At 42.5% G+C, this 144,179-nt stretch overlaps 1 protein-coding gene across 1 annotated transcript; it reads left to right on the top strand.

The window, feature by feature from the left end:
* The first annotated feature begins 80,132 nt into the window (after nt 1–80,132).
* On the top strand, nt 80,133–120,905 carry WNT7B (Wnt family member 7B). The gene is made up of 3 exons (XM_066549912.1): nt 80,133–80,373; nt 107,435–107,706; nt 120,212–120,905. Exons 1-3 carry the CDS (start codon nt 80,277–80,279, stop codon nt 120,689–120,691), a joined length of 849 nt encoding a protein of 282 aa, XP_066406009.1. The 5' UTR covers nt 80,133–80,276; the 3' UTR covers nt 120,692–120,905.
* Nucleotides 120,906–144,179: the final 23,274 nt, after the last annotated feature.

Below are 144,179 nucleotides of genomic sequence, written 5' to 3'. Positions count from 1 at the left end.
CTTTCAGTGATTAAAGGCAAATATCACTAAACACTTTCAGGATATAATTAAAGAGCATTTTCACTCCTCTGCTGCTATTGGCTTAAAGGAGTTTGAGTTTCTGCTGATAGTTATCCTCTAACAGCTGGGGCCACTTTTGACCCAAACACATGGATCTTATCTATGTGGTACCACCGTGGTCCTCAGAGATATTTAGTTAAGATGTTCTTCAAGATCAGGCCCAAAGCATGAAGGAAATGTTACTCAGCTGTTATGAAATGTACAAGTACCATTGTAGAACTATTTTCTGTTCTCTCTACTTTTATCATGACTTTGTTGGTAGTATTTCTAATTTTTTTCCCCTCTGAAAAGACCACAGTTTAAAGTTCTCCCCCAAAGATACATTTCTTTCCAATGGGTTTATAGCTTGACGTTCTTGGCTTTTATTCCCCTTGCAGTACACCTTTAACCATTTAAATATTTTTATGCTGTGTGCATGCACCATCTTACAAGGAGCCATAGGTATTTCCTGAGACAAGGAAAGTGCAGAGACAACAAAAGTCTCCCTTCTCACCATGGTGTATAATGCACCCTCACCCTTCTTTTTTTTTATTCTCTTTGTTAATCATCATCTACTTCAAAACATGAATTTAAAAGATCAGTCTGTCTTTCATGCGATGAGGGCATCTTATCACTCAGTAATTGTAAGCCTGGGCCACTACACAAGATGCTATGAAGACACCAGCTGTAAAGACAGTCCTTCCCTCAAAAAGCTTACTGTAAGACATCACAGCTGGACACAACACACCCAGAAAAAGAAAGAAAACTGAGATTTGTAGTGGTATTTGGCAAAAAAAAACAGGTAAATTTTCATTTGGACAATGCCCCCCTGGTAGGAGATCACTGGTAACGTGTGTATAACTACATGAATGCTGCTCAGTTGTACTTACCCAGGCAAGCTAATGCTGAGGGAAAACAAACAACTAATCCATGGAAGTTGTATTCCTGAATGAGAAGGGCAGGATATCACAGCAGCTCAGGATTCAGATTTGAACCCTGGAGCCTCCATAGATCTGGAGAAGGCAGCCTCTCTGCCCTTCCAAAAGTGTAGTATTTTGAGGGCTTTTTCTGCACCTGTTCTCTCACTTAATCCTTTTTAAACCACTGCCCAGGAGGGAAGAAGTTCCAAAGATGAGAACTTATCAGTTCTCTAAGATCCCACAGGTGTGGAGTTGGCACATTTGGAGAAGAAGACTGTTTCCTCCTTCTGTGTCCCTCTTCCCTCTTCCCACCCCTGCCTTGCCACACAGTCCCTCCATACTTTTGGAAAAATTAGATTTAAGCTTAGCTGTAACCAAACCCTACACTCCAGTAAGGCTCAGCTAAGAGACCTGATGAGGAAATGCTGCTGCTGAGAAACATCTGGGCTTTGTTTTATGCACCCAAAGAGTTAAAATTATTGTCAGAAATACCATAATTTATAAAAGCTGCAAACACCCAACTGTAGTGTCAGACTGCCAAATTGTACAAATGTATTTGTCTCTCTTATTTGTGAACGTTATTTGAACAGAAATGGCACATTGTAACCACCTAACAATAAGCAGTCTTTCTGATGACGTTTGAAACTTTGCTCCACTGTATGGAAATATTTAAGACTTAAAAGATTTATATTACAAAATAGCATTTCAAATGGCTCAGTCCTGTTCCCAGTAAAGTCAAAGAGGGGGTTACTTTCAGCTTCAATGAAAGTGGCATAAGGGCCAAGATGAATTTAACATGATTTTTTTTCTGTTTTCTTCCAAGAGTCAAGAAGTCTCTCCAAGATGTCTACTCCTTAAAAAAAAAAGAAGAAAAAAAAAATCAAGCAAGTTATCAAGCATCCATCAGTGCCATGGCCAGGCATGAATATCCATCAAGACCTCTGAATGTCTTCCACCACACACAGTATGTTGGGCACAGAGAAACACAGTGTATTTCCAAGTTTAGGATTGGAAGGTATCTGTTGCCTTTTAAAATATTTTCTCACAATATCCAACACACCGTTCCATTTGCTCTGAGACAAAGATTCTCATCTTATGCACATATGTCAAAGACAAAAATCAACAGTAAAAAGTAAGTAATACAGTCTGATCCTTTAAAGGGATTAGAGTTTGAGTAAAGTCAGCAACCTTTGATTAATTTTCTTTTTTTATGATTGACAGATGCTAAATTAAATTATATAAATGAACAAGCAGGCGCATAAATTTTTATATCCATATTTCAATTTAAATAGCACAAGGACAAACATTTATCTTCAACCGAGCTTTTCCACCAGCCTCCAGAATGAAAATGTCTTTCTTTGTTGGTTTTTATGTTTTATGCTCAGATTTTTTTAATAATTATTTGGATCATGAATTTTGCATTTCTGTTGATCCTCAGATGTGAACAGCAAAATCATATCTAGCTTCTCGATAAACGTTTACAGGAAATGTGGAAATGACATATCTTAATATTTACATTATTATTTCTTCTTCTCTTCTTATTATTTCTCTTCCTTTTTAGTAATTTATTTAGAATTATAAGCTCTGTTGGAGATCAGGGCCTCACCACACTGTCTCCCCTCTGGTGCCACACTTTGCTGTTCTGCTCGAAGAGCCCTAAGTGACCCTTTAAGCTCAAATATAGCCAGACAAGTTTCATCCCAGAAGTTTATGAGGGACAGCACGGTAATGTCACACAAAGGCGATCCAGCGACTTAATTAGGATCAAGTTAGCAGAGACAGAATAAAGCTGTTCGTCTCCTGAGAGTGCTGGGTGACTGCTGCAGTAGGGTGAAGGCCTGCAGGAGCTGGGAAAGGGTACTACAAAGACGGGGAAAAAACCTTACAAACCCAAACCAGAACAAACCAACACGCATTTTATAAGTTAAAAAAAAAAAAAAAAGTTGGAATCCAGCTGTATATTTTAAAAGGGAAAGGTTAGAAAAACATTCAGGGAGAGCGCCCAAAAAGTTAATTTCCAGCAGCACTTGAGGCAGCAAAGCCTGGGAAGGCTCCTGGCGCCCTCTGGTGTGAGGCGGCAGCAGGAGTGGAAATTTCCTCTGGAAAACACCTTTGTCCTAAAGTTCAGGCAGATAAAATGACTCTTAAGCGTCCCGCTGGGAAGAGGGGTAATTTGATCCCCCAAGAGAAGCGTGGCTTGGGGCTCAGCTTAGTTTTGGGGTGACGGGGAGGAAAGGAGGGCTGCTGCTGGCTATTTTTATTCTATTATTTTTACTTGGTTTTCATTTCTTCTCCGGAGTCTCAAGTTGGGCCGGCTGCAATATGAAGAGAAGAGCCCTGAAAGCCGGTGAATGAAAAGCTCGCAGGATCCTCGAAATAATGGCTGCAGCGTGACAAACATTTTTAAAAACCAGCAAAACCTCCCAAATCATGCACGCCGGTTTCCCTCCTGTCTGGAGTTTCCAAGGGAGGGAGAGCCTAAACGAGCACGGAGGAGAAATGTTTTCTTCAACACGACTTAAATACTAAAAGGGAAAAGCCTTCGGGGAAAAAGAAAAAAAAAAAGGCAAAAAAAAAGCGCAAACGAACAACAAAACAGAAAAGGCATTCTTGACTTCAAGCAGCTCTCCCTTAAAATTGAAGGATGCTCCCTAACCCAAATCGACACCCTTAATTTAATTGCCAGGAGCCTGAGGAGCACTCTCTGCTAGTAGGCTATGAATTCACATTTTTTAACATCTTTTTTTACATTTTTACAATCATTACCAGCGATAATAGCTTCTTGTGAGAAACAAATGCACAAAAGCCCACTTCTAAATGCAAAGGGACGGACAGAGCAAACCGGTAGAGCAAACATCAGGGTTCTGCCTTTAGGTACCTGCTGAGGAAATATACTCTGGGTTTAACCCCTGAAATTAAAAGCGGGTGGGGCGCGGTGTTTATGCTGATTGGAGACAAATACACAGAGCTTTCCAGCTCATCTTCACCAGCTGTTTTTCCTTCATTCCTAGCATCCTCCAGCAAATGTATCTCTCAGCCCCTCCCAGGAGACGGGAGTTTTGTATTTTTGGCAGGAGCCGCTTTTCGAGAGGGGGTGGTCCCGCGGTGGGGGGGTCTCGGCCGCAGGGGTGCCCAGGTGGCAGAATGTCCCTGTCGCGGGGATGGTGGCGGGGTTTCAGCTGGCCCTGCGCTGCGGCTCTTCCTCCCGGCACCCTTTCCATGCGGGCAGCAGCCGCTGGGCTTCTCCCTCAGCTGAGCGCAAATTTACCCTAAAAACAAATCATAGGTTTGTTTTATTACTTTTTTTTTTCTTAATTACTTTTAATTTTTTTTTTGTTCGTTTGTTTTTGCGTGTTTATTTGGTGGGGTTTTTTTCTCTTTTAAAAAGAAAGATTTTTTATGCAAGTGATTTCACGTCCTGGTCTGACAACGCTTGACAAAGTTCGGGGATATTAGCGGCAAGTCCCTGACTGCCGCTCTGCTTTTTGCATACCAACCAAAACACACTTCCTTGGGATAAAAAATGCTAAACTAAACAGAATTTATTTAATAAAAGCCAGCAGACTTCTGTCAAGATGCAGGCAAGGCTCGGCACCTATCCTGGTTTGTAGGTACACACGCGTGGTGCTCTTCCACCCCAAGCTCTCCACCGAAGTGCTGTGAAAGAGAAGAGATATTCGTATTTTTTTAATTAAAGGACCCATTTTACAGGCAGCGATAAGTCAAAGCAAACTGTAGCCGAATTCTTGTAGGAAGGGTCATGCGCGGGCGGATTTGTCCTATTAATAGGACACAGGAAGAGCCGGGAGAGCAAACGCCTGCCCTGAACACAGCGTGGGATGTTATTTGAGGTAATAGATTGAGAGCAGACACGAAATCAGCGCCTTGTGGACGTTCAAACGCGTCGTTATTTCGCGTTAAATAACATCTTAGAAGACGCTCCCCCGGTTTTTCTGCTGGAAGGATGCGGGATTGTTTGGAAGCATTTAAAATCGAGAACAACAAAAAAAAAAAAAACAACTGTATCCAGACGACAGCTCCCCGTGGGAAGCTAATCAACATTATAGACAGTAAACATTCTACTATTAAGGGCTACTTGGCCGCAATTGGTTTTAAATCATAAACATATAAATACAGGAAATAATTCTGAGACCACATCGGAGTTTACGTGGAAATGACGGGAAAGTAACAGAAACTGTCAGTACTTTTCAGGGAAGCCTGTTGATGCTGAAGGACTGATAGTGGGCAGGAAAAAAGAAACGAACAAAAAACCCCGAAACAAACAAACTTACAAAAAACCCACACACAACAAACAAAATCTAGGACACCCCCCGAGCCCCAGTGTCGCCGCGCTTAGGAGGCAACATACAATACGTTTCTAAAAATCCCGCTCGCTTAATTGTTACTATTGTAGTTAAAATATTGGCTGACACCGCATTAAAGATCTCAGGAAGTTACAGACGATCTCAGCGGTTACAGACGTACGGAACATTTAAAACGTGACCCTGCCAGTTTCAGAACTAAGCATTTTAGGTAAAAAGGACTGATAGCTATTAATTTTCCCTAATTAGGAATTAATGGGGTTTTTAAAGAATTTTTTTTAAAAAGAGACTTCACAAAACAAGATTCCAGTATTTTTGCTTGTATTGACCTTCCTCTTCATAAGCAGTAAAAAATGTAGAGTTCAGGAGGTGCTGGATTTTTGGCTGGTTGTATTTTATTATATTATTTTATTTTATGTTGAGCTTTTATTGTTGTTTGTTTGGTTTTGTTTTTCAGTATCCACTTTGTATCCATGTTTATTACATTAGTCCATTATTTAAAAAAATTCCAGAAGAAACAAAAACAAAAATAAACCCAAAACTATGGAGGCGACAAGTAGGGCCTTACTGTACTTTTTTTAATTAACGGAAAGACAAAATTTCTATTGACTTAGGGTGGAAGGGAACGAGGCCCTGTGAGAATCACGACAGGAGTCAGGTGTATTTTCCTTTCTCTCCTCAGCCTCCGAGACGAGGGGACAATGCCGCACACCCGCCCCGGCGGCTGCACCATCCCGGGGCCGGGCTGCTGCGGCCCAAGTGACACGGAGCGGCTCCCAAAACCCTCCGGGATCCCTCCCCACGTCCCCACCGATCCCTGCCTTAGCAGAGCGAGGGCACACGAGTGGCAGGCGGCTGCTGCCCTGCTCGAAGGATCGGCGCGGCAGCGGGAGCCAGAACCCAGCCAGGGGCTTTGCAAATATTCCCTTCCAAAGCGCAGCGAAAAAGGATTACACTGAATTATCAAGTACAATATTTTGCTTCCATTCACGCTTCAAAAAAATTACTTTTCTAATAATCCATTATTGCTTTAATTATCAGTGTGACTTATTCACCACTGCTCCATAAAAGTTATTATTTATTTGAAAATTCTTCGCGATTTCCAGTTGCTCTCCACATAACATGCACTACTGGAAGAAAGTAAGAGGGCTCTCAAACAGGAAAATGCAGAGTTAGTCCCTCATTCTGCAAGATGAAGACGTCACTGGGGCTCCTAGTTTCATTTTTAATACAAAGAAAATTATTTTCCTCCATGCTGAGCACCTTTTTTGTTATTTTCCTCCTCACTGTTCCCGTGGATCTCCCCAGCAGGTGCTGGGTGCTGAAGCCTTAGGAGAAAACGGGCTACCTTTTGACAAAGGCCTAACTATGGACTTAAACAGTCTCACTTGAAGCGCCCACGTTAACAAACAATAAACCCTACGATGTCGTTTCAATCCCAAATTCACTGTACCACGTTCAAAGGATGCCGTAAACAGTATGAGGACTACAGAAACATTGTGCGAAACGGGAATAAAAAAAAAAAAAAAAAAAAAAGAACTAATAAAAAAAAAGAATATTTTTTTTTTAAAAAGGGCTCTCAAAACCGAAAAATACTTTTAGGATATGTGACAGCCTGGAGCAGGACCTGCAGACTCGTCCGCTCCGCGGGGAAGCAGAGCCAGCGCGCTCCGACCGCCGGGCTGCGAACGCCGCTGCCCCGGCAGCCACTCGCGGGGGATGCTCAGCACAGGGGCCGCCGGCTGAGAACCAAAACCTCCACGGGGGAGAACCGAGCGTGCCCCGAGTCCCACCAGTTATTTTTATCCACGTCCGGCCTTTCCAAGCCATCAGATCTTCGCTGTGAGGCGGGGCGATAGAAAAGCACCCTTGGAACCCAGCCGGGCTCGCAGGGACACACGGAGCCCGCCCCCGGGAGCGAGCTGCCCGCGGCAGGGCTGTGACATCCGGCCCCACGCTGCCTGCCCTGACCGTAAATTAGCAACAGAAAGAGTTAACTACCTAAACCCGAAATATTGCCGAGATCTCAGTAAAGCAGAGAAGAAGAATTTTCTTCTTCTTAAGAAAGAAAATTTAAAAGTAACAAAAATACACCCCCAAATACCAGTTTAGGACAGGCGGGCAGCAGCACAGCACTGCTGGCTCCCGGAGACCGAGCTGCTGCTCGGATTACTCTCCGCGACACTCCAACCACGGAGGGAAGGAACCTTCCTTTTTTTGTTGTTGGTTTGGTTTCTTAGTTTGTTTTTTGTTTATTTGATTATTTTCCCCTCTTCTTTTTACTGTACGAAGCAGCAACCCCGACCCTGTGCACTAGGCCTTGCAGAATCTCCCAAAACAGTTTAATAAACGGTAAACACGGGATTGAGATATACTGATTGGCATTTATTTATAAAATATATAAAGTACATATTATGTATTTATATGCACATGTATAAATACATATCTAAGCTCCCCCAGGCCTTTTTCAATACATCGGGAAAAACTCAGACTCGAGGGTAATGCAAAGTCAGTAACAGGAGCAGCTTTTCTCCGGCTCTGTCTGACAGGCTTTGTCTCTATGTCTGCGTCAGACAGCGCTCTGTCTAAACCAACCGGATTAATCAGGACGATCCCTGGGTGATCCTGACCAGCGTGACAAACCGCAGTGCTAAAATGTGCCCGTGCCACTCTCTGCGGACACCTCGGGGTTGTTTTACAGTGGCACATCCCCGGTTATCCCTCTGCTCGTGAATGCCGGCCAGGGCGCTGGATGCGGGAATTAAAATCCACCATCGCACTCGGGGAAAGTTTTAAATCCCAGGATTCACTGTCCTCTTCACGAATAGTTAAAAAAAAAAATCGTGTAGTGATCCGCTCTCATGTTAAAATCGGGACACGGAGGCAATGCTTTTTATTTTTTTATTTTAAAGTTACTTTTAAATAATGGTATTTTTAAATAACGTAGTGTTCAGGAGTAGCGATAAACTCATGTGTAATCGTGACACGGGTGCAATACAAGTATTTTTAAACAATCGATTCGGGTTTCTTAAAAGGATTTATATAATTTCAGCAATTGTCTTTGGAATACACTCCGGGGGCCCGGAATGTTACGTGCTCGGTTACTCGGGAGGGAAAGGACAGACCGGGACGCTGTGGATGTTCTATTTAGGGGAATTTTTTTGCCCGATCCAAGGACAGGAGCCCCGGGGGGGAGCAGGCGGTCCCTGCACACAGCAGCACGCAGACAGTCTCGCCATTTTACACAGCCACCGCTCCTGCGCATTAAACGGGACAGCGGAGGACGGGCTGGGATCACATCCAGGAGCGGCACAAGCCTTTATCCGGGGCCGCGGAGGAGCCAAGAAACCCCCGGAGGGACATGCGAGCAGACGGAGCACTGCGCCCACCGCGCCCCTTCAGCGCTGCTTCCAGAGCCCAAGATTTACAATAAAAGGGAGGAGAGCCGGCGAACTCTTCCAGTTTGTGTTTCCACGCACGGCTCTCCAAGCGAACACGAAGGGGCCACCGAAATGAAGACGTCTGAGGGTGCTGCCCCTCACGGCGGAGAGGGCTTTGCACCTCGCCAGTCGAGGTCCCGCTGCCCGGCACCCGTCCCGCGCCCTCCCAGCCGTGCCAGCTCGCTCGGCCCGCCGGGAAGGGCGGGCTGAGGGTGGCGGGGGCGGTGGCTGAGGACGGCTGCCTGCGGGGGGAGCCCAGGGAAAATGGAGGCAGGCGGGATCGTAGCGCTGAGTGGTTGCATGGCGGCAGCAGGGCGGTCCGAGCTCCATGCTGAGGCGGGAGCGAGTGACTTTCCCCCCGCCCGTCTGGGCTTAACCGGGACATGGCAGAGACACGGCGCCCGATCCTCCCCGGGCTCCGGACACGGCGTGACCCGTCACGGCTCGGCCCCTCCAGGCGGACCTGGGGCCGTTCCAGAACGTTCCCCGCGCGGGGGCTCTGCCAGCCCCGCATGGCGGGCGGAGGCCGCCCCCTGCTGCCCTCACGCAGCGGTCGCGGCCCTCAGGGGCGCCGGGACAGTTAAACATGTGAAAATTAGTAATTCTGTGGGGAAAACGTCATCTTTTAACGCTGGTTTGGCATCCTGCAGCATATACGCCTACCCCTGCCTCTCCCCCCTCATTTGCTGAGTGTGTAATTAGTGTGAGGATTTTGTCAGTTTTTTAATTTAGCAGTGTAAATTGAAAGTGCAGAGTGGCCAAGTAAAATGAATGTTGAGTTAAACTCAGCTGACCAGTGCAATGCAGTTTGTTTTCCCTTTTTTTTTTTTTCTTTAAAAGTACGTGCCCATTTTAGCACCCCTTTATGGTGGTTTATGGTTCCTTTAAATGGCCCTGAATATCAGATCGCAAATACTGAAAATGTAAATCCGGTTTGTCTAATCTGGACTTTAAAATATTCTTGTGATGTCAGAAAGTGATGGCTTATAAAATATTTTCATTTAATTAGGAAGTGCTAAGAGGATTTCTGCAAGGAAAAAAAATAAAGGCAAGGAAGCTCAGTTTGAATTATTTATGTGCTATGAACTATCATGATTGCTGCTGCAGCTTTTCAAGTACAAAAATGCAGGATTTGCTCGCTTTTCATTTTTAGAATATAATTCTTTAATTATTCAGGCATGCAAATTACTGTGAACAGGGATTAATTATGCAGGTAATCAAGGTTTTGTTCTACGTTTACTTTTGAAAAGCAGATTGGCTGATACTATGTACAGTGTTGCTGACAGTGGGCTTGTGTAGGCACTGAAATACTCCTGTAAGGTATGATAGCAGTTTGGGATTTCATGGAAGTAAAAGGGGTAGGGATGAATTTGTGCCTTGCATAAGCTGAGGAACACAATTCTTGCCATATGTCTTGCTATCCTGTGAGAGAGAATGATCTCCTTCCTCAGCACCAAGTGTTCATCATCCCCTTTCTTCTCAAAGAATCACAGAATATCCTGAGTTGGAAGGGACCCACAAGGATCATCGAGTCCAGCCCCTGGCCATACACAGACACCCTGACAGTCCCTGCCCAGACACCCCAACAATCCCTGCCCAGACACCCCAACAATCCCACCCTGTGCATCCCTCAGAGCGGTGTCCAAACTCTCCCGGAGCTCTGGCAGCCTTGGGGCCGTGACCATTCCCTGGGGAGCCTGGGCAGTGCCCGACACCCTCTGGGGGAAGAACCTTTCCCTGATCTCCAGCCTGACCCTCCCCTGACCCAGCTCCAGCTGTTCCGTGGGTCCTGTCCCTGGTCACAGAGAGCAGAGATTGGAGCTGCTGCTCTATTGCTCCTTGGGAGGAAGCTGCAGACCACAGTGAGGTCTGGCCTCAGTCTCCTCCAGCTAAAGAACAAGAACTCTTCCCCTCAGCGGTGTGTACAAGAAGACATTCTGCATTGTGCCATGAAGTGGGGAGGTCAGATGATGTTTCAGATTGGAAAGAAGTGTAAGTAAGAGGAAAAGGGAAGACCATTAATTCCACCATTTTGTCAAGCTGACTGGCCTCTGTCAGGGGTGGGATTTGGTGCCCTCAGGAGTCTGTCTCCTCCAAGAAGGTGCTGCATTCACAGCATCATGGCAGTTTAGTGCTCAGACTCTATCTTGGCATTGGCTATCTTGGTTTGGCTGCCAAAACACAGAAATCCAACAGTGGATGAGAAATCTCCGTAAGATGGAGAAGCTCAACTTCTGTGCATAAACACTGCTCTGCATCATTTAATAAATGATGCTGTCCAAAATACCACAGAAGTGCACCGTCAGTGAGGACTGGTTACATTTCTAAAGATTTGTGCAGCTGTAATCACACTTAGATGCTTCAATTAGCAATCCCTTATTTAAAGCTGATGGGTATAGTCATATACTTTCCAGATACACAAGTGGCATTGTATCTTCAGTAGGACTGATTTCAGTGGGATTATGATTTGTTATGAAAGAGCTTCTCCCAGCCCTTCAGACTCACATATTCCATTGTGAAGCTGAGCATAGGTCCCTGAAGATCGTGAGGCTTAGGGCAGGGAGTGGTGGGAGGGGGCCAGTATCTGTTTCAAGGGTGTCTTACAAGCTGTTGATCACTTAAGTGCTTCTGGCTTTAAGGAATGTCAAGTTAGAAAGCCAAGATTTGCAGATTGGCCTGCTTTGGATGCTGCTTAGTTATGAGTCCCTTTTAATCAGTTGTGGAATAAAAGCCAGACAAAACACAAGGCTTTTTTGGTGTTGGAGAAAGGGGAATGTTGTATACCTCTATCAAAACAGCTGGATCTGTAGAAGTAAGGAGTAATATTATCTTACTCGTTGCCCAAGGAGAATTATCTTATTCAGAAAATGAGACCTTTTTTTATATGTCAGAGGAATATTTAAAAATGTTAGGACAAGAGTTAAAGGTTGGTGGAATGGGGCAGCCTGAGTCTTTTGGAGGCCTCATGACTCATTTCATCTTCCTCCCTCCCCAGAACTCGCGTTCCATTGCAGTTGTTTGAGGCACCTTCTGGGCAGCAGGGAGGAGGCCACACCATTAAAAAGGCTATTTTATTTCAGACTGACAAAAATGTGCTACAGTGTCCACCTCATACACACACAGCAACTAACAAAACCTTTTAGCTTCTCCCTGCCAAAGTAGTTTCCTCAAGCATATTTCAATAGCCACTCCTTAAAGCAGGAGGAAAAAAAAAACCTCAAACACTAATCCTCACCAACTACACTGCTGGCAGATAGCCAAAAGGAGAAATGGACCTCTTACTTTCTTTGAAGTTTTACTTTTTCTGACTCACTGAAGAGAGTGGTAGTTAAGCAGCAGCAGTGTAGTGGCTGTGACAATGTCAGAAGGAGAAGATGGGGTTGGGGGATGCTGATACAGCGGGGGAAAAGTCTGCATGCTTGATTACCAGTTACATTCAGTTAGATGAATATCACAATGCAATTAATTACATGGAAAATGCTACAGAAGCTATTTATAGCAAATATAAATTTACTCCTTGAAAATATGAGTAACCTTCTCAAAGAATGGAAATAGTAGTACTCATACTAATCACTATTGGCATTAGTATTGGGATAGTGGGGTTTAGCCTGCTTGAAGGAAGACACCTTGTTGTGAACAAAACATAAAAGTTCAAGCTCCTTCTTTGTTCTGAAGATAAATTCTGCAATGTAAGAAAAAAAATTGCTGAGCAAAGGAACATGAATTAAAGAAGTCATGACTATAGAATGTGCAAACTTGCATGTTCTGGTGACATGTACTTAAGGAAGAAAAAGGTGGGCTGAGAGAAAGAGACAAATTAAACTCACAAAAAACCATCTGGTTCACTCCCTTATTTGGTCCCATGATTAAATGTGAACATGGAGAAAAAACCCATGCACACAAAGGAATCAGCACTTAATAATGGGATTATGACGCTAAGGTATCATAGAATGTCCAGCTTTCAGGGCAGTTTACAGGTGATTTACAGAGTGCTCACCCTCAGGACGTGCCAGCCATGAGGTTGGATGCTTCACTGCACTGACACTGATGAACCCATCATGCTGCAAACCCTCTGCTTCACTGCACTGACACTGATGAACCCATCATGCTGCAAACCCTCTGTAGGTACCGTAGTGTTGGTGGGACTGCTGCAGAAACTTCCTGCCTAGGAACAGGAGTGGGTGGGGGGATCAGACATCTCACCATTGCCCTTAGTTCAGTTTCTCAAAGAAAGCGTCGTTTGCCACTTCCAGCCTTAGGTGAATGGAAGAAGAAAGAGCAAGGAGCTGATCCTCAATTGTATAGAGTGAACAGCAACAGATGGAAAAGTAGGAGGCAAATTAATTTTCCCTTCCCTTTCTGGATATCTGTCTGTATTTAATTATCCTGGGATTTCATAGCTGTCAACTGATGGATGCGCAGCCTACCAGTGCCTGCTGGCTAATCCACTTTGGGGCTATATTAGATTGGTTGAAAATGACTGGATTAGAATAATATTCTGCTGTAACATTAAACAATAATGGGATAATGAGGAAGTTTACGGAAAAAGTATTATTGGTGTCAATAGAAGAAACTGAGTGTCAATTTCTAAGAGGTAGATCTGAGTTTCAGTAACATTAGTGCAAGAACAGAGAGAGTTGGGCTTGTTCATATGAGACTGAGATTTACATAAAAGGAAAAAAAAAGGACTGAAATATGAGAAAATAAATAGGATATATGGTCTGGTGGTTTGTTAGGAAACCAAAGACAGGATATTAAATTATGTGTGGTCAGTAGCATCTTGTAGACCCAGATACAGGACATAAAGAGTGGTAAAACAATAAGAATTGGAAGAAGAGAAATAGAAATTCATAGAGCTGTCAAAAGAAATACAAGGGAGCTCCTTTAAATGAGTCCATGAGGTTTACATAGGTGAAGATATGCCTTAAGCCATGAGAATCTTGCTCTGTGTGAAGTTATTTAACGATTCATGCTCAAACAACCCACCACCAAAATCCAGAATGGTCCATAAAACTGAGTGTGTTTTGACACTGTGTATCCAGTTCCTTGCTCTTATTTGTGAATAAAGGTTTACTCTCAAAACACTGTTTTGGAACAGAGTAAAATGAGAGATTCTCTGTATATGTTAAGGTCTAAGGAATCTTGTTTTTATGTGTATGGTTTTTTACTTTTTTGTTCTTAGTGCAACAAATACACAGTGAGTCTTTTGGCAGAAGTGTGAAAATTGTTTCTGCACCAACACTATGCTTTTATCATCCTGAATTCTTTCCTTCAATATATGTCTACATGCCAGTATCACCATTATCTTGTTTGAATTGAGCATGATGCATTTTCTCTAAGTAACTGGGAAAGAAAAGTATTTTTTTCATCCCAACTGTTTGCAAACTGAGAAATAGAATAGAATAGAATAGAATAGAATAGAATAGAATATTTTCAATTGGAAAGGAACCGCAACAATCATCTGGTCCAACTACCTGATCACTTCAGGGCTGGCCAAATCTAAAACATGTTATCATTGTCCAAATGTCTTAAGGTCTGACTTTGAACATTGATCATCTCTCTAGAAAGGGTTTTCCAGTGTCTTTGGATACTTCAATGCTTTCAGGAATGACAGGTAAAGGATTTAAGGATTTTTTTAGTATCTTAAGGGAGTAGAAGTAGCCACAGAAACCATAGTCCTTGTACTTACGAAAAGCTCCCTGAACAAACCAAGAGTGATTCAGGGAGTATCAGGAGATCTCATAAAATGCATGTATGTGGTGTCTTCAATAAGGTAAGCCTGATATCCTGACTGGTTTTAATGTTCCCTTGTTTCATCCATATTGGTAATTAAATAGATAATTTATGGAAGACCTCTTAGGTGAGAATACCAACAGCTTAATTGCCTGTAATGAGCAACAACTAATGCAGTCACTGGCATTCACAGATGCTTTCTGTAGCAGTGCCTTCATTACAAATTGTGCTAAAGTGACCAATACCCTGCCCTTTATGTAGAAAAGTCTTAACAATTTTCTCAGTAATAACATAAAAACATTGATGTTGCTTTTTGCAAGCCGTGAATGCAAAGGCCTAGGTCACTGGTTTGGTGTTTGGCAAAACTAGCTCACACATCCAAAGACTGTGGAATATTTATATCCTTTGGCTTTATTATAATTTATATTTATGCATATATTTATATTTAGGTATATATTTATGTATATATTTATATTTAATATATTTATTTATCTATTATATATATATAATATATATTTTATTTATATTAAATTTTTATATCCTTTGTCTTTCTTCTTTCGTATCAGCCAAACCTACTGCCACCTGTTTTGCTTTCCCCCACTATTGATACCCCTGCTGATACCCTGCTTTTCTAGCTCAGATTCTTCATTCCTTCAAGGCTGTGGAGAGAGAGCAGGCAGGAAAGTCCCAGTCTCCTTGCTGAGGCAGGAGGCACTGTGATGGAAGTGACTCGCAGTCATTCAGTAAGGCAGTGATTCAGTGCAGGCTGTGACTCAGGCATGTCAGATTCAGCATCCTCAGGCTTCCTGAAGTCATGACAAACCACAGGAACAATGATGAGCTGAAGTAATCTGTGACAAAGAATCAAAAGGCAGAAGGCACCCACTTGCCTGCTGTTTGATTTCTATGGTTGTACTATTTTACTGCATTATCAGCAGTATGACTTGACAGACTAACAATGTAATACACTTAAAATGGCTGAGCTGGAGCTGAAATGCATTGATCTGTCAGCATCTAAAAGGAAGACCAGAAAAGCCAGTTGAAGGAGAGGTAGCGTTCTAATTTCAAAAAGGGAGCTCTAGCCATGAAAATTGTAAAAGAAACAGCATCTTGTGGATTCTAGAAATACTACATTTTCAGTATGATTATACTCTTGAACCCAGATTTCATTTTTAGTTTCAAACTACAGTTGTTGATTTACAACAAATTCTTGGAAATACTAAAGAAATGCTGTGTTTCCTGTATATTTTTAATAAAATGATTCATTTTATAAAAGTACTTGAATTTTTTGGTTCCAGAATATTTCTTTCCTTTACTCCTATTTCATTTAATTCTTATTTCCTTCACTCCTCTATCCTCTATTTGCTGATTCTCTCTGCATGCCTTTTTTCTCTTAGATCACCATTCTTCAATTCTACCTTTCATTTTCTGTTCTCTTGCAGACTCTGTTTTTTGGTCAATATGTAAACAGAAATAATAGCCACCCTTAGAGCCCTCTAAATATTTATTGTCCTAAATTGGATTCTTCCAAAACATGTAATTTTGCTACATATAGAAAACAGATTGCTCTGTGTTATGACAGAAATAAAAGTAAGATATTTTAACAGGGCAAGCTTTGCAAGACCTGACACAGTGTAGTTCTAAAAGAGACAAGTTTTGATTTTCACATTACAAAGAAAAAATACCCACACAGCAATATGGTAGTTGGAAGGAAACTTCTAGGAAATTGCTTCTCTTTCTTAATTGCCAAAAGTCAGGGGATGCCTACAGCTGTCAGCCAAAAGAGGGGTTTTTCTCCCTAAGTTTATGCCTCATGATTATGGAAATGCTGCCCATGGGCCATTGCCTTTAGAATTAATCCAAGTTAAGACTTTTGAAAAGAAGAAGAAATGTAGTGAGAAGATATGAGGAAAAGACAGCCAAGAGACTGTAGTTAATCAAGGCAATAAATATGTTATCACTTTATGTCTCACAGGGGCTCGGTAGACAATTCATAACAATCAACTGGAGTTTGAAAGGTCCCAAATAGCAAAGGGCAAAAGACTGTATTAGCTGTGGCATGCACACAAACAAGTCCAAAATGATTCTGTGAATAAAACTTTTGGTCACTTTAATAATTTGTTCAGTATAATCTTCCCCAGAGACCCCACAGACAATGTGAAGTACTGAGGAACATTCCCAAGAGTGATACTGGGTTGGAGCTATGCTCTGGATTTGGAAGGATGTTGGGGATTAATCATTCACATTCAATAATCAGAAATTTTGTGTTCGGTTATGTGAAGGACACAAAGCTAGGCTCCAATTTACTAACCCTCATATGAACTTGTAGCAAAAAGTCGTTGTCTGCACCCAAAGAATGAAAGAATTTAATTAATTCCCTGGGGTGAGACATGTTCATCCTACAGGAACTGTTCATACTTCCTCAAAGGTTCTTCAATTCTTCCCTTTTCTGAAAGCACAGGTAGGGGTGTGCAGGCACAGTGGCACCTATTCTGAGTTCCTCCCTTCTTTTAAAAAAGCAGAAAGATAAATTAATGCTAGAAACCACAGAGAACTGAAGACTTGGTATGGCAAGGCCATGGCTGAAGACACTCAATAACTGGTCTCAGCTCTGTGCTTGACTTGTTTTGCTCTCAGGAGTGGTGGGTATGGCAGGAGCCAGCACCTGCCAGCCCAGTGTCTTACAGGGCTGCTTTGGAGTGCTTCCTCAGGTGACTGTCCACATCCTGACACCTCTCAGGGAGATACTTGGCAGGGGGAGAGGCAGGCACTAGGGTGGCCACACAATGATTTCAGATAAACACAGGATTGTAGAATAGTTTGGATTAGAAGGGACTTTTAAAGGTGACCTAGCCTAACTCTAGAGCAGGAGTGCAGATTTCATGCCAGAAAGGCTTAATGGGGAATCTCCTACTCTTTTGGGCCCTTGCTCAGGGAGCCTGTGTGTGGAATCCCACCTATGCTTGGTTTGGAAAGAATTTTTAAATGATTTTTATAACGCATGTGAGGCATGTTAGGGCTGCATCCAAACAATTTGCAGAGAACTTTCAGCTCCAAAGGAGGTGATGAAAGGGTAGAGGCTGTCAACACCACGTGAGATTTAAACCCTGGTCTCTACAGATATCTTGTACTGAGTTTAAGGAGACACTGGATCAAACAAAGAGTTAAATCTGTAAAGTGAAGTATGTACTTTTAAACATTTCATAAATTGCTTGTAACTGCACAAAATACCGCAGGGTGCATGTGAGCACCCCCACATGAAGCTGAATTGCAGCCAGATAAAATATCCTGCAGCTTTTGCTGATAATCCTGATGAAAGAGCAGTTTATTGTAATAGAAAGAAAATGTAGGAAAGATGTGTAGATAAGTGACCATTCTAAGTCCTCCTGGGGGGAGGACATGATGCAAACAACATTATTTGATGAATCATTGAAAGCTGTAAAGGGAAGAGTGGCAAACCTTTTTAGATAATTTCAAAAGTCTGGCCATTACATATATATATATATATATATATATATATATAAAGTTAATATATCTGGTTCTGCTTTGTCATAGAACTGCAGCATGACAACACAGCTAGGTGAGCCAAACCCTGATACACAGATGCAATGATTAAAATATCCATGTAAAAGAGACAAATGTTCTGGAAAACAGATGAAGGATGAATGAAGAGTAAACTTCATTGGGCACATCCTTATAAAACTACTCACTAGAGGTCATCTTCACCTGAAAACCTCTTTAATGAGGCATTTATTTTTGATTTAAGACACTAAAAATATTTCTCACTCCTAAGTAGCCTATGAATGGACATTTATTTCCATTGACTTTACTGTAGCTGTAAATAAATTGCAGATTCTACTCAGTAAGAGCAGTAGATGTTTTTAAATAATGGCTGGTGGAAAAGACAGCAAGCTAAACAAACCAATGTTCTCATGTTTAGGTTGGCAGCATTAATATCATCAATCCTGTGCTTTCAAAAATAATGTCTGGACTCTCCCTCCCCCCACTTCCATTATTAGATTTACTTTAAAAATCAGGATAATTTTAAATATTGCAATTCTAGATATGCTTGTTTTTCTTAGAAGGCCATCGTTTCTGTGAGCAGTGGAAAAAAAATTGCATTTAGGAGTTTTTCTTGGCATCTCACATGTATGGAATAAAATAATCCAGAGGTTTTCGTTTGTCATTTTAAAACATCAAGCGTTGGAAGGCATGTGATTAGCTTTTGAAATCTAGAAATAATGTACTGTCAAATGTATATAAATACAGATCATCAGAGTACTTTTTAAAAACAACCATGCACAAAATTGAGAGATGGTATTTTTATTCCAAACAGGAGCGTTCATATTCACAAAGATTTATCTCAAAATAGTAAGCAGTATACAATAAAACAAATTAATAATTTCAATATGAATAAAGCCCATAAAGTCCTGCATTTTTATGAAGAGATGGTTATCAAGTCTGTTAATGAGTTATTCTTAGGAGGAAAATGAATATTTAAAGGCACAATTACAAGATAACGAATATGACCTAAGCATAGGTCTGCAATTATGGAGTTTCTTACTGGTTGCTGAAATAAATGGGATATTTTCTTGAGAGGGAAAAAAATATACTCTTACATCTGCACTATTTGCCTTTCAGGATGTTTCCCTGACAGGAGACTGCACCAGGTAGCAAGACACAGATAGGCACTTTGACTCTAGACCTGAGATTTCTGGGAAGTGTAGTTTAGAAATCAGAAAGAAAAAAAATAAAACAAAAAACCCAGGGTTTTTTCCTCTTTTATAGATGGTTATTTGCAATTATTGGAGTGGCAAGGTTTTTGGTTTTGCAGTTAATGAAGCTACAAGATTTTGTATTTGCATTTAGTGAAAATGCAAGATTTTTGTGTGGCTACATGAAGTGATGCTGTTCTGGTCTGGGGGCAATCACATTTCTTCTGATAACATAAATGCATTTAAGAATTTATCTGAGAGATTATAAGCAATACCTTTGAAAGCAGTAAGATGAATTGCTAAAGGAAATTCACATGATTAAGCTGTATCACCAGTGATGTATTGACAAATGTAAAAGGAGGTAAGCTCATCCATGTTGTGGTCAAGCCAGTGGGAAGTGAGTAATTTCCACACTGCTCAAATTAGAAACAAGTACATTTTCTCTCAGTGTGTGGCAATGAAGCCAGAACATGGATGGATGGCGATGAGGCAGTGTAAGTGGAAACCTCCTGATACCTTAGAGCTCCAAATGTTGATGTCTGGCTCAACTGGAAGAGAGAACCATTGTCACATTTTATTTGTCAATTAATGCTCTTCCCCTTATATTTCTCTTGCTTACTCTTACTAAGGCACCCTGTCTTACAATGAAAAGTTCATCTCTGGAGGCTTACCTGAGGAAGGACTCCAAAGGACCCTGCAACTCTAGACTCACAATCTCTCTACATACAGTATCAAAACCAATACCTGGTTAGGGGACAGCTGCAGTGGTGAAAAACCTACAGCAGGACCTGGTATCTTGCATTTACAGGGTTCCCAGACGAAGGCAGGAATGATGAATCTGACTCCATGTTCTTAGAAGGCTGATTTATTATTTTAAGATCCTATATTATATTAAAGAATACTATACTAAACTATACTAAAGAATAGAGAAAGGATACTTACAGAAGGCTAAAAGATACTAAAGAAAAACTTGTGACTTTTTCCAGAGCCTCGACACAGCTTGGCACTGGTTGGCCAATGAGTGAAAACAGCTCACACCAGAATCAAATGAAACAATCACCTATTGGTAAACAATCTCCAACCACATTCCAAAACAGCAAAACACAGGAGAAGCAAATGAGATAATATTGTTTTCCTTTTTCTCTGAGGCTTCTCAGCTTCCCAGGAGAAGAATCCCAGGCAAGGGGATTTTTCCAGAAAACATGATGGTGACACTGGTAGACTTTCCTCTTTGTCAATAAAGGGTAGGAAGTTTTCTGTCATAATTCTGCTAAGAAGCAATCTTGCCTTGATAGAAGAGTGCCATGCTCCCTATCTGCAAGCTCATCTCTAAATTTGGCACTGTGGCCACTTTGGCATTGCACGGGGATGCTGCCCTGGTGACAAACATTCTGTAGGTCTCACTGTGTCTGAGCCAAGGGGAATATGTTGCTTGCCTCAATGAGATTTCAAGGTCTAAATAGGAATAAAGGAATAAACATGCCTGTTTATTCATAGTATTTATCTTTTTTTTTGGCATTCATATGTTATTGCTCACATTCCTTTTTAACTGCCCAACCTTCTTCTGCAGAGAATTTTTCAAAGTAATACAGTCAACAAAGATCCCTGTGATGCAAACTGTAATTCTTAGTTGTGTTTGAAATCGACAGTGATGCAATTTCACTGGGACAGAACGTCAGGCCAAACACACAGAAGAGGTAGGGCTTTAGTTTTCTCAGGTTGACTGTCAGTGTTTATTGGTTTGCTACTCAGAAGCTAAAAGGCATTTTGCACTAGATGGAGTAAGGTTACAGTAGAGAAGATCAGTTAGGAAGAAAAAACTGATTAACAATGTTCAGCTTCCCTTGTAATATTTACAAAAATTGCAGCACTCAATAGGCAGGCAAAACAATTAGTATATCACAAAATTAGTATATCACATGAAACTATTCAGTCCCTTAGCTTTTGAAAGATGATTTTAAAGGTTAAGTGTAATCTGACCCCACCATGGTATCTTTTGTTGTCATCTTTCAAAACCATAGCTAACTAAAAATGTGTTTTCCCATCTAGACATGTCTGAGACTATAATAAGAAAATAGGAATGAGCATGTAAATCACAGCAAAAATAATTTCTGAGTCCTGATTTTTCCTTTTGTTGTATCATATGTAGTTGTAGGACTTAGAGACTTGCTGATTATAGATTAAAAGACTAGTCTAAAATTATTTTATCTTGATTCCAGTAGAAATCTTGCTAAACTCAGTATTTAGTTTGCATTCATTTGTTATAAGGCTTCTTTAGTAGGGCTACCTTAGGCAAATCATGGACTCGGGTTCAATGATGATGTCTCACTGTATTATCTGAAGCATGGAATAAAAGTTATTCACAGAACTTCAGAATCTACGGTCTCAAACCTTAAGTCTCTGAATTTCTGCACTAATTAGAAATGTGCAAAGGCTCCTTTCATTGGACATTTGCTTCATGAGGACCAGGGAGAATGTCTGTTTCTGTAAGATAGGATGAAAGGACTTGCTTCATGAAATACAGCCTAGAAATAACAGCTCTGGGTGTTCCTCTAAACTCCTGGATGCAAACTCCATTTCCTCTGGTCAAGCTAGATGCTTTCTGAAACACTTGCAGAAGAAGTCAGGAAGCATCTCACCATGCTTTATGAAGGTGGAATGGAATTTTGACAGCACAGTGATTGAAAGCAGAGTCACAGAATCAAAGGCCTCATGTCTAAAAGGAACCTGGATGTTTGTAGCCTGTGGTAGGATCATGTACTACTAAATTTCTGTGGATGATTATTTAACCTGATCTTAAATCTTAGCAATATTTGCCATTAAACTAATTTTGTCTAAACGCTGCTTGAGTCCATTTATCACAAGTACAACAATTCCTTACCTTGCTGTCTTTGCAACGAGTTTTTGCACATTTGAAGACTATTACACTCTCCCTGCTCAGTTTGTGTTTCTATAAAATAAAGCAACACAACCTTTCCTCATGGATCATGTGTTTCACTGAGGTAGTGGATCATCTTCCTGTTGATCACCTCTGGGTCATCTCTAGCTGGTCTATGTACTTACTGAAGTTCACTGGCCAGAAGACAATTTCATATATGAGTCTGGACTTCCTACTGCTGCAGAGTAACAGAACATGTCATGTTCATTCCCATACAACATTCCTGTTTGTTTGTAGTATTTCTCCTTTCTTGCAACATATGTCATTGCTCACATTCCTTTTTAACTGCCCGACCTTCTTCTGCAGAGAATTTTTCAAAGTAATACAGTCAACAAAGTAAGAAATCAGTTCATGAAGAACAAAAGAAAGACTTTAAAATTCTATTAAGTCAAATGCAACAAAGCCAGGAAAGCTTCAGTTACCAAGGGAAGAGTTTGTGAGAAAGTTTTTAAATTCCATTTCATGCTGCTATAAAGATGTGTACAGTACCTCTGCTTGAACACTGACTCTCAGCTTGGATGAGACAAGTAAACAGAAATTTTCAAACCTGCATTTAGCTGTAAATATGAAACACCTTAAACAACTGAGCATGGACAACTCTGTTACTTATTAGTCGAATTAGCTGTCTGCTAAACTGGTGGAGGCTTAACAGACTCAGGAAGACTGATAGCTTAAGAAAGTGGAACATATTCCAGGTAATGAGATGTGACAGAGAGGAAAGAAAAAGAGAAAGAGAAACAAGGAAGGAGCTGAGATGAAAGGCAGTGGTAATCAAAGATGTGACCAGATGCTGTTTTGCATAATACCAAATGAGAGAAGAACTAAGAGAGCAGTTGGCAGTGGACAGGTCAGTTACTGTGTGAGACCAGATTCAAACCTGGACTATCGTGCGGGTTTTATTGCCATTAAATCATGCTATTGCCATTAAGTCATTACCATGCCTGATGCACATGCCAAAAGCGTAATCTCTTACCAGTTTTGTACCCTTCTGCTGAATCAAAGCTCAAAGACCATATGATTGAGAACACATCTCAACATCAGAAGCTCACTGAAGGTCATCCCAAGCCTGAAAAAATCTCTGGCATCAGAGAGTGGGTTTGGTAGTCTCTTAGAAAGAAGGGACATCTTAGACATAGGAAGCAGGTGGGTAAATGTGGTAGTGTGATTTAAGAAAAGACTTCATGTACAAAAGCATGGTAACACGTACAAAATATTAAAGACTGCTAGTATGTGGATATGCTTAATGTGTACATTTGTTAAGAACATGCGTAAATTGTGTGTAAGATCCTGATCAGATGCAAGATACCTATCTTTGTGTGCTTCTTTTTTAAATTTTTCTTCTTTTAGTTATTTTCCTCTCTTTTTTAGCCCCATATGCTCTGGGTGTTTCCCCTAAGGAATGTTTTTGTGCAATTGTTTTGTTAGTGATAGATGGGGCCTTCATATACAACTGCAACAATGGAGCAACAGTGCCAGAGAGTGGCTGGCTGGGATAAATGCAGCTGGATTTGCCTTGTAGTTAAGCCTTTGGGACTTAGAACAAGCACACACAGAATCATAGAATATGCTGAGCTGGAAGGGAACCACAAGGATCATTGAAGTCCAGGTCCTGGTCCCCTGGTTGTTCTGGGCAGTACAGAAAGAAGAGAAAGGCGTGTAAAGTGGCCTGTCACAGAGTAATTATCTCTGTTGTCTGCATTCCCTAGAAATTTCATGTGATTTACTCTGATTTTGGACACTATTCTTGGAAAAATGCTAGGGAAGATGATGTGAGCTCAGACCAACAGTTCCTTTCCCCTTTGGTCTTGCTTGCTCATACTTCCATTTGCAGAGCTGTACAGGCTGCAAGCTGTTCCCACACTGTGGAGATTGCTCCTTCTGCTTGGGCACAGTTCCCTGTTCATGAAACCCTATAAGCCCCAGGTCAGACAAACAGCACTGTGTCCCTTGTGGCACATCCTGGAATAAATGGGACCCATGCCTGGGCCAGTGACTCTGATTCCCATCATCTTCATTTTTTGAAGAGATGCACACCTAAGTTGCTCTTGAGTGCCTGCAGCCATTAGTTACCTCCTGTTGACTAAGCTTTCACAGCCTGACAGGAGACTTCTGAAGGTCACTTGGATTCTCCTCCCTAGGTGAAGGAAAAGGCTTTCCAGTTGGAGTGGGAGTAAATGCATTTCTGATGGATTGGGAAAGCTGAAGCTCAATAGGGCTTTGAAATATTTTACCACAGGAGCCACTTTATCAAAAGGCTGTGGGAGAGGTGTAGGGACCAGCAGCAGTGTGTGTAGGTGACCTTTGCTTTGGCAGGTTTTGGAGGTGTGAATGTTGAGCTTTGTCATCAGAAAGTCAGTGCGGGAGAAACTGAATTACTGAATTTTTAATTGACTATATCCCCTGCTATGCCAATTGTTTTGGATGAGTAATGAATAAGAATTGTGTACTAGAAGACCATTCAGCAAATTATTTCAACCCACATCTACCAATGCTTTTCTATTTAGGAATATTACCTTGCATCCAGAAAGTATTTTAGCATTATTAAGGTGGTATTTGTTTAAAGTGATTCAACGGGCTTTCTATATTTTGCACATAAAGTAATCAGGTGAATCTCTGAATACTAATGTGAGAATTAAGCATTTTAATATTCTACCAAGTTTTTTTTCCTTAAATCACAGAATTATTAAGCCTTATCAAATCTTCTTATCCTCAGCCTAAGTTTTTTTTTCAGGAATAGTCAAACTGATATTTGAAGGTAAGAAAATATATAATTTCCCCCCAGTTCCCCCAGTATAATTGATCTTCAAATCAATTAGCTGAAGATAGCAGCGGAGTAAGGGTCAAAAATACAGAAAATGTTTGACCTCTAAATGATTCTACAACCTAGTCTAGTTTGTGTTGTTGAAACTTCTTGGGTTTTCGTGAAGAATACTCACTAGTTTGCAGAAGCAAGTGGGATGTGCTAGCCTGACAGTCACTGAGGAGATGGAGACAATGTGAGTTGTATTCCCATATCCGTGGGGTTTGTGAAAAAACAGGCACGAGGGGTCTGTAGAGGAGACCTGTGACAACAAATAGCTGTGATGCGGAGCCCCTCGCTCCTCCTAATCTCCCTGGCCAGTGAATGCCCAGTTCCTGCACATGGCCTCACACACGGGGGAGGCAGCCTGCCCTTTCAGGTCTGTTCCTCACCCACGCCTGGATTTGTGCTCGGGTGCGGGAGCAAAGGGAGGCAGCGCACGGGCAGCTCCCAGGCGCGGCGCTCCTACAGACTGGGGGGATCGGGCTGTAGGTACCGGCAGCGTCGGGGCTCCTGAGCCCATCCCGGCCCGACGGGACGGGGCCGCCCCGCACCCTCCGCTCGCCGCGCCCCGCAGCGCCCCGGGCCCGGAGCACCACCGCGGGGTGGCGCTGTGACCCCGCGGGACCGCCCGGGGCCGCCTCCGCCGCGCCGGGGCAGCGCTCCGGACAGACAGCCAGGGCACATCCCCGGGGCAGCGCTCCGGACAGACAGCCGGGGCACATCCCCGGGGCAGCGCTCCGGACAGACAGCCGGGGCACATCCCCGGGGCAGCGCTCCGGACAGACAGCCGGGGCACATCCCCGGGGCAGCGCTCCGGACAGACAGCCGGGGCACATCCCCGGGGCAGCGCTCCGCACAGACAGCCGGGGCACATCCCCGGGGCAGCGCTCCGCACAGACAGCCGGGGCACATCCCCGGGGCAGCGCTCCGGACAGACAGCCGGGGCACATCCCCGGGGCAGCGCTCCGGACAGACAGCCGGGGCACATCCCCGGGGCAGCGCTCCGCACAGACAGCCGGGGCACATCCCCGGGGCAGCGCTCCGGACAGACAGCCGGGGCACATCCCCGGGGCAGCGCTCCGCACAGACAGCCGGGGCACATCCCCGGGGCAGCGCTCCGCACAGATCTCCGGGGCACATCCCCAGGGCGCATCCCGCAGCACCCGCCCGCTGCCGCGGTTCGGGTCCGCTGCCGCCCTCGGCATCGCTGCCCGCCTCGTCCTGCCCCGCAGGAAATATCTTTATGTGCCCCGCTCCTCCCACCACCGCTACTGTCATGAGGGACACATAACACTTCGTTTCCAAAAAGTTTCAAAAACCAGAATAAAGATTCACAGGTGGCGGACGGTGGTGGGGCTGTATCGTGAATGACTTTTTGGTGTTGGTCGAAGAGTTTGGGAGACAGCTGTGGGTAAAGTTACTAGGCTGTTGGAGACATGGTTCTGCAAAGGCGAAACATAGAATCAAAGTGTCATGGAATATTCTGAGTTGGAAAGGCCCCACAGGGATCCTCAAAGTCCAGCCCACGGACCTGCACAGGACAGTCCCAAGAATTGCATCATGTGCCTGGGATTCCTGTGATTCTGTGAAACACGGCCTCATCTTATAAAAAAATTGCTTAAAAAATAATGGGGGTGAAGAACAAAATAATCCTTATGTTGGGTCCGGGAAAAAAAAAAGACATTTAAATAGAAGGAAATGAGTGTGAAGGGAAGACTCGACATTTTTTAAAGGACAAATTGTCTGTAGTATTGAGTATTGATGACAGTAGCCGAGTGGACTGGAGGGGAGCTGGCTGCCTCCGAGAGCCGGAGTGCTGATTATTAAAGAATGAAACTGAGGAATGCGGGGGAAAAGAGCCAAACCGATCCTCAGCAGAGGAATCGGAGCTGGCGGTGGAGTGGGAAGTCTCGGCCGCCTTTGTCACTACTGGGGGACGTGCTCTGAGCCCCCCTTCCCCAGCACGGCCCTGCTCTGTCCCGCTTCGCTTCCCCTTCCCCTCACAGGGACTGGCCTGGGGTCCCTGCATGATGCCTGGAGAGGAGCCTGTTCCTGTGGGCTGAGTGGGTGATGACAAGGTGTGGGCAGCCTTTACTGTGGCAGTCTGAACATGACCTGCGATTTCACACTGCACCTCTTCAACCACGGCAGCCTGGCTGGCCTTTAAAAAATCCTTTGTTTTCTCCGTCAGGATAGATACTTTACGATGAAGTTCTATGTTCAGCCTCTTTTGCTTGCTTGTCACTGCCTGCTTTCCTTTCAGGCTTTCCTGGTGTGTGTTTAGCCGATTCTCTCTGAGAGATGCCTAGAGCCATCTGTGCTGACTGTTGCTACACGTACATATGAATGTATGTGTAGGAGAGGGAAGAGGTGCACGAGTTTTTCCGTATCGGTGTAACTCCCTGCAGCCCACAGACCTGTGTCGGAGTGCTATTTAAGCGTGCATATGCATGCAGATCTGTGCCTCCGGATAGGCACACATTGTGTAGTAGACTGGAACAGATAATTCCACAGAATGCAGGAATAAACGGAGCAGCTCAGAAATCAGTGAGGAAGAAAAATAGAAAAAAAAAAAAAACCAAACAAAAACAACAGAGAGAAAGAAATGAAAGGAAAAAAAAAAAAAACCAACCCAAAAATCAGAAAGAAAAGGAATCCTTGCTTCATTGTAAGTGTCTGAACACAAAGTGAGGTTTTGTCCCACCGATTAATCTCTCTAGGAGCAGCAAACTGACTATCCTAAGCTAGTGTTACAAGCTAAGTGTATCAGTTGCTCAAAGGAGGAAGCATATTCTCTTACTGCGAAAAATGATATCAAATTTGGTGGCAGACATTGGTGTCCAGCAGGGTCAATTGGCCGAAGAAGTAGTCTGGACACATGTTGTTTTTTAGGATACAGCTGCCAGCAAGTGGGGATTAACGCCTGCCTCTGTTTGTTTAGAAAGAAAAGGAAAGGGAAAAAAAAAAAAAAAACAAAGAAAAAAAAAGAGGAAGAAAAAAATAAGTTTAACAGTTTCTTTTGTGAAGTCCGTACATTGCAAATCCAGCCGCGTTACCATGCTAAAGGAAATGAAAAAATGCTTCGGTTTGAGAGGACGAGTCCTTTATTTCCCTTATTGGATACGTTTCATGTGTTTTCCCCTGCACTCCGGCTTAAGGACATGCCTTTTGAAACACAAACACACGCACAGCTCGCACACGCACACACAGATAAGATATGTATTAGATCCTGACACATGCGGGGTGGAGGGAAGAGCGGGAGGGAGAGAGAGAGAGAGAGAGAGAGAGAGAGAGAGAGAGAGAAAGAGAGATCCTCCTACCTGGAGCCATAGATTGCAAGATACGTAGTGTTACCTGAGGAAGTCAGAACAAGTAAAAACAGATTGAACTTCAGGGCTCTATGAGGCAGTTGATCAAGATCAGTGCTTGCTCATTCTCTCCCTCAGACTGTCTGTCTTGGGGTTTTGTTTTACTGTTTTGAGCAGCCCTTTCCGTTTTTTCTTCCTCTTTAGCTTTAATATCGGAGCCGGTTTCGGTCACCATGGCTCTGGGAAGAGCTGCCTATCTGCGCGGAGTTGACTTTTTACAGCTCGGCCGGCTTTGCTCCTGGGTAGCTTCAGCAATGCTCTTGACTGGGATTTAATCGACAAGATCAGTTCGGCTTTTTGTGCAATTTTTATGGCTCAGTCCATTTTCTAGATCATGCACAGAAACTTTCGGAAGTGGATTTTCTACGTGTTTCTATGCTTTGGAGTCATCTATGTCAAATTAGGGTAAGTCCTTCTGCACGACAAATCTCCTTGGCTTTTGGGTCACGTTAAGTGCGGAGTTGGGAGCAAAATACTGCAGAGGAGGAAAAAAAAAAAAAAGAAAAAGGAGAAGAAAAGACGTGATTATTATTTCTCTCTCCGCCTCCGGGTGTCCAAGCGCCGGCAGCCCCCCGAAGCACGGGCGTCCCGTCTCCCCCGGTCCCGGGCCATGCCCGGCGGCGGGGCGCTCCGCCCGCCCCGAGCCTGCAGGGAGCCGCTCGCGGGTGATGACGGATCCTTTTATTTTGTACTGCTTAAGCGAACTTAAATATTATCTCTGGCTTACAGTACCCTCGGAGGGAAAAAAAAGAAAAAAAAAAGAAAAAGGCAGCCTGACAGAGTTAACTCAGGCGCTGCTGCTGGGACAATAGAGCAGAGCTGAGGTATTAGGCGAAAGGGGCGGGAGGAGGGGAATCCCTGCTCTGAACCTGCGCTCGGGGATTTGGTTTATGCAGGCCTAGACAAAATTTGCGTTTCTATCCATCACACGGACGTGTTGAAATTAACTTGACAACTGGTCCGGCTACCTCTGCTCTGGTGCTCTCGGGAAGCCAAGCGGGCTCCGGCGAAGGGACCGGCCCGGGGCCCTGCAGGGTGCGGCGGGGGCTCCCGGGGAGCCCGCTGTTTGCTCCTCGGTGTTTGATCACCGCAATCCAGTGCACGCGGTTATTTTGGTTGCCAAGTTTCGCCCTCTTTCCCTCTGTCTCTCCCCCCAGTGCCTGTATGCCCTTATTAATATTGCTCGTCGCAGTAGGCTGACTTGAGTTGAATTTCCACATTCCTGAGCCCCAGCCGAGTCCTTACCTGTCGAACTACAAACTCTTTAAAGATCCTGTCTTTGCGGGATTTTTTATGCCTTTTTTTTTTTTTAATGATCAAGAACACATAAGGTGAGTTGCAATCCGAAAACGCTCGCTCCCCACCTTGAAATCAATACGGGGAAGCCAAAGGGCAGCTCCCAAAGGCAGGAGAACGGGCGAGTTCCCCAGAGCGACGGGCAGGCTGGAGCCCGGCCGGGGCAGCAGGGCGGGAGGGCGGCGGGCAGCGAGGAGCGGCCCGGCCCTGCCCGCCGGGAGCCGCCGGGAGCCGCCGCGGGCGCTGCTGCGCGCACGATGCGCGGCGGGAGCAGCCACGTCCCCGCTGTCAGCAGCCCCGGCAGCGCCGGGAGGAGGGGGAGACGAGAGGGAGGGAATCTGCAAAGAGGGAGCGCTCCAGAGCCGAGGATTAAGGTTAAACAGCGGGGGGAAGGAATTAAACTGGGCTCCTCGGGGATGAGAAAGGAGCGGCAGGCTCTGTATAGCCCACCAGGAGCTCCCGCAGCTGCGGGCAGCAAGGGGAGAGCTGTCCCATTTTCAGGGTGCCGGCGAGACCCTCAAAAGAAGCCGGCTGCTTCCCGGAGGGTTCCCAGCGGGTTGCTCGGCGGGATCGCATCCCTTTGTGTTTGCTCATTTAGGTATTTTTGGCACGGCGCTCGGCCCGCCCCTGCAGCCGCAGGTGCCGCCGCGGTGGCCGGCGGAGCAGGGCGCTGCCCCGCGGAGGATGCGCGGGAGCGGAAGGGGCACGGCCTGCGCGCTGCCCCCTGCCCTGTGCCCGCGGGGAGCCCTCGTCCGCCCCTGCCCCGGCTGAGCCACATGCCCGGGGGTAGCTCCAAATCCTGCCTGCTGCAGACAGGTCCTTTCAGTGCTCTGACCTTTGCGGGGCCGAGAACCCGCGCCGCCCTTTGTCGTAGCGATGTCGGCTCTGTCCCCCCTCTAGGCTCGGATTGCCGGGAGTGTAGATGTGTAGTGAATTTGTTGAGGCTGTGTATCCATAAATGAAGCGATGACAGAGTACCCAATCTGCTTCAATAGCGTGAGGACTTTGTAGAGCACACCCCTCACACAGAGGCAGGCGAGCTCAAGGAAAACGCTCTGCAAAATGAGGGCAATGGTACAGCTATTGCTTTCGCTGCGGCCGAAGGGAACAGAGTGTTGGGCAGTCTGAAAGGCAGATCTCTCTTCGAAATTGGTTTTGGCTGTTTTAGAAGGGGATTCAGAGCAAAAATCGCAAGAATGCTGTCTGACTGAGCCTGGAAGTGAAACTGAGCGGACATCAGGAACAGTAAAAGCCTTTGCGGAAACCCTATCAGATCCATCACCATGCCTGTAAGGCGATGAGGATACTTCACTTTCTCTGAACAATAGGAGAGAAATTTGCTCTGAGATCCAGGGCTACTTCTAGGATAGGCATGTGGGATGCAATTATTTCCTCTTTCATCAGCCACTGGAACTACCATTTTGTTGAAACCATATCCTTTGGGTGTAATGATGCCTTTTCTGGTGAGCTCTTTGCTTTGAAAAGGGGGAGGTGAAGGTGGATAAAATGTCTTCCAGGGCATTCGGTTGATTTTCAGCGGGAAGGAGAGAACCGTCGTGTAAACCACGGCAAGGACGGCAGTCTTGGCAGGGTTTTTTTGGTTTTTGGTTTTTTTTGGTTTTTTTTTTTTTTTTTTTTTTTTTTTGCTGCTGAGCGCGTCTTCGTGCCTCAATAAAACGTGCTAAAAGCTCCACTTTCGGTGGCAAATATGACACGGAGGGGAGAGAAAGTAACGCAATACATAAGCTGTTGGACGAGCCGGGGTGTTGCGTGGGGTGACATGGCAGGATCCCATAAAGAAGCCACTATCTCCTCCAGTTAGGAGAAGAGAGCAGGTCCCACTCAAGTAGTCCTTCCTCTGGGGGATCTTCCGTCGTTCCCGTTTCTATTTCTGGTCCTCCAGATTGCTGGAGAAGCAGGGGTGAGGTGAAACATCCCTTAATATTTCTGTCGATGACGTTTCCAGGCACAGAAGCATTAAGTATCTGCAGCCTTGCTGATTTCATGTAACCCCCCGCGATAGCAGGTCGCATCAAATATTGACCTCAGGCAGGATTGAAACAGAAATATTTCCTGTCAAGATCACAGAGCATTCGGATACCATTTAATTCGGATACCGTTTTAATTATTAAATACGTCAGAAATTAAAAAATACAGCAGTAAAAATTCACAGTGCTACAGATGCAAATGACATCAGAAGCTCTGGGCATGAGTGATGTGTCTTTTGGAAAGATGAAGTCGTGGGCAATACCCAGATCAGAGATCTGAGGACAAACCCCACCCTTTTCCTCTTTATTCTGGAGGAAAAGAAAGGTGACAGCCGGGCAGCTCCAAAGGGAGTGGGGAAGACCCCCCTTTTCCCGCGGAGAGAGGGTCACTATGACATTAGAGGGATGCTGGCGGCGGGAGCTGGCGCTGCCCCAGGGAGCAACGAACGAAAGGTGTCGGCACCCCTTTGAGGGGCGGCAGGGACGCTTCTTTCGTGCCCATCCGAGCCGAGGGCGCGCAGGGCTACGGACATCGGGGACCCGGCCCGTTCTGGGACGGCCGGAGCACTCCGCTTCCCGGGACTCCCAGGGATGCTGCGGCTTGGAACGTGAGAGCCGGTCCCGCTCGCCTCCCTCAGGGCGAAATTCGCCTTGGCTTCGCGACGTTTGCGGTAAAGGCCAACGAAATCCTGCTGCCCTCGCCATCGCCGGGGCTGTCCGGCCGCGGGGAGCCCGCCCGGGCCGGTCCTGTCCCCCCGGCCCTCGGCAGGCAGCGGCGGGAGCTCAGCCTCGACGGCGGCAGCACGTGGAGAGCCGCGAGCGGCGGCGAGGCCCCGGCAGGAGACCCCGGGATTCCCGCCCGGAGCGCCACTGCTTGGCTCCGTCCCGCCGGCGGGAACATCGCTCCCCGGCCCCTCCACGGGCACCTGCCGCCGTGCTGCCGCCACCCCCTTCCCTGCTGCCCCATCGCCCCGACACCGCTCATTCTGAGACTCATTGTTGCCTTCTTTCCCCCGGCACTGGGCTTGCAGCTCCATGAGATGCAACAAACGCCCGGTTCCGCCCAGAAAGGACGCGGTGTGTTGCCCGCCTGGCGCATCTTCCCGGCTTCCGACGTGCCCTTTTGCCGGGCTCTCCCCAGGCTTGGGGTAAAAAAGGATCAGCGGCTGGGAATAGATAGATAATAGGGGATTAAAAAAAAACCAACAACAAAGCAAATACTTTATTAGTGCCCGCCCGACTATAGTGTCGGCAACTATTTCAGTGTAATTCTGCCCCATTTTGTCCAAAACACAGCTGTTTGTGGAAAAAGGAGCGACAGATGCTGAAGTGCCCGTATAAGACGTTGCCGATAATACCTCCTTTCCAGTGTGACGTTTTATTGACGGGAATGTTTCCGTCTTCAATCAACAAAATGAGTGTGGTTCTCGCTGCCCCGGCTGATATATGTATAGAAACCATTCGGATGGAATTCGCAAGGTTATTCTCATCATCATCGTCATGATCTTCATCCTCCTCCTCATCATCATCATTCAGCATCAATAATTTTTCGCCATAATAACCGGCCCGTGGTTTTAGAATAAAAATTAACTCCCCGAAAAGAAACTGCACGGTTTGATTTCTTTATACGACTTTTTTTCCCCTACACAGCACATCTGTGGATAAAGTCAGTTTCGACCTGAAAATTATGGAAATTGGCAAACCGTCTTCGTTTCAGGTGGAGTTGGTCAAACTTTGTCAGCACAAGTCCGAAGTTTTCCAGTGCCAACTTTTATTTGCATTTTTACAGTTCGCTGTCCTCCTCCTTCCCGCCCCCTCACAGGTACATCTTTAAAAGCAGACGCACATTTAAAACACCTATCCGAAGCGGGACAAATGTTAGAAATAAAACATTCAAAGTGGCTTCTCGTTCTGCTGGTTTCACGCTCAGCAGAGCTGCCCCAGCCGCATGTCTAGCAGGGAAAAGGGCACTGAGGAGATGTACATCTCTAACTCTATATATAGGCTTGCATGCACGCTTACAGAAGTACAAATACGTCCATTTTAGAATCTTAAATAATTATAAATAAGACGGTTCTGGGATGTAAATAATCGTTGAAAGGATTAAGCTTCTGTCTCTTGTTAATCGAGATCAGCGTTTCTCGAAAGGACATTGACTGCCCCAACGTCTCTGCTGAACTTGCAGATGAAAGCGGTTAAAGCAACCAAACCCCGAGAAGATTTTAATCGCATATTGAGCGGTATCAAACGTTTTTGCACCAGTTCTGCAATTCCCAGTCCATCTGAGGGCATATTTCGTTGTGTCGCTGAGACACCTGCACCCATGTTCTGGGACTGGTTAACTGGAGGAGGTGTTACCAGGGCGTTCGCTAGAGCTCTTAGCCAAGACATCTTCTTCGGTCAATAGCCGATTAACCTGAGACGAACATTTTCAGACCGAGGACACTTCGGAGCCTGGTTCTTGTTCGTTTCAGCTGCATTTCAGTTTTAGTGTCTTCGGTGCGCGTTTATTTCTCGGGGTTCGTTTTCAACCCTCAGCCCCGGTATCCGCAGGGCGCGTACTTCACCATCGCTCTCAGCACTTCCGAAATCAAGGACAGACGCCCAACAATGCAGAGGTAGAGCGATGGTCTCCTGCATTGGGGCTGCTCAGGGCTCAGGGCTCAGGCCCGCCGGAGAGGGAAGGGTCGAGCATCTCTTTGCCGCGGTGCCAAGGGGCAGGAGTCGCTCGGCTCAGGGGGAAGGCGGGGGAGAGGCAACAAACCTGCCGGGAAACGCCTCTTCGGACTCGCATCTTCTCGGAAACGAGAGAAGCAGAGGGAAGAGGGGAGACGAAAGCTCTTCCTGCGGCGGTGGCGAGAGGTGTGGGGAGCCGGGAGCCGCCGGCAGCCGCCCCCCGCTCTCTCCCTACAGTGGCTGTTCCGCACTGGTCCTTTCCCGAAACCCGACCTCGCCAGGAAGCTGCGAGTGTGCATGTCTTTATTTCTCACTCAGTAAGGCTATGACTACATATATGTTCCTTTTTTTCTTGACGTTGCTCCTGAAATCGAAGTCTAATTTTTAACATCGGGGGTGCAACAACAGCCAAACCCCCGCCGAGGCTGGAGGGAAGGCGGAACCCTTCGGTGGAACCGGGACAGCAATAAAGCAATTAGCCGAGAGTGGGGCTGGAAGCTGCCAGCTCGTTCAGCCTCTCCCAGGGCGAGCTAAGGGTGCCACGGCAGAAGCAGGGAGCTCTCAGCCCACCGAGTGCTGCTGGGGGGGGAGTTAAAAATGCCCCCACGGAAAGCGAAATGAGCCCTTGTCGGGCGAGACGTATGGAGAGGGCTCAGCCAGGGAGCACGGATTGATTGCAGCCCGGGCTAGATCAGTGTCTTTCCATTGTCATCCTCCCCCTAGGAAAAAAAAAAAAAAAAAAAAAAAAAAAAAAAAAAAAAAAAAAAAAAAGGGAGAGGGAGAGAGAAAAAAGTAGGCGGATTGCAGTGACTGACTGCCCAATGGCAGCCCCGGGCCTCAGGAGAGTTACAGAGAGAGAGGGAGAGAGAGAGAGAGAGGCACTTTCTGCCATCCAAATCCCTTAAACCATCCTCATTCCGACACGAGAACCCACTGTAACAACTTCCAACCACTGAGACATGACAGGCAGGAGCCCAGAGGCAGCAGCAGCAGCAGCGAGAGCAGCAACAGCAGCAGCACACACTCTGCACAGGGAGCAGCATTAGCACCAGGGGAATACTACACACAACAATACAAACAAACAAACAAACAAACAGACAAAGCCCCCCCAAGCCCAAGGGACTGGATTCCAACTCAGATTCAAGCCACAGCTGACACCAAAAAGGGTGGGGAATTACGACCAGGGGGGGCCAGAAAGGAATAACCAAGGAAGCGAACTCAAGAGTGTAAACGGGATTCAGCCATGATCCTTTTTTCATCTCGCAGTGTGTTACTCTCAGTGTATTACCCTCAGATTTTCCTCATCCTTACCAGTGGGAGTTACCTGTAAGTGATCCAGATTTTTTTTTTTTTTTTCCAAATACTGTTTGCAATGCCCCCGCTAGCAGCTACCTAGGGGCAATGCGCAGAGCGAGCAGAGGGAGCCGGGAGAAGCCAGCACGGGCGGCAGCTCCGTGCGGTGCGTGGTGGTGAGGATGGTGGTGGTGGTGGCGGCGGAGGAGGAGGAGATGCTGTGCTGGTGGCGGTGCTGGCGCTGCTGGTCGGACCCCGCCGGGGAAGGGACGCACCGCCAGGTAACTCCCGGGGCTGCCCCGCCGGCGAGGCCGGGGCCCGGCGTGCCCGCAGCGGGGGCGGCGCACCTGGGAGGGCGGCGGGGCAACGGGACGCGGAGCGGCCGGCGTCTCCCCTGGGGACTCCGACCCCGACTCCTCCTCCTGCCAAACCGGAGATGGGCATCGCTTCGCGCCCGTCGGGGGAAGGCTGTTTGCGTGCCGAGGTCCCGGGGAGAGCGGGGCTGCCGCAGCCGGCGGCGAGCGCCCAGCCCGGGCCGCCCGCGGAGAGTCCCCGCCGCCGAGGCGCTCGCCGGCCGGCTGCTTTCGCTCCGGAGGGATCTCCAGTCCCGCAGTTGGAGCTGGCTCCAGGACTTTTTCCTTGTGAGGAAGGGGGTGGAGGTAGGGGTGGGGGAAATGAGAGTCGGTGGGTGGGACTGCGAGGAATTTCGGTCTCTTTTTTTAATATCTATATCTGTATCTATCGTTGCGGTGGATAAGAAGCGGCTGGGCTAGTCCGTGAGGGCTGCGGAGAGAGTGTCCGCCGCCGTTCTCCTGCAGGTCCCCCGGCAGGTCTCTGTGCCCGCCGGCCGCCGCGTTAGGGTGGCGGGGGTGGTGGGCCGGGGTCCCGTCCGGGACCGCAGCCGGAGCCCGGAGGGGCTGCCGGGGACCCACCAAGGGCTTCTGTTCTCCTGCGCTGCGGAGGAGAGCTGACCGCGCCGCGGGGCAGCCGTGCGGAGAGGAGGGCGCTGCGGCGGCAGGTACCCGGCGGAGGGAGCCGCTGTGAAATCGGGGAGCCTTCTCCCTCCCTTGGGCATCCCCCCAGCCCCGGGACAAGAGTGCCGGAACGCGGGGGTCGGGCCCGGGGGAGCTCTGGGGCGCTTCGGAGCCTGCCCAGGCTGCCAGGGCTGCGGCAGAGGGGTGCACCCCGGTCGATGATGGGGAACCCCGTCTCGGCATCCTCGGTCCCGCATTTATCTCGGCTGCCGGGGCCGGACGGATTTCCCTACTCTCCTACCTCCAAGCCGACCTCAGTTTTTTGTGCCCCCGAAGGATGCGATTTTGAGGTCCTATCCCTGAACTGTACGTGGATTTATATATATTTGGGTTTTTTCCCTCTCTATTTGCGCACAGGAGCACATGCACATGAACAAGCACGTGTGCGTGTGTTCCTCCGTGTTGTGTCCGTCTGTTTTCTGTGGGCTATGGAAAAAAACATATCCCACTGCTATGGGAGAAAAATAGGAATAAACACGCCCATAAAAAGAAACTAAAAGCCTATTTCTACATTCTTAATTCTTAATGAAATGCACATGTCTTGGCCACCGATTTTTAAAAGCGCTTAGATTTATGGAAGCACGTTAGATTAATTCAACCAGAGCTGCCTGTTTCTGTTCACAGGAGGGAAATGTCTGCTGCGTAGGTGACCGATAGCTTGTAAAAAAGCTTGCCGTGCTATCTTTGGTTGGTCGGGGTTTTTTTTGTGGTTATTTTTTTTTTTTTTATACAGGAGGAAGGAGTCGTAATAAATAAATAAATACACCCTTTTAATATAAGCGTAGCCATATTTTTCTCAAAACCGTAGGAAATTACTATCCTACAAAGTTTTCCTTCTATAAATAGTTCAAATCTTAAAACAAAAGTTTGCAACCGCACACCAGATGCTGGGATGCTGGCGGTTTCCCTTGCTGTGTGACATAATTATAAGGTCCGAAAGCAAAAGCTATAGAAGTATAATAATAATACTAAGGCGACTGCTGAGGGGAAATACAAGGGAAGCAATGCCTGCTTTATTTAAAGCCAACTGCTTGTGGATCTTTTGAGCACTGCCCCGCGACAATGAGAAGTTGTGGTGGATAAATAATGCTCTCTCGCCTTTCCCTGGGCCGTCCCCAGTTCATCCCCTCCGCGGCAGGTCACTGGGAGCTGGACCCGCGGAGCTGGAGCCGAGGTGGCTATTGCAGCCCAGCAGAGCAGAAGCGAAAGGGATCAGGAGGTGAAACCCAACAAAGCGGAGCCCCAAAGCGACGCCCACCTCCCTCCATCCATCACTCCGGAGGGACGGAGCCGGCTGCTTTCCCGGGGAGAAAGCAGCGCGCACGGGGCCGCTGGGGACAGGGTGCCCGGGACCCGACCCCCATCCCCCTCCGCTTCTCCTCCGTGCTACCCCCGGCACCAGCCCCCGGCCACACTTGCTCCTTTTCCACTGTGTCCCCCCCATCCCTTCCAGAGAGCGGGGGCAGCGGCGGGAGAGCTGCGGCGCTTCGCCCCACTCTCCGTAGGAAGTGAAAAGAAAGAGGAGTTATTTCAGTGCTTAATGGAGAGTAGCCTACTTGCGGTGTTTGTCTGGTGGGTAAATATACTTCTCTGGCTTACTAATGGTAGCTTTTGAAGATTAAAGCATAGTAGAGTCTGTTGGAGCATTATCTGCGGGTGTCTCTGCTACCCTCGCTCTCCGGAGGGGAGGATGCTTCCCAAGCTGCTGTTTGGTGAGCTCTCAGGACTGTCAATGGTTATGTTAATTTCCCCCGAGATCTCTATCATCTTTTAGCTATGGGAACGACTCCTTGGCTTCTGCATTGCTGCTCCTTCAGGGACAGAGGGGATGAGTTTCACCAGGCAAGCAAATAGAGTGCCCGTGCTCCGTCTCTCTTGGTGCAGGGAATGAAGGCCCGGGGGAGATGGGGTGCTGCCCTGTTATTCTGTGAGAAAACCTTTCAAGCAAAAATCCCATCAGATTTTTCTGAATGGAAAAGCCAATGGTGAAATGAAATGAAATGAAATGAGCACCACACCCCAGTGTTTTTTGTGCAATAGTTGGGAAGAAAGTTAAATTATGGTTGGTCAGCTACATCCAAAATTAATTTAAAACCCGACTCCTTTATAAAATTGATTTCTATATTGTAAGTGCGCTATCTGATAAAGTAATCTTTTTCAGTGTGCTTCCCTGGTAACCTTTGGCCTGCTGAAGCACATTTTTACAACCAGAAGAAATTAGTGTCTTGCTCTCTGAAAAAGAAAACTGACTGTGGCTCCAATAGCTGATGCATTTTAATGCTGGATGTATTTTGATAATCCAGTTAAATATTTAAAGTATAAAGCTGCCATTAAATAATATCAGTGTAATTAGCATAAATGTCTAAACACCAGAATTATGCAGAACACTGGTACTGTTTCTTGCAGTGCATGTGAGAGTGTGCATGTGTCTGTACACATTCACATATTCAGCTGCTTCTAAAGAACGTGGTGCTCGTTGGTTTTCCATTGGTGCTCCCCTTTCACTGTTCATCTTTTTTAGTGCAGGACGCATTCACCAGCAACATGAGAGACAGTTCTGAAGAAGCTTATTTAGGGATTATCTGCTGGCACATAGATACAGTTCATTCAGTTATTTGCTATAAAGTGATTTGGAATAGCTCTTAAGATAGTGTGTGCATATGTAGTAATAGCAGCACAAATGTTCAAAGAAGATATGTTTTCTAACACCATAGCACAGCAAATAATTTATATTGGTGAGTAGATATCACTGCTTGATTAGGAAATGTAGAGGAAGAAAAATCCTCTGCATGTTTTTGCATTTGTTCTGCTGGTGCTTCCACATCCTTACAAATCTGTATCCTTAACAACAGGGCTTCTCAACACTGGAGGGAAACAGACTAGAAGGGATGCAGGTTGTTCATATGCCTACAGGAAAGTGGTCATGCCTAATCCCTAAAGATTAGGACTGCTGGAGAGAGTCCCTGGTGTTTGCTTCTTAATCCATCAGTGCTGGAGGGAGCTGCACAGGCAGAGAACAACCCAGCTGCTCTATGAGGCAGAGCCTTCAAGGGGATAGTGGGCACAGCTTCACCAGCAATGCCAACCAGCCTGAATGACGCTGCCACTTCAGCTGGTGCAGTCAGGGTTAGACAGGCTGGCCCACTCTTCCCATCAGGGTTAGATCAGGGCAGGATCAACCTCTGTGATTAAACTGCCTGTTGTGGGGATGGGATTGCCTCAGTCACTGAGCTGCAGTGTAAATCCATCATTTCCCTGCTTTTGCACCTTGTTCATTTTATAATTGAGACTTTAGCTTGCTCGCTCAGCCTCTAGTTATGCAGTGTACAATGCCCAAAGAGAGCTCTGCTGCTACATTCTCCTTTTATGTGATACTGTAATAATGATTTTCTATAAGAGGAATTCCTTCCCCTTCACCATCCCTCAAAGTTGTGTTCACTTATAGACAGAACAGGTCAATCTTCAGAGTATCAAATATTTTCAGGCTCATCTAAAGCTAATGCTTTTGCTCAGCTGAAAAGAGAAAGATAAAGGATATTTTTATGCTGGACTGCCATAAACTTGGTTTATGTGCCCGGCACAGGAAATTTACATGTATTGAAGCAGCTACACAAAGATGGGAGAATGATTGTGATATGATTTTTTGGTAGCTATAGGAGGTAAAGTCCAGCATTTCACTGTGAGACCCAGAATAAAATTCCCTGTCTAAAATCAGAGAGCTCTGGTAAATCTGGGATTGTCCACTCCTCTCCTGCCAAGGTCTAGATCAAGCACTGTACTCCTGAATATCCTTGAATCCAAATGCATTTGGATGAAGGCAACTCTCTCAATCCTTTGCAACAATCAGTTCCAGGAATTAGATGTTTAGTACACCTTGAAATTGCAAAAATAATAATTACTTTAGAAATTACAAGGAAAGGTGGCAGCATCCAGAATGTGTAGGATGACAGCATGGAATGCTGTATTATGTAGTATATGTAGAAATACATATGTTGTATTACTAATATAGAATAAAAAGTGGGTAAAAAGCTATATGAAATACTCAGATGAATAGGTAAGGATGAATACAGATGTGTTTTCATATTAAACACCCAACAAGGCTAATCCCTCAGAAGAGAGTCTTTCAAAGAAGGTGTTAAAGAGCTAAATAAAATGAGCAGCAATTATACAGTTAGACTGACAAAAGCCTTTTTTTGCAATGGGAAAAGCGCCATGTGTACCTGGCAAAGTGGCATGATGAGGGTAGAATGGTGGCATCACCATGGAGCTGAAATGCAGTGAGAGAGCCTCCTGACCCCAAAATATATTTTAACCCTCTAGTCCTCCTGAGTTACCCCAAGCAACAAAAACCTAGGACCAGCTGTAGATCAAAGGAGTTCTACAGATATGCTGACACTATGACTTAGAGAATTGGTTAATGTTGCAAGCCCAGTTTCTTCAGCCCACAACTTTTGCATGTTGCTCTACCCTCAGTGGACTCTCACCAGTGCCTTTCATGGCTGCTGGCAAAGCATGTCTACCTGTTAATTACCTGAGAGATGAATTTTTGCAAGACAGGTTCACCTGTTGGTTTGGTTCTCACAATTTTTGCTCTTTCTCCCTTGATGCTCCACCACTGCCCTTCTGTAGAGCATCTCTCCAACCTACCCCAGGTATGGAACTTGCATAATGTTACAGTAAAACTCTGCATGGAAGGGTTCTATGAGAACCAGACAAGCCTCTCTCTGTGAGAACCATGACAGAAAAGCAAAATCTCCATGACTTTTTTGTTCTGGAATTGTGCCAGGCGCACGTGAACACCCCGTCAATGAGCTGAAGAAACTCGCCACCAAAAGCTTCAGGTTTACAAGTCCAGAATTATGTAGGAGGATGAGAAAGTCCAGGAGTGTAGGCACAGGAGTACTCTGGAAGAAAAGCCAGGGAAGGCATGTTTCTGGAGAATGTCTTTCAGTCTTTTAAGGGTTATTAGAACGCTCTCCTCTTTTGCTGTCCCTTCAATTCTCCCTCAATGTAGAAAGATCTATTTTCTCTCCATTGTGGATAGCTGTATAGGACTTGCTGTTAACTTCTTGCTAAGACAGTTCCTATGTATTTGCATTTGCTACAACACATGCCCAAGGAACATTGCAAATTCTGCATTAGCGGAAATGGAAAGAAATTCTAGATACAGAGACTTAAATATTTGAGCAGTAGGTTTTTCTCTCTGTATGCATTTCTATGACTTCTCCCTTCTGCTATTGCCAAATTTTTTTTAGGACAAACCTTTAGATAACATGCTGAGTTATTTTTTCTATGCTTTCCTCTTGGGCTTTCTTTCTAAAAGTCAGTTTTCTGGATGGAGCTGAAAGTTTGCTGCCTTACTCAGATCTAATAGAGTATGGGCAGTAGATCTAATAGAGTATGGGCAATTTTACTGAAGTTAAGATAGTTAAGGCCAAATAGTTGCTCTCATCATAAAAACGTGTTTCTTCCACTAGAATCTGATAATAAGATGATTATCACCTACTAGTTATTTTTCAGCAAATCATACCTTCTCTAGAAAATCTCAAGACAGAGTAAATCAGAGAGTTATTGTATCTTTCTTTTCTGGAAATCATTTTAATAGTGCTTACAGTTTGTACCCGTATCACTGTTACGGTTTTGAACAGTTATTTTTGTTTCAGCCTATGCTTGTGGATCAGATTTCCCTTGAAAAAGGATAAACTTCATGTTTATGCAAAAATCCCACTTAATCATCACGGTGACAGTCTTTGTTCCAGCTCTTTGTCCAAGGTCAGGTTTCACCCTGAGTTCCTAATAAGGAGAAAAAAAGACATCCAGTGGTATAGCAAGTGTGCAAGTGAGGGAAGAAGTGAGAGTTAGGAGTTTGATAGGTGGCAGAAGAATTTCCCCTGTGCAATGGCACCAAGTCCACTGGTCCCTGCACATTCCAAATGTTTTATCTGAAGTAGGGCCACACTGTTACAGGCAGTGACACCATTTTCAAAGCTTATGGAACTGTATGGAGTTTACTGGCAGATTTGTGGTGCAAAAAGTAATGCTGGTGAGCTGGGTCTTCACCAGCACCTACTTGGAATGCACAATAAAGGTACTCAAAATAATTTCTTTCTGGATGGCCATCGCTGTGTAGAATTTTGGGAAGATCTTACCTTCTGTCTTTTAAGCTTTATGGGCCTAAGGCTTCTCTCCCCTGAGGCCATATCCACAGCTCAGCAAGCTAATAAAGCAGGAGTGACTCTGCTACAGTCAAAGGAGTGACTCCAGTGCAATCACAAAGAGTACCAAACACAAAGTCAGCACCAGCCTTGTCCTTACAGTATCCATTTGAATTCAGCCTTGACACAGGCTGCTGTTTTATGCAATTTATAGGAGACCTGGCCATAGTTCACAAGAGCATACAGTGAAAACAATACTAGTAGGAGGCCATGCCAGACAAACCCCAAAATCAGTTCCATGGGCTACTGAAAGAATTACAGCCTTTGGAATCAGCAAGACCAGACATAAGTTCAAAACCTTATTTAATTTTTTGAGGGGAGAAATAAGTCAAAAGCCTTGAAGCATTTGCTGTTGCATGTGAAGTATTGCAGAGAAGCCCAAAGCTGGAAGTAAGCATAAGCCAGAAAGATATAAACCACTGTCTGCATGCAGGCAGGACCTGGGAAATGTTTTGACTTGTATCCAATTAAAAATTTTGAAGTGCTGCAGTACTGGGACTGGACATAATATGCACCTTACTAGTCTGGTTGAAGTGAGACATAATTATCAAATGTGACTACTATTTAATAATAATTTCTTTCATCAGGGATTGTAAGTGAATTAATCCTACCAGTGAATTGGGCAAGGATCGTTTCCCTCACTGCTGGGGTGGAGTGCAGCAGTTGCTGTGCAGCACCCAGCAGAGCTGTATGGACGTGCAGGACCAGCACCAGTCCTGGCATTCCTGGCAGCTAGGCAGGAAAGCATCTGAGAAAGCCCAAGCACATCTCTGATTGATCTGGACCCTGGCCAGGGCCAGTCCCTCTAAATACTGCACTTTCCCATGGTGGGTTTCACTCTGTGGGGAAGATAGGAGCGGTCCGAGAGTGGGCCGATGTCTGAGATGCTGAATAGCAGTATCGTGACTTCTGCCTGCCTCAGTTTCCCACAGCTTTAATAGGGCAATAACAGCACTGGCAAGGCTTGAAAGTAGGGGAGGGGCAGGAGAGCAAGAGCTGCCACAGCACTTTGGAAAGAGAAAGCGCAGCGTAAGTGCTGCGTCATTACTTTCAGTGACTCTCTCTCTGACCACAAGCACAAAGGCGATGCGACTGCACTCATCTGAAACACGGCGTCACCATCGCCCTCTTCACCACCATGCCCAGCACAGCCTTGGGGAGAGCTCAGGGCTGCTCACCAAAGTCATGAGCATCCCTTCTGACAGCGCCTTCTCCTTCCAGACAGCCACTGTGGGCAGCGTGGAGCAAGCCCTGGCCTCGGAGAGCTGCTGGCCTCGGGGCTGGAGTGCTGGGCACAGACAGGACATGGTTAAGGGAGTGCTGAGGAGAATGGCTGCATCTCTCATGACTCCTTTGGCTGCTCGCCAGGGAGCCATGTGACTCCTTGGTCAAAAGAGTCCTCTCAACCATGAGACACTTTTTTCCCCCTCTGGTTGTACCTTTTCTTTTCTGAAGTTAAAAAGAAAACAAAACGTACCCACAAAACTTTCCACATTAAAGTTATATTGTAGTCCGATGACTCAGGGTGAGAAATTCAAGGGGAATGAAGAGGAAGGGAAACATTCCTGAATCAGATCTGTTGTGCTGGGCCTTAAAGAAGAAGATGATTTTGCTGGATGGAGAACAGCTCTGCTGCAGCACAGTGAGCAAGAAGTAAAGGATGAGACTTAAATCCCTTCCCTGCTGCTGTGGACTACTGCTAAATCTCTCAGGGTAGCTTCAAACCCAGTGGACTTTTACACTATCAAGAGGGCTGAGGGTGGAAGCACAAATAAATATGGCTTCTGATTCACAGTGAATTCCTTTTTCTCCACTCCCATGGCCTAAAGGGTATATCAACTAGCTTAACAGTTTTTGGTTAGCTTTTTTTTTCATTGGCACTGCCCACAATAATTAGATTGGCACATCCCTAGTAGACTCCCTGGAGTCTTTTGTTCCTCTGCCTACTCTGTCTCTGGGGAGTTCTGCCCAGGGTAGGTGCTCCTGAGGGGAGAGATGGGGTCAGGTTATTGTTGTTAATGTCACTCTGGTTATGTTGTAAAAGATGTATCAAAGAGGAAGTTCTTGCACTATGACCTAAAGGTCATCAGACTCTGGATTAGGCTAATCTCTAAAAATTTGTCCCCTAGACAGATCCTTTCGACCGAGAGTAACTTACCTCTAGGCACAGAGCTTTGTTATGTGGTTTGTGGTCTCCATTGTTCCAGAGAAGCTCTGCAGCTGAGGCAGAGGCTTGTTCTGCCTTCTATTGCTAGGCCATGATCCACTACTTGTTGTGTTGAGGTCAGGTTTCACACCTTGAACTGAGGATGAAAGAGAGCAGGGGAGATGAGAAGGCCTTGCATGCAGAGGTGACCGTGTGTGGCACAGCCTCACCCAGACACTGACTTTGAGCTCAGCATGCTGTGTTCATGGTCAGAGCATATTCGAAGTCATAAACTCTGCACCTCACTGTGGCTTTGTGCTCTCTTTGGAGAAAAAGGGCAAAACATTTTGAAAATTGCCAGCCAAGAAGTTTTCCAGGCTTGTCTGTCTCTTTGGGACTCTTGTAGGCTGCACTGAGTGGTTGGAAAAGCTGTGGATGGAGAATTGCCAGTTCAGGGATGTCCATTAATCAGTAACCACAGAATGCAAGCTCTGCAAGGGTGTGGGGGTGCAGGACAGGATTCAGAAACAACAGATTGCTCCTTTGTTTGTAACCTCCCAATGCAGACATGCTTCTGAGCAGAACCAAGGTCTCCCCTTGGTGTAGATACTCACTTTGAAGGAATGCACTTAAAACAAGCATGTGTGCCTGGCCCTGTGTGCTCCTCTCCTTTCCCCACCCCAGTTATGCAGTGTGCCAAAGCCAGTTCCTCAGCAACAAGACTTGGCAGGTGGCACCTGATGAGATAATTGTGCCCCTGGGACATTAGGAGTCATGAGGTGCAGCCAGGTGCTCCTGATCCTTCCATGGGTGTGATTTTCTGTCGTAACCACACCCTCAAGTGTTGTCCTACTGCAATTAGGAAATTTGTTCAGTTTGGGTCAAGTACTTCTATTAGGGTGCTCTTCACACCTAACATGTGTTGGCATGGAGAAACGTGTGGATGTCCAGGGTCAGGAGCACAAGGCTGAGGGGTGTTCTTGCAATGAACAGGGAAGAGATCCTACTTCTCACCACTTTGATCTCTGCTTATGTCCAAATCTGGACCTTCCCTTCATGAAGAGCCACTAATCTGAGCATTGATTCGAGTGCAAATAATGAAATGCTGCTCCATTTTGTGTGCAACAGATGAGGAAACTTTTAAGAGTTTGCCACTTTTGCTTCCTGAGATTTCCTTTGTGTAAGAAGGTCTTTCAAATCTTAGACATATGAGGGCCATGCAGCAGGACACATCAAATGACAGTTCCCTTTTTGTAATTTGAAAATGCCTTGCTGTCCCAGGCTGGCTTGCCTTGCTGTCTTACTCCTGGTGTGGAAGCTAGAGGTTGAATCAGTCACAGCTTGTTATTAAAGACTTTTTGTAGCAAAGTCCAGCAGAAGATGAAGTGCTCTGGCTATCATGGAGGTGAATAGGGAAAGGGGGGTCTCCAGTGAATTGCAGCGTTCCTTCTCTGTGTCTTTCCTCAGGCAGAGCTGTCACTGCTTGCCATGTTTGCTGCAGTGCTGTAGGAGGCAAGAAATGAGACAGCCAAGAAGTGGCTTGAAGTGCTGCCAAGTCTTGCTCCAACTTTGGGGAAGCCTTTCCTGACAGTGCACAGAAAAGTTCTTCCAGCATTGCCTGCTTGACCTGCAAGCAGGGAGGATGTCTCTGTGCCTTCACACAGGGAAGCACATGCAAGGCTTCTGCTATTTGCCCTTCTCACTGCATCTGGGTACTGCCTAAAGTTGAAGTTTAAACTTTGGTTCCACACAAACATTGCCTGAATAACTTCAGGATTTAGGTCAAAGTATTTTGATAGGAGAGTGCTGTTTTTTGGAAAGAGATTCTGGTGCCTTTTACCTCTCTAAAATTGAAAACCTCTTTCAGCACTAATCAAAGTCCTGCTTTTCTTTGTTATGCCCAGATAGGATTTTTTGAGGTGTATCAGATCTTTTTTTACATTATAGTTGCCGTTGTATACCTAATTAGAAATCAGTTTTAGCTTTCTGACAACAGCTGGCACAGATTTTGTACACTCTAAGACATCTTGTGAGATAATTAAAGCGTTGACTGAAAACATAGCACAGCAAAAGGAATGTTTCTTGAAGTGGAGCCACTTTACAGGTTGGTTGTGTGTGTTTTGTTAAATGCAGCCCAGGCATAACTACCCTGATTTGGATAATTCCCCAGAAATTGGCACCTTATTTTTTGAGAAAAAAAAAATCTTGAAATTGTCTCAGTTTCTAGCTCCTTTTAAAATTAAACAGCAGTATATGAATATACTGCTTGTGAAGGGTGCCTGAATCACAGCCCTGGAAAATGAATTCCTCTTCTTACCCACAAAACCAGGACAGCACAAGCAGAGGGTGTGTGAGCTTCCCCACTCCACCCCATCCTCATGTCTCATCCATGACCTAGAGGGGCAACCTCTAGCTAGGCACAAGCGGGTGGCTCAGTCTCTGTACTCATTTAATCCTTGGCCAACCTGCCAAGGCTGCTGAAGAGGGTGCCAATTGTGGTGGTGGTTTCTGTGATGTGGAGAGTCATCCACTGGGAACTGGATTAAGACCATCAACTCGTTTCAAATACTCTAGGCCACAAAGCTTCTGCCAACCAGTAACCATTTTTTTGGTCACTACTGACTTGGGTCATGTTTGGATCAGCGATGAAAGGCTCCATATCCCAGTACCAAGCCCCTGAGCCATACAGTTTCCCGAAATAATTTTTTAAAGAAGGAAAACATTATTTTTTGTCCTAGATTCTACTTTGATCTGCTGATGTTTAATGTGCATTTTGGCACTTTAAGACACATAATTTTCATTACTTGATTGTAGAGGGCTCAGATGATGGGAAGCATTTTGGAAGATGGCAGGTGGCAGACCCATGTGGTGTGATCCAAAATAAGCTCTCAGAGATAGTGGTTACACACTGGCACCCCAGCTTACTTTATATTCTGACCTAAAATTGATTTTATACCTTGAAATTTGTCTCACAATCCCTCAGGAGAAAAACTGCCATTAAAATTGGAGATCAGATTCTCTGTTGCTCTTGTTCTTTCAGAGATATCCCAGTTGTGTGTCAGATCTGGTAGCATTTCCAGCAGCTGTTCATATTGTCAGTGGCCCCTGTTGGTCTCTGTGCATGCCCTCTAGTGCTCTGAGTTGTTGGGAGGTGATTTATTTCTCAGAGATAAAGACTAAATCTTTTTGCTGAATGCTATAAAATCCAAGGTTTCTATTGGATTGCATGGCCCAGCAGAGCACAGAAACGGAGTAGAGTTCCAGCTTAACTCCCAAACCAAAAGTTCTTCTCTTCAGCACACCTGAGAGAGGAATTAGGGCCAGCTGAAATAGTTTTGTTGGCAATAAATTATGTTGCTTCCTGGGGCTGTAGCTCTTGCCCAGAAGAGACCCAGCCCCAGAGAGCTCTGAAGGTGAGCAGCATATTTTCAGCATGCCAAGTGAAATATTCTGGCCTTTCTCAGGTAATATATAACCATGCAGTGCTGCCACCATCTCTCCCTTGAGCTGAAGCAATTCCTGAAGGGTAACTGGGTTTGTTTTTCTGGGGGTCATTTACATTGAAGCTGGCAGGAGGGCACTGCTTTGATTGCTTTAGTTCCTTGGAACAGTGAGTCACCTGTCTCTTCCCTATTACACATGGAAGTGACGCTGCTGGGATAACAAAGGAGTGGCTGTAAAGATGATAGAGAATTCTGAGCAAAATCCATTTGCAGCTATGGATATTCAGAAGCAACAAAGAGAGGAAAAAATGGTATTTATTGATGATATTGTGAGGCTGTGGTAGAACCTGCCTTCTCACACACAGGTGAAGTGTCAGAGGCATCTTACCTGTGGTTTATTAGTCTTGGACTGTGAAGCATATATCTTGGATTTCCTTTTATTTTATTAAAAAGAAAATGAAAATATTTTATTTTATGCATCCATCTGCTGTGAAAAGTTATCCCTGTTAAGAGAAATAGAGGAAGATAAAGAGCATTGAAGAAGTTGTGCTTGAAAGATTATATATAGCCATATAGATACATATAGAAATAATAATTATTTATTTTTTTTTAATAAGCGTGTCTCTTCTCTTTTAGACGTTTCTCTGCTTATCTGGAATCCTTTATTTATAATTTGTCTTTCCAGGGCAGAAGCTTCCCTTTTAGTGACAGCTGAGGCTTAAAGTTCATGGAGAGCTGGAAGCATACAGGCTTTGGAGAGTTTGTAGTTACATCACATATTTAAACAGACCATGTCACACATGTGGAAAACAGGATATACACAGTGCCGAGCACCCTTGTATGTTCCCTGAGTACAAAGGGATTCTGAGACATGCTTAACTCTTTCCTGAAACAAGCTCTACATTTGAGTGGCATCTCAAGTTTACTTTTTCCCTTCCAAACCCATGAAAAGAGAACTGAAAATGAGCTTTGTCAGAGAAATCTCAGTTTAGGAACGCATAAGTTTATGTAAATAAGACAGATTTTTTTCTGTAAGCTTGTTGGCTGTGAGTGGAGACCAAGCTAGGAGTTTTGAGGTGAGAGGTGATGAGGAGTGGATGTTGGCGTGGGAGGGACAGCCAGGGAAGGACCTGCATTTTCCCCAGGGAGAAGGGAATGGAGAGAAGGGTGAGGTGAAAAATCCATCTCTAAGGAGATTAACAACAGAAAGGAAGAAAGTAAGAAGTCCATGAAGCCTGGAAAAGGTGGATCTGGAGGATAAAAGAGGCTTTAGGATAGCTGCCAGAGAGGGAGCCAGTTCTTGGGAGGTTCAGCATTTAGCTAAATCATTGCCCAACCTGTCCTGTGGGTCCAAGCCATGACCCCATCAGCTGGTCTGAATTTAACCACCTCACAGCAGCTTCTTTGCCCCTCAGCAGGAGGATCATATCCTGGAACCAGAATGCAGGTGGGGCATTGGGAAGTGTGCTCAGGAGGTGTGAGCAGAGTGGCTCAGGAAGCCAAGCTCAGCCCAGAGACGCTCGCTGTGCTGCTGTGGCTTGTTTGTCCCCAGGCAGGATGTGAGTGACCATTGCTGACCAGGGAGAGAGCACAGGACAGAGTGCAGGTCACAGCTGCCTGGTTTCAGCTAGCAGAGCATGATCCCCCTTTTCAGGGGAGAAGTACAGGAGGGGGAATGTAAAAGAGAGAAGAGACAAAGCACAGTTTACATCAAGAAGAGAATTTGGTATGACTTTCTGCATGGCTGCTCCACATAAATTGTGCTCAACTCTACAGCTGCAGGATTTTGGGATCTCTTGAATTGTCCTAAGGACAGTTTTGCAATTTAACATTTGAGGAACATAAGGCCTTTACACAGGTGCACTTTTAAACTTAGAGATTCAGAAATGCTCTAATACTGATGGTCAAAAGAGGTGTGGAATAAGGGCTGTTTTTACAGGTTTCAATTTGTGGGCATGGGGTAAAAATACTGTTTGCCCTGAGAGTCTGCAACTGCAGCGTGTACTGGGAACACAAATCCTTGGTGTGACATTGGTGTGTGAGGTGGAACTCACAGAGTCACTGCTGAGTGGATGCTCAGCTTTGCCTTCCTCTAGAGCGTGAATTAATTTCAAAAGCCAGCTTTCAGGGAGTATAGCATTGCTTGTGTGCAGCCAAACCATAAGGGATTTTTTTTCCCCAAATTAAATTCAGCTCTTTCCTTGCCATCTTAAGAACTATTTTCAATATTTCAGCTGACTGGGATCCAGTTTTTAAAATATATATATATAGGAGCCTTTGCTTGGCACAGAATAGAGACCTTGGATTTTATAGCATTCATGCACTACAAGGGTCTAGTTTATTACTTGGTAGAGTGTTTTTGGGATATATCTTTTTATATAAATAACAATTCATATTTCACATTTCTCTTCTCTGTTGTTTTCTTCATGGATACAAGTATTTATAAGGCATAGAAAGACTCCAGAGAAGATCTGAGTGGTTTTGGGATATTCTTTTTAGCCCTTAGAGTCCTCTTTTCAAAGTTACACAGCATTTTAGTAGAAATTGGTGCCTCATCCGTACATATATGATTTTGATGTGTGTTCAAGCCTGATCCTCAGGGATTCACTCAGCAGTTTTCACCAAGGGCATGTATGTGTATACCTGAGACCAGGCAAATGTTGACATAAGGTGGCTATTGTATCTGAAGTAAGTTATCAAGGCTTGTCTCAGTGCAGCTATGCCATTTCAGTCTTGCCATATAGTTGGAGAGCTGTATTTTCTTTTCTTCCCCCTCCTCTCTTCCCTCTATTGTTTTTTCTAAAATAAAATGCTTAAGGAAGGAGATAACTGACAGAGAAACACACGAAACTCAAAGGAGGCTCAGAAACCACCTATGACTCCCTTTGGTATGTCCTTTTATTTGGAATAAACCTCAAATCACCCACTTTCCTGAAGATGTGAACCCCAAAATACACTTCCCAGGGACCAGGAAGCACCTGGCAAATACCTGGAGAGAGACTTACTGCCATGTTCAGCAACACATGCAGGCACACACGTGCAGTTGCCCAGGCAGAAGAGTAAATGCTGGCTCCAGTGTTTCCAAGTTGAGAACACATATCTGGGCAAGCATAGGTTATTATAACTCTGGACAGCAAACCACAAAGGCATTCAAAGAATCACCACCACAACATTTTACAGAATATTATTACAACTGTCACTAGGAGTTCTCTCAGAAATCTGGAAATTGCAAAGGACAAAAATTTAACCACTGAGGAGCAGGGAATTCTCAAAAATTGTCTGGCAGTATGCTGGCATGTTTGACCAGACAGAAAGGTGCTAGACTTTGCTGCTAATGATCCTGGAGTGTAAAGAGGGAAAGTAATGTCAGAATGATATTCATGTGCCCCTCTTCCTTCAAGATCCTAATGCATTATCCTAGGTGTTTTCATGTCTGCTTGCTCTCCTCCTCTATATTGCACCACCTCTGAAGCTGGACTGACTCCAAGGACTAACTTAAATACTCTTCAAAATCTCACATCTCATTAGAGCTGAGACTTTGGAAACAAGTTTGAGTTTTAAGAGAGAGAACGTAAATTGAGCTGTTCTCATACAATCTGCACTAGCAAAATACATCACAGCAGGATTGCATTTAAATGATATCTGGGTGGGCATGACCTCTTGTCTGTTAAAAGCCTTATTTTGTGCTTTTGTATATTCCGATAAGAGGCATGGCATTATTTTACAAGATGAATCCTTTCCCCTTGTTTCCTTGATGCAAGAGGCTATCAGGAGAGAAGTCAGGATTTGGACACAAGGATCTGAAAGCTGGCACCTTTGAAACTTGGGAAGTTTGCACAGGAAGGGGTTTTGGTAGTTTGAGCCCTTGGGATATCTTTTAGACAGGAGGTGGAGCAGGACTGTGTGCAAAGATGCAGAGCTTGAATTCCTTCATTAAATCCCACATCAGTAATGACTGAGGAATCTTCTTCGTGCTGCATCCTTTTTAGATGCTACTTCAACGCAAAGTGATCCATGAGCAGATTGCCTAAAAGCTTTTGGTTGCTTTACTAGGAATGAAATGATTAAGCACACTAATCACCATTTCTGCCAGATTTCAGGAAAAGCAGATTTGTTGGATGAGCAAGCCGTGTGATGTTTCTCTTGGACTTAAGGTTTCAGACTCCTTGTGGAAGCACTCGCAGCCAAAGCGGGGCTGCAGCTCCAGCAGTGAGTGAGGACATGTTCATGTAGCTGGCCCTGGTTCCTGTGTGGGAGAGCCTGCCAGCATGTGTGCAAAGCGCTGTTGGGGGTGTGTAGCAGCTGGCAGCAAAGCCTTGCTGTCTCTGTCATCATGTGTCCCACGGAAGGCTTTTTGGAGCCCCACAAGTGGCACAAGGAGACCCTGTGGGTGCTCCTGTTTGCTGGGATGGGGTTGCTGCACCCAGAGCAATTCTGTACCTGCCTTCTGTGTTCTTCTGTGATGCTCTGTGCAGAAAAAAGGTTAATCCTGGAAATACCTGAGAGAGCTATGAAACGTTATTTTTACTGCTGGTCATGCTCACCTCCCCCCAAAGCCAGGTGTCTCTAACAGTGACAGTTCAGGTTCTTGTCTGTAACACAGAACTGGCACTGTGGAGGTGTGAAAGTGCCCAGTTGTGCAAAATCCTTTTGGCTGGCACTGCTCTGATGGCTTGGCCTTTGGTGAAGATCTGGAAATTGAAGTTCAACTTCAGTTTGACAGGACAAGAGGACATCAGCTTGAGCTGTGCCAGGGGAGGGTCAGGAAGATCGTCATGGAAAGGGTTGTAGATATTTACTGCCTAGAGAGGTGGTGGAGTCCCCATCCCTGGAGGTGTCCAAGGAATACTTTGGCTGATATGGTAGGAATTGGTCACCGGCTGGACTTGATGATCTGGGAGGTTTTTTACAACCTTAATTGTTCTATGATCATGTCCTCTTGCTTCATCCCATCCAGCTGTGGGACCATTTTGTTGTCTAGTGTAGCAATTTTCAACCAGGAGAAAACACAACTGTAGTTTTGAAAGCATAAAAAAAACCTCATAAGCTGTAGACCACAGGGTGAATGAGAATGTGTTGGACCAGGGGTGCTTTTTAGGTAACCTGAGTCCATAAGCTATGTAAAATTGTGGATTGCTTTAGAGTCATACGATCCTGTAAGGCCTAGAAATGCACAGAAGACAATTCCTAGCTCCTCAGGGGTGCAGCATGCTCATTTCCAGCCAGAATGACTTATGAGATATTACACACAAAGCCTGTTGGTCATCCAAGGCTGACCATTGTGCCTGACGCAGGAAATACTGATTCTGGGGGGAAATATGTTTATGTATGTGCTGGTGGTTTTATAACTGCTGCTTAGGTTTGGGGCTTCTGAAGTGGCTCCAGGGAGCCTGGATTAATGGGTACAAGAGGTGCAGGGTAAGTTCTGTAGGAGGATTTCCACAGCTTAGCAGCTGATATCGCCACAGTGTAAGTGATATCAGTGCCTTGCTGAACAAAGCAATCTGCTCTACTGGGTTCCCACCCAGGGTCACTTCTGGCGTTCTGTGGCCTAATTTCACCAAAACACTGAAGTCTGGGAGTATCCTGCTGGCTCTGCTTTGAGCTCAGTGGGAGCATATGTGTTTTTAAAACTTTCCACACACACTTTAGAGTGTGTCAACAGCCCATGCCTGGTGTGCTCCATGGGGCCAGCACCAAGAGGCTGAGTGTCATCAGCAGCCACCAGTGACGTGTGTGCTTCAGTCACAGCCTGGTCCCCCGGGTGGGTGGTTGCTTTACCAGACTGTTTTCAGTTGTATTTTTTTTTTCCTGACCAGGAATGTTTTGTTTGTCCCTTTCTTCTTTGCTTGCACAGTTGTGTTGCTCTTTTTAAGAGCTGCCTTTAGCACAGGCACTCAGACCTCTAGGGAATCTGCCTGCAATCAGCAGAATCGGAAGTGACAAATCTGCATGCGGAATGTGCTGAACGTGTAACATCATGCACTGTCCAAAGGAGATAGGAGCTCTTCAGGAAATCAGGCTGCTCCTGTGCTGGATATGTGGCTTTCAGCTCTCTGGAAAATTTGGCTGCTAGACAGATTGCCTTTTAATTATCATTCTCTGAAGCCATTCCTAGTACTGCTAAAAGCTTTGTGAAGGTAGTCACCTTCTCTGAAGACCTGAAGAACATTCACTCCCTTGCATGCCTGTGCTATTGCCAGTACACTCAGCCAAAGATGCACACATTCCCTGGCTCTGGCTATAGCCTGGATCCCATCCTGGTGCTTCTTTTCACAGAGGTGCCCTCAGGGATGCCTCACCACTCCATCCATACACAAAGATGTGGTGTGACCCTTTATTCCTGGTGTTCTCCATCTCTGCTCTCGGGATGGTCACCCCAGCATTGTTCTTTCCCATTCACTGCCATTCCAACATTTGCTATTTATTTATTTTAAGCTGGGCTCTACAGCTGCCCAAATTTCTATCTTCTATCAGGTTCAATCCTCAGCACCCATGGGGTCATCATCCACCCCACATTCCCTGCTCTAGCAGGGAAGAAAAGGGGAAACATGCACTGGCAAGGTTCTGCACAAGACAGGAACACTAAGGCAACAATCATGAGCATGGATACTAATCCTGGCTTCCTAGTATACTCCTTGCCAGGGAGAACAGTTAATTTCTTTGAAGTCCCCAGAGACTTGTAGACTTAAATGGACTCTGGCTCAGGTTGCCTTTTTTGATACAATAATTTGCTTTAATGATGAGAGTGAAATTAGTCCAGTTCCCTTTCAGTTTGAGACACAGCTGATTGAAGGGGAGGGTGTGGAGTTGCAGTAAGAGGGAGGAAGAGGGAATAGTCTCCTTTGAAAGCAGATAAATGTTACCACTTCTTCTAATTGCATAAAAATGAAAAGCTAAGCCATAAACTGGATTGCAAGTCTGAGATGACTTGACGCCCTGTTATTCAAATGCAGAATGCTGGATGGAGCAGATAGAGAGGAGCTTAGTGTTGGAAAAGGCATTTATCTTCACTTGTAAAACCCCTGTGTGTATGAGAAGTCATCCTCAGCCTGGCAAAGGAAGATTAGTGCACACCCATCAGGATTAAAAGGCATGGACACAAGAGACTGTGACACCAGGCCGACATGGCCCCTGATCTGTGGGGAGCTGACACCTCAATCTGGCCATAGCTCAGGCCCCTGTATCATGAAAAATTCTAAACCCACCCGTCTGTTATGTACTGATGAACATGTAAAGGAATCATTTTGCTATGAGAACTGACTTCCCAGTCCAATTAACCCAGTGAAAAGACTCCTGCTGTTTTCAATGAGCTTTAGATCAAGCCCAGGAGTGGCTGATAACACACACGGCGTGTTCCCGCGTGGCCCAGAAGGACAGCAGACACTGCTGCTAATGTTTGGCAGCTCCTGTTAAAGCCAAAGCATACCAGAGTGGCTCCTCAGAGATGACTTGCTACCGAGTGACAGAAAATTGGCCTGGGTGTTAAAATCCAGAGCTGTTTTCAAAGTCAACTGGAATACATATTTGTGCGTTGGATTTTTACTTTGAAAAATTCAATCTGCGGAAACCACAATTGCCCTGTGATAAGAGAGGGGTAAACAAAGAGAAGAACAAAAGGAGCTGTGAAAGGCAGTGGCATGTTGCAATCTATTTGAATGTTTATCTGCAGCAACATGCAGAGGTGGATTCATACAGCCAGATTTAGGCAATGAGGAGAGGTTCTCAAGTTAGGAGTCCAGTCTCCCTGGGTGTCTTCTTAGTTAATGGAGAGACAGGCAGGTCCATGGGGTAATTCAATCCACCTCTGCTCTGAATCATCCTTGGGAGGTGTCTGGCTCTTTCCTTGATGGTAGAGAGAACCTGGTGCACCTGGTGGCTTCCCTCAGGTGCATCTAGTGGCACTGGGAATGGAGAAAAAACATGACCCAGTGAAAACCTCTGCCAAAGCTCAGGATGTTCTATAATTCTGTAAAAAAATCTCTTTTTAATTCCCATTAAAATTAATTAGACCTAGCCTGGTTGCCTGAATGCTGAGATGAAAGAGAATAAAAGGGAGTGAATGGGATGCTAAAGAGGCAAAGGACCTGCCTCTCAAAACTCTGCTCTGTGTCTGTGATCCACCACATCCAAGGAACCCAAGCAGTATTGGGGGAAATTCAGCAATGGCAGTCTTTGTGCTGCATGGATTTTTAGGTTGCTAAACTGGAGCTGTAACAGCCCCTCATAAATTGAAATAGTCCTGAGGTGTTGCACCAGTGGCATCCTTCTTTAGGCTGCTGGACTGAGGAGGGTGACAGCACTGACAGATAGCTACAGTTCTTTGAATGTGGGATAGTGTATCATCCTGAGCTGGAAGGAACAGACAAGGATCATTGAGTAGACACCCCAACAACCCCACCCTGTGCTGAGAGCATTGGCCAAATGCTCCTGGAGCTCTGGCAGCATTGGGACCTGTCTGTTCCCTGGGAAGCTTGTTCAGTGCCCGACACCCTCTGGGTAAAGAACCTTTCCCTGATATCCAGCCTGAACCTCCCCTGACACAGCTTCCACTCATACCAACCCACTCCTGCTCCTGAGGCAAAACAGCTTCTGCAGCTTTGTTTTGGTTTATCAGTGTCCAAGTGAGAAGGAAGCAGAGCAAAGGTTTCTCAAACAGGTTAGGGGCTCGGCAGCACTTTGGGCAGAGGGAACATAATCTCTAGAGCTGCCAGCATGTGCTTGGGACTTCCAGGCAGTGAGGGTGAGTCACAGGGAGGGACAGAGAGAGAGAAAGAGAAGGGAGCTCAGATCTGGGAAGGTAGAGAGTGTGGGTGGAAGGCAATTACCATGAAAGAGCAAAGGGTTGCTGTGTGAGTCAATTGAACCCTATAGATACTAATAGTTATCATAAATACCAAAGAGGTTTTAGCAGCCACAATTTTCAGAAAGTAATAAAAGAAAACTGTTTTCTGTGGTTAGAAGGACCAGAGAGGACGATGTGAGTGGAGGAAGAGGAGGTATCAGGGCTGTGAAGGCAAGGGAAGGAGCATTGCGGGGGATGACATAATGGAGCACGGATTAGCAGCAATTATGTGGCATGGACACAAGACTGGATGATTAGCTTTTCCAGAAAGATGTTGTGCTGTTTTTCCCAGTAATCTCTTCTTAAATGGGTGCTAGAATGCATGAACAATACAAGAAAACCTCTTCTTATTCTAGTGGGTTTTTTTCCGTAACTAAGTTTTGCCCATACAGCATTGCAGGTCACTATTTTTTTCCTAGTGTTGCTTCATTTCAGTGCTATGTGTCTTTCTTGCTTTGGTTTTCAGGTGGCACTAAATGTGACACAGTCTGTAGAAACATTTTTAACTCTTGAAGTTTCTTTTTGGGAGTTCTGTCAATGCAGAGATCACTGTTTACTGCTTGCAACACAATCCCTTGCAAAGGCCTGCACTGCGGGGTGCAATGGCCTATCAGTGATTCATTTTTCTTCTTTCTTTAGAAAATGCACTGAGAGGTGAATAAGCATTATAACAATCTTTTTACTCAGGTTTTAGATTTTAATAACAAAACAGACATTGTGAAATAAAAAAGATCTAGAAGTGCATCTTTGAAGCTAAGACAGACAAACAATGTCTAGGACAATGCAGAGTTTTCTCTAGCCCTTTTACAATTTTATAAAGCCTAAATTTTGGGCATTCTCAAAATTCAGAAGTGGGTTTTTCCCCCATTTTTCTGAAGGACAGAAAGCAGTAATTTTCAAATGAAATTGTCAATAATGCACTTAAGCCATTTGAACTGTATCAGTTTGCAGGTAAAGTATACCACTACTCAGAATGGATGTAAGCATGGGAAACTCAGCCACAGATGTAAGTGAGGGCTGTGCATGCAAACAGAGCAGGGAGAGAGAATTTTTATCTGAAATTATAGGAGGGATTTTTATGCATTTGATATGGTATCAAGACTTTTCCTGTTCTGTGACATGAAATTTCTGCCTCGGTGATTTCAGATGAGGTGGTGCAGAAGACGCTCAGAAAAGAGGCTACAGAAAGTGAGGCTACCCTGACCTTCATGTTTCTGTCATAATGTGCTTTTGAACAGAGAGTTGCAGTTGGTAACCAAGTTATGTCCAGGTTTGGTATTTGAAAGCTCTCATTTGGGTTAAAATTTCAGTTTAGCAGTTATTTATTTTTTTTTTCTGGCAACTACTAATGGATCCTGAATGTTGTTCCCACCTAAGTGTGTGTTAGTGTCTCATCTCTAGTTCAGTCACATATTTCTACAGTATTTCTGCCTCGGGGCATTTACTTCAGTAAAGTGGCTTTGGCCTGTAGGCTTTCCTCCAGGGGCTGTGCAGGGCGAGCAGAAGTCTCCTCTGAGTTAAATATTTGGGTGTTGCTATATGAAAGTTCTTTGGTTTTTAAGTGAAAATAAGCTATTCCCTGGCACTGTATTTGGTTGCTTGGTTCCCAGAATGTGACTTGATGAAATGGGGAATGATCCCAGCTGCAGAAGTAGTCAGAAGGATCAGACAACAAAAAATGTTTTGAAGGCTCAAGTCCTAAGAGTTGTCGAACTCAACTCCTTGGACCAGTGAATACTTGATAGCCAAATCTCGCTGAATTTCTAAGGTGGGAGGATTCATGTCTCCTGTCCTCAAAGAGGTATTATGGGATAATTTTTTGGTCATTCTCTCATTGTATTGATCATCACCATACAGAAAGTAAGGTCAAGCTCAGACTCTTTCAATAAAATGGAGTTTGAAATGCTTATAAAGCCTGGGTGTGCACAGTGAACAAGGAGGAAGCAAGAGAATGCAATTCCTCATCAAGAGAGTGCATCCACCCTATGCACCAAGTGGATGAGAGGGTCCTGTGGAAAAAAAAAGGTTGTGTTGCTGTAGAACTGCAGTTTGCATTCCTGTGCATGCACAGGAGACAGGTGAATTCAAGTTTCACTGTCAATCCTTGTCCTGGCATTTTCTGACTTGCAAGTGCTTGACCTCATGACCTGAAAATGTTAGTGTAGAGTTGCTTTCTATCACTTGGTATTATGTATGCTTAGAGGGGTTTGAATGGAAAGACTGGCAGAATGAGCTAGGACATAAAACCCTGATGTAAACTTTTTTTTTCATTTTAAGTAACAGTTCTTTTCATACTTAATTTTCTGAGGCTTTAACTGTATCGTAATATATTGGCTCACTCATTTTCAAATTACCAAGTTAATTGAAGCCTGTTAAATCCTAGAGTTTAACAGTTTGGCATCGTAGAGGCATTGCTCAAATTCATCCATCATATTGCTCTAATGACATTGGTATTTGGCTTATTGCACCCCTTTCATTTTGGAAGGCTAATCCTGCTAGTCCTGCTCACAGTGAAGGGATACATCGACTTGGCCTATTACACTGGACTCCTTTGTGTCAACAACTCAGTAAACAAAGAGACATATCTGGATGCTTTTGCAGGGAACAAAAGAATAAAAAAAAAAAAGAGCTATTTTTTGTATTGCCAAAGAAACAGAAGCATTCACAGGGCAAAAGAAAACTTTGCTACATGGTTGATGGAAAACCGCTAAGTGATAATTTCAGTAAGTTTGCTAAAGGTTGCACCCTGCTTACAAACTCTTGATTAAATCCATCCTAGCTCCTAAAACTCTTGATCTAATTAAAACAAGATGTATTTTTAGATAAAGATGTTGGAACACTCTGTGATTTCTATGGCTGATTGCACTCTGCAAGAGCAGGGGAGGCAGATGAGTGGCTGGGTGTGTATGAACACAGCTACGTGTGTACGTGTGTGCCAGTATCTGAAACAAGGTGGAGCTGAGTCTCAGTTGAAAGAAGAAAATCAACCTCAGCAATTTCTGGATTTGCTTTGGTTTTTTTTTTTTAAGAAAAAATCCCTTGTAAAAGGTACAGCCTGCAAAGCAGCTTGGCTGTGTTTCCCAGGGTAAGTGAAGAAAGGTGGTAGGTAGTAAAAGCAGGATATTGAGGCATGCATCTGGATAGAAGAGTGGTTGACCAAAATCCATTGAGCAGAGATCTCCCAGCTTCACAATGAGCTGCCCAAATTCTGTCTGGAGCAGTATTAGCTGGGAGACATCACCACACCACAGCTGCTGGGTGGCTGGAGGAGAAAATAGATGTTGTGGCTTCACAGCAGCTCCCCCATGGGACCCACCAGGCCACTTCTGTAACCAGTAGTAATTAACACCCCTATTTCCAGTGTTAGCTCCATGGCCATGAGGCAGGCCTGGAAAGGTGAGAGCTCTCCCTCTGAGGGGCCCCTGGGTTGTGGCTAAACTTGTAGAGTGAGCACTGTAGTATCCTTTGAACACACAAAGAGAGTGGGCAGCTGGAAGAACCTAGGATGAGGAAAGAGATGGGTTAAACTTGCTCTCTTGCTATTTAACTAATTCAGGGAAAAGCACTGAGATTGGTTAGTGAAGAAAGAGAAAGCATCTATATCTTAGGATGCCATGATCAGAGTCATAGAGCAGAACTGAATTTCGTATTGCAGATGTTTCAGTTTTGGTTTTGGCAGTCATTTGTTCTTCTGTGGCAAATATGTGTGTCTGAATCAATGACTGGAGGCAGAAAACAGAAAAATTCGTATTTTTATGTTTCAATCGGAATTGCTAGAGCAAACTGCTATGGGAAGTGATGGGCTGTTCATTTTGGAAAGTGCTCGTGAAATATCAAAATCCGTTCCAGCATGTGCTTTAAAGCTGGATTTCTCAGATGAGTGATTCATGACCTCTTTAGGGGTCAAAAGAGGATTTGGGTGATGCTACAAAGTGTTATATGGCATTGAGAGAGAGGCAGTGCAGATATGGTTGGCCTGTAGTTGCACCAGCCAAGGCACAGCACCGTGGCTCCAGTGTGCTGTAGGAACTCAGCTCCTTCAGACCTGTGGAATGTGCATTAGGCAAGGACAGTGGAGCAGAGGAGGTGTGTTATTGCCAAGTGTGGAGTCAGCACCTAAAAGGTCACAAGACTTGTGCTGGGTTTATATTTGGTTCATCTATGTTAAGAATTTGAGATTTAATATATTCAGGATGTCCTCCTTGTCCTTAGTGGGAGATATTTGATCCACAAACTAGTATTAGTATCCTAGGCTTGTAACTAACCTGCTAGTTAGTGTTTGTCTGTTTAACATGGCTGAATTTGAAAATTGTCCTTTAGATGGTACCCCTGAGCAATCTGAAGGAGATATTTCAGATTTGCTGTGCCTACACTCATGTACCTTCTCTGGAGCTGGAAAGCACTGACACATGTTTGGCAGGAGTGAGGAGGATGGTTTGTTTTAGAATTGCTACTTTGGCAACAACACCAGCTCAGCTAGGCAAAATCTATGGGCAGCTGGAGAGGTAAGACCAGATTCCAACCCAACATCTTTCTTCTGTGCAAATGAATAACAGCATCTACAGCAAAACTGATCATTTAAAAGAGTTTGAAAAGGATAGTTTGGATCGCAGAGGGAAGCACTAAAACTGATGGTACTCTAATTTTTATTGCCTCTCCTTTTTGCTGTCAGCCTGCTTGTTAATGGTGGTACCTATGTGAGAGTCAGTTGATATATATATTCTAATTAATTTTTTCAAATAAATTAACGCCTAGCACTCAGTCTGTAGAGTGGAGGAGATTGCAAGTACAGGCAAGTCACTGTCCTGGCTCACACTCTGTCTAGGAAGGTCGGACTGCAGAGAATCAGGAAAGCAGCACCCTACAAGGAGGTGGCTCACTCAAACCAACACAGCAAATCAGAGCCAAGAGTAGGACCAGATCTTGCTACTTTGATCCACTATTGGAGCCACTGGAGAAGTGGCTCTCCACTCCTTATCTGTGGATCTTCTGGAAGAATAGGTGAACAAGGAGAGCAAGTTTAGGCTGCTCCTCAGCACCAGAAGACTCTCAATATCCGGCACGTACTGGATTAATCCTTCCCATAGCCTGCCTTAGCTTGCAAACATGGGAAGTGAACTGATGTTCTAGGTATGAGCAGAGCAGTGTAAGGCCTGAGTCAGGTTGCCTGGTTTTCTATGAGTCTGTGACTCCAGAGGACAGTCTCAGATTTTCATTTCAAATTCTAACCTATGGGATGAACTGGCCTATCATTCCCATGATTTGACATTATGGTCCTAAGAACTTTCATTTAGAAAGACAACAGGAACATAAATGTTGTGAAATAGTGCCTTCAGTGTGTTCCATGGAGACTTCTCATGCTGTTTAGAAGCAGCAAGCCTCTGAAATGTGGGAAATACTGGTGCAGACAACTAAGACCAGCAATCCCATCTCCAGCAACTGCTTGGGTTTGATCCTGTAAAGATGTACATCTGCTGGAAACTCTAACCATTTTCTACAAGCTCCTGTGTGGGTTTTCAATCCCTTCCTTTTATATTGTGCTATAATGGTTGGAATTCTCTCCAAAAAGGATGGGTGATTTTTTAAGTTTCAGTAATCACCAAGCAGCTGAGCAAGAGGTTGGTTGACAAAGATATTGCATGTGGAAGATGTCACTAAGTTAAGATGGTAGGGAGCCAATTAAGATACTTTTTGCCAGCTTTTTCATTAAAATTCATTAAAACCTTTGTGAACCAGAAGATGTTTTGGATTAACTGCCACATTCAAATTCCAAGACCCAGCTTTTTGCATGGTTCTGTGCTTCAGTATTCACATCTTAGACTGCCACTTCTCATCTATTGCTATTGCTGGGAATTTCAATCTCTGATTTTTTTAAGATGCCAGGCTTTTCTTTATTTCACACAGGATAGGTTTGAGGATTATTTTGTTTGCCTATACAGTGTCTCACCACGCTCAAAGAAAGGTTTGGAATCTTTTGGATCCCACCATCAGTTGATGCCAATTAAGAAGAAATGATGGAAATTAACACTTTGTAGCCAGCATAGGAGTAGAATTCCTGCAGCACAGCTTAATTCCTTGATAAAGCTGCTGTACAAAAATTGCTGGAGTCCAGCTTTGATTCCTGGCTTCAGTAACTCACAAGATCTTCTCAGGGACCTATTTCTTCATGTTTTCTTTTTAGTCAGTGTCAGGTTACGATTTGGCAGCTTTCTACACAGCTTTCCTTATAACTATATCCAGGCCAGGACAGCTGTAAGCTTGCAAGTCAACAGCTTGCAATCAAACCCAAGGATCTCAGCCACCAGGAACACAGTCTGTCAATAAGACAAAAATAAAAGCTGCCCACCAGTTTACCATGCATATTCAGGGATATTTAATTCCACCCCCTCTAGCTTGGAGTAACAGCAGTTTTAAAGTATTAGCTTACTTCTGTGTGAGTTCACCAAATTTAGTGAAGCGTGTGGAATGTGGGTGGAATTTTGGTATTTTGTATATAATTTGAAAGTCACGAAGATGCAAAGAATTGGTGGCCAGTGAGATAAGTTATTATAGGCAAATATAATAGAGTTTTTATTTTCACATTTTGGATTCACATCGTGCTGAAACTAGTAGTTTGGAATGATGTGAGTTTGGCCAGCTTTGGGATAATTTCCAGAACCGAGAAAATCACACAGCTGTTATCTGTCATTGCCTCATTGATAGTATCTACATAGAATTCAAGGATTTACTGGTTGGAGAACAGGAGCTCTCTCTTCATCCTCAGAGAAGTTTTTTCTAGTTCAGCAGTGAATACAGCAATCCTTGCATGTGGGTAGGGAAATAAGGGAGGGAGAGTATCAGTTTCTAGAAACTTACCAGAAGAAGTGTGCGAGAATTTTTTTTCTCTCCTTTCATTCTTGCATAAAAAAAGAATACACCAGCTATATCTTGTAAAAGCTGAACAAGAACCTTTTTATAATTGGAAAAAAAACCATCAGGCAAACACTGAATTATCACTTTTTTTATTTTAATGTTGGCTATGCAGAGTTTTATTTTTCTCTGCAAGCCCTGTATTTGTCACACTGAGTCATCTGAGGTCAAGCAGCTCAATCCTCTCTGCCATAGTGCCCATCTTTTCTGGGATCAGTCTTGGCATGCTGGCACGGTGCAGCTGTTGGCATTGCCAGGCCCAGCTTGGCTTGGGCACCCCTGGCAGTGCAGTCAGTGGTGCCTGGCATGGACCAGCAGCTCCTTCAGGCCACACCGCGTCGCCTTCCCCCTTCCTGGGCAGAGCTTCTCCTGGTGCTGTCGCAGCTGGGACCACACCATGGGCAACGTGACACTGACACTGGGGAGCAGAAGGTTCGCTCTATGAGACTTCTTTCTCCCAGTATTTCCAGTTCTCTCTGGTCTGTCCTGGAATTTATTACCATTTCAGCCTCGCTGCAGATTCAGTCAGTAAAACTGACATGATTTTAGTTGGCTGCAGTGTGTTAGGATCTTATACTACAACCTATTTGATCTCTCTTTTGGGTTTACATTTTCCTTCTGAGTAAGTGATTTTTTGGCATGGGAAACATTTTTATTAATTATGAACTTTTCTCTGTGTTAGAGTTTTGTGCCATGATGTTTGGACACACATGATGATACACTGCTGAATATTTGGCAGAACTGAGATCCCTTCACCTAGAAACTGGCTGTCAGTGTTTGTCTTTCACTGAAATAGCACAATGGTGGTTTTGAGCAAAATAACCAAACTGGATAGGGAACTTACCATGACAGTTATGATTCAAAAATAGTCCACAGTATAAAAATCATTATAAGGTCAAGTTTCCAGTTTGAAGTCTCTAGATCTGTGAATCACATTTTCCTCTATTAGTAAAACAAGGAGGATAATCTCTTCTGTGCAATGTGGATTCATTCATTACCATTTCTAGAAAGCCCTGAGTGAGCCTATTTCATAAGTCTGGCTCTTTTGCCACCCAAAATTCTTCTTTGGTAGGTTATGGCCAAAATCTATCCTGGCATCACTTGACTTCTCCAGCCAGAGAGAACCGTAAGAAACATATAAAATGTTACGCCTTTTCTTTTTGAGTTAAACCCACATTCACCTGTGCTTTGTATGCATTTTATACAGATAAGTCATAAATCTACAATATTTATGTCCCCAAATGAGCCCCAAAACAGTGACAGGCCTCTGAGATGTGTACTCAGTTTTACATTTGTGAGATTGTCCTCTTGGGCCATAAAGTTAAATATCATGTCTGAACTTTTAGGTTGAATCATTTGAATCTGAACTGGAAAATATCAGTCCTTTACTTAAGCCCTTTTACTTGAGTAATCATCAGGTTTCTTGGCCCCAAAAATAAAAAAGCTAGGGTGGTTTTTATACAGAAAAATGCAGAAAAACTGTTTAAACAGAAAGAGCAGAAGAATACAACATATAGTTAATACTTACAGGGATTCTAAGCAGGCAATTTTAATTATCTGATTTTCCATCAGTTCTTTGATTCCAAAAAATGCCAGAGGATTTTTAGCACCACAAGAGATCAAGCCCTCTGTTTCATCTGTGGGAGGAAACAACAAACTGTAGGACATGCATCATCATCTGTGACCATCTATTTTCCTTGTGAATGAGGCATTTTGTATCTCCAGAGGAACTGGATTTCGGGTTAGCATGAAATCTCATTGTTTTGTTCTACAACAAAGACTCTGATTCTTGTTAGCTTTTGGGAGTTGGTTTGTGATGTTTGGATTGCATTATCAGGATCATGCACCATATGGGTTAGTTATCAGATCCTTCATGAAGTTACAGTTTTCCCTACATCAACTAAAAATCCCCAAAGGGGCGATTTTCTTACTCTCATCTTTCTGTAAGACAGAAGGAATGCTGTTGATTTTTTTTTCCTTTCTGGTGACAGAAAGTTTTGAAGCATAACAAACAAGATGCTTAGGAGAGTTCTGAAGCATGCTTTAAGACATGGCATTAAGGTATTATTTATAATTCTTTTTTTCCTGAAAGCATGCAAAACATTCTCTTCATTAAAGTAACTGAACAAATACATATGTTGCTCCATTAGTGCAATTAGTTTTTCCTTTAAAATAAAGATTTTTAGCCTTCTGTAAGTATTTTTTAGACACACTGGAAGACAGAATAAAAGCACTCAGCTTGGGAAACACTGGTCAGCCCAGGAAGAACCTTAGGGAAGATGGATTTTGAACAGCATGAACTGTGATTTTTTTTCCCCTGTCTGTGGGGTGGGCTTCCCCACACAGAAAGGCATATTGTGTCTCATGGTCAAATTTTCAAAATCAGTGAGAATTCTGTTTACCCTCCAAATGGGTGGCCAACTCATCACAAAGAATTGTCTGTCAACTGAGTAGATTTGTGAGAGGGGTGAGTGGTCCTACTTACAGACTGAACCCATGACCTCCTAATCCTATCTCATGTGTAGTGCCTGCCAGACTGTTCAATGGCCATTAGACCTGGGTGAACAATTTGGACAAAAAAAAAAAATGGAGCCATTCTGAGGATTAAAGATCCAAAGACACCCAAACTGAGCTCTCAAAGTTACTCTGGGCTTTCAGCTTCCACTCAGTTTTATTTTATAGTAATGTCTTTCCCATACTACATGTTTGTTCTGCCACGGCAGTAAACTTTCATCCTGGATCATATAGGCTGTGCTAGGAAAACTTGAGGATATGGCACAAATGCTTTATGTGTGAGGTAGGGAAACCAGGGTCTAATGATTCACGGTAATGGCATAATGCAATGGTAATCCAATAAAATCAGGCACTTTGATTTTTACTAGGGATGAAATGCTCAGAATTTGGATGAAAACACTGGCTTAATTCTAGAAGTGAAACTGGATAGAAACCTTTATATGATCCATACTCTAAAGAAAATCCACGAATTACAGAAAATTCAGAAGCATTGAATAATTTGAAGTGTAGATCTTATCTCCTAGGGTCCCTTGAATGTACAGACTGGCCTAGAAATTAAACAAAGGGTGACAGTATTTAAGCCTGCAACTGGAAGATACTTTTTCACCAACACGTGTATCTCCTTACACGAAAAACTTCTCTGGTTTTGTTTGGAGACACAAGAGAATGACTTAGTAAGGCTGGAGGTGATGCCACCTCATCTCAGTTCCAGCTGGAGCAATTCTTATTCTCCTGAGCAGTTGCTCTGACTCTCAGAAGCGCAATGAAACCAAAACACATCAAGCCTACTTTGGCTACTGTTTGTTGGGAAAATTGATTCCTCTGCTGTAATTCCACTCAATACTGCACCAAAACTTGGTGTAGATTTATTCAGGCTGTGTATCAGTGGGAGGCAATATATGCAATAGTTTTAAGACTCTTAAAATGGGTGCTTTTAAAACACAAGCTTTGTGTATTTTAGGTACTTAGTGAAGATACTTTTACTTGACCTGTCTCAGACAGTAAAACCTCTAATGTAAATATTAAGCACAATCTAAACAAATTGTTTTTCTATACTTTTAACCACACTTCCCCTCCATCTGCCCCATGTTCTCAAAGTCAGATGCTGCAAATCAAAGGAGTGCTCATAGCTGGACACTGATTGCTGAACTGCTAATGAGAGGATGAGACACAAGGAGTCAAAATGCTTTTGGGCCTGTTTCACACAGCTGCAATGCAGTCCATGCAGGAACTGAAGAAGTCAGAAGCAATGGTAATTCACTGTAGAATAAGGACTGAAGAGCCACTTTAAGTCTCAACTCTATTTTACGAAGTGGAGCTAAAGACATAGAATGGCAAAAGCAGTTATCTTGTTTGTGTATCCCTGAGAGGAGAAGAAGGGACTGTAATTCCAGTCGTGATGTGTAGTTTATCTTCTTGTGCAGAAAAGCTTGGACCAGTGGGAGAGAATATTGGAAAGGGGGATAGAAATGATCAGAGGTCTCATGCATGAGAGGAAAATTTGGATGAGGGCTGTTTTGTTCTGCGGAAGGTTTATGAACAACTTGAAGGGCAGTGCAAGGCATCTGGGGACAAAATATTCTGTTCCCATTGGGTATCGGAGAAGAAACCCTGATCTTTAATTGCAGAAATTTCCTAGAATGATAGAATAGAAACACTGGAATATTCTGAGCTGGAAGGGACCCACAGGGATCATCAAGTCCAACTCCTGTCCCTGTGCCTGAGTGTTCAAATGCTCACTGGGGGAATGGAGGGGGCAGGTTGCAGGCTTCAGATCTTAGAGAATGTCCATGGCTGTCCTTGTCTATGACCACAACCTTTTAAAAACAAACTCATCTTCTGAGCATGCTACAGTGCTTAAAAGATATTTAAGTCGTGGAGTTTCAGGAAAATTTGATAATTTCTGAGCTTCCTAATAGTCTGTGATGCTGCTGTTAGCTTAAGTTTTTCTTCTGTGGAACAGATAAATGTGATTCAGACAGAAAGCTAGCTTGTCTATCGATTTCTGTTTTACCTAGGGGTAAAGAGTTAAAAAGGTCAGTGACAAAAGAATGGTAGCATCAGGGAGAAAAATGAGATCAAGTATTTATTGGCAGTGAAAGGATATTTCTGTGAGAGTGTGGGGCTGACTGATGATGGAGACTGGACTGTGGCTCAGATGTGGCTGTTAAGCCAGGCTTAACCTGCTCTGGGTGCTCACTGGCTGACACTGTGTGTGCCATCAGCTGCCTATAGCCCCTGCAGATTGCACATGACTCACTTTGGTAGAGCTGTTTTAGTACCACCTCTGCAGGCTCAGCTGTGAATCCCAGACAGTCCTTATCACTTATCCTCTTTAAGCCTCTCCATTCTTTGGGTTGCATGGCCATTAGGGGTTTTTTTCAAATTATCAAATTCAGAAAGAAAACTGCAGGAAAAAGGAATCCAAGATGCCCATAGTCAGCAGCATCTTCAGTTTGAAGGCAAGAAGCAGCTAAATTGGGGTCAGTCTGCCACCTTACAAAAAGGCAGGTAAATGCCTGTGTGTGTATGACTGACAGTGTGTGTGGGATCTTTTGAGAGAGGATTTTAGAAGGAGAAGTACTCCATCCAGCTGCTTTCACAAGCTTACAGTGATTTTCAAAACACCAAGGACACACCCAGCACGGGCCACTGGGATAATAACACAGATGCAAGATTTTTATGGCTGCGCACCAAATTTAGAAACTCCCTCTAGAAAAACATCTCAAAATGACTTTTGCTAATCCTTCTGAACACCTGGAATAGACTCAACAAGCCAGGGAACTAGGAAAGTTACTGTGTGGTTTACCAGGCTTCTTATATCACTCAGAATTAAAATTTTTAAATAAGTAGCTGAGAGAAACCTTAGACATTCATAGATAGCCCTGTTTGGTGTCACACTATTTTGTGCCAGTGTTGACAGTTCAGATTATAAAACAGAGAGTTGTTGTTCACACAAAGCCCACATGCAGCATACAATAATGTTTTAAATGCTTGGAAATCTGCATAGGAAATAAACTTTCATATTCTGCAGTTTCTGAGGGCTTCTCCCCTTTTTCTCCACACTTGTGACTTTCTCAGACTGAAGCTATTTTATAGTAATATCCAACTTCTAGGTACAGATTTGAAGGTCTGATCAAACCCTATTTCCATGTCTAACCAACATGTATAATCTCAAATAGACCAACAGTCTTATAACTTCAGTAGGGTAATGCCTGTAAGGAGCTAACCATAAAATATCTATCTGATGGATCAGAATTTCTTTTTGCATGATCACCAATAGCCAGTGGGGAATTTTGCTAGGTTCAGGGAATGCAGACCTGCTCCATGGAAGTGCCAAGCAGTTTTGCTTACAGCTGATGTGGTGGTACAAGAAAGGCTGCAAATATTTTTTTTTGTCAGGGAACAGACTCAGAAAATAAGAGACAAAATTAGTTAACACACTGAGATTATAAAAAAATATTTCCAAGTGCCAATTGCTATTTTCTTAAAAGTAGGTTGCCTTTTTTTTCTTTTTCTTTTGAATAACTATTAATTAAAAGTATAGAAAACCTACCAAGTGTAGCATTTCTGCACTCTGCAATTCCTTTGCAACTTCCTTAGTGTAACACCTCTACCTTAATTTTTTTTTGGGATCCGGTGTTCAGCATGAGGTCTTTGTACAGGGACATATTCTGGTACATTGACTTGCAGTTAACAACAAATTTTCCATGGAAGCAAATAGAACTGCATGACCAGGAAAACACAAAGGGTGTCAGCCATACATCTAGCACCTTGAAATCTCTGATAGATCTCTTGTATTTAGTAAGGTGGTCCTAAAAGCATTTTCCTTCCTAAATCAAGGCTTTGCAGGAGCTTAGCTGAGCTATGCAGGCTGTGAAAGGGACTTTCAGGGCACTTTTGCCTTGAAGTTGCAGCCAGCCCAGGGAGGTCATTTAAAATTGGCTGTCCAGCCCTAGCACAAACCTGTCCTGGGAGCAGAACCTGTACCCAACCTGTGCCAATCTGAGCAACCTGCTCCAGTGCAAAGTGAGGCTCTGGCAGAGAGAAGCTGTGGCTGCCCCATCCCTGGCAGTGCCCAAGGCCAGGTTGGATGGGGCTGGGAGCAACCTGGGATAGTGGAAGATGTCCCTGCCTATGGCAGGATGTGGTGCTGGTTGGGCTTTAAGCTCCCTCCCAACTCAAACTCTTCCATGATTCTGAGGAGCAGGATCTGTTTCTTTTTGAGGTGATGTGGAAGGTGCATCCTCCCTCCTGTCCTTGGTGCTGGAGATGGAGAGTAGTTATAATTCAACCCATGTCTCTGACAGAGATACCTCTGCACCACGACCCAGCCTCATGCAGACACACCACCCATGTCTGGTGTGATATTGCAGGTCTCCTGTGAAGGAATAAACTCTGACATAAATTATTTAAAAAAAAAAAAATTAAAACCCCACAGTTTTCCTCATTCTTACCTGTTCATGCTAGACCTGGAGAGGTCCATGATTCCGGCTTCTGGGAATTTGTGTTTCTTTTCCAGTTTTTCCCACATCTTGAGAACAGGACAATTGTGTTCACTGTGAATGAGTGTTCCCCAACTGCTGTAGTTTGAGGGAAAGGTGAAGGTGGGTAAGTGAGGAGGAAGAACACAAGAGCTCAAGGCTGCACAACCAAACTGGGACTATTGCCAAGGCACCAGTGATCTGCCTGGTCCCACCTGGGTGGTGCCAAGGATGTGCCCAGTCCTCACACCCTTCCTCCCCTGCTGCACACCGGAGCAGGAGGAGCTGCCCTTCTGTCTGTCTTCCCAAAGCTTCAGCTCTTGTAGGGAAACTTCAAAAGAACTCATCCTGCCCCTTGTACCCCCTGAGAATGGTTTTGTCTGAACTGAGGCATTTAGAGCAGATGAGAACAGCACATGCTGCTGCTGGTTTGAGCAGTGCTCCCATTCCACACGTAGGAGCCAGTAAGTAAACCTGACAGCACAAAATCCATGGATTTTTTGCTTTAATTTTGTTTGTGGATGTTACTTAATTCCATATCCTGACTTTTCATGGCCATAGGAAAGATTTACCACCATGAAAACAGTGGTGAGGGAAGGAATAAAAGAAATAAGTCATGGCTCATCATAGTGGCATATTCAGTGGATAAAAATTCAATGTCACTGACAAAGAGAATTTAATTTTTTTTTCCTCTGCTGCTAATTCAAGACCAGCAAGTCCTGTTTTGTGGTCATATATCTGTGTCCAAATAGCAGCCCTCAGTGGTCATTTAGTCTGAAGTTCATTATGGAAAAGTACATCTGAGACAACTTTGTATGGCTTTTCAGCTGCACCTTAGAGCTGCATACAGATTTTGATCCTCATGATTAACAGTCACTGCAATGGAGTCTCAACATTTAACACAATATACTAAATTCTCCAACATAATGGCCCAGTAGACTTTCAAAATTTATTCTCATTTGTTGCTAAGATCCTGATGAGCTCCTGCCTGAACCACAACAGCAGTAAACCCAGTTGACTTCATTTTGAGAAGGAAGAGTCTTCCTCTCCTGTAGACCCATTATTACATGCTTTCCTCTTTCAATTTTTGTATCACATCCATGAAAGCCTTATGCAGATAAAGCAAAAAATTTAGGATCTTTCAAAAATGTTTAATGAAAATTATCACAAAGCATATATTTTAAGGTAGAGTCCTGTAACAGTCCACCTTAAAGATTTTAAAGCCACAAGGCACACCTGGCAATTTAGAATGAGCTAATCAACAGATAGCTGCTTCTGTGTAGGACATCTGTGGTAGGACTATGACAGGCTTTCATCAGATGTCACAAATTCAGCAGGGTATGGTCTTGATAAATCTTGGACTTTGCCTGAAGACTCCTTATTTCTTTCTTCCTCTTAATCCATTCCCCAAACAGAACAGACTGCTCAGCTTTGGTCAGAGACAAAATATGCACGTCACTTAAGTTTAATTAAGGCTTGGAATTGATAAAGCTTGGAAAATGCCCATACCTATATATATGTTGTGTGTGATTGGAGAAAGCTTATTTGTTCTTATTTACTATATGAAAAACATGGCAAAACTGTGAACTTCACATATAGAAATGTGAAATTTTCATTTTTCTATGGTACTGAACTGTTTCTGCATAGACACAGAAAATCTGTGAGTTATCTCTTCCAGCCACTTTGGTATCTCAAAGTTGCATTCCATGCCAGGAGAACTGCAATATCCCACCCTGGTTATTCTGCAGGGTAACTTTGCTTTCCGCACTGGTGGGTCGCTGCCCAGCTCTGTGCCTCCTTGTCAGATATTAGTGTGGCTCTTTCTAGTACTGAAGGGAGCCAGAAATGAGATGGAAGGCAAATTATGGTGCTGGACATCAACACCAGCTGGGAGTGCTTAAGGGGCATCTTGGCATTGAGGAATGGATTTTGTTGTTACTGAAGGTAACACCACCATGTTGCTTGGTACTCTGCAAGGTGAGGCATGTGCATATTTGCAGAACTGGACTGGTAGGTCCTGCTAACACTCTTTATAGAGACAAAAGAAAAAAACCTGTGTGAGACAAAAGTGTTTCAGTTTGATTTCTAAATCTGATAAAGCTCTGTTTGTAAAAGGAATCAAATAATTTTATATCAACACAATTTTTCATTAAGCTTATTCAGATAAGTTCAATTGCACCATGTATGTCACCACCTTCATCCCTGACAAGACCAAAGCAGGAATATTCCAGCCTTCCATGAATTGCCCAGGAGAATGCTTAATTGCTACCTTCCTGCAGCTTTCAAACACTGGCCTATCAGTTTTCTCTGGTTTAGCAAACCAAACACTTATTGAAACACAAATTCCTTTGGAATCATTATTTGCCACACTTCAGATATTTTAACACCCAATTTTATTTTTATAAATTTTTATATCCACAGGATGTGTTTTCCACCATATAACATGATGCCCCCAGAGTAAAGTGATTTGAGACAAGAAAGAAAATCCCCATTAGACAGTAGTTTGCCATAGAAATTTCATTGGACAGTAAATGTCCAATGAAAATTGAAATGTAAATTTGCTAGTGGCCTTTACAATAGGACACATGAGGCCTGTGAGGCATTTCTGTTCTCCATGAATCTTTTGTTGGTGTAAAAAAGTTGAATACAGGTAAACTACAGATGTAGCAGTCTTTAAGATACCCTGCTGTTATGTATCGAGTCTTGCCTCACTGAAAAATTATTAAAAATTATTGCAGTGGACCAGTCATACAGCAAATAAGATATGTGTCAAAATCAGATTTCTCTTGCTGAGTGAACAGCAGGAATTTGCAGGAGGCTGGTGCTGGTTGCTGGTGCTGATCTGTGAATGGCATCCCAGGCAATGTCTGCCCTCCTTCTGCTGAAGCCTAATGATTCACAGCAACCATCCCAGCTGGGAGGGTGTGATCCAAGGCTTTGCTGGTGTTCCCTGATTACTGTGGCACAGAGGGATGGGGGGCATGCCCCCAGTCCTCTCTCAAGCACCCATTTACCCCAAGGCAGGCTCTGCCCTTGTGTGAGCTATCCCTCAACTCACCCATTCCTCCTGGCCATGCCAGCAAGCACAGTGCACGGGATATCAGGCACTTTTTTGGGTGAGCTCCTCAAAGAAATCTCTGCCTTTCATTTGGTGGGAGTGAATAGGTCTGTGTGCAGCCCCCTGATGAGGTCTCTAGTGTCAAGATGACCCCGAAGTGTTAGAAAGTCTCTTTTTCCCAGTCCCGAGACAAAAGAAGAAGACAGGATTCCTTGGCTCTCGTTCTCAAGGTTGTTTATTTTTTCTTATCCATAACATTCTTTCTCTGACCTGCTGAGATCTGTCCAGCACATTGGTTCATGGCACACTGACCACCTTGGGGTGGTATTATCTTTTTATACTAAGAACTACGTGTACTTTATTTACAGTAATTTTCCAATACCTATCACCTATGTTAGACAGTGTGTCTCGACTCTAAACCAATCCAGAAGTGTCACCATCCCAGCAGAAGATGGAGGACAAGAAGAAGAAGGAGAAGGACAGGACACGCCCAGATTCCTCCATCTTGCCTCTTGAACCCCCATTCGAAACCCCCAAAATACTACTTTTTCACCCTGTGACAAATTCACTAGCATTCTATTCAAACCCTTGTGGCTTGTAACCCTTCACACAAAGTTGGTAACTGTTTCCATGGGTTAAAATCGAAGGCACAGGTGTCTTTGACTCCATGCCAAGGTCTCTGAGCCCCCTGCCAGGGTCTCGAGTCCTCCAGGGCAGTCAGAGGAATGTCCTGGGTTCCGACAGCCCCCAGGTCTGGAGCCCCAGCAGAGGGGAGAGCAGCACAGGGCTGAGCCACGCAGCCTTGCTGGATTTCCTCTTCAATCACACATGTGCCCAGCATCAGCTTCCCAAAGCCAGGGTAGAAAACAAAACTGAAAGCCTAAACAAATGCATATGGCATTCAGAGCCCAGGACACTCCTGCCAATTTCTGCAACTGATACGCACTCAAAATATTGACTTAGGAATTCTTAATTAAGTCAACCATTTGGTAGTGGTGTACGGTTTCAGATGTGTCGCAATGTCACCACAAAATACCTCGGTGGCTCCTGCTAACAAAGAACCCACTGTGTGGATTTTTTTTTTTTTTTTTTTGGTCAGAGATGGTGGGGTAAGTTTTCTGTACAGTGTGCCAAAAAGCTGCACAACTCCTCTGCTGTTAATGGGGTTCGTGTGGCTAAATGCCTTCATTCCTTGCTGAAAACAAACCCTGTGCCCAGCAGCAGTTTCAGGTGAATGTCAGAAAGCAGAGCTGGGGTGGGATCGCAGTGACCCTACAGTTGCCTATCCAAGGGCTTGCAGCAGGGCTGTCTCAGTGGGAAGTGTGTGCTGTGCTGTTGTGCAGTCAGGAATGCAAGTGAGGGACGGTGCTGGAGGAGAAGAAGTTCTTGACACCAGTCCTGAGCTCCAATAAAATGTAATTTGCCCAGGGAGCACAGATTGGCAGAGGATATTTAAAGCAACTGTTTAGTTTTTTTAACCAAAAGGTTGAAATCAACTTGACTAAGTGTTTTATCTGCAGGCAATGTGTTGTTGGTTTAATCTCATTTGACATCTTTTATCATGTATTTGTCAGAATGGTATATTAAGCTCCCGGGAGAAATCTCAGTACTCACCTGTGCCTGTGCAGGAGCTTGGGGATAACTCCAAAGATTGGTCAGTTACTGCTCTTCATCTAGAAGTAGACAGTTCTGTTTCATAATTTTATCAAAATTCAGATTCTTTTAGCAAGAATCAAATTTAAATTTTTTCTTCTCATGTGCTTGTACAGCTATCCATTATGAGGATTTACTTTATATATTTTCCACTCCTGCAAAGACTCTGTAAACTGCAGTTCACATGATGACCTTCTTATATGTAAAATTAATCAGAAGTTGCAAGGACATGATAACATATGAAATCAATGAAATGACTCATGCTCAAGTTAGGTGAATGCTTGCTTTTGCAAATATAAAATGGAGACTCCAGCAAGCCAACCAGGAGTGAGGAGAACATTTCTCTTCAAACAAGCAGTTCTTAAAACTCAAGTGGCCTTAGTGCTTAATTTCTGAAGCATTTCAAGGACCTTTACTTTTATGACTCGCTTAGAATATCTAATAATTTTCATTTAGCTTTGTGAAAAGGGGAACTGGAATTGCTTAGGTCCTACAGAGGAGATACAACTGTAACAGGAAATACATTTGGAAGGAGAAATTTATCTTTTTGTGACAGGATTCATCTGTCTTTGCATAAGTAAAAAAAGCATTTCAGAAAATAAGCTGAAACTTGTCTCCCACCGCTGTGTTTTTCTGCTTGCTGTGACACAGTCCTAGTTATTTTTTCAAATGATAAAAACCCTGATGTTTCAGAATTCTTATGCAGAAACCAAGCCCTCCAAAATCTTGTTCATCAGGTGTAATTTGATGGAAGTTTGAACTGCAAGGTCCTATCCAAGCCCAGATCTGATGGGGTTTTTTTGTTTGTTTCTGTGTGGGTTTTTTGTTTGTTTGGTTTTGTTGGGTTGTTTGGGTTTTTCCTGTGTTTTTTTTTTGAAGGGGTTGTTGTTGTTTAAATTTGGGCATAACTCTGTTTATAGATATTGCTCAATTTCAGTGCTGGTGTTTCCCTTGCATTAATGGCATAGGCATGAAGAAATGTCAAAGCTCTCCATATGCCAGGGGCTAGTGCCGATTCCTTAGGAAATGTGCCATTATTCCACTCACTCTGTTTATCTGGATAAGCCATGTGGATGATGTTTAATGGAATAGCCCATGTGGATGACCCAGCAGAACAGTCTGAGCTGTGTGGAGACTGTTGTGGTGCAGGATGGTTGCAATTACTGTAAACTGCATCAGAAATCTTAACAAAATGCCAGACTCAGGAGTTTCTGGTGATAAGAATCAAGGCAATTTGCACCACAGAGAAAGATTAGATGAAAGAGGACGCCAAAGTGTGGCATGGAGGATCTGCCTTTTGACAGCTATAAATTGGAAAAAAAAAATTTAGCCTTCAACCTGCCAAGGGGCAGGAGCACATCACAACCCTCCCAAATGTGTGATGGATGCACAAACTGAGGGACGCCACAAGAAATAGAGGAGAGGAAGCTTGAAATGCTGTTGGGTGCATTTCTTTAATAAAAATAAAGCTTTCCAAAACCTCAGTTTCATGATTCAGCATTTCTTTTGGCAGTGTAACAATTTAAAAGTAGGCTAAACAAGTCTGAGGGAATATGCTGGTAAATTCAGGCCAGAGAGGGGGAAGTTTCTGGAAGTAATAGAAAAACCAAGACCCCTTCCACCCCCAATAATTGCAGTTTAATTGTTATAATACATTTCACAAGCACACAATAATTATAATTCTAATGACATGAAATCCTCACAATGCCTTCTGAAGCAGGTATGATCGTGCTTATTTTCTGGATGAATAAACTAACTCACTGTGTTAAAATACTGTGACCAAGGTCTGCTCCAAAAAACAATGGGAGCCCAAAGAATATATTCTTTAACCTAATTATGAGACAGCAGGGACATGTATGAAGGAAGCAACTTAACTGAAAATTATATGTTTAGAGGTTGTGGCCAATTCTTGCTTTCCTTTGTTTTGAAAGTCGTAAGGTTTTTGCTGCTCAACTTGAGAATAGTTAGTGGAAACTGTGGAAGCCCAGCAGCTAAAAAAAATTATGTCAGGAAGTTATCGCACCGTTTTATCATTTTTTAAATTTTTAAAAAAGTATTTCTATAACATACAAACAATTTTTTAGGTGTAAGTTTTGCTAGCAAGTTGGTGGCATAGCCTCAGTAACTTGATGGCCACCAGGCAGCTACAAGACCAGAACTGTGTGTCTTGTGCATGTGCCAAGCATTAGATGGAATTTTGAATGCCTTGTGCATGTCTCTTTCTTAGGAGCCAGCCCCAGAATTTGCTCAGGGCTAGATTTTCCTGGAAGGGTCAGTGTCTGAAGCAGCAGTGGAAATGGGTTACCAGGTGGGAAGGTCTTGCAGGAAGCCTGGGCACCTGGTCTGTCCCAGGGACTGGGCAAAGCCTGGTGGAGAGGATGGGGCAAGAATGGGACATGTGATTTTAGTGTCATCAAAGAGTCTGTGTTTCTGAATTTGACACATTATCTATTAAGGAAAAATGCTTCCCTTTGTATTTGAATGAATATTTTCAGAATGTCCATCCTACTTCGTGTGGAAAGTGGATGAAGTCAGAGAGAGAAGGGCTCCATGACCTTTCAAAGAAAGTAAAACTTGTATTTTTCAATATGGAAAAGTGTGTTATTTAAAAAGAAAAAGAAAGAAAAAAAAAGTGCTGATCCTTTCCTCTGTGATTTTCATTAGCTTTTGAAGCCATAACATAAAAGTCATAAGCCACTGTAAAAAGAATCTTGTCCCTGTATCAAACATAATACTTTTTAAAGATTATCACATCTCTTGGAAAGTCCTAATTTAAAGACATCACTATTTAAATTTATTTTTTTTTTAATTTTAAAGAGGAGAAATACTTTTTGCCAGAAAAAAAAGTTAGCTCAAAACCTGCATGAATCTCAGGGACTCTTGTTCCATTTGATGCTCCAGCTTTGTTTCTCAGCATCCAGAGGAACACAAATTAAAGCTGCAGGTCTGAGCACTCCTGCTCCAGCACTGGGAGTGGTCAGACTGGAACTACCTTTTGTTCTTACTTCTGTTTAATAGGCAGAACAACAGGGCAGGCACATGCTGGGTGATCCCTTATTTCTGTATCCATAACCCCCCTCCTCCACCATAAACAAAAACCCACCAGTGGTGAATTTCTCATGGGTTGTTAACTTTGGAAAAAGTGCAAAAATACCTACTAAAGGCAGAGTGGATCATCATGGAATTTCCATTCCACTGGAATAGCAGTATTTCACCCTCCTTGCTCTGGCTTTAATGTATTCTATTGAAATGGCAAAATGAAACACTCTGATTTCATTGAAATGCAGCATATATGTAATCTTGCAGTTTCCTTGTGATGAAGTTGACAAATTCTTCTATAATTCTTCAATTTTGTTTAGTTCAGCATTTCCCCAAGAGAGCATTTCCAGTGGGAAATTTTTAACACTAAGATGAAAGGCCTAGGCTGGTGTTCAAGGTAGGAAGCAGGATCATGGGCAGTCAGTCTGTTTGTCCAGAGCCAGCTGAAGCATCTCCGCAGGCCTGGAGGGTACTCAGTAGATGTGACCAGAAGCATCACTGAACACGTACCCATCTTGTCCTATTTTTTCAAAATACTACCATTTAAAATGTAGGCTGTAAAGATGTTGAAAAATGAGCCTGTGAAGATGTTGAAAAGTGAGCTGAAAAATGAAAAATAAATGTGCTCAAGTGAAAACGTATGGCAGGTGCAAGTTATGTGCAAACTTCCTAATGAATTCTGAAAATATACTTGAATAATGAGAACTGCAAATGTTTCTAGCCTGGATGGCACATATTAAGGATAACTCCTATGTGCTCCATGATGTTTGCCAGATCTAAAAGCACAGTTATGCTGGTGAACTTCATTAATCATTCAATACCCTGAGCATAAAAATGGGCAAGAGTGTTGGTAGCGTCAAGTCATTTTCTAAATCGTGCTTAACAGTTTCAAATGAGAGGTGAATGAACTGGGTGCAGTAACTAAAACACTAATTCTGAACCTGCATTTAGAGATTTGTGGATGATTGCTTATCACTATATTTCAATTTTGAATAAGTCTTTCTTTCCACATCTCACAAGCTGACGTCTCTGTGTAGGACTGAAAACAAAAGTGCCAAAATTAAATTTCTTTGTTTCTTCTGGCACAAACCAGACCAGGAATTACTGCAAGATTTCCAGGCTGCTATACCAGACCAGAGACACTGTTCCAAGTCGGCATAATTACAGGAACTCAACCTCCGACCCTTCCCCTTTTGCACAGCACCCCGCCAGCCACACAGGAGCACCTGCTCACCTCAATTCGGTTATAACGTGTCTTTCTGCTTTTTCCTTCAGAGCTTTGTCATCCGTGGTGGCTTTAGGAGCTAATATAATCTGCAACAAAATCCCAGGCCTGGCCCCTCGGCAGCGCGCGATCTGCCAGAGCCGCCCTGATGCCATCATCGTGATCGGGGAAGGGGCACAGATGGGAATCAATGAGTGCCAGTACCAGTTCCGGTACGGGAGGTGGAACTGCTCTGCTCTGGGAGAGAAAACTGTCTTTGGACAAGAGCTTCGAGTAGGTAAGGGTGTCTCTGTCCCTGCAGTGCTGTAGGGGTTTGTTTGGGATGGCTTTCTCTTACCTTTCCCGCAAAGGTTTATAACCCTCGGAGTTCAACAGCGGTGCTTCCAGAATAACTGTGTGTTTCCACTCAGTGAAAAGTCACTGGCAAGAGACATGGAGTCTCCAGTGATCTGTAGATGAAGTCACTCATATCTGTGCAAGTTCAGGCCCAGCAATGGCCTCAGCGCCTGCACAGCCATCCAAGGTCACAGCCCATGAAGAGTATTTCCAACATGTTGTCATGATAACTGTGGTGAATATCATGGCCAATCAAAAATTAACTAAAAGCAGCTCAGAAAAATCCCTCTGGATGGATAGTTCCAAACAGAAGACTGGGAAAGGGAGGGGGACAACTTCTGAAGGAGAGATACTCATAAACAACAGTGATTCTTGCTCTCTTTGTACTGGAAACAGGTAACATTGTCAGTCCCCTCTTGATCTCATGCTTCAGCTGCAGGCCTGAAAAGACATGGGAACTGGGCATGAAAGATAGGTAAATCATGGAGAAGCAGTTAGCATCTTATCATACATGCTGATCGGGTGTCAGCCAGTTAATTATTCTTTGTTCAGACTTCCCAGAAGCTTAAGCAATGGAAGAGTCCCAGATAATTGATAGAAGTACTGTACATACAACACTGGCCTTCCAATACATGGCAATGATACATTTTAGTGTTGCTATCATACTGCAAAGAAAATACTGCAAGTGATTTGAGGCAGGAAACATAGTCAAAGAAAATAATACATGGCCTTGGCCTGACAAGCTGCTAGCTGGCAGAAGTTAAATCAATACCTTTTCATTTACCCTATGTCTGGTGTTATTTCACAGGGGAGATTATGTAAATTTTTTTCCAGGAGTGAGGTCACTATTTTCCTCATCATCCAGCAGTGTATCCTTAACTTATTCCTGACCTTTTCTCTCTCCCCCAAGGGCTGCCCACTCTCCTGTCTGTTGCTCTGGGTTGGGATAACATGTTGTACTGTGTGGCTCTCTCAAGGGCACTCAAAGTGATACCATCAAGCTTCTCAGTGAGGTTGTACCCTATTCTTCTTTTGTCCCATTTTTCTTTGGGTTATATCTCTTACATTCAATGGTTTGGGTGAGTCTTGTGCTTCCAATACAGCTGAGTGTGGTCAAACATAAGGTCTCATTAAAACTGTATGAAAAAAGGCATAACATTTAATTTCATCTGTGCAAAGAGGTGTTGACTCACATGGTGCTTTGGTTGCTAGTGGTGGTCAAGATGTCAGGGTTTTTTTCTGACACCCTTGTGAAATGAATGCCCAAAACTGAAGTATGTTTGGGTCAACAAGGGAACTGAATATTTTTTGAAAGAACATCAAATCTGAGAGTCTGGCTGAGGTCTGGGTCCATTAAGGACACAGTGGTTCAGCTGTAAAGTGTTGTAAGGGAATAAATCCTTTGGCATTGGGCAATTGACTTATGTTTGCAGAGGGTCTGTCATATTCTGTGAGCTTTACATTACATTCTTAAGGCATCATATTCAGGGATTAACCTAACTTTTGACTTCTACCTTCAAATTTAAATGAGCCAGGAAAATATCTAGTGACTTGTCTTGACTATTAGAAGTATGGTCTGGTCCTCCTTGTCTGGTATTATGTTTGTTTAATTTTCGTTGGTAACCAGAATTACGTTGCTGTCAGAAAATATACATCTGCCAAGCATTCTGTGCTTCTTCATGCTCTGTTTTCATCTGCCAAAGCTTGCAGGCAAGCCCTGACCTTAGATAAGTGAGTTGTCTCACCTTCTGTGAGATCCCTTATGGCCTGAGAAGGGCCACACTGGAGGGTTGTACCAGAGTGGGTGTCATCTCAAAGCTTTCCAGTGAAAAGGCTTCCACCACTTCTGCTCTCCTCTTCAAGCTCAGGATCTTGTGCTGCCTCAACATATTCACCACTGTGCTCGTGGGTAGCAATCCTCTTCACCAGAGACTCCTTTCATCCTCCAAAACTTTGCAAGTGAGGGCAGTTCAAATGCCTAAAGAGGACAAGTCGTAGTTTTGCTTTCAGTCTCAATGTTTCTATGCAAAGCAAAAGAGCTACAAGGAACAGAAATTATTTGTCATTAGGATGGACCAGCTATCAGGCTGGTCAGACTATACAAAGTTGGAAAAAACCAGGGTTTTCTTGAACCACTCTTCAAGCCATATTTGCCAAAATGTTTGTCAGATTCTTGACCTGTTCACTGAACCTGGGTGGTTCCTTGCAAGTCTAAAATGACTGAAGTGGAATTTGGTGGGTTCTTTTATGGGTTAACCCAAACACAGATGAAACTTGGCTGTTGCAGCTGAGTTCTGCTCTGACATTTGTTGGGTGTGAAACCACACAGACTCTAGCAGTTGCAGAAGGTTTACATGACCCCTTCCAGCCGAGCCAGATGAGTTCCATGCAGGTCTGTAAAGGATCCCATAATCCACAAGTCTTTATTTCTTTTATTAGTGGGGTAGCACCCAGAGATGATGAGGTCAGTACCTAGGAAAAGGATAGAGTTTAGGAAGTAGTGCTATTACACTAGCAAGGGGGAAAAAGGTAAAAAATGGACAAAGAATTAAAAAACCCAACTACTTAAAAGTACAAATATTCACATGTGTAACAAAACACACCCATGTCTGACACAGAAACACTAAACCAGCCATTTGGCTCTTCCTGAACACACTGGAGAAAGGACTGAAACTAAACAAAGACAAGCATGTTTTTCACTTTACCCCAAAGGAAAGCTTTGTCCCAGAACCCCTTGGGGAGATGAACACTGAAGGTGAGTTATTCAGGTCTCAGGTAGGGAGGGAAAGTAAGCAGTGATAACATATTAAACTCTTGGGGCATGGGAAGGAGAGGACCTACTCTTTAGCCACTGACCAAGACTCTACCACCACACTGACACGTACAGATTTATGGTTATTCTAACTTGTATTTTGATGCAACACTCCTCCTTCAAAACTCAGAGCAAACACTCACCCAACGTGAGGTTTTCTCCAGCAGATGTACATCTCTTTCTACCATCACCTCTTGGGTGCCTTTGTGTTCTAACTGTGCATGTCTTCCACCCACCACCAAGCCAGAAGACATGACACAGGGACACATGTCCCCCCTGGTGATTTCTAGGGATCCTGCTGTGCCAGGAGAAGTCCTCAGTTCATTAGATTAACTCTTAAGATGGATCAGTGAGGAGTTATTTATTCACAGAGGTACTTCAGTGAATGAGGGCTGCACCACCAATACAGTACATGGAATCTATATTTAAAAACAATTGAAATAGTCCAGAGGATGGAATAAGAGTTGTAGAAATCATTCATGTTGGTGTGAAAGATTTATAACAGCCAGACATAAAAGTGACAGAGAAATCTAAATTACTATCATGAACAAAGGCTGTAGCATGGGATGAATTTGCCAAGCATTGTGTATGCATAGCTTATTTTGATATATTTATAGCTGGGAACTCTTCCATAGTCATGCCACCCCCAAAGAAAGTCAGTCCTGCTCTTACTTTACTCATGCTGTCCTTGTACATTTTTGTATTTGTCACCTTCCTGCATTCATCCCTAGTTTTCAGACCAGCTTCTCACATACTCTTCTGTACTCTCCACTCATTCTTCTTGCTTTAAGCCTCTTTAAAGATTGCCTCTTAAACAATTGAATTCAAAAATTAAAAATTAAATATTTTTATTCTAATTAAAAATAATTATACATCAAATGTTGTTAGTGATAATCACTGTTGAAAGATAATTGCCTTTCTAACATTTTGAAAGCAAGGACCCTGATCTGGAAGAGTGAAGCCTCTGGTCCTGTCAGGTTATTGATACAAAAGAGCTCCAGCACTAGGTCTCTATTCCCCCAAATGATGGGCAGAGCAATTTGTCACCTACATGCCTCTGAAAGCTGCAGATCATTAATAGCATTGAAAGCAAAGAACTCCCCCCAGAAAAGTCAGCAGTGCAGGCTCTGCAGTAGGAAGTCTGAATCAATAACAGAAATGAAACCTACTGTTGTTCTTTGACAGTGGATTATTCTGGCTAATCATTTGTGCATTGACCCTTTCCACTGGAATCCTTTAAACTGAAGTGCTTGTGAACAGGCAGCTCTTACCAGTGCTAAATCCAGGGCAAAATGGAGCTGTTCTGGGGTTTTGGAAAATCTCTCTGTCAAGATATCCAAAGTGATCTGTACCTGTCTCCTTTGTCAAACTCATGATGTGGAAAATGAGCAATGATTTAGCAATATTTGGCTGTGTCACTGGTGCAGTGATTTGGAAAATCATTAAATTGGACACCTGACAGGGAAATATTCAAGTAGGCCAAACTAAGGGAGTTCTGAAGTTTTTTTTTTTTTTTTGTTTGGGGATTTGTTTGTTTGTTTGTTTATTTGTTTTTAAATTTAATGTCTTACCCTTAGTTTTGATCTGTAGTTTTCTGGTGCGTTGAAAGGATGCCTCTGAAGGGAAGTTACAGCTCTGCTTCCCAGGGGAGGTTGAGGAGAAGAACACCTTAAGAAGTTTCCTGTCTCTTCCCATTCATTTAACTTTTGATCCACTCTCCAGGCAGAAAGGGGGAAGGATAGGAGAAACAAAAACCCCACAGTTTAAGCAACAAACAAAATCTGTGCATGGATTTTATTAACTGCCAGGTGAAGGAGACTTTTGTCAAACACAATCAGAACATAAAGTTAATTTCACAGCTCTCTACAAGCATGCACTTGTACATGTGCACACGTAAACCGGGAAGAGGATGGATAATTCCAAACAGAAGACTGGGAAAGGGAGGGGGACAACATCTGAAGGAGAGATACTCATAAACAACAGAGATTCTTGCTCTCTTTGTACTGGAAACAGGTAACATTGTCAGTCCCCTCTTGATCCCATGTTTCAGCTGCAGGCCTGAGAAGACATGGGAACAGGGCATGGAAGATATCTAAGTGATGGAGTCATGGAGGAGCAGTTGGCATCTTATCATACATGCTGAGGGGGTGTCAGCCAGTAAATTATTCTTTGTTCAGGCCATATATAGGCTAAATTAAATTTGGATTCCACATATGAATCCAGTCATTTTTATTCTGGGCTACAATGATGGTTTAACCGAGATGCCAAATGTTCATAAAAACTTCCTACCAAAAATGGGAGGAGTAGAGAGGCTCATTATTCTCCAAAAATGGATATTTGGGTCCAAGCAGATGGATTAATCTAGCACAGTAGTGTCTAGTGTGGTATGAGTTGGCCAACTTGGGAAGCTTGGCTTTCAGTGTGAGCAGAAAACTTGGGACACATGAAGATAGGCGGCATTCTTAGGAATGCTTTACAACCATAGCTGTGCTTTAATGCTATCAGCAAGTCAATAAAGGGAACCATAAATGAATCCAGACAGTTTGCTCAAGTAAGTACATTGCTAGCTCACTTTTTGCCTTTATTTTCTCCTGCCAATTCTTTCTCTGCTACTTTATGTTCTCATTTTCAATTTTTTAAATAGATTTATGTTGTTTGTTATATGTTTGCTAAGGCTTCGTAATATTCATATATCAGGTTGACTGTATGTTTATTATTCTAACATCTGCGTATTTATTATGGGAAAATCTATCTTTACGAACTTGCACTATATCCAATAAAAACAATATGGGGGAAAAAGAGGAATTGTACAGCTGGAAACAATTTGGAGGGGGAAAATGAGTTGGAATTAGATTATTTTAAATATGATACAGAGCAGGGTACACACTTCACCGACGGAAAGGCAGTAATTATCTTTGTCATAGCAGTAGGTGCTATGATTGGTTTAGGCATTTGTCAGCTATTGGAACCTCAATTGCACAGTGGCTTTTGGACCTAAAGTGGAAAAATTTGGGGTTTTTTGTTGTTGTCTTATAGCACAGGCCCAGACAACAATGTTCTTTGAGCATTCAAGCAACAGAGCAGAAATCTGTTTTCAGTAATTTGAACTGGATTTCTCTGTTGGTGCTAGGATGTAGTAAAACCCTTCCAGTGTGAGGGGTGGCTTCTGAGGGCATGGCATCAGCTTTCAGCTCCTAGTGCAGCAGGCTGTCTGGGATTCCAGGAGAGAGGTGCACAGGGTGCATTCAATAGGCTGCAGTCTGTGCTGAGGATGTGTGCAGCTCCAGAAGATGATGTAGGACCAAAACAAATTCTGTCTTTATTGCTCATGTAGCCAACTTGGGGTGACTGCTGGTGTCCATTTCCCAAGATGCCAAGTGGAGTCATTGCATTTGCCTGTTTGATTTAGTTAAACTATGAATACCATGGCAAATTTAATGATCTGCGGCTTAAGCAAGCATAACTCTTAATAGAAGCACAGTGGTGCACAATAAGTTGTATATTTCTTGGTTATTTGGAGAGGGAGAGTATTCTCATTATTAGCCTGAATGAAAAAAAAAGGGTAAGTGGCTGGCAGGTAGAGACAGGCAGTAAAGAGATAAAACTCTCAAAATCTGTGGAATTCCTCTGCATGTTCATTTTGCAAGAAAGACTTACCACCCTGCAAACAGTCTCTGCAAAGCCTCCCCTCAAAATGTCCCAAACAGCACTTTTATTTTCACAAGTGCCATGTTGTTGCTGGAAGGAGAAACTAAAATATCTTTAACTTTAAGGAGGTCCAATTGATTTGTTCTCACTTATTAGCTCTATATTACTGCTATTATATAGTATTATATATTCCTTATATTAGAAGGATTCTGGTGTGTCAGGGACTGTCCCACAAGTTGCCTTACAGAGGTAGAAAGGTAGAAAGGCCATGCTGGAGCTGAGCTGCACCACACAAAGCCCTGTGTGCTGGTCTGAGTTATTCTACAGGCAGTGAGAAAAGTCCTCGAAGGCAGCCTGTCTTAGCAGAACAGTTTCCTCAGTGCACTTCATCTCAGCTGAAAGCTGAGCACTGGGGAAAAGGGGTGATAATGCAGCAATAACAAGGCAAAGTATGTGAGAGGGCATTTCAGTTTGCATTATCATCTTTGGGGGAAACTGAGGAGTTGGTTAAACCGTTCATGCTTTCTTACTGTTGAATGTTGGATAAGCTTTTCACTATCACAAGTAACAAGGTAAGGCAGTAACCCAAACCAGAATAAGAAAATAAACCCTCCCAGCTGGTGGTAGCCGAGGTTGTGAAGGAGCAGTAAAAAGGTTATGAAACCCTTAAGGTGCTAAGAATTTGTACTTTTTTAACTGAGGAGACAGGTTATTGTGGGAGTGGTAGGTTCAGACTCTTAATGTCTGTCAGTTGGATGTTTTTAGAAAAAGGAAAAATATCTTTTTATTCTAAGAAAGTACTGTTGTTTTAAAGAAATATCCTATTTTGACAGGATGGAGGATTCCCAGCTTGGTGAATCAATTTGAACATTTGTGGGTGATAATTTCTCTGTGTTTTAAAAATTTCTTAGATGTCAAAACCTCAAAATGATTCAGGGAGGCCTTAGTAATGTTTTCAAAATACATTGTAAATCATAGGATAAAAGACAAACATAAATGGACGGTACCATTTGTAAATTGAGTTGGCCGAAATAAATTTTGTTTTACTTTACTAGAAAACCTGTCAGTTTGCCACACTAATTTTATAATCTATATTTCTTTGTCTCCCTATTAAAAAAATAAAAGCATATATAGTCTACAGCATATAATAATTTCCAGCCATGAACAGACAGATGTTTATATATCTCAATTTATCTTCTCCACTTCCTTGTCTTTTTGTAAGGTTTTACTGTGTAGTTCAAGTATGGCTCAATTGTATTTTCTTCTTCCCTCAAGGGTCCTGTGTGTGAAGAATAGTATAAATCCTCTTAAATTAAAATGTTGTTGTTGCCATTTAAATATTTACCTATTTGGCAGCAGACTTTCTTTAAAGGCAGATATCCTCATTCCAAACACAGCACTAATATGGTAATACAATTACTTGGTGAACTGTGTGTGGCTTGCAGCTGGATGGGGAATGGTGGTTACTGATCTGAATGAAATCTGGAATTTCCATTCGAAGGAAAGGGCTTTTGTTTCATTCTGTTTCATATAAAACTGAAGATTTTCTTGGAACAGGTGCTTTTCTGTAGACATTTTCAAATTTAAATACACTCACATACCTGAGTGTGTGTAATTTCATTTTTGTTTTCAGAGCACTTAATTTTAAATTTGTTCCATGCATTGACGTAAATTAATGCCAAGAACCGTAACTTGGGAGACTCAAGTCTCTGGATCTCCTGAACTCTGCTCTCACATGCTTCCATGAGTATTCTGGGATGTAAGGGCCCATTACACTGCACAGCTTGGTAGGAAACATCATATAGAACAACACATTTTCTTCCTGTGACCCTAAACCTCAGATCTCCTGAAAAACCAATGGACTGACATGGGAGTGGGGTTTAACACATCATTTCCATGGTTCAGAACTAAATGGACCTTTTTATTGTATGGAATTGCTCCATTTAAGTGTCAGTATGGAAAATAAACATTTTTTGGGGGAGAGGAGTGGGTACTCATAAGTTTTGGCATTTGATCATCCTACTTGTGTGCTTGGGTGTAGTGGAAAGGGGGCAGGAGCACATGATGGGGCCTTGGGTCTGTGATGATCATTTCCTGCTCAGCACAAGAATCCTCCTTTTCTCTTTTAGCTTTGTCTGTAGCTATTCAGGGTAACATTTTCCATATTGCTTTTCTGGTTTCCCTTGGGATGAGTCAGTCAGAGGTCCTGTGGAAAAGATAGTGTACAAATTCTAGGCTATGGTGTAGTTGAATTCTGTACCAAAGTTTGGACACAGGCCTGACTTCACATAACAGCTTTAAGCTTGGCATTTCCTTACTTCCAAGTGCCTCCAAGGAGCACTAATGTTCATTTAGTGCCATTTTTTAATATTTTTATTGCTGAGTATAAATGTTCCATAGCATGCTGACTCATTAGTTACTTCAGCATCCCAGTCCTCTTGGTCAATGACTTAGAATGCAATGCATGCTTAAGCCAGGAAGGCAAATGACATTAAAAGTCAAATAAAGTGGGGCTGGGCTCCATCCAAAAGGACAGAGGCCAAGTCCTTGTCCTATTGCTGTCAGTAGAAATTTTGCCACTGGTTTCACCAGAACTAAAAAGTCTCCTGGCTTTTGTTTATGAGCAGAATTTGGAAGTGAAGCTGAATTTCATAGAAGGATTCAGCTAAACCCCAATTAGTTAAATGACAATCAACCATACAACATTTGACTTTTTAAGTACAGAGCAACTTTGCAAACAGGCAGGTGCTGCCAAGCCTTGCCACTGCAGGGGAAGTTCTTTATGGAGGGTGACAGGGAGTGTAGGACAGCACCTGCTGGTGTGTGATGCCTTAATAACTTAGGGTTCCAATGACTTTAGAGATTCCTTGAGCTTTACTACTGTGGTTAAGTGTGTTGTCAAAACCTCTTCCCTAGAATTACAGATGATAGGTTTGGTCATCTAGCCCAACCTCTACACCAAGCAGGACAGGCTAAACATAACATTAGGCTTCAGAGTTACATGTGTAGCAGCATCCCTCCCTTTCCTCCTCTGTTCTTAGGGATAGGTTCTGTTTGGTAAACAATCTGTTTCTAAATTGAAAACTTGAAATGCAGAGAGAGGCATGTACAAACATTACAAAAAACACTGAGTTTGTTATCTGCACATTTTGGTTTGCAAACAAATATTTTAGCATTCAGGATTAGACCACTGATCCATGCAGTCTGCCATCGTGCCTGCAGTCACGAGCAATTTCTCTTCCTAACAAAGTGGCTGGTGTATTGCAAAGTATTACATCTGACAAATACCTCATTTTCTAATTGACAAAATTTCCTTCGTGCGTATCATGCCTGACCTTTTAGCATTGGATTAAATTGTGCATGACTGTAGTTTATTTCTTACTGATGTTCATATTGTGAAGAATAATATTATTGTTACTGATAGAAGAGGAAAATTGAAAAAAGAAATCAAGCAAGCAAGCAAGAGAACTCTATAATCTGTTATTTGGAGACTTGAAAAAGTGAATCGAGCATTCTAAGGTAGTCATTCTCAATATTCAAACTGGGAACTGACTCCAGCAGTGCTTTTTTTACCCAATACATGCTTAACTTTAAACCTTCCATTGTAAGTGCTATTAAAGAGGCTTTGAAAGCCTCTTTTTAAAGGCAGAACCAAGTGGTTTGCAGAATACAAAAGTCATAGTAAAATCCAGCATGCAAGAACAAGCCGAGGATGGGTCCTTCTGCCCATCCCAGATCCACTTGGAGTGGATCTAGGGGACTGCTTTTAGCCACAAGTGTAGTTTGCTGCTATCTACAATGCTCTCTCCACTGCAGAGGTTCAAGAAGTTCACATCCCTATTCTGGGATTGTGTGAGAAGGGTGACTCCTAAGACTTAGCTGCTGTTAGTTAAATGGGCTTGAATTACTGAGGTGTCTTTTTGGTTTGCCCTCACCCCAGAAGCTCCCTGGTGCACTGGGAGAAGGCTCTGCTCTCTCTAGATGGGAGCTCAACAGAAATGCATGGAACTGCTGTAGACTTTACAGCTTTATTCACATTGCTGAAACAAAAAAAAATTTACTCATGGATCATGGCTTATTTTTACCTGTTCACCCATTTCTTCACCAAAATGTGGAACCTGATATTCTGTCTGATTCAGCCTCCAGCCACCTTGTTCAGAAGAGATCTCCATTTTAAGTCCCATCAGATATCATCAGTGCAACCTCGCAGTTCCTGAGGGGAATGGCGCAAGAGGTTCAAGTGGTTTCTCTCTGCTGCTGAATTAAAGGGTTTCAGACAACAAAGGCAGAAAAATGAGGAGCCCCTTCCTCACTTCCTTTCTTTGGCCCAGTTTCACATCACACAGCTCCAGGCATTTGCTTGAGATGTCTGAGATAGGAACCTAGTCAGGCTGTTTTCCTTGTATGGTCAAAGAACAGGGAGAAACACTTCCAGAGGGTGATTTGCATCTTAATTTGACTGCACAATGGTCCCTGTTGCCTATCCTGGGAGTTTAGACTCTCTTAATACCTAAATTCTAGTTGTGTTTGAAATTTTTCCATCTCTATGTATATTGTTCCTCAGGGGAGCATTTGGTCCTCTCATAAAGCCCTACCTGCTTCCCCACATGGCAGACATGGAAACTTGATCCCTATTTAAAGTCCTACCAATTCTTAGTACTCAATCACCAGTAGTACCTGCAAAAGTTGTCTTAGCTGAGGACTTTTAGACAGATAGTGGCAATAACCAAAAATAAATGCTGCAACCACAGGTGTAGCTCCACCGCTGCTCTTTGGAAATTTAAGAATTGGGAGTCCAAAATTACCACCAGATGGTGCACCTATTTAGCAAGTGACAGAGACATGTTCCACAAAAAAATGGAAGCCACAGCCTCCAGCAACCCACAAGGTAGCTTCCCCTGCTCTTTATTCTCAGTTGTGATATAAATTGAATGTGTTTGAAACATGGACCTGCAGGTCATACTATCCCGTTACACTTAATAATATGGAGTGTGTTTTCAATCTGTGTAATGGAAGCCTTTCAACTCTCTGGCTAGGGACGTGAGGAAGTGGGAAAGAGTGAAGCAGACCTATAAATGCATGTGGAGGGAGAGGGAAAGAAAAAGGGATGGGCCAGAAGCAGGAAAAATCAGTAATGGTGAAGGGCAATGACAGGATCCAAAATCCAAGGTGGCCAGCACAGAGCACTGGTGCATTCCTGCTTTAAGTTGAGGCAGTTCTGGCTATCAATGGTGAGCACCTGACAGTGCATTTTTGAAGGATAATCTTGATGTCTATATTTTGGAAACTTGCTAATGCCAGTATCCCCGGCAGAACCAGAGAGGGTATTTCATTAAGGGCCTAATAAAGGTGGTGAACTTTCCTAAACAGTCAGGTGGGTTTTATTCTCTGACTGCTTCTCATTCTTAAGCATTTGGTCCCTCCATACTCAGAGCAGGATTAGCACAAATTGACAAGCATATATTTTCTGCCATATCTGTCAAAATACCACCATTCTTTCAACCATCAATACATTATCATGTGTAGCACATGAGCTGGTGTCAATTTCCACTCTATTTCTTGCTTTAAAGAAAATTCCAAAGTAATAACTAGGTTCCTGGCAATCCTGTTTCATGAGCCTCACAAAACTTATGCTGAAAAAAAATATTGTGTCTCAGTCCTTTGCTTTGGTGGGTCTTTTACTGCTTTCTGTTGTTATGGTGTCTTTAAAATTATGCTGTAAATAGAATTTAGTATATTGCTAAGAATGATTAATTAGATTGTTCTTTTAGTTACAATTTCACCAGTGAAAATGAACTGAAAATTTCCTGAGTGAAAACATTGGAATATTCTTTAACTCAAGCAGTATTCACGTGAAATGGATAAAATAATTTTTCATTTTCTTTATCTAAGCTGAGAGGAAGGAATCAGGTTGAGAAACTCAATACTACTCCCTTCCTATCCTTTTTCACATACCTGTGTCTCCTAGTTCAATGTAAGAACAATCATTTTATGGTGAAAGCGTGGACCAGGAGATAATGGACTTGTGCTCTGCTCCCAGCTGTGCTTTTTTGTGTGACCTTGGGCAAGTCACTTCATATTTCACTCTCTGGAAACTAACAATAACTAATTTCAGTGAGGAATTGAAATTATTGAAGATTAACCTCCACTTAAACATTTTGGATATATCCTCAAACAAAACTGGTTGCTGATAAAGTCTTCTTACTCAAAGAGGAAAGAGAAAGGAAAAGAATGAAATATCATGGAGGAATATGGTCTTCTAAAAAGTGAGTCCAGGCCTGAAAAAAAAATAGTGAAAAATCCCAGTAGAAGAGGCCTAATAGGATTATTAGCTTAGATTGCAGAAGAAGGAAGTTTGAAAACCTTATGTAATTGTGCACTCAAATTTCACAAAGAGGAAATACTGAACTGATGTTCAGTACTTTCATGTAACATAAAAGGGACAGAATAAAGCCCACAGGGAGAGTAAATTCTGGTTATTTATTGTATGTGTGCTGTGATTCTTTGGGTAAATCTTCCTGTCTGTGGTCCCTCTTTTTCTAGCAACTGGTGCACATCCTGACACCAGAGATGGGGCATTAACAATTTTCCCCCTTTCCCTTTCTCTTTTTCCTTGCTGTCTCCCATTTTCTTTCACTTCAGCAGTTCAGTAATGCTGAAACCAAGCTCCTTTCCCTTTTGTTTGCTTTCCCCTTGTCCACTGATCAACCATCTTGATTATTACCCTGCAGTATTAACTATAGTATAAACAGAAGCACTGAGCAGGAGATTTAGCTGGGTTTTCCCTGCCCTCTTATGCAACCAAAGGTTCTGCAGCACCCCCTTCTTGCTTGTTTTCAGGGATCAGTGGCAATAATCCACATACTGGTGTCATAATGAGGCATAAGCTTCACTCAGAGAAGGCAGGACACTGTGTTTTGGGAGACCCTGGACTACTGTGCCAGAAGGGATGGGCATGGAAAGTTTGAAAGGTGGCAGCCTACCCTCAGAGCTGAGTGTCAGGAAGATTGCTGATGGGGTTTTGCACATCATGAAAGCATTTTCATGAATACTGTCTTCTTCTTGAAGCTGGACTCAAAGTGTCTGCATGGAATATCTCACACAGCAGCATGTGCATGCTGTCAGTTTGTGCCAGCCAGAAGAACATGACATCATGTGATAGACAAAAACACTACTTGGTACCATATAGCCCAGCCCAGAACTTTTCACGTGAAACATTTGTTTTGGTTTGGTTTTAAGACATTTGCCTTTCTAGCTGGTCCATTTTAATTAGAGCTGAACCTGAACCACAAACGATAGATTTGAACTTTCCCAGAGTTCAGCGATGTTCAGATCTGGCTTTTGGTTTGGCCCATCACAAAGACAGGGGTCAGCTCCAAAGTTCAGATCTGGAAAGGAGCTGCTGGAAAGTGGGGGGCTGGAAAGATTATTTAGTGAGACCCATTTCTCACTTTAATGGGGTATTTGCAGTAGAGACACTTGCTCGTGGGTTTTAGGAGCAGTTTTACATAAGCAGCATCTCAAAGACTGGTATTAATACCAATCTATCTATTGAAATACTCATGTACAGCAGAAAGGGCCTTGTTCCTCCTTTTCTGGTCATGAAGCCTGGATCCTGGTCTGAAGCTGGAGTACCTTAAAAACCTAGAAATTTTTCTTGTTTTTGTTTAAAACTCATCATTCCTTTCTAGGCTATACTGCTTAAAAACATTTGACTGTGGGCTACAAATTTGATCATTTTATTCTCATAAAATGTAGTTTTTTCAGCAGGTAGCTTGTGGGGTTGTTATGGCATCTGCCATTTGTCAATCTCATGCAGGTTTGGATCCCCATTTTAGGGTGAGCTCACTCAGTCCATGGCAAGACACAACACAAATAATAAACAGCAACCACTTGTCTGCTAGATCAGATAACCTGACCCCAGTGGGGTCAGCTGGACAGGCTCAGATGAAACATTGACTCAGTATCTGTTATAAGTCCTGAGAAGATTCAGATAAACCTTCCTTGTTTATGTGAATCTTGTCACTTCCCAACTCTTGTCAGGACCAGAAACTCCAGAGCTGAAAAAACAGACTCTGCTCTTGTGATGCTTCCAAACTCATTTTGCAAACCAGAGAGGTTTGGATCAGAATCTAGACTTTGTGTATTTATCCAAACTTCTCTGAGCTCTTTACTCTTTTAAATCTCTTTCATATGTGTGATCTGTGCTGTGTCTTGCTCCCTGGGGTTACAGATGTAACTACCAGGCAAGGACCCTTTAAACACCAAGAAGGGTGGACATCATTTCTTGACCTTGTCTCTCCTCCCAGCAAGATGTACAGGCAAGCCAGATGTATCAGAAAGGTGAATGCAGCCACACAAGCAGTGTGAAAGAGAATTTGGAAAATATTTAAGCAAATTCAAAAGCAAGTCTCAACCCAGCCTTTCCACCAGAACTTTCTCATTTGCTTTCCACAACCTCTGAGCTCGGAGAGAGGACTGCAGTGACGTGCAGGGTTACTGCCCAGCCTGTCTGCTGCAGCCCAGGAGATGCGACCTCTGAGCAGAAATAGCAGAGCACAGACGCATGCTGGGGGGCTGCCAGCCCAGCCCCTCTGCTGGAAGGGCTGGGTGGAGTGGGCTAAAGCCACTGTGGCACATCTGCTGCCATGGGAGATATCCAGAGTGTGAGAACACCCTAAACAGCCACATAACACTCACTGCTGTCTCCTCTTCCAAACTCTGCCCTGCACCAAACCCATGAAAGCCCCCACACCTACAGGATGGGTCACTTGTGACAGTGGAGTTTGACTTGCTGAGTTGGTCCTCTAAGGTATCCTGCCAGGCATTAGAAACTATGCCGGGGATTTATGTGAGCAACAGATTTGTAGGACAACCTTCATACCTTCGTCTTCTGGGAGATAATCCAACAGCAGTTCCCAGCAAATGCAGCAAGAACCTCTCTGCTGTGCTCCTGTGCAGAATTTATACAGAAAAAGAATACAGAATTATATGCAGAAGAAGACAACATTCTGGTATACTTTTTGATGCAAATTATTTTTCCTTTTTTTTGGTCAAACATAAGTCTTTTGTCTATGCTTATGCACTTCTTAAGAAGAAGGCCACCTTGAAGAGCAGAGTCACCAGACAAGAAAGCATAGCAATCTCTGTGCCTGGAAAGTGCTGTCCTGGGCACACAGGAGCTGTTTCTCCATGACCTGAAATGCTTTTCAGACCTCCCAGTCTGGCTGCCACCATTTCTCAGTTTGAGTAGGATGTCCTCCATACTCACTGCTCTTACCATGAAATGTTGTGTAGAGCAAGGTATTTCTAGAGGTCATTATTTCACAGTTATTTGACATAAGGCTCATCTTGTGTTGCTGTTGCAGTGAGAACTAAAAGGACAAAAATTAAAGGACAGTCGTTATTCCATTTCATGATATTTGTCTGGATTTCAATTGAAAGTCTGAAAGAGAATTTAAATACATATTTATTTATTTATTTATTTATTAGACCCTTCCTAGGTCACATAGATGCCTAGTGTATGTGATTCAGTTTAATAAAAGATACTGCTGCTCTTCATAAATCTTACTGTAGAAATGTCATGACAAAGTAGAATTAGCACTTTATATAAACCCATCCTAATTCTGTACTTGACAGAACCAAGTTAAATGATGCTAAAAAAAAAATAAAGAAACCCTAGAAAAATACACTAGAAGTTATGTTCAGAAGAATGTCTTTTTTCTAATCAGTGAAAGCAAGAAAGTAATCTCCTGGCTTTTCATGTAAAGAAATCTTTTTTCCTCAGTCAGAATCTTTTAAGGGTGGGCTCTCCTTTTCTAAAACCACCATGTCCCTCCAGCAATTACACAAAGATGATTGCTGCCAGCAAAGTTGGAAAGACTCACTGTGCAGGGAAATCTGGCTTAACTCTGATGGGATAAGTTTAGACTCTCCCTTTCCTTGCCTTTTCTACTGCCAGTTTCGGGGCTTCCCCATGCAGCTTGATACCTTCTAGGAGCCTTGCTTTTTTGGTTTCTAACTCTCTCAGCTCTTGGTGAGGCTGGATTTTTGTGCCAGCCACATGGAAAATGCTATGTGGAAGAACATCTAAAAGACAGGCTTTTAGAGCCAGCACCCTGTTGCAGATTTAGCTCTAGGTGATTAGCTCTTGCCCTTATAGATGTAAATTATTTTGTGTCCCATACACATTAGTCTGAAAGCAGTATCTCATACTTGATAAATGTCCTGGGCTACTCTTGCTTCATATGTGCTCCCAAAAGGAGGTTTCTAGATTTATATCTATCTATCTATCTATCTATCTATCTATCTATCTATCTATCTATCTATCTATCTATCTATCTATCTATCTCTCAAACATCTGTGTGGGCTAACATAAAAAGTGAGTACAAGAAAAAAGTCTACGCTGACGAACAAAATATCCAAAATATCCAGCTTGAAGTTGCACCTGTCTCACTAGTACTCAAGAAATGTCAGTTCCAAACTGGGATGTGGAATCCCTTGGCATCTCTCTGAAACAGAACAAATAGAACCTCAGCAATTCTTCTGGGAGGACATATTAGGTATTTTTTGGTCAGTTATTTTTTCCAAATGAAAAGTAAAGGAGGGATGTGGATCCATGCTAAGCAGGTGTGGCATGTGAGGATGTGTGTGAGTGGGAATGTAAGGAGTGGACTCCTGCAGCCATGGCTTTCTCTGGCAGGCACTGGGATGCTGAGCATTGCTGTGTCAGATCCCCCTGTGTCTCTGGCAGTAGATGTGCAGGTCAATCCTTTATTGAGCAGTGGAAGAGCAGAGCAGAGGATTCTCAGTCCCATCACAACTGCTCCTCTCTGGGAGGGCTCCTGCCCCACCATGCAGCTCCGTGGATATTCTCTCTGGCTTGAATTTGTATTTCAGTTGTTGCTTGAGAAGATTCCAACTGAATTGCTGTTATCTCCTCACAAAAATAATCCAGCAAGAGGACAGCTTGTCCTCTGGATACATACCTTAATCTCCTCATGCCTCTGTAAAAGAGAGGTAATTATCTCTCTTTTCTCAGCCCTCTCCAGCTGAATGATGTGTCTCCTTAAGGCAAGGACTCCCTCTTGCAGAAACAGATTTGTGTCTAACAATAATTTCATCCAGGTATCGCTCAGATATTTGTAATTTAACAATTCTGGCAAAGTGGCACTGGCCTATTCATAGGCTCTGCACAGAACATTCAGGTAATATTCATGATTTAACTAAACTTCCTCAGGGTAAATTTTATCTGCAGAATATACAGAAACACATCCACAGACACTCTGGCATGCCCAGGTATAGGAGTTTGGGGCTTACAGCAACCCATAATTCATATGATCCTTCATTCACTCATAATTCAGTGGATCTTATAGAGGATTATTGTTCCTACAGCAAAGGAGAGGTATGGACAGTGATTTAAAAAAGAAAAAGGACATGACCACTGGCCTTGGGGATTTGTTATCTGGGCTAGAAATGACATAAGGTAATAGAGGAAAAGATGATTTGATGCAAATGGCAATGCAGATTTATTTTTATTGAGGTGCTCTTCAACACAGTACAATTGTGCCAGACCACTGAGATGATTTAAGTTAATTAAAATAGTGACCCAGCAAAAAGTCCACTGAGAAGGTCTGATGCTGCATGGCAGTGGATTTTTGATACTCATGAGTATAATAGAAGGAATATAGACAGAGTATTTGTGAAATGGGGTCTACAGCAAAATCAAATACAGTCACAAAATTACAGAATAATTTAGATTGGTAGGATCCTACCTTGAGTGCATCCATTCTGAACTGATTCACTCATGAAAGGCTCAAGCCTCTAAAATCTATGCACATGAAAATCTCAGTGGTTATGGTAGCCACCTCCTCTGCTCTTGTATCTCCTTAAACAGAACATAAAGTTTATTTGAAAGCAAATGTAGTTTAAAAATGTGATTGGTAGTACTGTCCTGTTTGCTTCTCAGGTTCAGAGTGGAGATTTCTTTTCTGCTTGTTTTTTTCCTTCTATTTTTTATTATGGGGGAAGCATCTTTTCTACTTCTTAAATCCAAGTGGACAGTGTTTCCCTTGCTGAGCCCCACACAGGTGCCTCAGAAACCTTTAACAGGCCATATTATAGTGCAAGAATACTATCAAGAGCAAAGCAAAAAAAAAAGACAAAAATATGTGCTCACATAGTTATAGATTCCCTTCCCTTTTTTTCTAAATATTGCACTTATTTTTCTCTGTGAAATGCCCTTTAAGAAAGAGACTGTAATGCATGGTCAAATCCTACATAAGAGCTGTTGTGAACAGGTTGAGGCAGTTGAATTATTAGAATGGAATGGAATGGAATGGAATAGAATAGAATAGAATAGAATAGAATAGAATAGAATAGAACAGAACAGAACAGAATAGAATAGATAACACATCTGGTTCCTCACAGACTCATTTAATTTAAGGACACTGGTACACTTCAGAACACAGTTTCTCTGGGATGGCTTCAGGATTCCATGCTTTCTGGCAAGGGGTGCAAAGAACATTTTTAAACCCCAGTGCACTGGAAGATGTCTCCAGCTGAGCTTTCACACACTGTGACATATCAAACCTCTTGTCATCACTGAAAAGAAAAGGCACCAAACATTCATCAGGGAACCATTGAGCGCCACAGTGGGACATCAGCAGGTCCAGAAGAGAACACAAGCAGGAGACAATCTCTCTGCTCCAGCCCTTGTTTCCCACATGCTGCTTTGATAGTATTAGCAGCAGCATTGTGGAAACACAGCCGTGTGTGACACACACACAGAGGCTCCTCTGAAAGGCACAGAGCATCTGGGAACTCCCCCCTCGTGCTCCTCAAGCCATGCTCTCGTGCACTCTTTAAATGTGCGCTCAGCACCATGTTCTCATTTAGCTTAGACAAAAATAAGCAGTGGTGCTTTGGGACCAAAACTCAATTTCACCATTTTCTCTGAAAATGCTTCTTAGGGCTGAGCTGGTAAGAAATATTTGTTATGGCAAATATACTTTTACAGCGGAGAGCACAAAAATTTCGTATTTCTCTGGGCACTGCTAAAGATCTTTTCAAAGATTACAGCAAACTCACTAACCTCACAGAAACTGTCTCAGAAAACTTCACCAAGGGACATGTTGCCAAAAGACAGTCAAAAACATAATAGAATTATGCTCACTGGAACAGAAATGCTGACTATTGTTTAAGGTTGCCAGGACTTAACTGAATAAATTAGGGGGTTAATTAACTTTAAAATCCCTGTAAATCCTTGGAAGACTCATTACAGAAATCACTGTGGAAAGTAACACCAAGCCTTTAGAAAATACCCATGACATTCAAAAAATGTTTGAAAAAATGTGAAAAGGAGAGGCAAAGTAAGTATCCCTTTTTAATAGACATGCTTTCAAAAGCATATAGTGACAGCAAGAAGCTGCAATAAGGCTAGTGTGAAATAATTCTGGCTCATGTACAGCCCATTCTAAAATAAGATTTGACAAACCCACATGAGCAACAGAAAACAATCCAGTTGACAAAGCAATTCAAAACTGATGGCCAAGATCCTGGCACCTCCAGCCATAAAAACTTAGTGGGAGCCTGGAGATGAAAAATGCTGAGTAAGAGAAGAATCTGTAAATAAAGCATTATGTCATATCACTACACATGCTCAGCTTTGAGATCTGCAATTTTCTCTGTCCTGGCCATGTGTAATCGAAAATAGATACCACAGACAGCCTAGGAAGAGGCTGCTGTAATCACCCCTGCTTTAGCTCTAGTTCAACTAAACAGACCTGTACGGATGAAACAAAATTAAACAAGATTGTTTTCATTAGACTGTAGTAGAAAATAAGGGGTTTAAGGAGGAAAAGTGAAATGAATGAGCACTGTAAAGACAACATTGCTGAACATGACCATGAGCAGGTTCCACCCCTGAAAGTCCTGGGATATTCAGCCAGCACCACATTCATTGTTCAGGAACACTTCTGAGCACAGGTGCTTCAAAGGAACCTCACAACCATGGATGGCCATACCCATTTTTTTTTTATTTAAGGAAGCTACACAGAAATCAATGAGTTAGCAGTAATTTGTCAGTGAGTAGGAGATGTAGAACAAAGTCTGATCCACTGCCCAGTGGAGTGGACTCCAGAGGAGAATACAAACAAGGATAATATCGAGAAGGCCAAGCACTTCTTGCCTCAGACTTCCCTAAGCAGGTGAATGGTGTGCAGATGGTTATAAACTTACACCATCAACAGAGGAACCCTCTGAGCTTTAGAGAGCAGAATTTGTCTGTGTTGATTGCTTTCCAGTTAGCTGTCCCTCCTCTCAGAACATTTAATGGAGTGAGAGGTTGTCCTTACAGCCACTAGTGCTGAAAACTAGTGGAGAACTCTAATTAAGAAGAATTGAAAAGACAAATGTGTTGCCTTTGTACAAAAAAAAGCAAAACAAAACCACCAAAAACCTAAAAGAAAGGAATTGTAGGACCAATCAGGTTAACTTCAGTAAATGAAAAGATATGGGAACAAACTCCCATTTGTAAGCTCATAACTAAGAGCAAGGGCATGAGTAAGAGTCAACCAGGATCTGGCAAGAACAAATCACATTAAACCAAACTAATTTTCTTCCTTCTTGGGCCACCCAGGGCCTCAGAGGCAGAGCAGAAGCAGTTTATACCCTACATCTTGGACTTAAAGGGATCTTAAAGAAAAAGAAGAACTTGCCAGATGGTTACAGACCATCTGGAAATATCTTGGAAGGTATTTATCAAAATGGAAAGGTGTGCTGGCAGGCTTTCTTGTGATCTGTGCTGGAGCTGGTACCAGTCAGCATTATACTCTGGACATGACCAGGAGGATAAGCTGTGCACATGGCATTTGTGAATTATAGTATGTTGGGAAGGACTACAAGGAAGCTGGAGGAAGTTTGGGTCAAAATTGGGTCAAAAATGATCATGGATAAGTGATCCAGAAAAGAAGAAAAAAAGCCTTAAAGCAAAGAAAGAAGAGGCAAATCGGGAAGGCAAAGATCTGTACGTGGGAATGATCATCTGCACAAATGCAAGATGAGAAACATCTGGAGGGAGAGCAGCTGCACAGAGGACAGCTGCAAATTGAGTAAAAGTGTCCTGCTGCTGTGAAAGGAGGAATGCTGGCAGGAACAAACAGGACTACAGCACACAAGGCAGCACAGAAGGGCTCCTTCTGCTCTGGCCCAAGGAGGCAAGGCCTCAGCTGGAGCACCCTGTCACATCTCCAGCACTGCAACTCCATCAGCCAGCTGGGAGAGCAGGGCAAGGAGCAGGGCCCTTGGGGTGCTGGGCAAGACCTGACAATGCAACACATCTGGGAAGGGGTGGAAGTCTTTTCATAGCTCAAAGCTGCTGCTAGAAGGAGGGAATAATCTGCTCTTGGCAGCTCTAGAGAAAGAAGCAGTGAGTTTGCACTCAGAAAGACAGTTTCAGGTTAATATTAGTGAAATACATACCAGGAAGGGTCCTAAGGTACTGGGCTAGACCCTGCAACCTCCTCTACTGAAGAACCTTAAGAACAGGAACAATAAAGATTGTTCAACAATAAAAACTGTTGTGAGGAACATCTGTCTCGTTAGCCTATGTCAGAGTTGACAGAGTAGAGACCCTCCTGAGTTTTCTGCTCCTCTGCCTTAATTTTTCTGCCTGCACGAAGTGGTTTCAGCAGCCTTTAGTTCTGACATGTAGCACTGGGTACAGAAAGCTAGAGGGACAGAGAAATCAAATTAAATTAAATTAGTCCCTGCTTTTATAAACCAAGAAGCTCAAAGTTAATTACACTGAAAATGCAAATAAAGGATCTGCTCCAGACAATGAGAAAACTCCCTCTGACTTGTACTGCTCTAGGATCAAACCCAAAATGAAGAGCCTGCAGTATTTTCCTTGAGAATTGTTCATATGTGTGTTGAATAAAATACAAAATTACAAAGGAAATAAACTTGTCTGTAAAGGCTTCATCCAACACTACTTAGGGTGCTTTGTCTGAGTTTTAGTTTATTCATCTGGATGTATCCATTGTCTTTTGCCATAAAAAATGACTCAATCTGTCATCAGCTTACCAGACTTGTTGAAAAGGGTAGGTTTGTCAAAAAAACTTTTAGTTTTGCTGTGGTTCATTTCTTTTTCCCATTGACCTATGTTGTATTGTGTCATATAATCAATCTTTTGTCTTGTGCAAGTGCATGAAGAATTTGTTTTGTTTGATAACAGTGTGTAGTATTTTTTCTATCGTTGCTGATGCAAGATCTAGGCAATTACTGGCCAAACACTCTATGTTCTGCAGTTAAATATTTCAAGTTAAATTACAGTTCTAATGGCTGACATTCAGTGGCAGCCTTATTCATCTAGCTGCTGACATAAGTGATTTCAGGATGGTGTGTGCAACAGCAGAATTGTCATCTAATTACTCTGACAAAATAGATGTCTTGCAAATAGCTATGGAACAGTTCAATCTTTAACCCTGTGCTCACAGCTGGATGACTGAATATGTATTTAGCCTATGAGATTCTCAGCTCATTGTGGCTCCAGGCTGGAAATATTCTGCTGAATCTGTGCACATTTGAGTCTGGTAAACTACAGCAATCGTGGAACTTGTAAGAATTTCTACATCAAACCATGCTAAGTTAAGTGCTCAGTTAGAAGTCTGAAACTTAGCCAGAAATGACATCTAAAAGAGGTGTAAAACACAGGCTACTCCAAGGACAGATAAAGGCTCCTCTCTGCCTACCTGCCAGAAGACAAGTGCTAAGGAATCAGTGGTCCAAAATCTGTCTGAGCAGCAGCTGCCTGCATTGCTGGCTCTTAGAACACTTTTGAAGTTCTGTTAGAATGCAAATAAACTCAAGAAAATAGCAGTAACTCAGATTGGCAAATGACAGACTCCTCTGATAGCCTGGCAGTTTGCTAGAAGTGGCCTTGAGCACCTTCACCAAAGAAAAAAGGCTTAATTTTAATTAATACTGGCAGTCATCTCCTTTTGGAGTTATTAGATTAGAACAGTTATCAGATCAGATAGTTATTAGTTCATGTTATATTCATGAAAACATCCCTTCTATGTTTTGGGAATAAAGTCAGAACTGTCATCTTGACACCAAGGCAGGAATTTCTAACAGAGAAATGGACAAATCCAAGGGTTGCAATAAAGCCAAAGTAGTGTCTTTTCCACCAAAATAAAAAACTCAACAGAATTTTTCTGGTCTATGTGAAAGAAAACTTTGGAAGTCAGACAAGATTTTTTCTTCTGAGAAATTGAGTGTATACAGTGCCAAATAACTAGATAATCAGGATATTCACTGGGAAAAGAAATATCTTGCCCCAAATTTGGGTCAAACCCCAAATCTGCTGCTACTTATATCTTCATTTCATTAAATTTCTGGATGTTGTTGCAGACCAAGAATATTTTTGAAATCTCAGAAAATTCCGTAAAATGAGATTATTGTTCTCCATTAAGGTATCACAGCAATCATTACTTAAATATTTTTAGCTGCCTAACAAAGACTTGCTTAGAACTGATTCCAAGTGATGACATGCTAATGAGAAGCTTTGTGTACAGCAGATATTATTTGAGCACAGAGGTTCCCTTCCCTCCTCCATCAGCAGTTTCTGATAGACTCCACTGATCCTGGGACCTTAGTGAACTGTTCAGGAACACTAGTGAAGTTTTAGAACATATTCTAGTTTAAAAATACCCCCAAAAATTTAATTCTTAGCAGGACAACTTAACTTGGTAATTTCTTAGTCCTTCTTATTTTAGAGCTGCATTGAAACAGGAGAGTAATCTCTTGAAACAGTCAGTGTGGTTTCCATTGGATATTATCCCATGACTTGAGAAAATTCCATCACTGCTGTTAGCTCTCAGATGGATAAAGGAAAGATATTTTCCTTTATTGTTGATGGTAGTCAGGGGTATAATGGGAATGGGAGGGAGAGAAAGGAAAATAAAGAGATGATTTTCTTTCTTTTTTATAAAATTGACCAAGGGAAGCAACGTGTGAAAATTTACAAAGAAAGCACAGACACAGTGGCTGTAATAAAATGTCTTACCACGTGCTCTGGAGACATGGGGAATATATTGAGCTGAAACACAAAATATGAGCAACTGTCACTAAACCTCTGAGTAAATCTACTGAACTGTAGGTCACAGCTCCTATGTTCCCTCACAGGAATAAGTTTCTTCTTGTTAATAAGCTTTTCTACATATACTTCAAAGGTGTCTGACCAAAAATTTCCCTGGGTCTGGTTTTGCATTGTTGTTTACCCTCATTCTGAAGAAAAGCCAACTGTATCTATAAATGTAGCTTCTATTACATCTCATACTTCCAATAGTTCAATTTATAGATTAGAAATAGAAGTTTTTTTTAAAAGAAGAAAGAAAGTAATCATGCAAGTCAACAGAACACATTAATAATTTTAAACACATTATAATTTTTAACACATTATAATTTTAATTAATAATTTTAAAACAAGTGTCCCGGATTTGAACTTAGCTGGCAAGCAAAGAGGAGACGAGTGAATACCAACATGTGAAGATCACACTAGGAGCTAGAACAGTGGTTCCATAGCTGGTTTGGATTGCTATAAACCCTCAGAATTTCTTACAGACCACCAGGTATCGTTATCATCAAACTTTTAATTGAAAACACTATTTAAAATAGTGTTTAATATGGCTCTGTGGGTTAGCTGTGAACCCTTTGCCGTGGCCTCCTGGACCACCAGTGTTCTGCAGAGCATGGTTTGGGAAGCACTGAACCAGACTGCACACATCGTACACCCCAACAAAACACTGCTGGGTCTGAAACAGAGGCACTCCTGCAACTGCCCCATCTACTCAAATAATGCACATGTCAGCTCAACCTTCTTGGTAGCTGAACAGCACAAAACCCTTTTGTTTTTTTCCCTACCCAAAGTTTATTTTTTATTTCTTTGGAGAAACAAGCAAATGGTGCCAAACCTCCGTTTCTGATTGTTTCTTGTAGGATCTTCCTCATATCTGGGAATGGTGTAATCTTTCAGGAAGTTAGCAGTGAAAATAAGAAATATAAATCCCCCCACACTGTGGAGTTATCATTCCAGAATAATTGTAACATCTATGAATCCAAAAATTAAAAAATTAGAACTAGCGTCTAAGTTGGTTTTATTTTTTTTTCCTCCTCTGGAAAATTTGTTCCTTTTTTTCCCTTCCCAAATCCACTAATGATGCTAGAGCTCTGTGTGTGGTCATTAAAGCATTTCAGCAACTTTCTGCAAATTCTTTACAGTAATTCTTTGGCTGCAGCACTACAGGATTGTCTGTTTATTACCAGAGAAACACACAGAGGAGAGCAATGAGAAGGGAACTTGCGGGGAAAGCATTGAGAAGGGAACTTGTGTGGAAGTGTCATAAATAACAGCAGCAAAACACCACGATCCAGCCCTGTGTGCAGTCAGTGACAGAGTGTGGTCTCACACAAGAGCAGGGATGGGCTGTAGCTTCCCCTCCCACCACTCTGCCTCCTTGCACCTCACAGGCACCTCAGGCAATCAGTTTAGAAAGGGGCCTTATTCACTTCTCCTCATATTCACCTTATTCACCTCTCCTCAGACACTCATTATCATCTGCTATTGCATGGAATTGGCAACCAGGAACCTTTGCAAGTAGCAGCATTGCAAAAAACAAACAAACAAACAAAAAAACCAAACCCCAAAACCCCAAAACTACCAAAAAAGAACTCCTTTTCTAAACCAGCTATTATTTAAAAATAAGGCTGTGCTTCCAGGACAGTATCTCACCTAATTTGGGGAGAAAATAGTGCTGTCACAGCACTTCTGTGCCCTTTGTACACTCAATAGCCATGGTAATGCAGAGGTTTGAGTCAGAGTGGGAGTGGAAAAGGATCACTTCAGCAAAACTAATGAACAGGAGAAGTCTGCAAGGGAAAGGGGTAACCTCTGCCTTGAAAAATAATGAACCCTACCCAGTTCTTGTCTCTATGGGTCTCTCTTGCAGTACTTTACACTCAGCATCAGTGATGGATGCTACTGGAGCATCCATTAGTGTTAGATTAATAATCAACAAAAATTAGATTAATAATCAGCCCCATTTGTGTCCTAGGGGTTTTGTTGTTGTTGTTGTTGTTGTCTGAACACTTCTTTTTCCAATTGCAGTGTCAATGCTTAGAGGTAGCTGTCAACTCACTTTTTATTAATCTGAAACAGATAAACTTCAAGCTTGCAAACCTGGCTAGACAATATGAAAACAAATCCTGTGGCCTCACCTCAGGACTGTCCAGATTCATTGCCAAGTTCCCCTCTGGTGAAGGGGTTTACTGGGACTATCCCATGCCTGCATACCTGGGGTAATTTGCCCGAGCTGAGCCAAGCATCTTAAACACGCGCGGAATTCCGTAAGATGAGAAATCCACGCTGAGGAATGATGCCCCTCCTCACTTTGCTGCCTGACCCCCTTGCTGTAGATGATGTGTGTGTGCTTTCCTCAGCTGCCTTTCTGCCAATCCATCAGCTTTTGGCTTCTCTCCACAGGAAGCAGGGAGGCCGCGTTCACCTATGCCATTACCGCTGCCGGGGTCGCGCACGCTGTCACGGCCGCCTGCAGCCAGGGCAACCTCAGCAATTGTGGCTGTGACCGAGAGAAACAGGGCTACTACAACCAGGAGGAGGGCTGGAAGTGGGGAGGCTGCTCTGCGGATATCAGATACGGCATTGAGTTCTCCCGGAGGTTTGTTGATGCCCGAGAAATCAAAAAGAATGCACGGAGGCTGATGAACTTGCACAACAATGAGGCTGGAAGAAAGGTATTCCAGAAAGGATGAGGGATGGGAACTTGTGTGCTGGAGGATGGGGGGGAGGCTGGCTTGGTGGCAGGAGGCATTTCCTGAGAGCTCACCCCTCTCTCTGAGAGCTCACCCCTCTCTCTGACACTATCCTGCACCCACATCAACCCACCTGTTGTTCACCTTTTTTATCCTGTTTCTTTTTATTCAGAGCTGGCCATGTATATATGGTACCTATAGTACCATGTATTATAGGTACTCCTGTAAAACTTTCTGCTTCCTAAGCCTTCTTTCCAGCCCTGATAACAGGGAGGACCTTGCTGGATCTGTTTAGCATAATGATAAATCACAGCTTTTCATCCCAAGGGATGCCGGGGCTTGTGATGGGACAAAACTGCATTGCTCAACTTCCACAGCACTTCCAGATATTTATTTCGGTGAACCCCAAATCACTTATTTCACCCCAGCTCTAGTGAAATACACAAAGTAGTACACAATGCACTTCTTAGCAGATGCACAACCATCTCTTTGTAAATACAAAGCTGAAAGAGCTGCAGAAGAAGAAGCAGTTTCATGTCTACAACCATGACTGAATTGCTTCTTGTGGTGACAATAAACATCATGGAGCTATGCTGATTTGTGTTCACTAATCCTCATAGCTGTCAAAGCTTGTCCTTTAAAAAGTGTAACAAATCTTTCTGCATCATATGTACCTACCTCAGGAGAGATTATAGCCTTCAAAGTGTTTTCCCCTAGGAAAAGCCCTCCACTCCAGTGTTGCGGAAAAATCCAATATACCAATGTAGCAATCCAATAAAATCTGACTCCTTCTCTAGTCCCCAAAGTAAGACTGAATTTTCCTCCTCTAAAACCATGTGTGCTTTCAGTCCTGTACTGAGCACTGGGCAGAGAGAGTAGAATTGGTGGTGATAGAAGCAATGCGATTATTTTACAGCCTGGATCTTGCTTACTAGCACAGTTGCATCGGCCATGCTCTGAAACAGAAGGTTCTGTATGGGCAGGAGTTCACTGGGATGGAAATACTACATAAATTCAGTGTGGTGAGAGAGGCATAATCATGTGCAGGAGAAAGGTGACTGAAGAGCCAAACAGAAAAGCAGCCTTGAGGGCCACAGTCTTTTTTCCTAAAAATTGCTGCCACAGATATAAAAGAACTTCATTCAGCAGTTGACAATTGGAAGACCAGCTCCAGGTCTGATCACTTCACTTAGGCTGGGAATTTCGGCTCAGCATCATAAATTGTGTTTGGAGGCAAAACAAGATGGAAGTCAACTCTTAAACTTGCCAGGGAGGATTTATTACTGCTAGATTCATTCCCATCCCCGCTTAAGCTGGCATCCTCTGTGGTGTGTGTGTGCCACCCCCATGGAGATCCTGAGGCAGGTCCTGCTTGGAACATGCCACAGTGTAAATGGGAAAGAGGGACAAAAGAGCAAAAGCAGATACTGAGATGGAAAACAGTGACGTCCCAAGGACAGAAAGAGCTCATTATGTGAACCAGGCACTGATCATGGGTCCCCCAATTCTAAATACAGCCCAGTAACCACCAGACCACATTGCTGATTCTTATGAAGCACATTATATTTTACTTTTCATCAGAATTTCATAAGCAGAGGGACATAACCAAACCAAATAAGTGCATGTTTTTACAGATACTTCTCATAGCAGAATTCATGTAAATAAATTTTATTTACAATTCTATTTTTTTCAAATGTTCTTGCAAAAAAGAAATTATAATAATTTCATATTTTAAGAAAGGAATACAAAGGCTTGCAATACCAACAATATATTTTTTCCCATTTTTAAAAATAGAAATGATATTTTGGGATTTATTAACTTTTTGTTGCATTTTTCAGTAGTTATTTATACCCATAGCTGTTCATTAATTCATTGTTTTGCTTTCAAAAGCTAAGAATGACTGAAAGAATTTGGTGTAGTTTTTTGGTTTTAAGTATATTCCATAAAATCCAGAGGAATGTGCTAATATAAAACATGTTTTTGGGGGTCATGTTTAGAAATAATTTTGGTGTTATGATGTATATTCCCTTTATGTGAATATTCAGAGTCATACAGTAAATAATATTTAGTGATTTTGGTTCTTCCAAGATAATTTGGTATTTGTATAAATAAGACATTTTGAATTCAGGACTGACCAAAACTTAAGGTTAGAACAAAACCCTGGAACCTGGAATATGCTTTCTGTGTTTCTGGGTTGGACCCTTGCAAAAGCAGTTCCAGAATTTTCTGCAATTTGTGTGTGAAATCACAAGTTCCTTCTGAGAATCCAGGCAGACTTGGAATCTGACCTACATTCACCTGAAATCTGGCTGGTTTGGGGGTCCTTGGTGAACCTGGACTACACTGTGAGTCTGACACAAAATCTGAAACCAGGGGATTTTGCTTATGCATGGGTGTCATTCTTACATTCTCCACATGGTCCTTATTCACACTCAAGTCAGAGATCACAGAATCACAGTAGCATTCACAGAATCACAAAATCACGGAATAGGTAAGGTTGGAAGGGTCCATCCTTCCCTTGCTGGCTCCTCCATTTGCCTGGGTACAACACTGAACTTCCATCTTTCTCTTTTTTCCTTCCAAAACTCTCACAAGATAACTGGGAAATGCTTGTACTGCTCTGAGAAAATCTGTCAGTGCTGTCCTGCTGATCTGTGTGTGGCTTGTCTTAAAATTCAGAAGTGCTTTGGAGCCAAGTTTCTGTTCATTACAGCTGCCATAAAGAACCAAAGTGCAGATATTTTATCCATGTTATGAATAGGAAGAAAAGGTGAGAAAGAAAACACACACAACAGGAACGTTTTAATTCCTTCATTGCTTTAGAAGTTCTCAAATATTTTCAAATAAGGTATTTTCCACCTTAGAGTGGTAATGGACAGTAAAGATGGTAAAGGAAGTGTAGGCTTTTGTGGCTTTCTCCAGAGATTTCATGGCTTTTTCACCATTTAAAGTACCCTGCATTCACATCTGTAATGGTAAGGCCTGCAGCTCTTTTCTAGTCATTCCAAATTTTTGAGTTAGCTTAGAAGAACAACTTTTAGCCAACAAATATGCTACCTTCCTTTTAGTCTTCTTTTTGAATCTCAGAGCCTTCCAAGTCAGAAACATGAGGAAAAAAGGACACAAAAAGCTCCCAACCCCACATACAATTGTTTCCAGCTTGCTCTGAAGTCAGTGCAAGTCAGGCACTTGATGACCCCACTAGACATCTACCAGGTGCCCAGAGGTTCATTGCTAGGATCATTAGTCAATACTCTGGCCACCAGTTTTTTTCCCTCAAGCAATTATTTGAGTGTTCTTTTATACCCCCACAAGGACTTTCTCATGTGCTCTCAGAAATCTTGCCCATTCTCCATCTCTTCCAGCACTTGTGCCACACATGCCTGGGGGTCAGAGGGGTTTGTAAGTACAGCAGTGTGGCTTTAATAATTTGCCTTTGTTGGGATGCTCTCAAAATCTGATCTTCACTGCTGGTACTTCACTGCTGCTAAGAACAGAGCCCAGAGAAATTTTTCTTTGTGGAACAAGCAGCATGCTGTAAAAATAATTGCACAAACTTTGCAAACAGAGGAGGGGAAAAACAGTCTTGCAGGGGTCTTTTACTTCTGTCTAGGGTTGAGATGTTCAATACAACCTTCTAATAAATGATCTCATTGAAAAAAAAAAAAAGGAAATTTAGGCTTCTCGGGGAATTTCTGATGACTGTGGAATGAATGAATACCCTAATTGCCCCACACTGCATCCTGTATGGCTCTGCACTGAATTTCTAAGAATTGTTTCAGCTAATGGCAGGTGTGCAAACTTTCTGCTAAATTTGCAATAGGAAGCACCAGTGGCAAAATCGTAATCTTGTCATTGGTGTGATTTGGAGTAAATAAATGCTCAGGGATTCCTGGTGGCACAAGACTCTCCTGATGGAAGATTTCTGTTTGGTGGCAAAGTGGCACCGCACGGTGTGAAAGAGCAGAGGAACAAACTTCCCTGTCAGTTTCCAAACATCTGCTGTGATTTGGGATGGAAAGAGCAAGTGTGGTAAATGAAAACAAGCCCCCAAAGGAGGACTAGTGTAAGGCTAACACAAATGTTACTGAAAGAATGTTTAGTTGCAAATTTGAAAGATTACAGAGAGATCTGTGGGCAAAACTTTTACAGAGTAATGAAAAATTAAATATCAACAAACCAAGTCAGCTTTGATGCTGTTTTATGAGACAGCTTTCTACCATGTATTTTTAGAAATAAGTATCTTTATTCTGGGATAAATGAACTTAGAGTAACATCTGGGAAACCGCATCATTAAGCTTAACTTTTTGTTGAGAGTTTCAAAACAATGACTGTCTCTCACGGGAAATCTCATTTATAAAAATGGAGGTTTCTGTTTGTTTTTATGGGGTGAGTTAAAAGAACAAACTGACAAATTGGTAGCAGATTGCAGCTTTTACCAAAAAGTAGAAATGTTTCTAACAGTTTATCAATCAATTAGGCTCTTACAACAGACAGTGACTGTGGTTATGTGGAGAAGAAACTGGCCCTTCCAGAAACACACCCATCACTCTGACTGCCAGCAACTCTGCCTGACACCATCCCAATATTTACTCCTTTGTTACAGCAGTGGGGTTTTCCTGCTGTTTTTTGTAATGCCTGGAAAATGGCAACAGCTTATTTTACATATGAAACAATAAGAGTGTGGGGAAAAAACAAATAATTCAGGCTCTCTTCAGAAGAGATTTTTCAATTATTTAGGACAACATTTCCACGTAAGACATGGCTTTTTCTCATAGTTTCTGTTGCAATAGGCCTGTGGTATTGGGAAGGGGTTCTTTTGCTGACTTCCTTTGGCTGTAGAACAGCTATTGAGGTGATTTGTTGATTACCATTAATTACATACATACACATATAAAGATACAAAATTTATATATTATATTATATTATATTATATTATATTATATTATATTATATTATATTATATTATATTATATTATATTATATTATATTATATTATATTATATTATATTATATTATATTATATTATATTATATTATATTATATTATATTATATTATATTATACATACATAAACAGACATAAATATATATAGCGTGTGCACATAATTATGAATATTTATACATATTTATGTATATGGTCTGTGCATATTTTATGTAAGACAGTGTTAGCTCCCTTCACCTCATGTGAAGCATTGTAATTAGTCAGTTCATTCCTGCAAGATGCACAGTGCCTAATTTGCTGCAGGCTGCCCACGCTGTCACCTGACAGGATGTAAAGATAAGGAGCAATGCTCAGAAAAAGACTCTGAATCAAATGTCCTGAAGTCACAGTGGAGGCTGAATCCCAGTTTCAAACGTGAAAGCCAACTAATTTTATGCTCTTATAAGCCTAAAGTATTCTTTAAAATGTGACTTTGTTTCCTAAGTCATTTCAGGGATGCAAAGAATGTTACTTTCCAGGTTTTACAGCCTCGGGTCCATCATTTGCTGAAAGTTTCTTTCTCTAAAAGTGACAAATTATTTCACTACACAACCCTTGTGAGACCACTCATGAAAGAAAAGTTTTCAATAGTTGTGCTTCATGCCGTATTTTTAATCTTCCCGCTTAAAGTGATTTGCAGTCAGTTACATAAATCCAATTTCAAAAATGTTGGTGTTACAGCTTGGGTGGGTTAGATGGACTTATCCATCTAAGGACTAAGGACTTATCCATATGTCCTGAACTAAGGACTTATCCATATGTCCTGAATATGCAAGCTTTGGCTCAAAATCTCATGAGGATAGATCTCCTGCTTCCAGTTGGGCTGGATTTGTTAGCTTATTTTCTTCTTCCAGAAACACACCCTTAGCACAGACTGCCAGCAGCTACATCTGGTACTACCCTACTTTTTGAACAATTTGCTTTAAAATTAGAGGGGGGAATAGCCAAATATTTTAGGACTTGCTAAATGGTTTTATTCAAGAAATGTGCATGCCCATGCATACCATGTAATGCATGCAAGGCATGTATCAAACATCTAGTGAAATATCACTGCACAACCTCAAACCTGACACATCTGTTCTGCCTGACAGAATAAAACTACCAGTGAAATATTTTTAACTATTTCAGGTGATATTTTATCTTTAAGGTTTACAAAGAATTCCATAGAAAACAGGGTGGAACACTGCTAGCACACTTTGGGGATGATGGGGAGGATCAGGCTTCTGAAGGAAACTGCTTTGCAACATTTCTCTGTAAAAATAACATTCAGAATGTTTTAACCAATCGCAGAAGTTTGTTGATCAAAAATTTATTTTCTCTTCCCCTAGAAAGTAGAGAAGAAACACTGATGGATTAGGCTATTGTTCACCCTCACAGCAGCAGGGACATCCATCAAATGGGCGGCAGGTCCCAAAATGCTGGGTTAATTTTCCTGGTAGCCAAGAGGAGAACTTCTGTAAAGAATGCAGTGGGCTTTCCTCAGCTTTTTCAACACACTAAGTGGGGACACTGTCTATGGAAGGGGGTGCCTTACCCAGGGAGGGAAGTGGAGGGCAGGAGGAGGTGAATTGGTACCTCCAGGCACCTCTAATGGTCCCCAGCCCTGCTCACTCTGGCCAGTGGCAGAGAAAATCCAGCTCATGCTGTGTCTGGACACTGACCTGCTGCAAAGCAGAGGCTCCCTGCTCCCATTAAACTAAACAATAAGGAAAGCAGGGACATGACAAGAGGAATAAGCACAGTAACTCAGTTCCCCATCCCACACCCCACAGAATATAAACACTGTTGTGATGCTTGATGGAACAGAGGAGCAGAAAGAAAGCCATGCAGATGAAATAGCCTTATTCCTCTCCTGCTGGCTGATTGCTCCCTCTTCACAGGAAGGGAACACAACCCAAGGAGACACACCATGAACTGCTCAATTTTGGGCTCTGTGATCTGCTATTAACCAAGAATAATTTCAGGACATTTGTATTAGAAGCGTAGCATTACACCCTACTAATCTTAGTTACAACCATTGCCTATCCAAGATGAAAAGCCAAACCCAAACAAACTGAGCTTGGATTCCCAGAGGGATCCAGGAGATCAGCATTTTGTCAGCAGTGGTAGGGCCCAGGCTGCACTGAGATTTGGGTTAGCTGAGATTTGGGTTAGCCTGTGCCCACACAACATCAGCAAGCCATCCCCTGGCTGCAGCTGCATGAGCACCAAAGAAGTGGTGACATCTTGTGACCAGAATCTGTCTCTTTTGGTAGTTATTACCCAAAACAAAAGCTGATCACTTGCATATTTGATGAGGCAAAACTCCTCAAGTCTTTTATTTCTTTTTGATGCTTCAGTCAAAAAGTTATATGGATTTTGTTACACTCAACACTTGGAAAAACAATGTGAATTTCCATTGAGGAAAACAAAAGCCAACAGGAGTAAGCCAAAACACATACATGCACAAAATGTAACTATTGTTTTTACATATATATATGTAAAACTATTGTATACATATATATATATATGTGTGTATATATATATATATATATGTGTATATATATATATGTATATATATATATATGTATGTCTATATTTTATCCAAATAGGATTTTTACTATGTACAGAAACTGTATCTGATGTTCTGATGTTATGCAGTTGGGTCTAGATATGGAACTTGAAAAGGTGAATTTCTTTTAATGCATATAATTCTTTTTTATTTTGGTCTTCACAAGGCTTTTTCTACTTAACTGGCAGCAGAAAGCCCTCAAATTGCATTTTAAATGTATGATTTATATAGGTATAAAAAAATGTGGGATTAAGAAAGCTTTAATGTTCTATTTCACAATTCATTTAACAAAGTAGCAGTAGTTAGAAAATTTTACTTGGCAAGATCATACTGGGGTGGGAGTGGACCTGTATGTGGAAAAGGGACCTGAGAAATGTTCCTATGATTAATCTGAGGCAGCACAGCCCAATGATGGGAATTTCCTCTGGGAGGTAGGTCTTGCTGTAAACCATTCAAGATTAGATATCAGGCACTGACATATGACAAATGAAACTGCTGAGAGAGTGGCTCATAGGAGCTAATGATTTTCAATCTTTAATTAAGCACCTAGCTTGGCATAGTGTCTTAGATTTGAGTGAGTAAGTACCTTTAGGGTTCAGGGTCAGAGCTTTGATGGGAATTTTGCCGAGGAAAGCTGAGCTGGGGAGACTTTTAGGAAGCAAAATGTTAGTTACTCTTCATTCAGAGCGCTGAGCAAACAGGGTCAGACCCGGCCACCTTTGCCAGGTCCCATGGCACATCCCTGGCAAGTGGGAAGCTGCTCAAGGCACCACACAGAGAGAAATTCCTCTGGAGGGCCAGAACATGCTGGCCTGTCAGCAAGGAAGGGCATTCTGCAGCATCTGGGTGGAAAGAGGGGAAAAAATGCTGCTCAGAATCTGCTTAGGTTGGGCCTCGTATTCCCTGACCTCCAAGTCTTTGGGCACATTTTTATACCCACAGCTGACTGTGGGCACACAAATTATAGCATTCAGGAATTTAACTACCTGATGATTGGGCCTCTGCTCAGTGTTGTAACCCCAAGCATTCCACATTCATGACAGAAGCCTCCAAAAAAATTAAAAAAACCTGCAAGATTGGCCTCAGGAGCATGAATTAATACTTTTTGAAACTTCTGATTTTTTGAGCCTGCATGGCTTGCATTTGCAAGTCCTCCCACCATCAAAAATAGTGGGAATCTTTGAAAAAACACAGCAGTGAAATCAGGTTCCTGCTCACCAAAATGAATCACAAAACTGGACCTTTAGAAAGACAGCAGCAAAAAAGAAAAAAATATCAAGAGTTGGGATAAAGTTACTGGAGATTGTAGTATAGAGGCTGCCAGGTAGTGTCTATAAATTATATATATATAATGTATGTAATAATTTATACAAACATCAGCATCTCAACCAAATACACACAGGCAAACAATTCTTGTACAGACAGAGAGGCATCCATATATAAATACACATTTCCAAAGATGTCACCCAGGACACTGAAATGGGTGATGTCTGTCTTTCAGGAGCAATGACACTTTCTAGGGAAGCACATCAGAGGCTCCTTGGGACAGTGTTGAACCCACAGAAGAATAAGGAGCCTCATGAACTTCACCTCCTCCCACTCTCTTTGCAAGCTACTGACTTGGCCTTTTCAACCAAAATGTAGACACCAGAAACACATGTAGGGCATGACAAAATATGGACCCTTCAGCAAGATTTACTGCTCAGGGAGGAGTACAACTCAGGGATGACAGATCCCATTGTCAGTGCTTTCCTGGAAATCCTTAGATCCTCATGCTCTTTGGCGGAGGTGTAAAAGTTGTATCCATCTTGTCATGGATTTTGTTGCAGTTCTTACAGCTGCAACTGCATGTTGAGAAAGCTGTAGGAATGGGATAGTTTCAACAAAACCAAACATTTTTCAGCACAACTTCATATCAAGCACAACTTCTAAGCATGTTTTAATATATATATATACAAACACATCTAAATATCAATAGATTATTTGTACCCAGATTCATGGAACAGGATTGAAATCTTACTTAGGGGTCTTTGGAAAAAGACTTTCTCCATAGGCCAGAAATGGAGACAGAGGAGACCCTGGAGACCCCTAAAAGACCCCAGAGAGTGTCACAGTGCATCCATCTCCTCACTGCCACTGAAATGCTGCTGCTGCAGCAGAAGGTGGCAAGTTTTCTCTTCTGTCAGTATGGAAGACAGGAAGGTGGTACAGTGCATTCCAGTGCCCACAAAAAAACCCAGCTCATCACAGCCTTGCTGATTTTCTTCTCTTAAAGCAGTTTCAGCTACAGGAATTTCTTCCCCAACTCAGTAAATCTTGCTGGGAAACACCTTTTCTGCCTCTGATAGCCTAACTTCACCTTGACCCTGGTAAAGCCTGTGGTTTCAGAAGGTCTAAGGTATGACCATACTGAGGTCAGACCTCAGCAGGGGCTGTAGCTCTTCCTGAGGGGAAGAGGAGGAGCAGCTCTGATCTCTGTTTTCAGTGACCAGGGACAGGAGCCAGGGAACGGCTGGAGCTGGGTCAGGGGAGGGTCAGGCTGGAGATCAGGGAAAGGTTCTTCCCCCAGAGGGTGTCGGGCACTGCCCAGGCTCCCCAGGGAATGGTCACAGCCCCAAGGCTGCCAGGGTTCCAGGAGCATTTGGAAAATGCACCCATGGATGCACAGGGTGGGATTTTGGAGTTGTCCCGAGCTGGACTCAAAGGGTCCCTTCCAGCTCAGGATATTTTATGATTCTTGCATAGGTTGCTCAGCTATCTCATACTTGCTACCGTATGTTGGTAAGGGAGAATCAAATCCAAATATTCTCTTTAATACTGAAACCCCAGAAATTTGGGAAAAAACAAACCATACAATTTAAGTGAAACTCAAACAACTCAGGAGGGTGCCCTCTATTTGCAGGGATAACCAGATCTGTACAGCTTTTATTTTAAGGCCAGTTTCTGAAGCAGTAAGCATTTTTTACTCCCTCCTACTTCATTATACCATTGTACTCAGATTTCGGCCCTTTTATCCTTTGCCCATTTCAGTCATGTTCTGGGATCTGCAGCGAAACCGCTGCAGGAGATGGTCTGCAGCATCAGTAATGCTTTCAGACAAGCTCCCTAGCTCATGTTTCTTTGTTAGCATCCCGTTGCGAAGGGGAAAGATCAGCTCGCTTTGTTCTTAGGCCTTGATTTCCATAAGCTAATGATGACTGTGGGTGTAATTATGGTCAGCCTTAAGTGGTAACGCAAGGGCAGAAAAACAGAGAGGCGCTTCCGTGGGGCTGGCGTCCCCCTGCTGCACACACGGGGCGGGAGGACACCGCTGCCTTCCCCCGGCACAACCTGGCCCAGTGTCCTGCTTCAGGGCAAATCTGGGAGAGAACCCCCAGAGGGGCTCCTCTAGGAAAGCAGATTCAATTGGCCCCTCCCCGCAACCGGTCCGGGAGAAAATACCTCCTTGGAGAAAAGTGGAAAAAACCTGTTTATTAAACAGTAAAACTTAATATTAATCAATAAAACCCCCTGCTGCTCCAAAAGAGATGACAAACTGAGAAAGTCCCCTCCCCGGGCCGCAGCTCAGTTCACTCAGTCTCTTATCACTCAGTCTCTTATCAGTCTCTCCAGTGCTGGAAATGCCCAGGCCCGGCCCGGTGCCCACAGCTGGAGCTGCCAGTGCTCTGCTGGGTGTTCTGTCCAGAGCAGGTTTGAACAGGTCCAAAGAAAAGGGAAAAAGGAAAAAACCACAGTCCAGGGAACTTCTTTGCCTCAGCTAGCTAAAAGCTAACTAAGAGCAAAGGGAAGCTCTGTCCCTCTGTCTGTCCATCTGCAGACAACACAGTCCAGGAGCAGGAATGTGGAGGAGTGAATGCAGTGTCTGAAAACAAACTGCGTGCTCTTCTTTCCCCCCTTCACTCTCTGCAACAAGTCTTAAAGGTGCAAAACTTATTATTCAGCATAAACAGAACTAGACGACTGGGGATAAAAGCATCATCTAGTCAACCTAGGACACCCAGGGAAGGAGGGATGTGCCGGGATTGGCACGGCTGGATGGCAGCAGAAACAGCAATGTGACAGTGGAGCATCAACCTGAGCACCCACCCCCAAATTTGTGTCTCCTCTGACTCTGAATTAAACCCCTCTGGCTGAACCTCCTCTACAACGGCAATGCATTTCTCTTCTCTCTTGCTCAACAGTACTCTGTTGAGCAGGAGAGAAGAGAAATGCATTGCTTTCACTCCTTTTTTCCCTCTAGTGATGTGTTATCATTGCCCTGGTGGAAAAAAAAGTATTTGTGGCTGATTGTTTGCTGAATAGTTGGACTAAGTACTGCAATGAGTGCTGCTTTTTCAGGAATGGGACATTCTGTGGGTGGAATAGGCCATAAGTTTACTGCTGGTGGTGCTGGTATAGGTACATAGGAAAAATCTTTAATTATGCAGTGAATATAGGATCTTAAAATGGTTTGGGTTGGAGGTGACCTTAGAGATCATCTAGTTCCAGCTCCCTGCATGTAGGCTTGTTCAGTCACACAGTAGATACTGTTCTTCTTAAGCATTCTTTGATCATTACTTAAAGCAATTAAGTATTTTGAATCTTATACCACTTAACCCCCAAACCCATTCTTGTTTTCTGTTTTCAAAATGAAAATGATTTGAAAAAAATTTGAAGTCCCCTGAGGCTCTAAAGAAATGCCTCCTAAAACGTAAGTAAATATTCTCCAACATTTGGAAAAAGAATGGGAATGTTTTCCCAAAAAAACGACAAGACACTGTATTTCCAACCAGGTGCCACTTGAAACAAAATGTTATGAGCATTCTGCTGGGAGGTGAGAAGATTTATAAGCATGCATTTGAAAAATTTGAACCAGCAGTAATGAATACTCATATGAACTAAATAGACTGAGGTTTAGGCAGGCTTGCAACATTGTTTTCCTGCAGTAACAATATGCAAATATCTGTACACATAGGTTCTCGAAGAGAGAATGAAATTGGAGTGCAAGTGTCATGGAGTTTCAGGTTCCTGTACAACCAAGACCTGCTGGACCACGCTTCCTAAATTCAGAGAGATTGGATATATTTTGAAAGAGAAATACAACGCCGCAGTGCAAGTGGAGGTGGTAAGAGCCAGTAGACTGAGACAGCCAACCTTCCTGAAGATCAAGCAGATTAAGAGCTACCAGAAACCCATGGAAACGGATTTAGTGTACATTGAAAAGTCACCCAACTACTGTGAGGAAGACGCTTCCACGGGGAGCGTCGGTACCCAGGGACGGCTCTGCAACCGCACCTCTCCCAACGCGGACGGGTGCGACATGATGTGCTGCGGAAGGGGGTACAACACACACCAGTACACCAAGGTGTGGCAGTGCAATTGCAAATTCCACTGGTGCTGCTTTGTCAAGTGCAACACGTGCAGCGAGAGGACAGAGGTGTTCACCTGCAAATAGCGGCGCCGCGCGCGAGCGCGCAGAGCGAAGCCCCGCGAGCGAGGAAAGTGGAGTACCACAAACAACAACAGCATCATTTTGCACATCTGATCCTCTTGGGGGAAAGAACCCCAGCCAACACCACAACAACCACTCCCTCCCCACAACTACCTATTCTTCTAAGGATGGTGCATTTTGGCTGGCTGGCTGTTGTAACTGCTTTGGAAACAAGGGCAACAGGATTAAGGTGATGTTGACAAACACATGAAACTTTCTCTCTGTCTCTCTCTCTTTTTTTTTTTTGAAACTACAATCTGGGTGTTGTAGAGTTCTCTTAGTGTTTTAAATTATACATATCAGAGAAGCTGATTGCATTGCAGCTCCCATGACATTTAAAAGAAAAAGACATTTTCTCCTATTTTACAGCAACAAAACTGTCTGGCCCTGTGCAAACAACGACTTTTTTAAGGAAATGAAATCTTCACTGACGAGAACACAGCATTCTCTCTGCAAAAAACAAAATTTCTAAGAAAGCAGATAGAGAGAAAACAACAGGTAGGGAGCAAAATGTATGGCAGAAATACTCCACTGTCAGTTTGGAAAAAAACCCCAACAAGCACTCACAAAATTACATCAGCTGCCAGTGACACTGGAACTCTTTGAATGAACATTAAAAATAATTATTTATGGTTTTAATAGTATCAAAAAATTCTAAGCACTAACGGGTAGCTATGTCTTAATTCTGTACTAAATGTAAACTTATTGGAACTCTTGACTGTATGACTTTTGTATTTGGTTCTGCCTAAGTTCTTCAATGCTACTGATCTGTTGTCACTCCACTATTAGAGAGCTCAATTACTGTTTGCAATTGCCAGAACTGAGCAAAACCATGAAACTTTGGTTACCAATGTTCGATATTGACTTTTACCACTTGCCTCCTGAATAAGAATGACTTTTTCAGACTCAGGCCTGAGGTGTGGAGCACCTGCTCACAGCTCCTCATAGGGAGTTTTAGGATACAAAGATGTGCTTCAACAAGTATCAAAGGTTTTGCTTTGACAATGAATGCACTGGCAGGGTCTTCCAGGCATTGTGTTTTCCCTTTAATGGTTGAAAGTTAGTATTTTCAAGACTTTTAAGAAACTTATGCTCAGTATGCACTCAGAAGATGATAAAAGTCTGGCAGCTGAGCTCTAGGTTGTTGCAACCTCTGAGCTGTCATGGCTTCACAAGCATAAGAAAGCCAAAATTTGGGTTAGGTGTGTCATCAATATTTAAAGGTTGGCAATAGAGTACCTTCTGGTAAGCACGTGAATGTTAAAAGAAAGAAGCTCACTTAAAGCACTCAATCCTAATTCCCACACTTTTTCCCTATGAGAGATTTTAAAAACAGCCTCAGATATTTTACTGCTGTAAAATGTAGTGTTTTAACCCCAAGAGCCCAGATATGCCCACTTAGAACACAGCCCATTTAACCATGTAATTGTTTGCTTGTCCCAAGGGTCCCTGCCTGATTTTCTGAAAACTTGGATTAAAAATCTCCTTACATCTGCATATCTGCATTTTTAGCTTTTGTTTAATTTTTGTTCCGTATATTGAGGGGCTGCAGAGACATGAGCCCTCCCTACCTAACATGGAAGCACTTGTCCATCCACATGGTGCTCTTGGGGCAAGGGGCTGGTGGATCTAGAGCTCCACCAGCTCCCATTCTGGATATGTGAATGAGCCAGAATTACCTCTGCAATTTGTGGACCTGTATTATCAAAAGTAACTAATGATTTGGGGACCTTCATTTGAACACTTGTGAGGACCTGCCTTTCTGACCCCCAAGCACTTACCCTTTGAAAATCAGACCCGTTTGATGACTCCCCTCACAGAGCAATGTAAAATTGCTTTTTTTTTTCTTCTTCTTTTTGATGTTGCTGTTGATTTCTAAATACCAGCCTTGGCATGAATGATTGCAACTTCACAGAAGTCAACAGGGGCCCCCAAAATACTAGATTCACTCCATGTAATTTAAAGTCCCTTGGACTCATGGGTATTGTTGTTGAATTCTAGTGACGATACTGTACTTTCACTACATTCTTGACAGGAAGCAAATAAAGCTCCCAAACACAGTAATGCACAGTCTTATGGTACTAGATACTGTAAATTTATTAGAATAGTATTTGTTAAGTACAATTGAGGAATCCAATTAAGTTATATTATTGTATATCGTTTAAATGTCTATAGAGTATTTTAAATTATTGCGAACTACACTGCATTAGAGAAAAGAAAAAAAGGAAAAAAGGTTATATATTATAACACCAACCACTCAAAAAAGTGGACCAAAGTGACACTTTCTCTCTTCCACAGCCCTATTTGAAGTAGCTCTGTCTGCTACTGTAAGACCACTGTAACAGTCCCATGACTGGGTGACCACTCTAGAATGTAAAGTTTCAGAGCATCCTACAAAAGCTTTGCTCATGTGGAGCTGCAGCATTCCAAAAGGTGCTGTATGGCACAAAGCAGGGGCTGGCAGTGGGAATGCTTGGACTTTGAAATATGTCCCATGGAAAAGCAGTTCTGATCAGAAAATACCACTGCCACTAATATACAGAAACACTCCCCAAAGTGACGACTTCTAACGAAGGTGTCTGTGAACAGAAGTGGGTTACACACAACTTTTATTTTTAAAAATGTAGTTTGGTGTCAAAGACCTGTGACAATAGAGGTTGGAACATGACCAGCAGCATGTGGTTTAACCATACCTTAGCCATGACAAAACTCAAAATACATTATGTTATTAAAGAACTTAAGAGCAAAGATCAATTTGTTTACTATGTTAATGTTTTATGGCAAGCAGAAAACAAAAGATGAAATGTGTTTCCATTAAAACTTAATTTTTTCCCCTTCCAGTTCCTTTTCCTTTTATTTGTTCTTTGTTAAGGGAAAAAAAAAAAAGGCAACAGGGCATTATGAAAAGAATATTTGTGTACAGACTTCTCCACATGAGAAATGATAGGCGAATTCCAAGTCCTAAACAGTTTTTGTGTTTCAGGAAAAATAGTAATGAACATGACTATGTGTGGTATCAGTCTTGAGCCATCTTCCTGCACCAGTGCTACAGAGACACCAGCACCTACAATGCTGCTACCAGAGACTTTAGCTGGCTACAATAAAAAGTCAATTTCTTGGTGGAAGAAAATAAATGTTTTGTGATAGAAATTTGGCATCTAACCCAAAAATGGTTCTTGACCATGAACCTCACATAACAGATTAGCAAACAGAGAGGAATAAGAGCTGTACAGAAGAGGGTTGAAAGTCCTGACTTGGACACTTGTACATGCTCCAGCTTATTAAAGTCAGCTATGGACACATCTGAAAACCCTACCTGAATCTGAACCTGAAGGATTCTACAGCATTTACCTTGGCTAGAATGGTTACAACCTCTTTGATATTGAGAATACTGTCTTCCTATACAAAATCTAAAGAAACTGTACAACTTAAGCTGTATTTACCCCTCAGGGAAGGTATCCAGATACAGATAGTGCTATAGTGAAATTCTACATGAACTGAGTCCAAAATAACTTCATTAAAAATGAGCTAAGTTGGCCTGGGTTTTACAGTAGCATAAGTATGCACAGTATTTTACCCACAGATGCCAAAGAAAACACTGCACCTTCTTTCTAATTACATCATGGGAAACTTGTTAATAGAGCTGCAGGAAGTTTTTATAGCACATGATAATACTACATTTGTTTCTACGATGACATCTGGAAACTAGGTGAAACTCATCAAAAGCTTTGCAAATCTTTTAACAAATCTAAAGCATGTTGTAAGCAGGTCACCTAAAGTTTTAAACATATTTCCTTGGGTCTCTCTGTTAGTTGAAGACTAAAACCCCGAAGTGATACTGGATCTAACAAATCAAGACCTTCCCTTATAGCAGCTTTCCCCTGCAAACGGCTCAGTGTGGCTTTCATTATTGAAGGCAAAATTGGCATTCAGCAGAAAATGCTTTCTATAAAGCTAATTTGCATTCATAGCAATTTTCATAACTGGACAAGAATGACTGCACGTTTCCTTTCCAGCCCTTCAGAGCTTTTGTTGCAATGACAGTTCCCACAGCGAAGGCGATGGAGTAAATGGTACAGTAAAGACCCAACATTCTTCTCTCTGAGTGATGGCCACAACAAGATGTGGGATATACACAACAAAAACTATGCCTAAGGAAAAAAAAAAACAAACATCAAAGTTGGAAAGGCAGGGGAAGTTGTAAGCAATTTCAGTTTGTGTTACTGATATTGTAAGAAACCTCCTGTGTGCTAAACAAACCGCATTGTAGGCTGAACTTCACCCACAAGCTCATTTCCCCTCAAATCCAAAGTCCCTGTCTGCATGTCTACACATTCAGACTTCAACAAGCCTATCCAAAGGTTGGCAAGCATTTCCTTTTTCGTGTTTAATCTGCTATTAGGAAATGGTAGGGGATCATTTTCTGGCAGGGAACGTATAGCCGCAAATTTAAAATTTGCATCTCATTTTTTAAATGAAGATTTAAGGCTTTTCTCCCCTGCACAATCCTGCAGAACAGATATGTTTGCTTTAAAAGATTTGTTCAGTGAAGAATGGCAGTTCACATGATACATGGTAATTGTTTGCAATGTGTTCCATAGAGCAGGGAGGGAATAGTACTACTGTAAACTCAAAATCTTTAGTCGTGCTCTTTTTACTAAAAGCAATATATTAATTATTAGCTGTTTGGAGACCCCCTGTGTGAGTCTATTTTGATCATCCTTTTCAGAAGTTAGTGCTATGAAAGACCAAAAAATTGAAATATTAAAGTTTGCTTTGTTTCCAGGTCCTCTTATTCTTGATGCAAATAGGTCCTCAGATCAATAAAAAAAACAACTTAATGAGACTTAAACTTGCATAGGTCATAAAAAACGATTAAGATATTTGTTTCATAGGCATCCCAAACAACTGGCAACCGCACCAGACACTGGAAATGTTTGCATCTAAAGCCAGATGTATGATTAGCCTCTGCCTTCATTTGCCCAGCAATTTAGGGAAAACCCTGCATTTTAGATCCCATACAACTAAAAGGAATTCCCAAGAAGATTACAAGATTTTGATCTTATTGTTTAATTCCTGTGGCTGAGAATGAAAAGGAGCATTCCCTCAATCTTTGGGTAAAGGGAAACCCAAAGGCATTTTGAAGGCTATTCACACCACTCAACTTAAAAGACTAAAAGACAGGCTAAGGGAAGTGACAGCCTCTCCAGAGTCCCTCTACAATAGGGAGAGCAATCTTGCTCCAGGGGGGGGGCCTTAGTTCAGCTCTGACAGACCTTCTCCCTCTCATCTGGAGAAAAACTCTCGGAAGACAACTTAACTGCTGAAATTAAACACCAAAAATTGTATCACGGGAATGAATTTCCGTTTCCTCTCTACCATTTGCCTTAGTTGCTCTTGGGCACCAATTTCACTTTCCCTAGGGTTTTCTTAAGTGCAAGCTTTTTTATTTTATATGTTGTGGAATAGATGCTCCATCAGTGAAATTTGCTTTGCTTTTGCTTTTTACTTCCACCCTCTCTTCTCTTCCAACCAATCTCCAATTCCTGATTTAATGCATGGACTATCTCCCCGCAAAAATTATTTCAAAGAGAATTATAAAAGCCAGACTAGTATGCAGTGATTTGATTGAAGCAGTTTCCTACAAAGCATCTTATTTATGATTTTGAATTCTTCTAAACATATAAGCTGTCCAGAGAACACTTATTCAAGGGGTGAACATTTAATAGTGTCACGACAGTGGTTGTGGACAATCCTAATGGATGTTCATTGAAGTCCTCTCCTGGTTCTTTCACCAGAGTGGATCCAGGCTGCACTGAAAGGATATCACAGCAACTGCATCCCAATTATCTGAGTTCAGCTTCCAAGTTAGGCTTGTTCAAAGGGCAGTGAAATTTAACAATCATGTATTTTCAGTAGTGCTAGACATAACATAGAATTTTTCCACAGTGCTAAACATCATCTCAGCACTTTGCTGAGGTAAGTATTACTTTTTTTTTAATACAGAAATATACACATAACAGGAGGTTTAGGCTGGATATCAGAGAAAAGTTCTTCCTCCTGTTCAGGCACTGCCAGGCTCCCCAGGGAATGGTCACGGCCCCAAGGCTGCCAGAGCTCCGGGAGCATTTGGACACCGCTCTCAGGGATGCACAGGGTGGGATTGTTGGGGTGTCTGTGCAGGGATTGTTGGGGTGTCTGTGCAGGGCCAGGCGTTGGACTGGATGATCTTTTTGGGTTTCCTCTAGCTCAGGATATTCTAAGATTCTATCATACTTGAAGGAATTAGCACACCCAGAGAGGGAGAGAAAAGGTAATCCTCAAATTGCATCTTATAGCCCAAATAAAAAGCCTAAAATGCATGTACATTATCCATGTATTTCCATGCACACGTACAGATATATGTAAATGCATAGAAATGGATGTGTGTGTGTATATCTGAAAAATACACACTTCAGATATTCAGAACAATTTCTGTAAGCTCCTTCCTCAATTTTCCTTTTTCAAGAGGAGTGGATTTTGTTGCCTCCTACTGAAATATAGGGACACAAATTTTCTATGTTGTCTTCCATATATCTGTGTCATCAGTAACTTCTGAGAAGACCTCCTTCTTTTATTTGTTGGTGGGTTCTTTTTATTAGTAGATCTTGATGGAAAACAGAAGGGGAATTAGATCTAGGTGATTTTTACGAGCCTTTTCTAAGCAGAACTGTTCTGTGATTCTATGTTTGTGCACTTGCTAAAAGGGGATGTGTGTGAAACCTCTCTCCCTCCGCCTAGTCAGGAACAGAAGGCAGCCTAATTCCATTCTAAATCCCTTGCCAAAGGCCCCAGCAGAGGCCAAGAGTGAGGGCTGAATTCAGAGGTCCTGGTTTTCAGTGCTATTGCTGGCCCCACCTGCAGCACACAGGAGCGACAGTTGTGATGAATTTACATTTATTGGCAAGCACCTCACAACCCTTCCTCCTTATCTCTCTCCTTAAAAGATAGGCTACTTAATATTTGCCCCTGGCTGATATCAACAAATGTGTCATGATATGCACTTGATCTGCACCCGTGTTAACCTTTTGAGCAGATGCAGGCACTTTCAGTCAGAAAACCATCACTGGTATGCTCTGTTAGCACATTTACAGTAATGAGTCAGATAAATGCTTTCTGTTTTTAAAAGGCCAGAAGCAATGCAGCAGGACAGGTTTGTCCACCCACCGCATTTTGTTCCAGCAATTCTGGCACTGAGCTGCATCTGGGATGAAATAGACTTAGGAAGCCAACATGCCAAGCTTGAAGAGTAGGGTAAAGTAAATATATAATGGCGTGGGAAAAAGTCATTTGTTTGTTAATATTAGGTGATATAGAATATCTGTTGTTCAGGACAAGGAACCACAGAGTTGTTGGATTGTGTTCAAGAGTGTCCAGTCGTCTTTTTTTAGTGGGTAAATTGCTTTACTCTCTGTGCATGTGCACACATGCAGAGGGACTTGGGAAAGATTTACTGAGCCAATGCATTATTAAACTTTACTTTTCATGGAAGAAACAAAAGAAGAAAGTGTTAGGGATAATCCAAGCGAGAAGTACCTGGAGATGGGTCGCAGCACGGTAAGAAAATACGTGCTTTGGAAATTTCAGCTGACTACCTAATCCAAACCACTCCTGGAGGAAGGAGAAGGAATGAGGAAGTCAGTTTGTGGTTACCAGCTCCTCTGGCTGTGATATCCAGTACATAATTATTACAGGGCTACAGTTCAGCCAGCTTTTGACAAAAGAACTACCAAGAGCTTTCTCTGCATGTTTTCCATTCAAGTGTGTTTAGTCATAAATACTTGGTTCTGATGGCATTTTCTTAGTCAAACAGAGCCACTCCTAAGCATTAATGTTCCTAGTATAAGCCTCTGGTTTTTTATTCAAGTTGAAGGTCTTTTTACAGAAGTTGAATATCTTGGACTTTTTCAGCCGTACTAATTGTGGCTGATTACACTCCTAGCACTCTACATCTACAAACCCTTTGCAACAGTTCATACTGTTCATACAGTCTCTGCTGAAATGCTTCCATGAAATAGAAATAATCACTGAGATGCTCAATAGAGTTATAAAGTTAATTTTAGAAAAGGAAAAAAAAAGGAGCAAAAAGGACAATTAGGCCAGAACATCAAATTTCTTTGTTCCCAAGCAACTTATTCAAATTCAGCTTCTCTAGTCTTCAGGATCATAAACCAGAATCTCCTGGGTTTGTAACGCTCAAATTAACTTATCCAGAGGAATCCCCATTTTAGAGGTATCTGAAAATATCAACTTTCAGTCCCAAAGACCTGGAAGAAGAACCAATGAGCCTTTAACAATCCCCAGTGATGCCACTTTATGCTTTAGCTGTATTTGCAAATTTAAAATGAAAAGGTAGATGTGGAAAATGTTAATTTTTAATCAGTGCATATTTTTCAAATTGTATTACTTTTTAAAGTGATGGCTAGAACTCTTTTTCATTATTTGCAATTTTACAAGCAGATAATAAGAGGTCAACACACCCCTTTGGTGATGTTTTCCTGAAGTGGAAGTCAATTTAGAGAATTGAATGCCCTCTAAAAGTATTGGAACCACTTTTGTAGTTTTTGATTCTGCATTAGAAAGTCATGTATACTTCAAACACATTTAGTTAAAGTACCAGCACTGTCAATTTTTGTTATTGGTAATTCCTGAAACATTTTCCCTATCCCTAACTACCCACTAGCAAAGAGAATAAACAGAAATAAATTTTTTCGAAACCCAGCTAAATGAGTGCTTTCCCAAGGACCTGCATTTGCTTTCTTCTAAAAACAATACCCTCAGTTTTCTGTTCAAAGCCTTTTGCATTCAAGAGCTGCCTCTTTTCCCTAGGTGGGTTCACTTGAGCTTCTTTTTCCACTTCAGCTTTTTAGCTGGCTGCCCTCCCTCCCAGCCTGATACCTGTTCAAATGTCTCTACTCAAGCTGAGACAGATCCAAAAGGCACTTGCAGAGGGTGCTGGCCAGCATCCTGAAAGCTTTTCTGCTGGCACTTCAAAGCAGTGAAGTGTTTGCCTGCTCCCATCACCTCCAGCTGAAAGAGGAGGGAGCTGAGCCTCCCCTTCCACTGTGCAGGACTGCAAGGTAAGACACATCAGCTTAAGGAGCAATAAATCAAATCAGCTCCAGCTCCTGACCTGAAACCTGTCCAAGGTGATGGTTTTCACCAAATCCAGCTCTGACTCTACACTAAGCAAAGCCAGACTACAGGATGCTATGAACCAAACAAGGACATTTTCTAAGTCTGGTGTGCCTCTCAAACTTTGCAAAAATATTATTTGGGGAAAAAAGACAGATTAATAGAGACCAAAATAGAGTTATGATGCATCTCCCAAATTCAATATAAAACTAGAAGACTAGGGAGTGAGGACTTTGTTTAAGGCAGGCTTCCTCAGTGTCCTAGTTTTTGCATTATTTTAATTATATATTTTAATATATTTAATCTAAAAGCTTGAAAAAAAAAGGAGAAACAACATACATAAAGATTTCACAAATACCAAACTGAAATTAGTTGCCTGATCCAAACCAGCCCTTGTCTTACATCAAGGGAACTATAAATTTTCATGCTTCCTTGGAAAGAGAATAATTTTCAGGATTCTTTTGTGTATGTGTATTTGTGATGGGGAAATCATTGCACTCCTAGTTAAGGAGCATGTTAGCTTTTTGAACATTTCTGTCCCAATGCAGTTGATAATCTTTAATTCCTCCAACTTTTGTAAAAACCTTGACTGGGTGACAGTATAGAGTTTCATATTTCAGTTCCAAAAGAAGATAGTCCTGTATTTTTCCTCTCTCTAAACTTTCTCAGACGTGCAAATCAAACAAACTTGGAGTATACCACCATCTTAATCTTAGAGAGATTCATCTTAATATGAAGCCAAAAGGTGTTAAAAGTACTTTTAAAAGATATTAAGATACAGAGAAAAAAACCCCTAAAACACAGAGAAAATTTAAATAACCAAAGTCTACCATTAAAACAGAGCTAGGCTATCATATTCTGTCATGGTTTTCAAATAAATACAACTGATTAAATAGGAGCTTACTGGCCTGACCTGGGATGCCATTTGTGAAATATTGCCCAATGCCTGGGGGTAGTTTCCCCTTTCTTTCATTCAGCAGACCCTAGTGAAATTCAGTGCTGAGGTCAGGTGTGGCAGAGAACATGCTGAAGAGATCAAACTGAACGTGGAGGTCAAGGAGCACACGGTAGGTGCAGCAAGGCACGGACTCAGCAGGGTTTGAAAACCTCTCCACAGCTATTTGTGGAACACAGGAACACTCCTACCAGCAGCCATACCACAGGAAATCTATGGCTGGAGCTATTTTCAGTCATTTTCAGTATTTCCAAGTGGAAGATGTTTGGCTTCTCTGCACTTCTTGGTTAATGACTGCTTCTGCATCCTCTGGGGGAGAGGAGGGCAGAAGGCAAGACTTTGAGAGCTACAGGAAAACTGATGGGAAACTTGGTGTGGTTTTCCTGCATCTCGTGGCACCAGCTCAGGAGAACACTTGGAGGCCAGTGCTGGAGAAGTTATTTAAGACAGGGAGGGACAGGATGCAGACAGTGCCCAAGCAGAGCCTCCCAAGTGACACTGCAGCCCTGTCACAATGATAACAGCCCTTTACTGAATCCCACATTATTTAGCCTTATTATTTGGCTCATATTTGTTTTCTTGGTGCTTTCCCAAAAGCCAAGTGTCTTTCTTTTCCAGACCAGCAACCAAACAGTGCAAAATAAACATGCTGCCTGTTGCTAGACAGCTTCAGCACAGGCTGAGGAGTCACTCTGAGCGTGGGTGACGCAAACAAACAAATCTTGCCCAGATGACAAAGCAAATATTCCATTTGTGTAATTTTGGCTGTGGCTTATGTCAGGAAATCAAAGGCAGAGGGGATCCCATCTGCTCAGGGGAATGGGCTGGGATTGCTGCCCTGCCACCTGCAAAGAACCATGGTGTGGAGCCAGGAACCAGAGAGGTGAAATCTCAGCCTCCAGCACACCTTGACGCTTCGCCTGCAGCTCACACTGAGGAGATTGAGTATGCAAACTCAGGGCATGAAGAAAGGTGAAGTTTTCTGAACTATTTTAATGTAAATACAGGGGTATCCACAGCTAACCAGCATGGCAGTTCAACTGGGATGGCTGCCAAGGAACAAATTTAATGCAATTTACTCCTTAACAATGGGTAAATGGCACTCTCTTGCTGTTTCAGAGGTGTACCCACTGCTGTCTACGTGTCTGCCCACAGGTGTTGTGCCCTGTGAGCACTCACAGCCTGCTAACATAAATCTGTTTGCTTCTGTTTGCTTCCCTCTTACAGCCTGGCTGCTAAAGCCTGTCCCAGCTCCCAAGCCAAACAAGTACAAACACAGCTCACAGAGTGAGCAGCAGCAATTAGAGCTCGCCCAGGTAGGTGCAGAGCCCCAGCCAGGCTGGCCCCTGGCCAGGGAGCTGCTGGAGGGAGCTCTGCTTCCCCAGCCAGGCAGGAGGAGGGAGGAGGAATTCCCTTCCTGCCTCCCATCCTTTCAGAGCTGTGCCTCTGTGCCGGTGTTTCCAGCTGCCAGTGGACATTCACGTGGCCCTTCTTAAAATTTGCCTTCTCTGCAACCCCATTAAGTACTTGTAGTAGCCCCCTTTCCCCCCCTGACCACTACCTGAGACTAGCAAATAAACTGCTCTTGCAGTGAATTTGTATGTTATTTGAACAAATACCGGCAGCTCTTTATTGGTTTTGTGAAAAAAAATTGAAAATTTGTGGCCAAATCTAAAATATTTTGAAAAAATATTTTGCTGTTACATAATAAAAGGTGGGAAAAAAAAGCAATTTTAAAACATCAAACTAAGATATTTTATCACTTTATGAGCTTAAAAATAAGCATGCACGGAAGCATTTTGCTGAATTGCAACCTAAATAGTTTTTACCTTCTGGGACAAAACCTCCAGTACTATAATGATGATGGGGAGCAAAACCATCTGCTAATTCTGTAAGTTTTTCTTTCCAGGATATTTTTCCATTATTGAGTGTATACATTATGAAAGGAAATACATCCAGCTTATGCAGATTTTCCTTTGGACATAGACATGGGAAAAAGTAATAATCACATGGTTCAGTGCAGTGCTCACCAAACTTGCAGCTTTCTATTTGCTCTTCTATTACTGTGAAACAACTAGAAGTGCATCCCATACATTAGCATACAAATAGTGTATATAATTCAGTGTAAACTGAATTGTTTATAAACATCAAACATTATTTATAGCGCTCACACACGTTACCATGGAAACAAAGTAATTGCTATACCATTAGGACCCAATTTCTCTGTGCAGTGGGAGAGAATGGCAATTTATCTGCATCTGGGTGGTTTCACATTGCTGCTTGTGGTCACAGATCTCCCCTCCAAAGCATCTTTTGGATGTGGAACTAGTTTTGATTAAAGGAGAAAGATTAGATCAATGTAAGAGACTTGAAACAGAAGTGCACATGTGAAAAGGCTGCAATTATTGCACAGGAGTGATGTGAGCTATTCAGGGATGGGAATTCAAAGGCAAAATGAGGAATTTCAAGCCCAGTCAAAGGTCACTGTAGGCCAGTGTTTCCCATCTCACCATTGCCAGTGGTCAGTGGTTGCTGCCATCTGTTTGCTGCTCAGCAGCCTCATGAAGCAGCAGGATTGATTGCAGATCCAAAAGGTAAAAAATTAGCAAGAAGAGACATCCTTGTTTATAATCCTTCTAGGAAGGTCAAGGGTTGAACGGACCAGAGAAATGTTTTTCCTCTTTAAAGAGAATGGAGTATGTGCAGAGTCAATATTTAAAGGTAAACAGAACTTTATCAGACTACTATAGAGGCAGAGTTTGTAAAGGACAGATATGTGTGCATATAGAGAGAGACATTAACTGGGACTTTTTTGTCAATATGAGTAAGAATATAAGGCATTAAGAGCACTGCTTTCCTTCTTGCACTTGAATTGGAGGCTATGATACAAAGAAAACTGTTTTGGATGGACCTGACATGATAATGATGATCTTGCCTTGATAATGGCAAGATTATCACACCTTGGCAATAACAACTTCCAACTTGGTCTTTTCTGCCCAACAAGAGCCCTTCAAAGGAGTTAAGAGAAAACAGTAATTCATCACAGTATCACACCAGACTGCATCAAACCATGGCTTGAACTGATCATGTACGTTTTAACATGAGAAAATAGAATAAAATTCTCAGCTGATCATTCCCTTCAACCAAGATTTATAAAGATGAGCTGATTTATAAAGATGAGGATCTTTGTATTTTTGACAAAAGGTTCACACTGAGGATAATTTTGCAATATCAGTTGCAGGCCCAACTCCAAGAGATGGTAGCTCAGAATCACAAGGTTACTCCAAAAAGACTGCATGTAGAAAGTCCCATTTCTCCACGAATTGAGCTTATTCCCAGGCTAGATTTCCTATGAATATCCTGCATTTTGTGTCATCAAAAAGTGCACCTACATTCACTCCTTTGTGTCATCTGTGCTAATTACAGTAAAACCAGAATGGCTTCTTTATATCTAACAGAGATTTTTCTCTAAGGGGGAAAAAAATATCTTCTCCCTCCTTGCAGATCTAAATGCTGCAAACTACTTCAGGAGGCTTTAGGATAAAAAAAATGGCTGGAGTAAACACAGGGTATAATTATCATCATCTGTCTTCTCTGTGAATCCATACATTTTATATTCCATTTAAAACAAAAAAAAATCCCCCCTCAACGGGATGTCTTCCAGTGAACCAATTTAGCTAATGAGAGTGAATATCAATGACTGCTGCTAATCAGAATGGTATTAGCATAAATTTTACTTAATGAGGACATATTTGCCTGGTGCCAGGAGCAAAATGCTGCTGAGATAGATTGTAAAATGCAATGGATGGGTAAGTCTCATCTGGAAAAAAAAAACCCAGCAGATGAAGTAAACAGAACTATAGATGTGGTTCCTGCTAAACTAGATTTTTTGCAACTCAGGACTTTAACCCCACTTGAGGCTTTTCAAACTTCTCCATTATAATAGAATGCTATCAAGACTTTAAATGTGATGAATTAAACACCCTGGGGAACAGCTTGACAAGAGATTCCATTGAACACTTTTAACCTCATGTGGGTAGGTAGATCACTGGGGGAACTTGCTTTTTTCAATTTAAAGCATGCAATACATGTATTCTGCTGCACAACAAAAGTGTATTTTCCCTTTGTGCATTGTGTAAGGCTCTTTTTCTGAAAAATCCTTACTACTCCTCTCAGCTTCAAAAGCAGCAATGGTACATTGCCCTCTGCCTGCCTGTGAGTGATCTTGGGTGGAAAATTCCCTTCAGCCACTATTGTCTTGAAGGAGTTAAGTCCCAGCAGCATCCTGGAGCTGTTCAGCACACTGCATTTCTTCCTCTTTATACAGAATCCCTATTAGACAGTCTGAGGAGGCTCCATGAACAATATGAAAGATTTTTGTCTACAGTAACATAAAGGGGTTAGAGTTCAATACTCTCACAAAATATTTAATCTTGTGAAATGCTATTTGTAGTGTCATTCTTGTATATACCTGCTTTGAAATTGCTAACCTCAGATTCTTCTATGTAAAGGAATATAGGGCACAAGTGTTCTTACCTTTGATATACTATAGGATCTAACAATATTTAACTGGTGAAGTCATTTTTGTTTCCAAACCTGTGTCTCAAATATGCTTGGGAACGTGGAAACTCACAATGCCCTTATTCATGACATCAAAATCAGTTCCATGGTAACACATTGTGATGACAAAATACACAGATTGCAAGGTCACAAGTCACACTTAAGAACAGGCAGGGGAGAAATTGTTAGTTTAATGAATAACATTAGCCAGTTCCAATAGGAATAAAAATAAAGAAAAAAATAAAGTGCCTAAAGTAAACACCCTTAAATGCACTTCAGAGCCATTTCATCTTAAGTAGTTCTTCAAAGGCAGAAGGCTTCCACAGCTTTCACCTCTGCAGTAAAGAGAAGTCACTGTTAAGAAGAAAAGAAGTGCTGTACATTAATGATGACCCTAGCAGTGCTTTTACATGCACAGAGAGAATCATCAGCTGCAGGGAAGAAATGCTGGAAGAAGAGGAGTCACGTTAATTCCAGGCTAAATCCCTGAAAGCAACTAATGATTCTTATGCTCAGCAAGGACTACTGAGGGGCTTTGCACCCAGTGAGAAGCCTCTTCTGAAACTTGCAAGTCCTTGGTCTACAGACAGGTATTTGGAATATTTCTGTCACAGAACTCAGCAATGAGAACTGCAGTGTGACTCCTGCTGAATTTGAAATTATTCTTTTGTTGCTTGTTTTCTGAACACTGCATCACAAGAAAGCAATCCAGGTTTACACGGTTTTAATGTCCAAAGGCCACCTCTGACGTTTAAGCCCTTTTGCTGCAAGGACCCCACGCTCTGCAGGTGTGAGAAGTTCCTGTAACCAGCTCATTGCCTGAGCAGGTAAAGGCTGCAAAAGAGAGAAAGGAAAAACACAAAGGAGGAAATGACCAGCCCAGTACCCCAACAGATACCAGGCACCTCTAAGTCTTTGACACCAGCACCGCCAGATTTGCTTGTGATTTCCTGGGCAATGACAGGAAAATTTTGGAGTTCTTCAAGCAAATGAACCAGAAAAATCTGTGGTTAAGGGAATATTCTTGCAAATGGCATGTCTTAGTCATTAGGTGGTTGGTCCATGAAGTCACTGGACAAAAAGTAACAAGAACACATTTGAATGGGTTTTCCCTCCTGACTCTTACATCTAAACCTTCTTTGAAATCACAGCTCAAATGTGTCACATACAATCTATTTGACATGACTGTGTCACAAAATTGGCACTGTGTGTTCTGTGCTTACCACAGTCTGAAAGGTCAACAGAGAGGATAGATTTCCTTTAGCCTCTTGTTTAAATAGCATCTTATTTTTATTAGGAAAGATGGTCTTGTTTTTTTTGCCATATCATGGCAGACAGCCCTATCCCAATACATCCTTACATAAACAGCAACTGAAGAGCCAAAAAACAAATTGCAACTTAAACTCTGTAAGGAGGACCATGTCAGATTAGCCTTCTTTCCATATATCAGAGCAAAGGCTTTGAAAGGTAGGAGCATTTCAAAATAGATCAGGGAGCAGCTTTGATTTTTATTTAAATTATGTAAAATCACTGGATTATTCAAAAACAATGAAGCATGCTTTTGCATTAACATTTTAAACATATTCTTGTACTCTGGCAGTGAAGGGAATGGTAAAATTCCCTCTATATTAGATAAAACAGCTTGACAGTTGCATACATACTTAACCACAGGTGGGGGGGTTCTTAATTTGGTGTCTATCATGTGATGCTTCATAAGCAAAGAATAGCAGGCCATGCTGCTTTATTCAATTGGGTTATGCTTTTACTCTTTCTTCCTGCATGTGAAAAGCATAACAGAGAACTAGCAGAGCAGAAGTAAGATGTGTTTTGTTAGTTGTCTGAAGCCCTGGGGCCCGGAACCGGATAAGTCCTGATATTATACCCTGGATTGAGCAGAATAAATCCATTTTGTTTCCTCCAAACATTTAGCCATTAAAAAAATATGAGATAGAAAAACAGACTTTGCTGTCTGCATGCCTTCTTGTAAAGCTTGTATTGTGGAAATGTCAGAATCATTAGGTCATTGGCATATATTTTGCAAGCTAATGCTTCTACTTTAATTCTCACTGGGGACTGCATGTCTGCTTTTCAAATAAAACCCAGACTGAAGAAGGTGAAGAGAGCTTAAAATGATGCTGGTAATGCTCTATGATGGCTGATAACATGTTAGGATATGAATAATTAGGAAATATCAGCCAAGGCTGATACAACTACAGCTATTAAAGTACCAAACACCACAAAAGTAATTGGTAAGTGTTAAAATTGCCTCATAAATATTTGTGGCTCCTTTTAAATGCACTGAGAGGCACATGACTGAATAAAGTTTTAAAATAAATGCAGCACAAGAAATAAATTTAATATGTGAAATCATGCACATAATAGAAGCACAGCAGGGTTATACTGCAGAGGAGACAAGTGGATGAATTTGCTCCTGAATCACCCAAGACAGATGTAAAACAAGTGGTCACAGAAACACAAGCCCCACTCCAAAAAGAGCTGCTTGCCTCTCAAAACACATATTGCTGATAAAATCCAGCATGAGTTGAAGAAAGAGGTTAATAATAATAGACATAATAACACAAGTAGAAACACTCTCAACTCACAACTGGATAAAAGTCTTGAACTTGCAGCAGTCATTCTTCTGCCTGAGGGCTCCCTGCCCACACCAGCTTTTCAGCCTTTTGCAGACACACACTCACACTTTATTCTGTGGCTGAGCACATCTCAGAATGCTGGGGGAGAATTGCTGGGGGAGAAAGGGCAGATTCCTCCACTTGGAGTCCTTTATGCAGAAGCAGACCCAGCTCCCCTGTGTGCTCCTGCAGCCCTGCCAAAGGCTCATGGCAGGGAGCAGGACAGGTTTGGCACCTCCAGGTTTTCCATCTTGAGCTTGGGGCTCTACTGAACTCAAAATAGCCACTGAAAACCCAGCCAAAACCACTGGCTGCTACCTCCATTTTATAGCATGGCCAGTTTAAACTGCTCAAAACCACAGGTTCAGTGAGATTTTGGTACCAATTTATAAATCAGCCCAGATTTATCTGAAAGAAGAATTCAAAATCATCTGAAAGAATAACTCAGAATCAGTAGACAAGTTTGTGGACTTGAATAAAGCTTCAGACAAACACAGTTTTTATTCTGAATTTCCAAACAAATCCTCAAACTAAACAAATCTCATGCAGTTTTTGTTTTCATTGTCTTGCATAGCCCAAACTAGCTGCAGATTTCTGCATCCATTTTTATGTTTCTGATCCATATTTCATGGTTGCATGCTCCATAACAATCCTTCAAGATACATCCCAACCAACTTTCACAGGAACTTCGTGTACTGTGACATACTGGCTTAGAGTTACACTGCTCCACAACACAGGGAAATCAGCTGTGAGCACTGGAAAGTGCTAGTTCACCTGGTGCTTTTCAAGGTATTAGTTTAACTTATGAGTATTTTAATAACCCAAATCTTTACTGTAAACTTCTTTAGAGTAGGAAGACCAAAGGGATTGTGAGCATATGCATAAGCATAACTCCATAGCCATCAGTACAGATATATATATAGCAAAACCTGAATCCTGCTCTGAGTTTCACTCATCTCCTTCTTCAACCTGCTCTCCTTTGTATTTATTTGACTTAAAATCAGTCTGACTCTAACAAACTGTGCAAAACCCATTCTGTGTCATTCCCCTGAAACTGGATGGCATCTGCATTATCCTACAAGAGTGAAAGATGAGTTTACAAGCTCTTGGCTTTTACCTGAAGTCTCCCCTTTTCTCCCCTGCAGAAGTGGTTGAGATAAACAGTAAATAACTTGTTGGGAATGCTAAATTGAGTTTTACTCAATTATTTTTGTGAGTAATTCTTCAATGAAGTTTATTGGGAAAAGATGAATTCCCAAAAGCTTGAATACTGGAATAAAATAATTTTCAGAATGTATGCCCCAAAAACATTAAAAATGTAATCTATCACCATAGATAATCCTTAGATAAATAAGCCTTATTATTTCTTTGTATTTTATAATATTTCTTTAGTTTCTTTGAAAAATTGTGGAAGGAAAGTTAGTTGGAAATTTTTTTTTTCAAAAAAATGAATAAATATTTTCAGAAATGGTTTTGGGTATAAATTTGCTCTGATTATTAGCTTGGTAGTAGATTTATTTAATCTTAGCTGCTACACAAAAAGAGTTTGCCAAGTATTGGCCTCAGGTATTTTCCTTTCCAGATCATGCATAAGAGCAACTGGAACATGGTTAAAAAACCCCATATTATTGCTCCTGTGAGCATGATAGCAATGTTTTTTGTGGCTTAGGGCAAAAGAGGACACACACTGCAAGAGAACTGGCCATCTAAAAGTCATGGAGCATTTAATTTCATTTCATCCTGTCCTTAGATGTTTGCTGACTTTGTGGAGAGCCCCCTCTGCCTTGGTTTCTCACTAATTCCCTCTTTTCACAGTTAGCTTATTCTATAAAAGACCATCTATGGCTTGTAAGCAATGCAAGGTTCTCCCTGGAGTGGTGACTGAGCATTATGTGGTCCCATGAATATGAATATTTTCCTCTTTGTGAAGACAGTGAGCGGGGAGGAGGCAAAAGTGGCTATTAATACAGAGAACTAGGTCAGAAACACTCAATTTATTGAGGAAAAGAGCAAACCAGTTGCCATTCTAAATTACAGAAATCACAATGCTGCAGTTTTGGGAAAAATCAAGCTGTGGGGGTAGAAATTTCCTAGAAGAGACAAAGAGATGGAAAAACCTCTGATATTTTTAGCACGATTTTTTTCACTGTGACTGATTAAAGCTGTAATCAGATTTTGATTTAGCTCTGTTGATCACAGAACCAAAACTTTAGCCATAGCCTTAGCCAAGTACCGAGACAAAAAGCAAGAGACTGTGCATGCCAATACTGGGAGAAATAAAAGAGAAGAAAATGTTGTGGAACTCTTTTCACTCTTTTCCTTCTACAGGTTTTTCTAGGTTAGACTTGGGTGCATAAATTATTCTGACACCCAGAGAGTGTGTGTAGTACCCCTAGTCAGCTTAGTTACCAAAATAATTTTGAAAGGAAAACCTATTTATAGGGAAAGCATTGATAAAATCTTTCTTTGATGACACTAGGGTAAAATCAGACCATACCATGTGAATGCGAACTTCATGTGAAAGGAAAACAAAATCTAGAAGAAATAACATTTATAATTGCTTTCTTATAAAACATTTTCAGGAAAAGGAGTACTTACTCAAGGGGTGAAAATGCCAGATATTATGCTGTTAAGAAAGTGAATACAGTAGGAGGACAGAAGCCATTAAAAGCTAAAAAATATATTCTCAGATGTTTTTAATGGCATAGAAAAGCTATCAACAGAACACAAAATAAAGTTAGCAGAATTCAAATTCCCGGTTGCATGTGTGCCAACACATACTTAGAAGCACACTAAGATGAAAACTTAAGGAAGAAATTAGACTTATTGCTCTGAATCCAGAAGAGAGTACTGACACACTTTTATAATGGGTCTTTTGTCTACCAGCTCCAGAAGAGGAAGCAGAAACCTTTTACCCACACTTTGAGCTTAAAAGACAGAAGGAGAGGGACTTTTTACAAGGGTATGGAGTGACAGAATAAGGGGAATGGCTTCACACTGAGAGAGGCCATATTTAGATTGGATATTTGAAAGAAATTGTTCCCTGTGAGGGTGGTGAGGCCCTGGCACAGGTTACCCAGAGAAGCTGTGGCTGCCCCATCCCTGGAAGTGCCCAAGGCCAGGCTGGACAGGGCTTGGAGCAACCTGGGAGGTGCCCCTGTCCATGACAGGGGTGGGATGAGAAGAGCTTTAATGCCACTTCCAACACAAGCCCTTCTGTGATTTCATGTTCTACCCACCCCCTAAGGGGCCAAGCCTGTGCAGATCTCCACATATCTACCAGAAAGAGTGTTTCTTAATCAATGCATTTCCCCCCTCTCCCTCTCATCTCACCCTCATTAGTTCAATGGGGTGGTGGAAAATTTCTTTAGAAAGAAAATTATAGTCAGTGAAATTTTAACTTAGGCCCTCTAAACACAGTGCTTCCCTGTAAATATTAGGCTGTGCTCTGCACCCATATAATTTCCTGAAAGGATATCCAGACGTGGGAACTTCACTACACTGAAGTTTAGTGATGGCATTTTGCTGTGAGTATAACCAATAGAAAGATATCATGGACAGGGAGTTGGGGCTGAAAGCTCGGAATATAACAGACAGCAATGTAAAGGTAGAAGTGAATAATTAACTTCTATAGGAAAACCAAGACTGATCTAGGGGCCCTTCTGGGCCTTGGGGAGTTAGAGATGGCTATCAATAGTTCTTTACTTACAGAGAAGGAAAGTACACACGAATGAATAAATTTGGCTGGAAAAAAATTATATCCAATTTTACTGCCGTAACTGTTGACCTAAAAAACCTTAATCTGCAAAAAATATGTACAAAACACAATAATAATAATAATAATAATAATAATAATAATAATAATAATAATAATAATAATAATAATAATAATAATAATAATAATAATAAGCCTAGGAACAGCTTATGAAGAAGACACCCTTCCTTTGATTGTCTGGTGGTAATTGCTATATGGAATCATCACCTGGACCTGCTATGTGAGGTCTTGCAACAACATTTTTGCAACTACAGAAATCATCAGACTGTAGGTAATGCTGCAGGAAACCTAAAAAAAGGGGAATGCCAGCAAATGTGGACAGAAAAATTAAAACTTCCAGTGCTTATGCATGCACAACCCTCCAGCTCCTCGTTTGCCAAAGCAGGCTGTAAACCGCTTGTGCCAGTGGTGGAGAAAAGAGTTTCACAAACAGAAAAAGTTATTTCAATTGCAGATGGATGATTTACAGCCAGAATATAAACCTGGAAGAGATCTTGTGTCAGCAGACACTCTGTCTGAGTTTTCAGTAAAAGAGAGGTAGTGCAAACACCAGAGTCTGATGTTGCTCATGTAAATAGGTTCAAGAAATTTTCTGGGTCTCAGGCAGGATGCGATCGGTCACTGCAAGAGACAGAAATGCAGAAGTGAGACTTTGCCAAAGGTAATGCCAGTGATTGAGGCTGGCTGACTTCTGAGTGTAAACCTACTCCTTTTAACAACTTTAAAGGAGAAATTTATGTGGCAGACAGCACTTTGCTCAGAGGTTCTAAATCACTGGTGTGTAAAATTATAACACAGGAAATACAAAAGTGAATACATGCAAGGTCTGTGGACACCAGGAGTGGAGAAGACTGGAGAAGATATTTGATTCAAAATTAGTGCAGATTCAGGGGAGAATAAAGTCCTAACAACACAATGGCAAATGCTAAAAATAGGAATATTGAGAAACTAGAGGGGTGGGGGAGAAACTGTAATTTTAAACAACGTAAGACCTATAGATCACATTTGATGTATACAGGTGTACGTACATAGACTAATAAAAAATTCATGTTTTGGTTGGCAGGACAAGCAGATGGAGACTTAAGATGTGCCAGAGAAAGTTTAGGTTGAATATCAGGAAGATTTTCTTCACCAAAAGGGATGTTAATCATTGGAAGGGGCTGTCCAGGGAGGTGGAGTCTCCACCCCAAGGAATGCCCAGATGTGGCACTTAGGGCTTGGTCTGGGTGACATGATGGGGATTGGGCACAGGTTGGATGCAATGATCTTGGTCTTTTCCAATCTTAAAAATTCTGTGATTTTATGGTTATTCCTAATTTCCAGAATATGGAAATAATTTCCAGAAATATGATCCTTAGGATACTCAACCACGAAATTTGTGACCTCACATACAAAATCTCTGTTTGCATAGAAGTTACTTGCCTTGGAGAATCAAAGATGGTATTAATGCATTTTTTGTAATTTTGTATACATATATTGAAACAAACTGATATAGAAGACACTCTGACATGACTAAAAGTCTTTTTATGCACACAATAGCACACTGAAATATTTGACAGCAAACACAGTTATGAAAACCACTCATGTCCTGTAAAAAAAGTTCAGTCATTTCTCTGAGATTCCTAAGAAAGTCCACACAAATAGTGCCCCCTTTAAAGCACTTAAGAAAGAGGGAAAGCAGACATTCTGAGGCTCCAAGATCTTAATCACAGCAGACTAGAAATGGAGAGGGGACTGGCCAACACCAATCTGAGACCTGAACAAAACATTGTGGAGAGGTACAACCAAAAGAGCACCAGCTCAGAGCGCAGTGGACAGCTCTGAAGAATTTGATGCATCATCAGGTGAATTTTGTCCCCTGCTTTGTGGAGAAATTTAAGTCCTCAGTGAAGTCCAAGATTTTATTTTAGTTTACACCTCCCAATGTAAGCAGGCTGACTTTGCTCTGGGAGCCATCTCCTCTCCCAAACTCTTCCTTTGATCAGTTAGCTTACTTTGAAAATGCCAAGTGATTTTTTTTGGCCACCAGCTGAAGACAAAGGATGAGCCTCGTAGAGTTCAGGTAGATGACATAATGATGGTAGCTGGGAAAAGGGAAGCAAGAGAAGCTGAATGTCAAGAGGCAGGCAGAGGGAAAGGAAACAATCTAATTCCTTCAGTATGTTACCAAAAGTTTCCATTTCCATCTCCACCAGAATCTTTTTCAAGACAGTTTAAAGAAACAGGCCATCTTCTGGGCAATCTGAGTTCTGCAAAAGAGAGGGTGAGAGACATGCAATATTTGTAGTATATATAATAATTTTCTTCACAGGAAACTGCCCCAAGACTATGGGGTGCAGCTGTCCTGCAAAGTCT

This window comes from Molothrus aeneus, chromosome 5 (assembly GCF_037042795.1).
Source record: "Molothrus aeneus isolate 106 chromosome 5, BPBGC_Maene_1.0, whole genome shotgun sequence".
Classification (NCBI taxonomy): domain Eukaryota; kingdom Metazoa; phylum Chordata; class Aves; order Passeriformes; family Icteridae; genus Molothrus; species Molothrus aeneus.
The sequence above is the reverse complement of the archived record's forward strand: the minus strand, read 5'-3'. Positions and strand labels throughout refer to the sequence as shown.

Coding starts and splice junctions, on each gene's coding strand:
- WNT7B (XM_066549912.1), top strand. CDS start 80,277: ATGGGAATCAATGAGTGCCAGTACCAGTTCCGGTACGGGAGGTGGAAC. Junction 80,374..107,434: donor TGGACAAGAGCTTCGAGTAG/GTAAGGGTGTCT, acceptor TTCTCTCCACAG/GAAGCAGGGAGGCCGCGTTC. Junction 107,707..120,211: donor ACAATGAGGCTGGAAGAAAG/GTATTCCAGAAA, acceptor CTGTACACATAG/GTTCTCGAAGAGAGAATGAA.